Source organism: Rattus norvegicus, chromosome 8 (assembly GCF_036323735.1).
Source record: "Rattus norvegicus strain BN/NHsdMcwi chromosome 8, GRCr8, whole genome shotgun sequence".
NCBI lineage: Eukaryota > Metazoa > Chordata > Mammalia > Rodentia > Muridae > Rattus > Rattus norvegicus.
In genome coordinates, this window is record NC_086026.1 from 58,292,752 (window position 1) to 58,436,542 (window position 143,791).

Sequence of the window (143,791 nt, forward strand, 5' to 3'; positions counted from 1 at the left end):
CTGAAACATTTCTCAGCTTCTAGAGTAAACCAAACTAAACCAAACCAAACCAAACCAAACCAAAATACAGAAAGAAAAAAACTGGCGGGAACAGATTTGCATTTGAAAACTGGTAGGGAGTGGATCACGCCTGCGCACTTTGGTGCCTCCCAGAAGCTGCCGAAACGGCGGACGTCTGACGGCGCGAGGCCTGCTGGGAACTGTAGTGTGACTGGCGCCTGTGCGCGAGTGCCGGGCTACGTAGAACTCAGTTTCCCGGCAGGCCGTGCGGCGAGGCCGCTGGCGGGACCCGAGCTGCGGTGCTGGCTGCTGGAGTGACCTATCCTGTTGGTGTGGGTACGCTTCGTGGCAATGGCTTCTTTCGTGACGGAAGTCTTGGCCCACTCGGGGAGCCTGGAGAAGGAGGATCTGGGCACCAGGATCAGCCGTCTGACCCGGCGGGTGGAGGAGATCAAGGTAAGGGCGGCTCCAGGCGGCTGCCGCTGGGGAGATCCGGGTGCTGAGCCGACGGAGAGAACCCTGAGTTGGAGGCTCAGAAGTGCGGGGGCTTCTTGGAGCACAGCTGCAGAGCGGTTGGAGACCAAGGCCTGGGACTGTAACGAGGGAGTGCCGCGTCTGTTTAGTGTTGGGGAGGGGGACTAAACTGGGCAATAGTGAGCCGGTGAGAAGAAGACTGAAGAAACCTGAGGAGCCGGGGCGTGGAACTGGAAGCCCGGATGTCCACATAGGACAGGACAACCACCCAATCTGTCATCACTATCCACTCCTCCATTTATGGATGAATGTAATAATTCTAAGAAAGTCGCTCCATTCTCCTCGCATTTTTTTAAAAAGCTGGTTGAATGTTTATAAAAGTATTACTTCACGCACGGAACTTGAGGCATGCTGAGGGCTGGTGAGCTGGTACCTGAATGGATTTGCGGCTCACAGCCATAGTTTCACTATCTATTAGTGTTACCTGGCAAGCCACATCTTCACTGACTTTCTTTGAAAATGACATGTAAGTCTAAACTAAAGGGAGCAAACTTGGTAGGCACTAACAACTCTTTTTTTTTTTTAATCTTATCAAATGTTCTTTAATTTCATAGACAATGTGAAACATACTGTGTAGGCACACAATAGTTTTGCAACAACTCTTTTCTTACCTTTTTTCCCTTTTTTGTTTTTTCTAGATAGGGCTTCTCTGTGGAATAGCCCTGGTTGTTCTGGACTCAAGCTTTGTAGAACAGGCTGGTGTCAAACTCACAGAGATTCACCTGCCTCTGCCTCCCGAGTGCTGAGATTAAAGGCCTGTACCATCACACCCATTCCTAACAGTTTTTGATGTTAGCTTTCTTAATTTTAATTTAAAATAGATTTATTATATATAAGTACACTGTAGCTGTCTTCAGTCACACCAAAAGAGGGGATCAGATCTCATTACAGATGCTTGTGAACCACCATGTAGTTGCTGGGACTTAAACTCAGGACCTCTGGAAGAGCAGTCAGCGCTCTTAACCACTGAGCCAACTCTCCAGCCCAGCTTTCTTAATTTTATGTATTCACGTCACTGGCATTTCTATAGTGTGGCTTACTTTTTTAAAAAATGACTTTCTAATGATCCAGGATGAGAAAATTGCACTCATTTCGTACGTAAGCTTGAATCTTCAGTCAACTGAGAACTATTTTCTATGCCTCAAGCAGACATCTTCCTTGTACTGCTAGCTCTCATATTTTTGCCATTTTTTTAATCTTTTTACCACTTTAAATATATTTCTACAAACACACACACACACACACACACACACACACACACACACACACACACACACCTTCCATCTCAATTTTAGCCTCCTGCATAAAACAAATGCCTGACTTTTTCCCTGAGAGAGTCTTTCTCTTTTGTTCTGAGATGCTTTGTAACTGTGGGAGTGTGACACTTCAACCTTGTATTTTGGTCAGTTTGGAGAATATTATCTTTCTTACATAAAAGGAATTAGTTTGTGGGCAAGCATAATTTACATAGTGCAGAGTGTTCAAGAAGGTATTAAGTCGTTTTGAGTTAAGGAGGATAACAAGACTCAATCCTTTATAAAAATTTTATTTATTCATGTGTGTATGTCTGTGGGTGCATGTGTGCCATGGTGCAAGTGTGGAGGTCAGAGGACGACATGTGGGAGTGAGCAGTGTGGACCCCAGGAATTGAACTGAGGTCAGAAGGCTTGGTGGCAGGCACCTTTACTATTGGAGACGTCCCCCTAGCCCTTTTTATCATTCGAGGAGTTTTAAGATAAACATTTTGTAACCCAGAAGGTAGAAACTAGTAAATTAAGTTATACAGATTATAGATCTCTATGTTTAGTTAGGTAGATGATTAAAATTCATGGACAAAGTATGATACAGTTTCTTGTGATTCGTTTGGCTCCATCTTTCTCATTTCCGGAGTCTGTTCTGTACAAATCCAGAGCATTGTTGGGGTTTGGGAATTGTCCTCTTCCTACGTTTTACAGATGAATGAAATGTTTTTGAAGGACACCCATTGTGGGAGTGAGCAGTGGGTAACTCGATAAAGTTCTAACATTGGAAGATGCGGTGTGTTTTTAATGAAGTTGCTGGTTCGTTTCATTGTCATGCACTTCCTCCGTCCTGTATTATAGGGCGAGGTGTGCAATATGATCAGCAAGAAGTACAGTGAATTCCTGCCTACCATGCAGAGCGCACAGGCCCTCGTCACCCAGGTGGACACTCTATCCAATGACATCGACCAGCTGAAATCCAGGATAGAGACTGAGGTAAGCATAGATCGTTGTGTGGGGTACATTTACGTTTCTAAGGGAGGCATCATATTGGCTTCCTGATTTCCAAGACCATCCTGTGGAACATTTCAGGACCTTCCTTTCCTTGTTGGTAAATAGAGGTTGAATCAAGTGGTGGTAGGGTGACTTCAGTTCTAAACTAGAAATATTTCTCAAACTCAGCTATATTACTTCCTCTTACTGTAACTTTCTCTTAGTGAAAATAATAATGTCTTACATTTAAATGGATTATTTTTTTAAGATTTATTCACTTTATGTATATGAGTACACTGTCGCTGTCTTCAGACACACCAGAAGAGGGCATCAGATCCCATTAGAGATGATTGTGAGCCACCTTGTGGTTGCTGGGACTTGAACTCAGGACCTCCGGAAGAGCAGTCGGTGCTCTTAACAGCTGAACCATCTCTCCAGCCCAAATGGAATTTGTTTAAAGAAAATCTCAGGACTTTAATATTTTCATATGAAAATGTTTAAAATTTGGTCCTTTCATCTTTTCCTAGTTAGAGTGCTTGTCTCCCTCCTGCCACCCCCATATAAGGTCTTTCTGTGTATGTATAACTCGGGTCATCCTGGAGTTCATCGTGTAGCCCATGCTGGCCGTTTTCAGTGCTTCAGCTTCCTCAACCCCAAAGGCTAAAATTAGAGGCTAGAGGTTTGTGTCACTATGCGCAACCACCCTTTCATCTTTTAATAGCACTCTCTTAGATCTGCAGCTGGTCTCAGACATGTAAGTGTCAGAACAATCTTTCTTGAATTTGGCTGTTTATGAAGTGGCTTGTGTTACTCACCACAGCTCTTCTGCTTATCATGAGCTTGCAGAGGACTCTCGCTCCCCCTGTTCTGCCATGCTCTGTGGCCTAGTGCTTTATATCTAGGGATGGAGATGTGGTGTATTTTAGGAGCCAAGGATAACTGAGGATCAAGCTGATTGGTCAGTGAAACAAATCTAGACCCTTGGCTCTCCATATTTTAGGCTGAGTGATTCTGTCCTGTACATTGTAGCTGCTCATCTTCCTGACTTTTATTCACTCCTTCAGTGTGGCAATCAAAAAATGTCTCCAGACGTGGCCAAGCATTTTAGCGATGTAAGGAAAACCATTAGAGAATGGGACCATGGGACAGGGAGAGGGAGGAGGAAGGAAAGTGGGAGTGTGTTATCTTGGTATTGGCAAGATAGGCTTTGGGTGGAGCAGAGAAAAGTCAGTGTTTTGACAAGGATGGTTTTGATGGACTGGGGGAACTCATACCTTCCTTAAAGTTAGATGTGGGCTGCCTGAGGTAAGGAGTTAAGGCATTGTGTCTGCCACTGTCAGAAAAAGCTTATTGTGTGAAGGAGGAGGGGAGAAGGACAACTGCTGAGAGATAGAGTGCTTGCTCAAGGGGAGAAAATGATTCCCAAAGGAAAAAACTCAACCTATTTAAGTCTGGTGTGAGACACCTTGCATGCCTGAGTACCTAGTTACTTCCTTCTTGAATGAATGAAGAATGAGGTATGGGCGGCTTCAAACACAGAAGGGAGAAAATTGATGTTGCACAGGCCTTTCGAGAAAGGAATAGAGTGAGAAGTGGATTTTTCTTCAACATTAAAAAAAATCGTAGTCTCTGTGGCTGCCTTTCTAGTAATCCAAGTGATGAGCTCTGTTTAGAGGAGGTGATGAGGCAGAGGCTGGCAAGTCTCCACGAGCTCAAGACCAGCCTGGTCTACATATAGTGAGTGCCAGGCTAGCCAAGGCTGTGTTGTCTCAAACAGAAAAAAGAAGAGAGGGTGACTCGACAGTTGATATTGATGAGAATAGGTATTCTTTGTTGGTTTTCTATGTTAGATGCTTGTCACTAAAACTCAGGTCATCCTGCTTGGTGGGTAAATGGGGAAAAGAACTTTACCCACTGAGCCATCTCATTGACCTGAGAATGGCCTTCATGTTTAGGGTAAGGCTTTGAACCTGGACCCAGCCTCTCCCAGCCATCTTCTGTGCTTTTTATTTCCATGGGAACTGTGTTTAAATTCAACCTAAATCCCACTGGGGAACTAAGGCTTAGTGATAGGTTATCCATGTTTTATTCCTCTGATGTGGTAAGGCCTGAAGTACTTACTTACACTTTTGTTGTGTAAACTAGGTCTGTCGGGATCTTCACATATCAACTGTTGAGTTTACGAACTTGAAGCAGCGGCTGGAAAGAGACTCTGTCGTCCTAAATTTGCTCAAACAGCTGCAAGAGGTAAGGAAGCTCAGTGGAACCCTAGTGCTAAGGTGGCGGGGAGGAGGTTGTCTCTCTCCTCATTGTCCCGATGTTCCCTGACAATGGTGTTTTCACATCTTACAAGCTGATGTTAAAACAGACACAGGAATTTAAATGCTGCGCTTCTCTCTGTTTCAGTTTTCTTCTGCTATTGAAGAGTATAACAGTGCACTGGCAGAGAAGAAATACATCCCTGCTGCTCGGCTCCTGGAGGAGGTATGCATACTCTGACGTCTGAGCAGTCAGTGCCGTCCCTATGTCTGATATCTTTATGGTCATGCAACACGTGGGCTCTGATTTTTTTTTTTTTTTTTGTGAATCTGGAGGAGCTGTTTAACAGTGATTCCATTTTGTTACCAGGCACAGGAATGCTTGAAGTTATTAAAATCAAAAAAATGCTTTGACTTAAAAATGTTGAAGTCTCTCAGCATGGAGCTCACGGTACAGAAGCAGAACATCCTTTACCACCTGGGAGAAGACTGGCAGAAGCTGGTTGTATGGAAGTTCCCGCCATCAAAAGGTGCTGCTGACCTCAGGTGGACTGTTTTGCTTAATCTGCCTGACGCACATTAACCTCCAAATACATCCTAAATGTCTACTTTAAAAAAGAACAACGTTTCGCTTAGTAATGTATTAGTTTATTCTTTTTCAGTATCTCAGTTACTGATCTTCAGACCTACCTCAGATCTCTGTTTTCATCTTTCTGATTAGTACATATTGTACATAACAAAATAATATATTGTATATAGTAATATATAGTAATAGATCTCATGATGATATTTTCACAAAATAGATAATATATTTTGGTCATATTTACCTCCATTTCTCTTCTCTTTCTCCTCTCACTCCTGAGACTGAGCTCACTTTGGTAAATTATTTTTACCTTAGAAGAGGTATGTGAAGGACATATATTTTTCTGTGTTAGATTTTTGAAATGTAGTATATTTCTTTTTCTTTTTTTTTAAAGATGTATTTATTTTATGGCTATGAGTACACTGTAGCTGTCTTCAGACACACCAGAAGAGGGCATCTGAACCCATTACAGATGGTTGTGGGCCACCATGTGGTTGCTGGGATTTGAACTCAGGACCTCTGGAAGAGTAGTCAGTGCTCTTAACCGCTGAGCCATCTCTCCAGCCCAGTGTAGTGTATTTCAAAGTAAACCTTATCCTGCTCCGTTTCCTATATCCATTTTGCCCCCGCTTCGTATATTACATATTGTATCGCCCGGTATTTTGAAAGAAACGATTCAGAAAGTTTTAGATGTGAAGCTCTCAGCAGTGTTGAAGTCTTTCTGATATTCGTATTACACCTTTGGTGGTGCCGGGGTGTGGACGGTCTGGGAAGCGAGCTCACTTTGCAATTCTTGCTTGCTTTTAGTCATTCTGCACATATTTAGGGCATGGATATCACAGTCAACCACATAAGCATGGCGTAATGAAGCCGTGCTTAGGAATCTCAGTAGAGGAAGGGCTGAGAGGAGAGGATCACATTACATTGCTAAGACAGCTGATAGTTTTTTCCTCCTTTTAGATACCAGCAGCTTAGAATCTTGTCTACAAACAGAACTTCATTTATGCACTGAGCAGCCCGAGAAGGAGATGACTCCTCTGCCATCCATCAGCTCTGTCCTCTTGGCGTTTTCTATTCTTGGAGAATTACCCACCAAGCTGAAGTCATTTGGTAAGTGGTTTGTTTCATTCCCATTAAGTTTCAGAAGGCCTGGTGTTAAAGGGATGACTGAAGAGTCCGCAAACTTCATCAAAGGGAATGGTCACAAATACCTTTTTTAAGTAATGCATGGGTCCTTTTTAAAACTAGTTCTTGGGCTGGAGAGATGGCTCAGCAGTTGAGAGCACTGACTGCTCCTCCAGAGGTCCTGAGTTCAATTCCCAGCAACCACGTGGTGGCTCACAACCGTTTGTAATGAGATCTGATGCCCTCTTCTGGTGTGTCTGACGACAGTGACAGTGTACTCTCGTACATAAAATAAATAAATATTTAAAAAAAACAAACCTAACTAGTTCTTAGTTTTTACAGCTTTTGTCTTTGAATAACGTAAACATGTTTAGGTGGGAAGGATACTCTGGGAAATCTGCAGTGTGTAATTTCATGGGTATATTTTGTTTTTTGAAATTTACTCATTTTTATGTATATGGCTAGTTTGCTTACTTATATATATGGGTATCCTGTGTGTGTTTTGTGCCTATGGAAGATGTTAGATCCCCTTGAACTGGAGTTAGAGACAATTTCGAGTTGTCATGTGGGTGCTAGGAACTGAACCCAGGTCCTCTGTGAGAGTAGCCAGTGCTGTTAACCTTGAGCTATCTCTTCATTCCTTGTGATATATATCTTTGGCACATTTACTCCTTAGAGACTTCTTCTAATGATGATTTTAAAACAAAGTTTATATATATATATTTATATATATTTTATATATATTTATATATTTTATATATATAATATATTTATATATTGAAATTTATATAGTAAATATATAATATATATTGAAATTTATATATATTAAATATAATATATATATATATATATATATGTTTTGATTGTTTGTATGTCTGCATCAAGGGTACATTGGAGGTTAGAAGAGGGCATCAGATCCCCTGGAACTGGAGTTATGAATGGTTGTGAGCTATGTGTGGGTGTTAAGACTTGAACCTGGGTACTCTGCAGTAACAAGAAATTCTCTTAACCTCTGAACCATCTCTTCAGCTCCTGACATCTGTTTATTTGTTTGTTTGTTCAAAACAGGGTTTCTCTGGCTGTCCTAGAATCACTTTGTAAACCAGGCTGGCCTCAGACTCCCAGAGATCCACCTGCCTCTGCCTCCTAAGTGCTGGGATTAAAGGCAACTCGTGACTTTTAAATTTTGATTTTTTTTTTTATGTTTTTGAATCAATGTCTTACTCTTACGTTTGGGAATTTCATATATGAGTAGTGTATTTCTGGTGTTTGTCATTGAGTGTCCCCATGGTAATGATTTCAGGTCAGATGCTGCTGAAGTATATACTTAAGCCTCTGGTGACTTGCCCGTCGCTCCATGCTGTGATTGAAAGGCAGCCGAATTCAGTTAGCATTTGTTTCCAGTCTCTGGCGACGGACTCAGAACATCCACCACCACCCGAAGCTTTTGCAAAGATCCAGTTGGTATTGGAAGTGCTCCAGAAACAGCTTCTAGGTGTGTACACCAAAATAGCCTTTTACAGTTTGGAAATGTGTGTACTACTTTTACACGTTTTATAGAGCAAAGCACTGGTCTCCGGGTAAGTCATGCCACAGAAGCACAGGGGACTCCGTCTTCTTGCCTAATTTATAGTTTTTCTCTTTGCCCTGTTGGGTTATTAGTGACCTCTCAGAGCCTGTATTTCTATGGTATTTTAGCTAGAGTCTAGGATGTACTTCTCTTATTGGACATCTGATAACATCATGTTTTGGGATACTTGCCTTAAAAATAGGATAAATGAGCCAGGCCTGTTGTATATTTTTCCATGGGAAAATCCCCATTAACCTGATGCAAACAAATGAAGGAATATCAGGAACAAATCACATTACCACTTGGCCTATTGCTAATTTTTATGTACTTGGATTAGAAATTGCCTGTTTTGCTTTAACTCAGATATTACACACACCCACCCACACCCAAACACACTCACACTCCCCCACACACATTCACACACCCACACACACTCACATACACACACCCTCACACACACACTTACACACACACACTCACACACTCTCACACACACACATTCACACACCCACACACATACACACACACCCCCACACACACACTCACACACACATACTCACACACACTCACACACACACTCACACACACTCTCTCACACACACATTCACACACACAGTCACACACCCACACACACACACACACTCACACCCACACACCCACACACACACATACACACACAGTCACACACACTCTCTCACACACACATTCACACACCCACACACACATAGACACACACACACACACACTCACACCCACACACCCCCACACATACACACACACACACATACACACACACTCACACACACTCACACAACTCACACACACACTCACACACACTCTCTCACACACACATTCACACACCCACACACTCACATACACACACACCCACACCCACACACACACACACACACACACCCCACACCCCCACACACTCACATACATACACACCCACACCCACACACTCACACCCACACACACACTCACACCCACACACACACACACTCACACACACACACTCACACACACCCCTATAAAAAATTCTGGGGTTGGGGATTTAGCTCAGCGGTAGAGCGCTTGCTAGGCCCTGGGTTCGGTCCCCAGCTCTGAAAAAAAGAAAAAGAAAAAAAAAAGTTCTTCTAAGCCAGATGGTGGTGGTGCGCACGCAGCTTTAGCCCCAGCACTTGGGAGGCAGAAGCAGGTGAATCTCTGAATTAGAGGCCAGCCTGGTCTACAGAGTGAGGTCCGGGACAGCCAGGGCTGCACTGCTGAAGTGTATACTTAAGCCTCTGGTGACCCTGACTTGAAAAAAAACAACAAAAGAAGTTTCTTCTGGTTTTTAAAAACAGTGCTGCTGTCTCTAGCTTGTCCGACTTATGTTCGCCTTGCTTTCCTCAGTAGTTCTGTGGAATGTTCCGGCCAGCATTCTTCTGAGGAAAGTTACTTATTTTGTTTAAGTGATTTAGAATTGATAGGAGCAGAACTCCTTAAACTGTTACACTGGGGGGGCATAAGTGACAAGTGACAGCCACCCTCCCTTTTTTTTATATGAGATCAGTGAGAAATATTAGTATGGTTGTTCATGCTTGTACAGTCAGTAGACTGGAAGCTGAGGCAGGAGGATCACAGTGACTTCCAGTCTAGGCTGGGCTGCAGAGTAACCCTGTCTCATTCTGTATTACACCCTTCTAAATCCAAATGCTCATTTTCGGCTATTTGGATGTTTAGCAAGTATTTTTTTAATCTCAGTGAAAACTGTTTCAGTAGACTTTCTGAAACTGTTTTATAATTCATGAGCAGCAGTGAAGAGCACATTTTTATAGTCATTTGTAAACCAGGGATAATTTATAGTGTTGGCTTGTATATAGACTGGTGTGTTTGTTTTTGTTTTGTTTTTTTTTTTTCAAGGCAGAATTTCTCTAGCTTATTTATTTTTTTTAAACAACTGTAATGACTTTATTATTCCTAGTCTGTTCAGAAAAAAGCCGGTATGGAGTCTAAAAGAAAGCACCAACATCTTGGCTTCCCCTCTCTTCTTTCTTTTCATATTTATTTGTGTATTGGTTTTCTTCAAGACAGAATTTCTCTGTGTAGTTCCTGGAACTTACTCTTAGACCAGGCTGGCATCAGAGTTCCTCCTGTCTCTGCCTCCTGAGTGCTGGGATTAAAGGTGAACGCCACCTTTTATTTACCTATTGACCATAGCCTGAGTGTGGATGTCAGAGGACAATTTAGGGGTCAGTTCTGTCCTACCATGTGGGTGTTCTGGGAATTGATGGTAAGCCAAGCATCTTTACCCACTGTGCTGTTCATTTGGCTCTTAACTGTTATTTAAATGGTAAATGTGCTATTCTAAATATACTGGTCCTTTGGAAAAAAGGAACCATGAGATGGACTGCAAAGGAGGCACGAAGACATCACTTGGCAGATTAGGCAGCATGCTTCATGTAACTTACGGAAGCTTTGCTTAGGATAAATTCCTAAATCATATACTGAGATGCAAAAGTACAGCGTTCTTTCTTTTGTTTTCGCTTTTTTTATTATTAAAAAGAAGTAAGGTTTTGTAGGGTTTTTATTAAAAACTAGTTTTGGAATGCATACTTTCTGAGTGCTTGTTACATAATCAGAGTAATGGCTTATGGGTAGATGATTACAATGTAGTGGGCACAATGTGAATTGCCATGGAGTGCAGGAGTGCTGTGGTGAGCAGGGTCTGTCTGAGCAGAGAGAGGTAAACAGTTCTGACTTTACACTGTGCGTTGTCATGCACAGCCTGTTGAGGTACCCATGGCATTATCTGTGCAGTTTTTCTTTCCCACCACCCTTTTATTTTAATTTTTATATATTTTTGTTTTCTCTGTGTTACCTTGGTCACCTCTTCTGCCCACCATCTTAAAACTGAGTCAGTTTAGAAGACTAGGGATTATGAATTTGTCAGGACTGTGTGTCTAAAACCTTTTCCTTTGAATTCAGATTTGCCTCTTGATGCTGACCTAGAAATTGGAAAAGTCCCTGAGATCGTGTTGGCTGAGATGCTTGGTGAGGTGATCTGGGAGGACCTGTCCGATTGCCTCATCAGAAACTGCTTGGTTTACTCTATTCCCACCAATAGCAGCAAGCTACAGCAATATGAGGAGGTAAAGAGTAGAGGGATAGCAGGCTTTCAGTTGGGAAAGTCCTGTGCTGTGTTGCAGATGTTTTGATCTTTTCTTCTTAAGTGATACCCTTAAGAAAACTATTACTGGGGCCGCAGAGATAGCTCAGCGGTTAAGAGCACTGACTGCTCTTCCAGAAGTCCTGAGTTCAATTCTCAGCAACTACATGGTGGCTCACAGCCATCTGTAATGGGATCTGATGCCCTTTTCTGTGTCAGCAACAGCATGCTCATATACAATAAATAAATAAGTAAATAAGTAAGTAAATAAATAAATAAGTAAATAAATAAGTAAGTAAATAAATAGATAAATGTTAAAAAAGGAAAACAAAATTATTATTATTAAAAACCAGGCAGAGTGGCACACGACTTTAATTCCAGTAGTTGGGAGGCAGAGGTAGGAGGAACTCTATGAGTTCAAGGCCAGCCTGGTCTACAGGGTGAGTTCCTGGACAGCCAAATATACACAGAGGAACCCTGTCTGGAAAAAACAACACCAAGAACTATTAATAAGGAGCGAAAATAGCAAATGACTTTGTTTCTCTTCTGGCTTCCTGTCTCTTTGATTAAGAAAATATGCTTTTTAAAAAATTTTTATCTTTATTGAATATTTTTTTACTTACATTTCAAATGCTGTCCCATTTCCTGGTTTCCCATCCATAAACCCCCTATCCCATACACCTTCCCTCTTCTTCTAGGAGGGTGTTCCCCAACCCATCCAACCCACCCCTTCCCACCTCCCTGCCCTGACATTCCCCTACACTGGTGGGTTGAGCCTTGGCAAGACCAAGGGCTTCTCTTCCCATTGGTGCCCAACAAGGCCATCCTCTGCTACATATGCAGCTAGAGCCCTGGGTCTGTCCACATGTAGTCTTTGGATGGTGGTTTACTCCCTGGGAATTCTGGTTGGTTGATATTGTTGTTCTTATGGGGTTGCAAACCCCTTCAGATCCTTAAGTCCTTTCTCTACCTCCTCCATTGAGGTCCCCATTCTCAGTTCAATGGTTGGCTGCGAGCATCCACCTCTGTATTTGTCATGCTCTGGCAGAGCCTCTCAGGAGACAGCTATATCAGGCTCCTGTCACCATGCACTTCTTGGCATCAGCAATACTGTCTAGGTTTGGTAGCTGTATGTGTATGGGCTGGATGCCCAGGTGGGGAAGTCTCTGGATGGCCTTTCCTTCAATCTCTGCTCCAAACTTGGTCTCCATATTTCTTCCTATTAATATTTTTGTTCCCCTTTCTAAGAAGAACTGAAGCATCTGCACTTTGGTTGTCCTTCTTCTTGAGCTTCATGTGGTCTGTGGATTGTATCTTGGGTAATCCAAGCTTTTGGGCTAATATCTAGTTCTATCCATTTGTCTGTGAATTTCATGAAGTCAATTGTTTTTGATAGCTGAGTAGTATTCCATTGTGTAGATGTACCACATTTTCTGTATCCATTCCTCTGTTGAGGGACATCTGGGTTCTTTCCAGCTTCTGGCTATTATGACTAAGGCTGCTATGAACATAGTGGAGCATGTGCCCTTGTCATATGTTGGAGCACAAAGTATGCTTTCTTATACCTTTTTAAAATTTTTCATACTTCTATCAGCTGTAATAGCTATTTTGTGATATCCCCATTTTAGTTGTTGTTTGAATGCTAGAGTAAGGGTGTTTGTTTATAAAATCTTGACACCATTTTGGAGTCTTCAAATTCTATTGAAGATTCTCTTCCAAATGAATCAAGGTTTGGAAGAATGTATAATGAAAATGATGCCTAGGAATGTTTTGCCTGACTGTATGTATGTGCGTCATGTGCCTGGTGCCTGTGGAGACCAGGAGTGGGCATCAGAGCCTCTGAAACTGGAGTTACAGATGGTTTTGGGAGCTACCATGTAGGTACTGCCATTTAAAACCCAGCTTTCTGAAAACAACCAGTGCTCTTAACTGCTGAGCCATCTTTCAAGCTCCTAGAGTGTTTATTTTTAAACTGAGTAACTGATGAATTGTCCTATTATCTAAATGGCCATCTTGTGTTGGCTTAGATTTTTCAAAACCTCCTTTAGTAAGGTTTCTTTTTTTTTTTTTTTTTTGGTTCTTTTTTTCGGAGCTGGGGACCGAACCCAGGGCCTTGCGCTTCCTAGGCAAGCGCTCTACCACTGAGCTAAATCCCCAACCCCTTTAGTAAGGTTTCTTAAATGCTTCCACTTCCCTTCTAGCCCACTGACCAAAAGTAGGGGAGAAAGATGGGTAACAGACAAGGGCAGTGTTTAGAAGTAGCTCTTTGGTACAGTTCCAGTCTTCCGTGTCAGGATATCAGCAGTTCAGCCCAAAGCATTAAACACAAATCAGTTTTGGTAGTCCTGTCCAGTCAGCAAATCCCAAACCCGAATCAGTAGCAGACGCACAAGTCCATCATAAAGAAGCAGCCAAAATACCAGAAGTTCTTTGGCTCTATTCTCTCTTCCAAGTCACAGCGAGCAAAGGTGAGTGAAGACCAGTGAAGTCCTGCAAGGCGAACCAATGCAAGAGCGTCCTCGCTGTGTGTTGGTTCTACTTATACTCTTTCCAAATACCATGCATCCTCAACTGTCTGCCTCAGCAAAACATTCTCAGCAGATTGCTCCAGAAACGCACCACGTGATACAATCCAGTCTTCCAAAGAAACCAGAAATCTCCACTTCAATCTTGGTTCTTATTCTTTTCATTACAGTGGATTTGGAATTTTCATATTGAAATGTATGCAAGGTTGATGTACAGTTTCTATAGTTTCAGTCTGACAGTTGACTGACAATATTTGGGGAAAAATTTGTTTCTTTACTAGATTTATATGAGTTCTTCTTGTTTTTTTTTTTTTTTTTTTTTGGTTCTTTTTTTCGGAGCTGGGGATCGAACCCAGGGCCTTGTGCTTCCTAGGCAAGCGCTCTACCACTGAGCTAAATCCCCAACCCCCTTCTTGTTATTTTTTTGTGAAACAATGGAGTGTCAGAGGATGGTGTTTATTTACATAGCATTTACATTCTATCAAGTACTATAAGCGAGAGATGATTTAAGTATATGAGAGGGTGAACATAGTTTGTATGTGAGCAGTGTGCTTTCTTATACAAAGGACTTGAACATCCATGGATTGTAATTTCTGAGGGGGGTGTTCTGGAGCTAATTCCCAAAACATACTGAGGGATAACCACATAGAGTTTTTTTCTCTTCTTCTTATGCTTGTCTGTGTCAGATCATACAGTCCACAGAGGAATTTGAAAAGTCCCTAAAAGAGATGAGATTTTTAAAAGGAGATACTACTGACTTGCTGAAATATGCTCGCAATATCAATTCTCATTTTGCTAATAAGAAGTGCCAGGATGTGATTGTGGCGGCTAGACATCTAATGACCTCCGAAATTCACAACACCGTGAAGGTATGTGGGGCTTACTGCGTCTTTTATGGGGAGCAGCTTAGTTTTGAGACACTTATGGGGAAGAGAGCAGTCGTCAAGCTCTTGGAGACAAATGGTCCTCTTCAAAGTGCTCCTGTTGTCTCCCTTTTCTTGAAGTATTGCGAGTTCCAGATAAACTGCATACTTGAAAGCCACTGTATAAACTGAGAAAGTCTACAAATGTTGTGCATTGCTGTTGTCAGGATTAAAAAGCAGATTATTCTTGTCATTACTTGAAGATATATGTGCTTGGGTTGTATTATGTGTGGAGAATGTGGGTGCACGTGTGTACACACACACACACACATTCAAATAAAAACAAAATAAATGTCTCACTTTTTTTAAGATTTATTTGTTTATTATATATGAGTACACTGTAGCTGTCTTCAGTCACACCAGAAGAGGGCACCAGATCTCATTACAGATGGTTGTGAGCCACCATGTGGTTGCTGGGATTTGAACTCAGGACCTCTGAATGAGCAGTCAGTGCTCTTAACCACTGAGCCATCTCTCCAGCCCAATAAATGTTTTTCTCGAAGGTATAAATAATTACTTGCAATGGGAATGAACTTACATGAAGAGCAGTTTACTGTTTGACTCTTGATAATTTTGGGCTTTTTTTGTTTATATCATGTATTTATCCACATATACTATTTAAATATTTACATATATGTTATATATAATATAAAAATAATGTATAATATATAACATACAATAATATAACATAATATATAATATATATTTACATCATTTAGTATATATAAAACAGTACTAGGTAAATGCAAAGTGTTATAGAAACATACTGAGCATTACTAAAACACAGACTAAGGCAACCTATTAGTAGATTTTTCCCAGCCATTTTTCTGAGTTGCTTGAAATGGCCTGGAGGGCATTGGATTCTACTTGCGTTTCCTTTTTTTGAGGGAGGGTTTCACTGTGTAACCCCGGCTAGCGTAGAACTTACATGGACCAGGGGGGCCTCGAATTTAGAGATCCACTTTTTTCTGCCTCCTAAGTGCTGGGATTAAAGGTGTCTACCATATGCAGCCCGGGCACTGGGTTCTTAATCTATTCTTCTGCGTTCCTCATTTCCTTGGCATGGCCCATTATTGTCTCTTCCAACAATATTTTTAGCCATTTGAGGCACACAGATATTAGCACATTCTGAGGCAAGTTGGAGTTTTTATGAGAGCTGAGAATGATGAGTTTTACAGGTCTTTTCAGTTTCTCCAAATCTTTGCTTTTCCATTAATATTAAGAATCCCACAGTACATGAGATTGCTTATCTCTTTTGGTGTGCTATCAGTCCAGACCAGCCAGTCCTTTAATCAGACCACTCGTGTGAGCATCTTCTAGTCACCTGTAGGGCCATGGCTCCATCAACACGGAAGCCTTGAGTGTCTTTAGCCTTTGCTGTGTGCTTGAGTTTGCATTTTCCTGGAAACGTCTTTTTCTGTTGCTATGTTTGAATTTTAGATTGGTCCTGATTGTGAGGAAACCCTACCAGACTTGCCCAGTCCTGATGCCGACCACAGGCTACAAGTGCAGGTGTGCAAAGTGCAGTTCACCGATGCCGGAAACTTAGAGCCCGAGACTTCGCTGGACCCTCGGTCCTTCTCTTTACCCACGTGCCGCATCAGTGAGGCTGTGAAGAAGTTAATGGAGCTCGCTTATCAGACTTTACTTGAGGCAACAACAAGTAGCGACCAATGGTAACACAGATAACTTGACCCTGTCATTTCCTTACAGTAACACAGGTGTAAAAGTGTTAAAGCAGATGCTAGCTGGGGCCTGCTGGTCCATGTTCATAACCCAGCAGTTGGAAGGCTGAGGCAGGAGTGTGAGGTTGGAGTCAGCCAGGCCTACAAAGCAAGGTCTGGGCCAGCCTGGGATACCTAGTACAGTCCAGGTATGAAAGAAGGAACCGAGAAGTAGATGCTGCACTGGTGGGTAAATGTGTAGGCTTATGTGGTGTTAAAAATGTGGTTTACTTTTTAGTAAGTGATACTTTGTCGAATTTTGGCTATCTGTGATCAAACAATGCTACATTAGAGCACTTGTTTGAAAAGGGTTAATACTGAAATGCTCATTGCTGGATAATTATGGTTGTTATACCATATGAGCCTGGAGAGCCAGAGGGACCTGTGAATTCACATTCGAACTCTACATAGCAGCAACATGCAGAGGGAGGAAGAGTCGATTTTCTTTGGAAGTAGAACATATTACAGCCCTGGCTTCACCCTTTCAAGATGACTTCACCTAATCTATAGTGTGTTCAGGATACCTCAGGGCTTATTTCACATCTCATATTGAATCCTTTTGTTTTGAAAGGCTCCTGTGGTATTAGAGAAATGGCCAGTTGATTGTAGAGCTGGTCTGATAAAGGCCATCAGTGTGAGTCTGTATGGAGCTGTTCTTCTCAGCCTTAGGAAAAGCTGTGGAATTAGGCTTGAGTTAGTCATTGTATCCTCAGGTCTTGTTATTTCTGTGTGCAAATACTTTTATTAATTAATTAATTTATTTTACTTATTTATTTATTTATTTATTTATTTATTTATTTATTTAATGTATGTGAGTACACTGTCTCTGTCTTCAGACACCCATTAGAGATGACTGTGAGCCACCATGTAGTTGCTGGGAATTGAACTCAAGACCTCTGGAGGAGCAGTCAGTGCTCTTACCCTCTGAGCCATCTCTCCAGGCTGCAAATACTCTTTTTTATGTTGTTCTGGATAGAACATGATTCTAGTATTCTAAGCAGAAAAAAAAGTTGTACTTACTTTTATTATTAGTGTATATGCATGTATGTATGTTCTTGATCGTGCTATGGCACATGTGGAGGTCAGAGGACAACTCTGTGGAATCAATTCTTTCCTTCCACTTACGTGGACTCTGGGGATCACACTCGGGTCACCAGGTTTGCCAGAGAGCTGTTGTTTGCTGAGCCATTCCCTGCCCCTGTGAAAAACATCTGTTTCTTTATAAAGAATGTTGATGTGCTCTTTTGGCAAGGTAAACATAGTTGACATTATTTCCTCAAATGACATTCTTCGAATACATCAGACCAGAAGTTGGGGATATATGGCAATATTTAAAAAAATTTTTTTAAAAAAAAAAACTGAACACTGTTTTGGTATACTCAGTACTTACATTCATTCTACTGGCAATAGATTGGTTTTTTTTTTTTTTTTTTTTTTTTTTTTTTTTTTTTTGTTCTTTTTTTTCGGAGCTGGGGACCGAACCCAGGGCCTTGCGCTTCCTAGGTAAGCGCTCTACCACTGAGCTAAATCCCCAGCCCCAATAGATTGCTTTTTAATACTTATTTTAATTACTTAAAAAATAATTTTAAAAAATTTACACATTTTGACATTCACAATGGGCTTTTAAAGAGCCTTTTTTTCCCATCTGTGTATTTTCTCTTTTAAGGTTCATTTTGGAGGCCAAGTTTCCCTGTCTTCCCACAACACACACACACACACACACACACACACACACACACACACACACACACACACACAGTCTCTTAACTGCATCTTAATGGTGATCCTTAGGTAGTTAAAGATCAGATTTAAAGGGCAAAGGATGTTGAAGGTTAGACAAAAATGTTGATTCATCCTTTGCATTGGGGAAGATGGGGAAAGGTGAAAGCTGAAAGTCAGCCTGACTCTGAAAGAGCTGGTGAGTGCCTTTGTTGATGCCCTTTGCAGAATGCATCAAGAAACGGGTGACATTTGCTTGAGGCTTAACTCTGTTTGTCACTGGGAAGATACTTTGGGTGCTGGCAGAGCACAAATGGATAAGTAGAGAAGAGGCTTTGGGTTGAACACTCCTGTTCTGAGGTCGCTAATGTATCCAGGTTTTAGAAAAGAAGTTCAGTTTAGAGATACCGGTTGAGTGTGTCTCCACTGATGGCCATGGTGTTTTCCTGCAGTGATGAAGGCGTGTGTTTTCTGCAGCGGTGGTTTTTATCACATGCCCTTCACTAACAGAATACCTGCTTCATTCTGTATGATTTTTCTGAGTGTTTGTTTTCCTTCCAGTGCTGTCCAGCTTTTTTACTCAGTGAGAAATATCTTCCATTTGTTCCATGATGTGGTGCCCACATACCACAAGTGAGTATCTTATTCCTGTACAATTGGACCTCTAAAACGTCACGTCAGGTTAAAACCAATAACTTCATATTTTCACCAAAGACAGTGATTAAAATTCACAGTAAAAGTATACCAAATTCTGGGGTTGGGGATTTAGCTCAGTGGTAGAGCGCTTGCCTAGCAAGTACAAGGCCCTGGGTTCAGTCCCCAGCTCCGGAAAAAAAAAAAAGTATACCAAATTCAGACCTTTTAAAGGCTGTAGACTTTATTGTGGCGTGAACAGTGATTTTGTGTGTAGGAAGGTCACACACACTGTATCCAGTTTTTAATGTCTGGGCATTTTCAGAACCATTTTACGTTTCTTGGTTAGGAAATAGAAAAGTCTTTGTCCTGTGATTCTATTGTTGTGAAGAGACACCATAACCATTGCAACTCTCATAAAGGAAAACATTTAATTGGGGCTGGCTTATAGTTTCAGACATTTATTGTCATGGAGAGAAGCATGGTGGCATGCAGGGAAGACATGGTGCTGGAGAAGAAGTTGAGAGTTTTACATCTTGATCGACAGGAAGCAGAAGGAGGCTGTGTGTTACGTTGCTCGAGCATAGTAGACCTCATAGCTGCCCTCATAGTGACACACTTCCTCCAAGGCCATACCTCTTAATAGTGCCTCTCCCTATGGCCAAGCAGTCAAAGTCTCTATGGAGGCCATACCTGTTCAAACCTTCTCATAGGGTTTGAACTGGGTAGAGACTAATTTGTGTGGAAGAATTGAAGTAGTGAATTTCAGTTCTGGGTTAAAACCATTATCTACAGAGATTTCAAAAAGTAAAAATGCCTGGTTTCATTCACAAAGGTTATTCTGGGAAAAATTCTAAATACCTTTATATTTAAAAATTTTCTATATGATTCTGATCTGTAGTCAACTTCAAAGGACTTGTATGGGATAAAGTCTAAACAAGTAGATAGTTTTAAATCCAATTCTAATCTGATTTCAGTGTTTTGTTATATAAGTGAAATGGGAGTTCAGAAAGCAGAAAAGTGAGCCTGTATTTCTCTTGGCTGAATTTTCAGGGCAGGATGTAAAGTCTCCTGTGTCTCCTGTCTCCTGTGCCAGAAGTAACACATCCACAGTTGTTTATTTTATTTTCTTGGCTTTTCTTTTTTAACATACGTGTGTGTGTGTGTGTGTGTGTGTGTGTGTGTGTGTGTGTGTGTGTGTCTCCTTGCACAAATGCCCACAGAGGCCAGAAGTTGGATTCCCCTGGAGGTAGAATTACAGGTAGTTGTGGGCCACCTGATTTGGATACTGGGGACCAAACTCAGGCCTGTGCAAGAATAACAAGCATTTGTAGTTGCTGAGGCCCCCTCTCCAGCCCTCCCCGGGACAGTTTGTTGGCTAAAGTCAGGCTGGCACAGCTCACCGAGCTAGAGCGACCGCATGTTTTGTTGTGCTCAGGACTTAAGAGTGGGGAAAGCCAAGGCTGCCTGTCACCTTAGAGCACAGATGACTTTCCAGAAAGCTCGACTTGAGTAACCAACAGGTGGTTTCCTCTTTTGTCCTTCCTCTTGACCTAGGGAGAACCTTCAGAAGCTTCCCCAGTTGGCTGCCATTCACCATAACAACTGCATGTATATTGCTCACCACTTGCTGACCCTCGGCCATCAGTTCAGATCGCGGCTCACCCCCATTCTTTGTGATGGCACGACCACTTTTGTGGACCTTGTACCTGGCTTCAGAAGACTTGGTAACTGGCGCTTCCCACTTGGGGAAGTGTGATTTATAGCCTAGTACTCTGTAGTTTAATAGGTGAGGTGGTTAGGAGTTAGTGATCTATTAGATGTGTTAGAGTGTAGGAGGTCCTCTGATTGGTTAGTTTCCAGTTATTCTATAAAGTGGATGTCATCTTTGTGTAAACATTTTTTCCTGACATGATTTTGTGGTATGTTGGCATGTCAGACTTTACTCCACCAAGTCACTTGTGTCAGGAGAGAGCCACGTTTGTATGGTAAATCAATATTAATTATGAGAGTATCCTGAGAAAAGTTGTTCATTTAGCTTTTCAGTTGTAGGTGCTCTCCATCAGTGGTATAGATGTTGGAATAGTAAGCTGCTTTATCTGTAGAAGTGATTTTTCTTAGTTGTCTCATATCCCATGCAAACTGTTGAAAAGGTTTTCCTGTTATGCTGTGAAAGGGTCAGAGGGACTGGCTAAGTGGACTCAGAATCATTCTATACAACAAGCACATTTAGTGAGATTGTTCTCACACAGGCCAAGCAGCTGACAGTCTTAGGTTTTGCAGTGTGGGATTCAACAGGTTTACACTTTTTTGTTTTCCCTCTGTAGGGACGGAGTGTTTTTTGGCCCAGATGCGGACCCAGAAAGGAGAACTTCTGGAGAGATTATCAAGTGCTAGAAGCTTTGCAAACATGGATGATGAAGAGAATTATTCTGCAGCGAGCAAGGCAGTGAGGCAGGTAGGAGGCTGATGCAGGCACCGAGGTCCTTGGGGGTCCCTCACCCCACTAGTAAGTCCATCAGTTGAATCCTATGCTCCCCATTGCAAAGTCTAGATGCTTGTGACAGCTGTGTGTAAGGTCTTTTTTCTGTTCAACCAAGACATGCCATCTTTCCATTGACTCAATAATATTAACTCATTGTATGTGAACACATTTAAATGTAGATTTTCTTCTCTACCTCTGTCTTAAGTGAGGCGCCCCCCCTCCCATTGGTGTGTATTCATTGTGTATGGTCTGGGTTTTATAAAGACATTTGCATGCAAATATTAATAGAGCGCTTAGCCCCTGTCCCTTTCCTTTTTCTTGCCTTTCACAGCAAGTACTAAGACCCTTTGTTCCCTTTTGCTCTACTCTCATATCATGTATACATACATTATACATATATTCATCAATATACATACATTATGGTATGGGTGTACTGTAGGATCTCAGAACCACAGATGAGCAGAGCTGTGATCTGTGTCCCCTGAGACTGACTTAGTTTGCTTACAGTGATCATTTCCAGCTGTGTATGTTTTTTTGCAAATGACATGACTTTGGTCTTTGTGGCTGAGCAGTATTCCATGGTGTACACACTACATTAAGTTTCTCCCTCTGCTGATTTACCTCCTCACTGCCGTGCTCCCTCCTCAGGAAGAGTCTGCTTTTCTTTACTCAAGGATATCACAGAGGGTAAACATTCAAGAGCCACGGAGTCCCCATTACCTCACATCTGTATCACTTCTTTCTCCCATTCTGTTTCTCCCACGAAGTGACGGGTGTGAATCGTAACCCTCTTCTTCTCCAGGTGCTGCACCAGCTGAAGAGACTTGGGATCGTGTGGCAGGATGTCCTGCCGGTGAACATATACTGCAAGGCTATGGGGACCTTGCTGAACACCGTGATTGCTGAGATGATTGGCAGGATCACTGCTCTAGAGGTGAGAGCGGATATCCACTTGGAAGGCAGGTCCTGTCCTACACCATGACTGTAGCGAGGAAGTGATACTGCAGTCTTGTGCTAATGGGCACAGTGATAGAAGAGATTGGTCGTTTCGTGCCTGCCTCACGCTGTTGCAGCTTGGTTGGCTGGTTCCAGGCTTGTCTGAGTTCTGTTTTGCTGGGAACTTGTTAATCTCTTTTATACCTAGATAAGAAAGTAGGGTTGTGGGATTTCTTAGTCTAGCGTCTAAATTAGGAATGGGGACATTGGAAACTGGGCAGTGGTCCCAAGACATATTACTTAGTATGAAGTCATTTGTTCAGCAGATGAACTAGGTAATTTAATTTAGCAACGTGAACACAGTCTGTGCAGGCACCACTTTGCCAACACACTGTGCAGTTGAGTGGACTGTAGGTGATACTATGAGGAAAATTCCCTGGATGTGGCTAGCTGACCCTTCAAAGCATAGGTCAACCAAGCCCTTGTAGCACTGTCCTTCATAGCAGCTGTGTGTAGCCCTTTGTGCTGGGGACACAGGCTCCTGTGTAGAGCCTTGCTGGCCATTGGCTGACACACAGATTAGATCATTCTACCTTCAGGAGGGTTATCAGAGAGCTGATTGGATCTGGTGACTAGTAAGATGGGCTACATTACTGGGAAATCATCTGATCTGCCCTGCCCTTTGGTCAGTTCTATTCTGTTATGTTCTCTTTGTGCTAATCTAGGACATCTCGACTGAAGATGGCGATAGATTGTATTCCCTGTGCAAAACAGTGATGGATGAAGGGCCACAAGTATTTGCACCTCTGTCTGATGAAAACAAAAACAAGAAATACCAAGAAGAGGTTCCGGTCTATGTGTCCAAGTGGATGCCTTTCAAAGAACTCATGATAATGCTACAAGCTAGCTTGCAGGAAATCGGAGATCGGTGCGTATGTGTTTTCTATAGAGGCATATATACATGGTCACGAAAGAGGGTTGGGACCACCAGCGGCAGTTGCACCTTCCTCCCACTGTGTGCATGCGTGTGCATGTCGCAGGTTATTGAACCCACAGCCTTCTGCATGCTGGGCAAGCCCTCTGCTACTGAGCCACATTTCCGGCCCCTCTGTTCCTTAGAGTTATTCAGTTAAGAATTTCATGTTCCAGTGCAGTAGTTGAGGCCTTTAGTAGTCTTTCATAGGGCAGATCTTATGACCACCTTCTCATAGTTAATGACAAAAGGACTTTCATCCATACTTTTTGATAGAGAATGTAGTTTTGGCAGCAGTATAGATATTCTGGCAATTTTTAATTAGAAGTCCGTCCTTCTTACACCTGGATGATGTATTGTCAGAATGGTAAGATACCCCCAGCATTTCAGTTGAGTTAAAAGGGGGGCATCCCCTTCTCTGGGAAGGGAGCAGGGCAATGGGGGAAGGGGGCTATAAGGGTGGTACTGGGAGGGAAGAGGGGGGGGGCTGGGGTAAGGATGTAAAGTGAATAAATAAATTAATGAAGAAAAGAAAAAAGGAAAAAACGAGGGATTGTCAAATCTTAAGTATTTAGTGTGAGGCCATTTTTTTGAATGGCCAGTTCTTTTCTGCAGGGAGTGCAATAGTTAAGATGTTGGTTTACAACCTGTGGGTCCAAACTCTTTTGGGGCTTGACCAACCCTTTTGCAGGGGTCGCATATCAGATATTTACATTGTGATTCAAAACAATAGCCAAATTACAGTTATGAAGTAACAACTAAAGGTTTTGTGGTTGGGGGTCAGCACAACATAAGGGACCATATGTTAAAGGACCATAGCATTAGGGAGGTTGAGAACCCCTGGTGTAGGAGCCTAAGCACCACACCCCTCTGAGGACGTTTTGTGTTTTTCCACACAAGGTTTAACTATATACTCCAGTCTAGGAATTGTTATGGACACCAGGCTGGCCTTGGGTTTCAAATGACCCTCCTGTTTCCATCTTCCAAGTGCTTGAATTGGAGGTATGAGCCATCACCATATGTGGCTCTAGTTTTTGTTTTTTCTTTTCTTTTTTTAAAGACTTATTTATGAGTACACTGTAGCTGTCTTCAGACACACCAGAAGAGGGCATCAGATCCCATGACAGATAATTGTGAGCCACCATGTGGTTGCTGGGAATTGAACTCAGATCCTCTGGAAGAGCAGTCGGTGCTCTTAACCACCAAGCCATCTCTCCAGCCCCCTTTTCTTTTCTTTTTTAAGATTTACTTCTTTTAAGTGTATGGGAATTTTGTGCGCTTGTATGTCTGTGCACTACATGTGTGCCTGGTGTTCATAGAGACCAGAAGAGGGTGTCTTATTCCTTGGAACTGGAATTACAGAAGGTTGTGAGCTGTCATGAAGGTTCTGGGAATTGAACTCTGGTCCTCTGAAAGAGCAGCTAGTGCTCTTAACTGGAACCATCTCTCCTCTGCTTCTACTCTGGCTGTGCTGGTGCCAGATACAGCCATGATCAGCAATAGCTAGAGGAGGATGGGCCTCACAGGATGTATTTAATTCCACTTAAGTGTTTGGATCAAGTAAGACAATTTAAGGTCTGGCTTCTACTAGACAGAATAGGAAATAGAACCTGTCTTGTTTTGCAGGTGGGCAGATGGAAAAGGGCCCCTGGCAACTGCATTCCCTTCCAGCGAAGTAAAAGCTTTAATTCGTGCCTTGTTCCAGAACACAGAAAGAAGAGCGGCTGCCCTTGCTAAGATTAAATAGCTCCCCCTTCCTCCTTTGGTATGATTATTTCCTTCCAAACGTCTTGGAATTACTCGTTGGTGTTGGTGAACCAATGCATCATGGAAGTGTGACTTCACATAAGGACATCCTGGCCTGGACATTAAGATGGTCAGTTTAAGCAAAGCACTGGGTTCCTTGACTGTTGCTGCTAGCCCTTGTCAAGTGTGAATCTGCTCCCCAGTGTGATTTGCTCCCTGGCCCTCTTGAGAGTTGTAAACTTGATAATTTTAGACCCTGGCTTTGGACATTCCAAAGTTAGGGTTCAGAATTTGTAAAATACTTTTCTTTTGATGGGGGTGGGTATTAGGGGCACATTACTTGGTCTTACAAGAATTCGGGAAACCTCTTATAATATTTCTTTCCAGTAAATAATGCCTTTCAGAGTTCAGCGTGGGTATCTTTAATAACATGGGCTATGGCAAAAGAGGTTAAAACCCAGGTTTGTTTGTTTTTTAAAAGATTTATTTATTTTATATATATGAGTATATTGTCACTGTCTTCAGACACACCACAGGAGAGCATTGGATCCCGTTGCAGATGGCTGTAAGCCATCTGTGGTTGCTGGGAATTGAACTCAGGACTTCTGGAAAAGCAGTCAGTGGTCTTAACCACTGTGCTGTCTTTCCAGTTCCCCAAACCCAGTTTTCTTACATGCTTTTTAGTCTCTGTCTCCCACTGAGGACTTGTTCTTCCTTTGAGCTAGGTTCTGGCTCTGTAGTTCAGGCTGACTGCTGAGAAGTTTCTGGCATGTTTTGCTATTGTGACTAAATTCTAATTTCTTGGAAGGATCCCTTTCTCCCTGTCCCCATTCTGAAGTACCATTCTTTGTCAGTGTCAAAGGTTCTGCATTGCCAGAATTCCTTTGGAATGTTATGTGGGTGAAATCTAGGTCTAGGCTGTGTAGTCTAGTCCTTCAGTTGGTACACATAGGTGATTTTTTATTTATATATGTGTGTGGTTTGTGTATGTTCACATGTGTGGGTGGAGGTCAGAGGTTGCGGTTCCGTGTCTTTCTCCGTTGCTCTCTACCCTCTGTTTTGAGGCAGAGCTTGCCTGTTTGGCTAGTCTAGCTATGTAGCTTATTCTGAAGATGCCCTGTCCTCTGAGTGCCAGGATTACAGGTGGGTCACCTCAGTGGCTTGGCATTCATGTGGGTGGTGGGGGTCCAACCTCCTTTCCCCACACTTGTACACAAGCACTTTACCAGTTGAGCCATCTCCCTACAGCTTAGCTTTGTATTGATTTTTTTTTTAAATGTATTATGTATTTTTTTTTTAAATATAGGAGTACTCTGTCTGCATGCACATCTACATACCAGAAGAGGGCATCAGATTTCTTTATAGATGGTCATCAGCCACCATATGGTTGCCGGGAATGGAACTCAGGACCTCTGGAGAGCAGCCAGTGCTTTTAACCACTGAGCCATCTCTCCAACCCTCAGCCTAGCTTAGCATGTTGAGATTTTTATTATCTTTGGAGGTGCCTACTATGATAAATTATCTCAGGGAGTGTTCTAGTTTGCGTCCTGTGCGCTTTCAAAATGGAGGCCGGGCAGTATTCGCTTCATGTGCTTCCAGTCAAGGGCTCTCTGAGGGGTTGCACTATATGGCCTGTAGCTTTGGTCTGCAGTGTCTCGATCCCTGGCCTACAGGAAACTTGTCTTTCGTGTTCTGTGTTTACCCTTTCCTTGTTAGTTCTGATTCAATTCTTTTAATCAAATCATTCTGTTTGCTTAGTCTTTCTGATCATCATAGAGCTAAAAATTTAAAAAAAGGAGTATTTTTTTCAGCATTCATTTGAGCTAATGACGATCTGTTTGTAATTGGCATGTTCTCCTATGAGAGGAGAGAGAAAATGGTCTGAACCAACTATGGTGGTTTGTCATTAGTTGTGTTTGAGAACAAAGAAGTGGGCTTATTTAAGAGAGAAGAAGGAAGGGGCCGTTTGCACAGGTGGAGAAATACTGTTGCTAAGAATTCACAACTGGGGATGGCATTCTCTTCTCAGTGATGGAGAGAATGACCTAAGGGAGAGCACTGAAATCAGTGCGTTGCAGGACTATTACGGAACAGATATTTTTTGTTCGCAGAAGCTGTCCCTGTTGGAGGTGGGAAGGATCTCAGCTCTGAAAACCAGTCTCCTCATTTCCTCTCAGTTAAACGTAAAACCTCAGCTGTAGTTTCTGGGTTGCATAAGCTCAGGCTTGGGAGACGATCTCCCCGCCTCTGTGCAGTCTGTAAGCAGGACAGTGCAGGCTCGCTCAGCCTTCCTGGCCAGTGTCGTTGATAGCTGCCCAGTAGGTGTTTATGGTTTGCTTAGAGATGGGACTGTGTTCTCGGGGCTCATACTCAGTCTTGGAGGATACTTGTGATTGGGAAAATCCTTTGGCCTGGGTGGAGAAACTCCTAGAGAGCATGTCCACTGGGGCAGAGAGGGAGCTGGGAAGCATTCACTGAGAGGATCTGTGTCCAAGTGGGAGGACCCTGTTTCTCAAGAACAACCAGGAGGAGTATGCAGAAGACCTTGAGAAATGAAGTCCTTGAATGATTTCCACAAATCATCACAAACAGGAAATTGTTCAAAAGGTAAGTGCAAATTGCCTAATCAGTGAGCTGGTTCCTGTTGCTACCAGGATCCTGAATTCCTGGCTGAACCTACGGTCCTGGTTACAAAAGGATTCCTCTGAAATGGAGACCCTCCAGATGGCGCTGTTTCCTCAGGCCTGAGCATACAAGGCACCCAGCTGGTGGAATGGGGGAGAGGGGAGCTAAAGAACCTGTCTGCTTTCTCCTGAATTAACATTTTGGCCTTGGTCAGTTCTAGAAAGGTCATCTAGACTCTGAACAGTACCTGCACTCTAAACTATTCGCTCACTTGTGAGTGAATCAGACAGAATTTGATTAGTGATATCATTGAAGATGGGAGTTATAATTCTTTTCCCATGCTTGCAAATACTTATTAAGGATTTTTTGGGGGGTGGGTGCAGTATTTTATTTTGTAGTTCCCAACTTTTCCCTTTGCCTTTGGAAGTACTGAAACATAGACACAAAATACTTTTGTGATTATAAAAATAATCTGAATAAGTAGTTTGTTCAAGCTGTATGGTTGGTTTTGTGCCATGGATAAATGAAACTGCATAGGGGTGACAGGTAGCTGGAACACGGGGAGGAAGTCTGCTGCACATTGGTACAAAGTGAGTGGTTTCTGCCTCGGTTTTCCATGCTTACCCTTCCTAATCACCAATCTGGTTGTGAATATTTGTTACTATTTTCTTCAAAAATTAAAAAACAAAAACAATAAAGCCCTAGTTTTGTGGAAATTTAGAATTATGATTTTGGATCAGTTCTTTTATTGGAAGAAGTTTGGTTATAAATTTTGTGAGATCACAGGTTATGATAATTAAATTAGAAATAACACTGGCCATCTAGTCACATGAGCTCTACATAGTGGCTAGGAAGTGGGTAGTAACTGACAAGATATCCCTGAGATTTCACTCCTTCAGAAATCAGGTGTCCTAGTTTGTTTAGTGCAGGAGTTGGCGGTAAGGTCTTTGCTACACCCACTATTGAAGAAGAGATTGGTACTTAAACTAGTGGCATGTACTCTCTCATACCGTGGACCCAACCTTCTGTATTTACTAGGTAGCAGACATTGTTGTAAGTGCTGTGCAAAACTCCAGAACAAAAATGCCCTGCCCTCTGCTAATCCAGATTCTAGTGGAAAAGAAGAAGCAGCCAGGATGACTAAAGATGGCGCTGCAGGAGACGCAAACGCAAATGCCTGTAGGACAGTGAGGGTCAGCCTCAGTTCTACATTGGATGGTGATTCTGCCCTGCCTTGAGAGGTAGATGAGCCCAGTGCTTGTTTAGGTGCTGCTACTGAGAGAGGAAGAGCTCAGAAAGCGGAGAGGGAAGAGTAGAGCGGACAGAGGTAGCAGATGATGGGTAAGGTGGTAGAGAGCCCATTGGTCATTGTAGGCATCTGCGTGGTTTTCTTTGTAATGTTTTTTTTTTTTTCAATCTAATGGCTAATGGCTTTTTTCCTTTTGATGGCTAATAGTTTTTTTTTCAGTCTAATGTTTAATGGTTTCCAAGAAACTTGAAGAAATACACTAAAAGTAGCATGATGAACCTCTGTTCGTCAGTCACTGTCATCTGTAGTGCTCCTTCCTTCCTCTGCGCTTGCAAACAATGCAGCATGGAAGCAGATGCCACAGTGCATTTTAAACCTGAGGCTCAGCCCATTTGCTGAGAAACTTTCTCATGTTGCTCACCACAGTCCTGGGAACTGCCTGCACCCCTTCCTCAGTTGTTGCAGCTCTCCCTCTGTCTACTGCACTTCACCCTGGAGCACTGGCTGTGAAACCTGAAAGCACTTGACAGCTGGCTCACACCCTGACTTCCTTAGCGTTTACTTCAGCTAACGTAATCCCATGGTTTCAGAGTATTCAAACACTGTACAAGAAAGAAAGAATTGCTGAGTTACAGGAGAGAACTTGTCTTTGAAACACAGATTTCACCAGGATGCCCAGAAAACATGGCTACCCAGCTAGGACAGTGCTTTCTGGAATCTGGTATTCAATTTAAGACAAAGCAACGTCTTTCCAAAAGTCGGTCTGGATAGCATATTGGAGAAAGGAGTGCTGCCACCTAGTTCCAGTCTCCCCTTCCGTCCTCCGCTTTATGAAAATTGCTTTGAAGGCCACTAGGATTTTTCCTTGGCAGGGAAACCTGCATTTATACCTGATCACAATGCTGTGTGTTAACAATATGGGTAACATCAACTGTGTCCCTCGCTTTGTTACAAATTACATTTCATTACCATTCTATTCTTAAGTATAGTCTCTTTAGACTACTGTATCTTTATCTGTATTGTTTAAAAGATGAGAGCCGGGCAGTGGTGGTGCATGCCTTTAATCCCAGCACCCCAGAACCAGAGGCAGGTAGATCTCTGAGTTTGAGGCTAGCCTAGTGTACAGAGTGAGTTCCAGAACAGCAAGGGCTACACAGAGAGACCCTGTCTTAAAACAAACAAACAAACAAAATACACACACACACACACACACACAAAGATTAGGACCTGTGGGCTCGTGCTTACCAATGTTTGAGACTGGGTCTCATTGTCTAAGCCTAGCTGGCCTGGAACTCACAGATCCATGGGCTCTGCCTTCCTGTACCCCCACACCTGGCACCAACTACTCTGTAATCTGCTCTTTTGTAAAATCGACTTCAGTTGCCTTGGACTGAAGTCACAGTACATCTTTTATCAAACTCTTGAAAATTAGGGCACTCACTCGTCTCAAGGACTATGTAATGGTTTTTGGATTACATCTGCAGCTTCTGATATTTGTAAGTCCCAGGAGATATAATTCATTTGGGTGTAGAATCATGAACTCATTTAAAACTAATTCCCCCCCCCCCCCACCTATCTTTTCAACAATCTTAGACTTTGTGATCCTTTTAACTGCGTTTGTTCTGTCATCTCCAGTTGGAGATAATTCTCTTTGATAGGGAGTATGGAAGCAAAATAGTATCGGAGTTGCCAATGTCTGTTACTTTTAAAATATCACATGAACTCTAAGCATAGCCTGGCCCTATGTCTTCTTTCACTGATCTTTAACACACACACCCTTAATGGAAATAGTTTCTAAAGAAGTAAGCTTGAGAGTATTCTAGATTTTTATTTTCACAACGCTGTTTTTGCATGTCGAGGCCACTCTTATGATTTTTGCTTATTAATGGCCTTTTGTAGAATTCACTGTTGGCTCCCATCTGCAGCAACACTATTTTTATTATGTTTTGTATTTTGAATCTTGTATTATGTTATGTATGTCAGATGTTTCCTTTTCTTTGGTCTTTTTAAAACAGAGCCTTGCTATGTAGCCCAGGCCGGCCTCAGTCTTGTGGCTATGCTTCTGCCTCAGGCTCCCAAGTGATGGGGTCTAGGCATATGCTACCATGTTCTGCTTTGTCAGGGTAGCTTAGGTGGAACAGGCAGGGAATTAAGACAGCTGACTGTCGTGTTTCTCTGTAAATAGGACTGTGTTATATGGCTTGGTTTTTATAGTTAGTGGGGGGCAGTTATCATTTGGTTTTATTGTTATTTTAAGGAATAAGCATTTTAAATAAGGCAGTGAATGAGGGTTTTGGCAGCATTGGATATGGTCATATTGGAGTGAACAGGTGGGTGATGGGAGGCAGACCCTGCAGCTCAGAGCACCCTTTTCCTTGGCCCTGGTCTGGCGGGACAAATGAAGGAGAGTGATGTCTGAGCATAACAGTTCTGTCCGAGCCACGAGTCAAGCTGGGTAAGTTCAGCATGGCAGACAGGATTCAGAGCAGAAGCATCCATGTGGTGAACAAAATCCCATAGAGGAAGACGCTGCTTCAGCCTTGGAACATTTGGTAGTTATTTTACAAAAGGGACTAATGCATCAGAATTTGCAATGGACCTTGCACCTGCATGCCAGAGGACCATGGGAGATCCAGATCTGCGTAAGCAAAGACTGTATTCATATTTAGTCCTAAGAACATCTCTGTGAGGTAGCTATTAACATTTTTGTCTTACAGATGAGCGGCCATAGCACAGAGAGGTGAAGTGTTTTGATAGAGGACTCACAGAAGGCCATGTGATACCAAGTTCCTGACCCAGGCGTGTTTGCTTCTATAACATGTCTTTTTTCTAGAAAAGTCTGCCTCATACAGAGGTCTCTCTACTTTCCATGTCTCTAGATATATTAGCTTAATAGACTTAATAATTAGATAGTAACAAAATGCCACAGACTGGACGACTTAAAAACAGAAAAGGAAAAGAAAGCTGGAACAACCATGGCACATGTTTTTAATTCAGTACTTGGGAGACAGAGGCAGGCATCTTCATGCAACTTCCAGGCCAGCCAAGTCTACATAGTCACACACACACACACACACACACACACACACACACACACACACACACACACAACACCACTTCCCATGAGCCCCTGTTGCAGTAAATTTCCAACTCCAATAAGCCTGTGTAAAAAACATACAACCCAGTTGTCTTAGGGCTTTACTGCTATGGATAGACACCATGGCCAAGGCAAGCCTTATGATTTAATTGGGGCTGGCTTACAGGTTCAGAGGTTCAGTCCATTATTCTCAAGGCAGGAGCATGGCAGCATCCAGGCAGGCATGGTGCACGCAGAGCTGAGAGTTCAGCATCTTCATCTGAAGACTGCTAGAGGAAGACTCCAGGCAGCTAGGGTTAAGGTCTTAGGCCCATGCCCTCAGTGACACCTATTCCAAGGCCACACTTCCCAACAGTGCCACTCCCTGGGCTAAGCATATGCAAACTATAGCCCCAGTTATTATATTTATAAGCTGTATGCCTAGACACTAATCTGTTCCCCAGTTACGAGACCCTTGCTCCTTGTGGCTTCTCCAGGCCATGTGGTTCTGCTCCATCGTCCTTCCACTTCTTCCTCTGTCTTCCTTCCTCCTCCACTTTCTAAGACCTCCATTTCCCACTGCCCAAGCACAGGCGCTTGCTGTTATTTGACCAGTTAGAATGCCCATAGTTCCAGAAGCTGTAAGCTCAAAGTTAAGATGTTCACAAGTTTGGCTCTTACTGAACGCTCATAGATGGCCTTGTCCCTGTACCTTCACACAGTCTTCTTTCTCACTATGTAGACTTGGCTGGCCTGGAGCTCGCATGAAGATGCCTGCTTCTGTCTCCCAAGTACTGGATTAGAAACATGTGCCACAGTCACCCCAGCTGTCCAAAAGTCCTGTACTTACAAATCCCATTGGCTTGGAGTCCTTTTCAAAACTTTGATTACCTCGGCAAAGACCTCATCTCCAAATAAGGTCCCATTTTGAGGGAGTGAGGACTTCTGGTATGCCAGGACAATTGTAGGCAAGGGACTTGGTGAGCATGACACCATACGCGGTGGGGGCACAGTTCCATTCCCAACACCTCACAGGTCTCCAGCTCACACTTCAGGTGTGCTTTAGACAGCACTGCTCACACACTTCACTTTCCTACTGCCCCTTATCGTCTGTCCATTTATTTAATCTGTTGGTGAACAGCTGTGACTACCGTCACCTCCAAAGCAGGCCTGCTCGCTGGAGTGAACTCCAGGTCAATAAAGCATTCAGTGCACTCTAATTTAATTAGCCGAGTTGCTGGGACAGCTGCTCCGTAACTGACTCGGGCTGGCAGACAACAGGGGACAAGGCTAGCAGAGCACGCTTCAGAAATCCCCGAAACAGCCCCAGGCCCTGGGAACTCTGCTTCTGTTCTGGCAGGAGAGTGAGCCTGAAGGAGCATTTGGGGGTCTCAGTCCTGTGTATTTTGAAAATAAAAGGGCCTAGATTACAAGGCAAGCCCTAAAGTTTCAGTCTCCTCTCCACACATCAGTTTAGCTCTTATATACTGTAGAAGGTCTCTAAAACTCCTAAACTACAAAGCCTCCATGTTCTGTTGGTTGGATTTTTCTTATCAACCGGTTCAAGTGAGCATGACTTCAAATGGGTCACTTGTCCTAGTTCCAGCTTTTCCTCACAGGAGCATTGACTGTCTACGTTTACATTTGCTGTGGCTCTTTCCCCTGCTGTAGCATGTAGCAGTCAGCCCCGGAGAAGAGAGCTCAGGATTCGCACTCGGGACACCGGACCTCACACTTACACTTGTCCCTTACAAACGGAGATAGAAAGTCCGGCTCTGCTTTTTTCTCAGGATGGCTTTTTGGGGTGTATGTGTTGTGTGTGTGTTGTGTGTGTATGTGGTGTGGTGGTATGTGTGTGTGTTGTGTGTGTGTTGTATGTGTGTGTTGTGGTGGTGTGTGTGTGTTGTGTGTGTGTTGTGTGTGTTGTGTGTGTGTATGGTGTGTGTGTGTTGTGTGTGTGTGTTGTGGTATGTGCGTGTGTGTTGTGTGTGTGTGTGATATGGTGGTATGTGTGTGTTGTGTGTTGTGTGTGTTGTGTGTGGTGTATGTGTGTGTTGTGGTTTTGATACTTGTATGTAGTGACCAGATGGCAACCCCACGTGGTGTTCCTCAGGTTGCCCCCTCCTTTTTGTTTTCTTCTGAGACAAGGCCTCTCATTGTCCTGGGACTTGACAAGTAGGCTAGTCTGGCTGGCCACTGACCTCCAGGGATCCACTTGTCTGCATCTCTCTAGTTCTGGGATTCCAAGCATTTCCCATCTCACACAGCTTTTTAAATGTATTTTATTTTTAAAAATATGGATCCTAGGGATTGAACTCAGGTCAACAGATGGAGCTCTGTCTCCATCCTTCAGGATGGTTTTGAACACTGACTAACGTTTAAAGGACCTGTCTCTACAAAGGCTAATGGAACACAAAGGAGACTAGAGATCTTACCCGTGTTGCATCACTCACACGTACATGCACGCGCGCACACACACACACACACACACACACACACACACACACACACGCTGATTTATATTGGCATACTTGATGGAAACAGTATTGGAGAGTAAAGCAAAGACTTGGGTATCAGAGGAGGTCGCACATGTGCAGAGTGACTTACTTTTTCCAAGCCACAGAAGTTTCACACTCGCGTCATGCCCTGGGCAGCGATGGAAAGCTTTAGACTGCACTTACTGATCCACAGCAGATGTTATGGAAGTTGCTTTTGACTAACCACACGATTAATATTTTTGTTGCTTCTTTGGGTCTTAATTAAAGTAGACGGGAAATGTTCTAGTGCCACTGACTCCCTCTCTGGGGAAGGAACTCTTCTCATGGTCTTCAGCTGAGTTTATTTTGCATGTCTTCACATGGAAACCTGAATGATTCTCAAAGCAAATGGCATTCCCCCCCCCCCATTCCTTTCCTTTCCTTTCCCATCCTTTCATTTTTTTTTTAAATTTTTGAGATTATAATACAGTTACAGCATTTCTCCCTTCCCTTTCCTTCCTCTACAAATGGCTTTTAAACAAACTGCTTTATAAAATGATCAGATATGAGGAAGGCCTTTTAATTGGTAGTATGTAAATTATAAACTTCATATTTTATCTCAGAGCCTGAGAAATAGTCCAGGGAAATGAATAGTTCTTTGTAGGCTTAGAATCCATTTCCTAGAATACCGAGTACAGAATACAGCTTGGGTCTTTTTGTTGCTGTTGGTTGGTTTTTTTTTTTTTTTTTTTTTTTTGGTCTGTGTATTTCAATAAGGACAGCCTTGTGTTCTGGCTGCTCCTGGTCCTGCGTAGGGAGAAGAGAGCTGTTCTTCTGACATTCCTTCTCTTGCTGCTGCTGAGGTGGCTGGCACAGGGGATGGAAGGGGCTAGTGTTCCCCTCAATTGAAGACTATGTGTGTCATTACCGAGCAAAGTGCCTTGGATGAATATCCATGTACAACAGAAGACACTTGTTCTGGATTTAGGGCATTAGAAGTGCAGTGTGTGATGTGTTGAGAGTTGAGCCGCATCTTGAAGTACCAGTTTAAAAAAATATGAGGGAAGGACTATGCAGACCGAGAGCACAGACTAAATGAAAGTCAGGCATGGGGGTGCATCATCTAACTATTCTAGGGTTTTGTCATTAGGATATAGGGCACAGGGAAGACAGAATACAGTGAGACACGAGCCCAAAACTTATCGGTCTGGGATTGGATTATGAAGTTCATTGGATGGTTGGCCTGGAGAATTTAAAGTTTATGCTGCTAACAAAGGGGAGACAGAGAAAGGTTAGATGAGAAGCAGAGTGGTCAGGTCTGAACTTGGTTTAGGAAGAAACCCTGGTGGCTACCTGAAGGATGGGGCCACAGGGCAATGGTTTATGAGGCCAAAGGTGATGTGATGGTTAATACTGATTTCCAACTTGACAGCATCACCTAGGAGATAAGCATATTTGTAAGGGCGCTTCTAGGTTGAGTTTATTTTTAATTTTTAAAATTGTATTTATTTTTATTTTATGTGCAATGGTATTTTGCCTGCACATATGTCTGTTACAGGCAGGTTGTAAGCTGCCATGTGAGTCCTGGGAATAGAACCCAGGTCCTCTAGAAGAGCAACCACTAAGCCAGCTCTCCAGCCTCTAGATTGAGTTTACTGAGGTGGGAGGAATTATCTTGACTGTGTATGCAGATTGACTGATAGGACATACTCTCACTACTTGCTAAGATTGTGTGCCGAGGTGATGATGGTGAAAAGAACAGGCCTCCACTCTTGAAAATCTTCCCTTGGCTCAGGATCCAGATACACATTAATTTCCTTGAGTACTAGAAGGTGGCATGTGCTCTATCAGTGAACCACAGTCCCGAGACACTGAGAAACATTTAATTCCGTCTTACTGGATGGTGGCAGGCTGATCGTGTATCTTATTAGAAATGCTTGCCCTTCGTCAGGTGACGAAGATGTTTAGCCTGCCTCTGGAGCTTTACTTGGTCTATCCTGTGTGCTCCTCCAGTCTCAGTGAGCATCTCCTCTCTCCCTGAGTCTATCTTCTTCGGAGGTTCCACTCTGTCTAGCCATAGGAATTTGACTGCAGCCTTTGCCTGGAGCATGCTCTACCAATCCCAGACTCTCTCTTCTTGGCTTCCTTGAGGAAGTCTTTCCTGCATCTTCAGACTTGGTCACGTGAGTGGCCCAGGCTTTCATTAGCATCTCGAGTCTCTCTTTTTAGCCCTCTTTCAGTTAGGACTTTCACATTTTACTACCAGAGAGAAAGATCTCGTGTCTGGCTTTGCTCATCACTGTATATTCAGTTTTTCCACTAATGTCTAGTGTGCTCATTGTATATCATCAATAAATGTGTTAGATTCAAAGAGTCAAAGGGAGAAAGACATTCAGGAATAGGAAACAGTAGGAGCATGGTCTTGTGGCTTATTCTGGGGTTCTTCAAGGGAAAATGAATGGCTGGTTTATGGGGCAAAAACCCAAAGTAGAGGCAAAAGATGAACCTTGGTGGCAGACAAGGGCACCTTCTTTTTGACTATTGGAGAATGTACATGAATGGCTAGTTTACCCAAGATAGATTATGAGTCCTCTAGGACAGACTTTGTCTGTCTTGACTGTTCCCATAATGTGTCTGGAACAGTGCTTGGTAAACACCCCCAAACACCTACTTAGTGAATAAGCAGTAGGTGAATGGCCACCAGGCTGTGGCAGGCATGAGGGTCCATGGAAGGTTATTACATGTAAGCTTGCTCTTGGCAATGCTGCTTTGGCAGCAAGGCATGAAAGAGAAGAATCCATCTACATTTATTTATTATTTCATATTGGTAGATTTGCTTTTTTTTTTTTTTTTCTGTTTCTTTTTTTCGGAGCTGGGGACCGAACCCAGGGCCTGTGCGGTTGCTAGGCAAGCGCTCTACCACTGAGCTAAATCCCCAACCCCGGTAGATTTGCTTTTTAATTTTTAAATTACATTATTTTGTTCATGTCTGTGTGTGCACCTGTGTGTGTGTGTGTGTGTGTGTGTGTGTGTGTGTGGTGGGCGAGTGTATGTTTGTACAGGTAGGTCAGAATTCACTCATGTCAGAGTCTGACCTCTCCTTTCACCATGTATATCTGTGCAGATTGAACTCAGTCATTAGGTTTGGCGGCAGGAGACTTTACCCACTGAGCCATCTCTTTGGCCTGACAGAGTTTCTTTAAGGGAAAGTTGGTCCAGGCTGATGATGAAAACTAGAATCAGAAGATCAGTAGGTGGTCGTCATGGTAATCCTGGGGAAGATGCTAGAGGGTGGCTAGGACAGCTGTGAGGCTGGACAAAAGGGCAGGTTTGAAATACTGCCCAACTGAGGTGGCACAAAGTTTTCCCCCTGCCCCCTACGCACAATGGGACTTTTGGAAGGGGCGGAAGCCCTTGAGGAAGAGAGGTTAGTGGGAGTCACATCAGGCCTCTCAAAGCTCTTCTGAGGAGGTTACTCGCCCTCCTTTCTTGTAGGATAAACAAGGTAGAATGTAATGTTCAGAATGCAGCAAGCCAACAAAGGAGCGGCTCATTACTGCATGGAACCGCCTGGGTTTTCTTCCTAAATACATTTTCATCAGTTTCTTTATAGAGAAGCGGGGAAGGTAGCAGCAGTCACTCAGGGGGTCTCGCACACAATAGCAATGTGGAATAAATTAACTAGTTCCAGCATTTCCCCAGTTTTTACTAATTAAAGCTTTTCTTTTCTGAGACTCAGGAATCATTCTCTCTCTCTTTTTTTTTTTTTTTTTTTGTTGTTGTTGTTGAGAAAACTTCTCTCCAGATGTCTGGATGGAGAGAGATGTGTGTTTGGGCTTTTTCAGGTTGTGTGTGGTGGTGGTTGAGGTGTCTGGTGGGTTGTACGAACCACGGTGGGATTCCATACTGAGCTTACAAGGGGTAGGGTAATCGTATGAGGAGACCGGAGGACACTATGGATGCAGTGGACCCTGTTGCAGCAGAGGCTGGATAAGAATGAGGGATGCGTTGCTGACAGAGATGAACCCGTCACTATCATCATCATGAAGAAAAAGTACGTTCTTAAGCCTGTATCCCTCAGGGCCATGCTGTCTCACCATCAGCTGGAAAACCAACCTTCCTCTCTCCATCAGAGAGAGCGAGCATAGTGAGGTGGAGACATATTGATTCCATGAGGAGCTGATATGATTGAGGGAGCTATCTAACTATGCCTGAAATCCACAGAGCAGGCAGTCAAGAACACAAGGTAACAGCCAGTCTTGAATCCATAGTCTAGGAAGGGGGGAGGGGTGGAAAACACTATGAGAGTCCATGGTGCTGACCAGTGTCTACAGGTGGGGTTTCTTCCTTCTGAGCCTGGTTGTGGGGCGGATATATGACTAATGCAGCGTGTGCAGGGGTCAGCATGGGGAACGATTCTGGATGGGAAGAGGCCTGGGCTTGTATGCTGTCCACCTTTGGTAGCCTCTTTATCCCTCGGAATGGAGAAAGCTTAGATTTAGTATTTTCATTCTTTATAAGCCCAAGAATTCCATATGAATTAGAATTTGGTATTTCTATTTGGGTGAAAGGGAAGGACTTCATGCTATCTTTTGCATACCAGGGACCATCCGGAGGAGTTGAAAAGGGCCCTTGATGCTTTTGACAGAAGTGACCGAAGGAGGAAAAGGAACACTCTTTCTGAGAGCCCTGAAGTAGGCCTAGAGGATTGGACAGTCGTCAGTGGGAGCAGGGCCAGGACTTGCTTGAGGCCGTGTCAGCATCACCAGGGTGGAAACACAGGCTTCTGGCCCTCCTTTCAGAGGGTTGTGTGTTAGGTGGCTTCAGGTAGAGCACATCATTTAAGGCTGCCGTTCTTCAGGGATTCCCACACTTCACTTTTATATTCTAGGGTCATTTTTGCTCCAACCTAGAGTTAAGCAATCTCTCAGTGTGGGAAATAGCCAGAGTGAACCAGACTGGCTCTGGATGCCAAGCAGAGAAGGGTGATGAGGGAGACAAGGTCCATTTGATGTGGCCTCTACTCTGTAAGAGATCAGAGCTGCTCTCAGCAGGCCTGATGTCCTGCCATTGCCAGCAATGCACAGCCACACCACTGACTCCAACTGGAATATAACTCCAGGGAACTCAAGCCACTGGGCTGCCTCCCTTCAGACATGGGGGCTCTTGGTGGAGACAAGAGCCAGTGAGAATCCCTAACTGGGTGCCAATTGGGTGACAGAGAAGTCAGTCTTTGGCCTTGTTTTTGTTTACTACTCTTTCATCCCAGGGGGACGAAATTGTCATTGGAGTGTAAATGTGAATTTAATGACTCTCCTTTGCAAGGGAATTTCTTCCCATCTGTTTTTAAAAATAAATATTTATTGGGTATCCAACATGGTAGTTATTAGTGCTTCTTAGCAGATTGCAGGATTACATTTTTTATGGTTTCCTTGTGGTTGGTGGAGGCGAGTAATTCTGGAGCAATTTATGGTGGGTGGTCCTAGTAAGTGCAGACAGTGCAAAGTCCTCTAGGACTTACTCTCTCATCATTGTGACTAACAACCTTCCAGACAGAGACTTCTCTTTTGGCTTGAAGTTTTGTGTGTGTGTGTGTGTGTGTGTGTTGTGTGTGTTGTGTGTGTTATGCGTTTGCGTGTGTTCATGTATTGTGCACATATGCATGCTGTTATACCCATGTGCACATGTGGAGGCCAGCAGTTGACATCAGATGGTTTCTGTTATTACTCTTCACTTTATTTTTTGAGACAGGGTCTCTCATGGAGCCCGAAGCTCACTGCTTCAGCTAGGCTGACTGACCAGCAAGTCTCAGGGATCCAAACTCAGGCTTTCATGGTGTACGGCAAGCACTTCATTTATCAAGCCAGCTCCCTAGCCCAGCTTGAAGTCTTAATTGAGGATATGTGGAAAGAATGCTGTAGTTTGACCCCTATGGAATGGAAACATTAGCAAGAATAAAGCTTTATTGTGTAAGCCAATAAGGATGGTTAGTGGTTTCCTATGGCAACCCAGCCTGCCTTAAAGCACAAGCCTCTGCAGGATGTTGCAGACACCACGTCTTACAGCAGTGTCCTCTGAGGTACCATTGGGTCATGCAGTAGCTGACAAAGACATATACCTATCTTGTTTATTTATTTGATTCTTCTAGTGCTGGGGACCAAACCAAGGTCTAATGCATGCTATATAAGTACCCAGACACTAAACTATAGTCCTCTTTTTTACTCTTTATTTTGGAATAGGGTCTCTCTCTACATTGTTTAGCCTGGCATTGAACTCACCCTGTAGGTCAGGGTGGCCTTGAAGTTGTGATCCTCCTGTCTCAGCATCCCTGATATCTGAGAGCTACCTGTGAGACGTCAGACCTGTTGATGAGATGGCTCAGCGGATAAAGGCACTTGCCAAGCAAGCTTGGTGACCTGAGTTTGATACCGTCAACCCATGTAAAGGTGGAAGGAGAGAAACCTTTACAAAGGTTTGTCTCCACAAAGTTGTCCTCTGACACGCACATACACAAACACGCACACACACACGCAGTTACAGAGAGATACAGACAGACAGAGACAGAAACACAGAGATAGAGAGACAGAGACAGAGACAGAGACAGAGACAGAGAAACAGAGATTTCCCATGCTTTGTACCATGGAAGAACATTAGTGGGACTTGATAAGCAATAGTTTGTTCATAACATGACTTTCTCTTCCTCCATTCCTTCTGCTGCTTCATGGGGCTAAAATGACTAAGAAGCTATTTGAGGCAACATATGCCCAGAATCATCAGGCTGAAAACACAGAGACAGGGCCCCTGTCCAAAGGGGTTATGTTTCCATGACAAAATCCTAGAGATTTTTTTTTTAAACAATCTCCTCATTTGAGGAGGATCACAGCCTTCACCCTTAGAGGAAGGCACCCTATGCTGATCATAACTGTGTTGAGAAAAGACCAAACCAGATAGCCTCATCTTTTCTTGGGGATCTTCAAGGGGTGGTGGTGGGGCCAAGGCTAAAGTAATGACAGGATTCAGCAGATTCAGTTTGCTCTGGAGAGTTGAGAAGTAGACCTGCTTTACTTTTCTGTGTGCACACATTGTCCTATCAGCAGTCCAGATGTCCCTTATAACACAATAGATATAGCATTCCAAACATACTAACCTTCCCAGAGCCTGTCTGTCCTGTCAGAGCCTGGCTTCTGAACTTTCCTTCATGACCTGGTTAGTGGTGCCACCTTTAGAGGTTAAGTTAGAAGTAAGTACAGCACCTTTACTATGGACTGTCCTCAGCGTCAGGGCGTCAGTGCAGTCACCTCGTACCATGTCTCAGCATGACATTGTTGAGCTCAGGACTGTTAGCCCCAACCCCACTTGTGTGTGTGTGTGTGTGTGTGTGTGTGTGTGTGTGTGTTCACGCATGTGCATGTGTTGACTCTGTAGTTAGGTTGAAATGTACTTATTTCTGCCATGCTCTAACCTATATCTGGATGAAGAACCTATATCTGGATGAAGAGTTGGTTGCACATTTTAATGTTTACTTCTTTAATTTTATGTGATTATTTTGCCTAAGTGTATATGTGTGTTTACCACATGAGTGCAGTGCCCATAGAGGCTAGAAGAGGCCATCAAATCCCCTGGAACAGTTGTGAGATGAGGACTCTTAACCACTGAGCCATCTCTCCAGCTCTGTACTTTTTGGAGTCTTCAATGGCTTCTGTTTACTTTCCTTACCGAGGTTACTAATTAGATTATATATATAGCAATTGCTTTGACATATCATTATTAGAATCCAAGGTTTTCTAGTCATGATGATACGTCCCTGTAGTCCTAACACTTAGGGGGCAGATGCAGGAAGATCCCAAGTTTGAGGCCAGACTTGGCCAGAACTGAGACGGTTTGAAGATTCCCATTGTCTCTAACACACACACAACCCAAGGTGTTCATTTATATCAATGACAATATTATAGTACGCCTGATGCCAACAGGCATGAACAGAGCTTGAGGCTGGCTTGGAAAGGATGCTGGCTATTACAGGCTCATGTAAAAATGACAAGAGTTCTTCTAAGCACACGAGCCATCCACCCATAGCCTTCTTGAAGATGAAGCCATATGGAAAGGCAGAAGAAGACTGATCGGGACAAGAACGAAGTTACCAGGTTCAAAGAGGAGCATCTCATCCCCAGATTCTTCTTTAAGGGTTTTTAATACAGTTTATTGTAATCAACTGTTGCCCACCACCTCAGACAGCCGTAAGCTCTAACAACTGCCCCTCCCCCATGCCTTTAAGTTAAAAAAAAAAAAAAGATTGAAACAGAGTCAAGCCTCAAGTTCGGTCAGATGAAGGCAGCATGGTAAATACTTTCTACTAGGGACCCACCAGGAGGGCTCAAATAAGGTGACAGCTCTCTGAGAAAGTTGTGCTATAAGCCTGTGTTCTCCCTTCTTGTGACTGTTCAGTGTTCCTGTGGGATGTTGGTCCTTAAAGCTACTGCAGAGCTGGGGTGAGGGGGATGGGATTCCAGCCAGTTAAAATTCATAACACTCACTGAGCATTGCATCTTTTGAATAACACTTTCCAGATTGCCACGGGTCTCTGAGTAATCTCCAGGACTTTGCAAGACTTGATTCTAACTTTTTTTCTTCTGGTTGTCTCATTGCATTTGTGGAGAAGAGAATTTTCTCTTTCAGTTCACAGGCATCACCTGGAATTATTTGAAATACCCTTTTCCGTAGTTGCCACATCTTTTTTTTTTCCCTTCCCGTCTCTCTAAAATTCAGTCCAAATGTCTTCTCCTTTGAGAAGCCCTCTCTGGGCTCTCTGGGTAGATGAATCAACTCTTCCCCTGCTCTCCTATACTTCTATGTCACTGTAATTTCACTTTTCACAAATGAGTTATTTTTATCGGTTCCTAGCCTAGTCTATGGGTCTGATAAATAAGCCTGTGCCATACCCAGGCTCATTCAGGACACACAGTAAGTGGTTGACATTGTAAGCTAAAGAGCACTGCTCTAGGAGTCCTAGCTAGGGAGTCTCAGCTCTGGCCACCAGGTCTCTCCTCTGTGTCTATCTCTGTGTCTTCATCACTGTGTGTGGGTTCAGTAAGTGCATGAGGAAAAGAAGCAGGAGGTAACAGTATGGTTGGCGTGGGCAAAGTAATAATGGTGGGGTGGGCAAGAAGTTAGGGAGATGAGAGAGGAAGCAGAGTCTCAAACAAGCAACTCACAGCTTTCAGTGACAACATTTCAGGGGGCGAGCCCTAACCTGCTTGTCTCTATTCAGCTAAAAATGAGCCAAGCCAGATGTGGTGACACACACCTTTGATCCCAACCTTGAGGAGGCAGAGGCACGTGGAGCTCTATGAGCTCAGGACTGGCCTGGTTTACATAAAGAGTGGCAAGTCATTTAAAACTGTATCTGTCAAAAAAGAGAACCAGAAGAGCAGCTGGGGCCCAGCCTGCGAGAGGGGCGGCTGATGATAGTCAGGAGGTTTAGTGGAGCCTTTATGACCCCAAGTTAGCAAAAGCTAAGAGGGAACCACAGGCAAGGATACAGGTAGGGTTTGGCAGTTCAGAGTGCTTCCTATGTTGGCAGAGGACCCCGGTTCAGTTCCCAGCACTCACGCTGCGGGGCTCACAATCACCTCTAACTCCAGCTCCAAAGGATCTGACCCCCTCTTCTGGCCATTAATGGCACCTTCATACATGTCACATTGACTTACACAGACACATAATGTGGACACGAATCTTAAAACGAATAGAGTTAGCTATATTCTATCTCGAATATTCATTCCAAATTTTGAGCCACTCAAAATAGCCTTGAACTTGCTGTAAAGGTAAAAGCAAGAGTAATAGATACAGCTAATTTTTACTACTTTGACTGGCTCAGGGAGATGGAATACAGGCTCACATCCCTGGGGAGAATGCTGTCTTCATGGTTATGTCAATAAAAGCATCAGCAAAAGATCAGAAATCTCAGTGATTTGTTCTTCCCTCAGTGCGCCAAGCAGCTTCAGCATTTCATGTAAGGTGTACTATATTGTCTTTTTTTTCCTGAACTCCAGCTTCATTAACTCCCCGAATGTTCCTTTTTGGTCTTCTTTGGGGAAGGTGCTCTAGGGTAGATGTCTCTAACCTTGGGTCATTTACCACAAGAACCATCTCTTCCCTTCAGTTCTCTGACAACCATATCACTAGTCTAAGATAGTGATACTAGAAAAAGAATTTTATATTCAATATCTCATTTTGTTTCATCTTCAACCCTATGAGGTAAGAACTATGACTCTCCATTCACAGGGCGGCTGAGTGGGAGAACTGTGTTTGGGAGAGATTTGACTCTAAAGCCCGTGCTATTGAACTGACGCATCTGAGGGATCCATGAACGGCAGATCGTAACTGAGAATGCCTGCTTCCCTGGTACTCACCCCTTGGCTTCTCCTTTAAAGGGACATGGCTCCAGGTGTGTCCAGCTCTAGTCTGGGATCAGCTGCATTATCTTGAACTTTGAAACAAGAGAGCAGGGTTGGGGATTTAGCTCAGTGGTAGAGCAAGGCCCTGGGTTCAGTCCCCAGCTCCGGAAAAAAAAAAAAAAAAAAGAAGAAGAAGAAGAAACAAGAGAGCACCAATGGCTACTGGATCCCAGGGGTGAACTGGGTGAGGAGGCCTCACTTCCTAGCAGTCGGGTGAGAGATGCATTATGGCTGAGAAGGCAGTAATGAAGATACCTTGTCATCTGTCAGCCCCAACCTGGTGACATCCTGAGACTGCTGGAAAGGCCAGATTCCGTAGAGCTCAGAGACATTTCCACACGTGCTAACATCACTCTTTAGTGCAGCCCTGCCAGCTAGAAGGGGGGGGGGGGGAATTGTGCTAGTATACACATTTTTGGGGGGGCACAAGGAACCTGGTTGCTAAGCAACAATAGCCTGCCCCACCTCCCTATTTTCTGTTTCCAAGCTTCCAGTTAGCAGATAGCAGGGGCTGGGGCCACCAGGCCCAGCCCAGCCCTTGCCCCGATTCTCTACAACAAGGGGCCTATTCATGGGCCCTGAGCATAGTTCATTGTCTCTCTGGTGCGTGTCTACGTGTGTAGGGGTGGGAGACAAGGGGAGGGGTTGTGTGTGAACCAGGGAGACTTCATCCTCCAACCACGCTGGCTGGGCTGTTGAATCAATCCTGACATGAGGACAGGAGCCACACCCTGCCCAGCAGACCTTACTGCCTTACATCAGTGCAACTGACTCACCTGGTAAGGCTGTACCCCTGCCATCCCTCCATCCCTGCTCACCCTCTACTCCAGGATGCAAGGTTGTTAGAAGAGCCTCTACTGGCCGCTCCAGGGCAGGAATTGTATCCTGTCATGGGCTGTGGAGCTAGAGTTATCTCCGAGACTGCCTTTCTTTTGCCATCCCTATGCTGGGCTGATAAGTAGTTTGCATGTGGCTGTACTGAGCAAAGCATTAAACAGACTCCTGCTCAGTACAGCAAAGAGGTGTCTTTCTACTGGAGGCTCATGTTTTCAGGCTATAGCATGAGTTTGGGCAGGTTACATTTTGAGGTGAGGTGGTGCCTGAGACAAGGTGATTACTTGAGAGACCAGGCTTGAAGTCTAGTGTCTCAGGCATTAAGAGGAAAGTCTGGGTGGGGTGTGCTGGGGAATTGTTTCTATAATGGGCTCTCTGATTGGACAGGGCATCCACTCAAGAGGAACTACATCCTCAGAGAAAACCACACATACCTATGGCCCGCTCTCCTTGGCTCTCATCTCTGGGCACAGATGGAGTGTGTGTGTGTGTGTGTGTGTGTGTGTGTGTGTGTGTGTGTACACACACTGGGAACTATGTTTTTCCAGAAGTATGGCCAGCCCCCTGTGGGAGGCCCAGTCCTACTTTGGCTGTGAATGGTGTGGGGGTGGTGGGATGGTGTCTCACTTTATAGGAAGGGTTAGGGTTGCTGCCTTCTGTGCAATCTAAACTGGCCTGGGGCTCATTGGTAGGCTAGTGAATCCACTTTCGGACGGTTTAGGGGGCTGTACTGGATGAGGTTGACAGGTTTTCCTTACCCTAGATGAATGGCGAAGAAAGCCAGTTTAGCAGGCCACAGAATCAAGACCCTGGAGATATTCCACTGAATGCCTGAAAATCACACCTAAGATAACATCGCTTTGGGGTCAGTGGTTTAGGCTTTGCCATTGCTTGGGATAATCCAATGTGTCAAGACAGAAGGTGATTTAGAGAAGGAATCAAGACATTTTGGGGTGTATGTGTGTGTGTGTGTGTGTGTGTGTGTGTGTGTGTATGCACACATGCACACATGCACATACACGCATGTGCATACACAAGTATATTTCATAGGACAACTCTAGGTGTCATTCTTCATATGCTACCTGTCATGATCCTTTCCCTCCCTCCCTCCCTCCCTCCCTCTCTCTCTCTCTCTCTCTCTCTCTCTCTCTCTCTCTCTCTCTCTCTTTCTTTCTTTTTTGAGAAAGCATCTCTTACTGGCTTGCATCAAGCCCCAGAGATCTAAAATCATGTTCTACCAGGCCATGGGTTTACATAGGATCTAGGAATAGACTATAAGGTTTTGTGATTTTATGGAAGCCCTTTACTGACCAAACTGTCTTCCTTCTTTCTTTTCTCCCTTCCTCCATTCCTCCCTTCTTTCCTCCTTTCCTCCCTTCCTTCCTCCCTTCTTTCCTTCTTTCTTTCATCCCTTTTTCCTTCCTTCCTTTCTTAAAGATTTATTTATTTATGTACATGAATACTCCATTCACACGTATGCCTACACGACAAAAGAGGGTATCAGATGGTCATGAGCCACCATGTGGTGGCTGGGAATTGAACTCAGGGCTTCTGAATGAGCAGCCAGTTCACTTAACCCCTGAGGTATCTCTCCAGTCCCAATTTCTTTTTTTTCTTTTTTCTTTTTTTTTTTTTCAGAGCTGGGGACCGAACCCAGGGCCTTGCGCTTGCTAGGCAAGCGCTCACCACTGAGCTAAATCCACAACCCATCCCAATTTATTTTAAGTCCTATTTTGTTTGTTTGCTTTTTTCATTTTTTGGTTTTTCAAGACAGGGTTTCTCTGTGTAGCCCTGGCTATCCTGGAACTCCCTCTGTAGACCAGACTGGCCTCAAACTCAGAGAGATCTGCCTGCCTTTGCCTCAGGCTTTTGTTGCTGTTGCCAAAGCTGGCCTTGTGGGTCTTCTGTTTCACCTCCAGACTGTTATGGTTTCAGGCATATCCCATCACACCTAGCTAGAGTCTAGTTTTGAGATGTTATATTCATTCTTTTTTTTAAAAGTCAGGTATAGTAGTCCACACCTGTAATCTTTTGTTAAAAAGATTATGTAATATATATATATATATATATATATATATATATATATATATATATATATATATATATGTGCACATTGTCACTGACATGCTAGAAGAGGCATTGGATCCCATTGCAGATGGTTGTGAGCCACCATGTGGTTGCTGGGAATTGAACTCATGACCTCTGGAAGAGCAGCAAGTACTCTTTTTTTTTTTTTTTTTTTTATTAACTTGAGTATTTCTTATTTACATTTCGAGTGTTATTCCCTTTCCTGGTTTCCAGGCAAACATCCCCCTAATCCCTCCCCCTCCCCTTCTCTATGGGTGTTCCCCTCCCCATCCTCCCTCCATTGCCGCCCTCCCCCCAACAATCTAGTTCACTGGGGGTTCAGTCTTAGCAGGACCCAGGGCTTCCACTGGTGCTCTTACTAGGATATTCATTGCTACCTATGAGGTCAGAGTCCAGGGTCAGTCCATGTATAGTCTTTAGGTAGTGGCTTAGTCCCTGGAAGCTCTGGTTGCTTGGCATTGTTGTTCATAAGGGGTCTCGAGCCCCTTCAAGCTCTTCCAGTTCTTTCTCTGATTCCTTCAACGGGGGTCCTATTCTCAGTTCAGTGGTTTGCTGCTGGCATTCGCCTCTGTATTTGCTGTATTCTGGCTGTGTCTCTCAGGAGCGATCTACATCCGGCTCCTGTCGGTCTGCACTTCTTTGCTTCATCCATCTTGTCTAATTGGGTGGCTGTATATGTATGGGCTACATGTGGAGCAGGCTCTGAATGGGTGTTCCTTCAGTCTCTGTTTTAATCTTTGCCTCTCTCTTCCCTGCCAAGGGTATTCTTGTTCCCCTTTTAAAGAAGGAGTGAAGCATTCACATTTTGATCATCCGTCTTGAGTTTCATTTGTTCTAGGGATCTAGGGTAATTCAAGCATTTGGGCTAATAGCCACTTATCAATGAGTGCATACCATGTGTGTTTTTCTGTGATTGGGTTACCTCACTCAGGATGATATTTTCCAATTCCAACCATTTGCCTACGAATTTCATAAAGTCATTGTTTTTGATAGCTGAGTAATATTCCATTGTGTAGATGTACCACATTTTCTGTATCCATTCCTCTGTTGAAGGGCATCTGGGTTCTTTCCAGCTTCTGGCTATTATAAATAAGGCTGCAATGAACATAGTGGAGCATGTGTCTTTTTTATATGTTGGGGCATCTTTTGGGTATATGCCCAAGAGAGGTATAGCTGGATCCTCAGGCAGTTCAATGTCTAATTTTCTGAGGAACCTCCAGACTGATTTCCAGAATGGTTGTACCAGTCTGCAATTCCACCAACAATGGAGGAGTGTTCCTCTTTCTCCGCATCCTCGCTAGCATCTGCTGTCACCTGAGTTTTTGATCTTAGCCATTCTCACTGGTGTGAGGTGAAATCTCAGGGTTGTTTTGATTTGCATTTCCCTTATGACTAAAGATGTTGAACATTTCTTTAGGTGTTTCTCAGCCATTCGGCATTCCTCAGCTGTGAATTGTTTGTTTAGCTCTGAACCCCATTTTTTTGGTTCTTTTTTTCGGAGCTGGGGACCGAACCCAGGGTCTTGCGCTTCCTAGGTAAGCGCTCTACCACTGAGCTAAATCCCCAGCCCCCTGAACCCCATTTTTTAATAGGGATATTTGTCTCCCTGTGGTCTAACTTCTTGAGTTCTTTGTATATTTTGGATATAAGGCCTCTATCTGTTGTAGGATTGGTAAAGATCTTTTCCCAATCTGTTGGTTGTCATTTTGTCCTAACCACAGTGTCCTTTGCCTTACAGAAGCTTTGCAGTTTTATGAGATCCCATTTGTCGATTCTTGATCTTAGAGCATAAGCCATTGGTGTTTTGTTCAGGAAATTTTTTCCAGTGCCCATGTGTTCCAGATGCTTCCCTAGTTTTTCTTCTATTAGTTTGAGTATATCTGGTTTGATGTGGAGGTCCTTGATCCACTTGGGCTTAAGCTTTGTACAGGGTGATAAGCATGGATCGATCTGCATTCTTCTACATGTTGACCTCCAGTTGAACCAGCACCATTTGCTGAAAACAGCATGTACTCTTAACCACTGAGCCATCTCTCCAGCCCCATTATATTTATTCTATCAGATTACAAATTCCTTGAAGAAGGATTTATGGCCTACATGTATTTCTTATTGAAATTGTGTTTTATAATTTATAAAGTCCCTTGGACCACATTGTTTTCCTCCCTTCTTTTCTTCATCCCTTCTCCCTCTCTACCTCCTTCCTCACTCCCCCTTCCCCTCCCTTTCTTCTTTTTTCCTCCTTCCATGCCTTTTTGTGCCAGTCCTCGGTATATATAGACCAGTGCAGAAAGAAAGAGAAAGAAGTGAGGCCCACATAAGTCAATAAGTTTTCTTTAATTAAGGACATCCTCTGAAGAAATGACCTCCACACTGAAGGGTCAGTAGGAGGCAGCTATGTGGGGCAGGTGCAGCAGACACAAAACCTGTGTAGTGTGAGAGCGCCTGAAGGTGCTGAGGGATGGCACAGTGCTGTGGAGAGAGCTGGTGCTTGCACAAGGAGGGAGAGATGAGGTAGGGTAAGATCCCGAAAGCCTAGGAGCTCTGATGTGAGGCTTAGCTAGATGCTAAGGCAGCAAAGATTCACTGGGACCCTTAAAGACTGGACCACCATCGTCACATCTTAGAAAGATTACTTGGGCTTTATAACATGGAGAGTATTGGCCAGGACAGTAACCTAATCCCTTCCTGAGGGTTGGGCTGATGACCCTTTACCAACTATAACTAGAGGAGACTAGGGTGGGAGTTATTGCTCTTACTTTAAGAATGATAGGTGAATTGAAGTTTGGAGTGGTGGTCTGAGTTACTTAACTTCACAGGATAGATTGTAAGACCTAGTTATGAACTTTTCAGTGCTTGTAATTATATTATTTCATTGCTCATCATGGGTCAGGAGCTCCCGGTGGCGTACATGTGAACTCTCCTCGTTTCTTTCTTTTTTTTTTTTCTTTTTTCTTTTTTTCGGAGCTGGGGACCGAACCCAGGGCCTTGTGCTCGCTAGGCAAGCGCTCTACCACTGAGCTAAATCCCCAACCCACTCCTCGTTTCTTTCTTAACCACCTCATCTTTGCTTCATCAACATCTTTTGACCATACAATACCTGACAAAAATACATCAACTCAAGCTCCACTCACCCAAGAGGATACTGCCTTAGGGACTCTCCCCTCTAGAAGCTGTCCCTGATCTTGTTGGAGAAAAATGCCTCTTGAAAGCCATTGGTGCTTCAGTTGAACTCTTTGTGGTCATTTAACGAATACTATGAGTTGTGTTTGGGACAAGACTGAGAATTCTTTGAGGAATTCTAGTTCATGATGGTTTATCCTGAATTACTTATCCTGGCTTCTATGGTGGTTTATGTAGTGTGTGTCTGTATCCATCCTCTTTTTCTGAGATAGGAAGGAATGGAGGTGCCTAGAGTGAGACATTGGCGGGCCTCAGGGGGTGAGCTTTTGGATGCTCACAGGAGGCAGGAAGAGAGTATGGTTAATAGAGAGCATGGGCTCTGCAGTAGAGCAGGTCTGGGTTCTAGTTTTCTCCTTGCTATTGCAGCCATGGGAGAGTGAAGTGGATAGGGTTAGGGGTTCCAGGAGAGCAGAAAAGGCCTGGATAGGCATCTCCAAGGTAAATATAGACTTACAGATAGCTTTGGGGGCAGGGCTGAGATAGGCACTGGAATTTGGTGAGAGCTTGGTCTTCTCTTGGCAGCCCTGGTACAGGGCTGCTGGATTTCTAACCCTTATTTCTCCAGAGTTCAACATTGGATGACCAATGCCCAATGGAGATCCGGTGCACAGAAGAGGGTCCTGGGCCTGGGATCTTCAGAGCAGAGTTGGGAGACCAGCAGCAACCCAGTAAGTCACACTGGGCTACAAGGGAGGGACAGGATGGGATCAGCAAAGAATGCTTTTCCTCCATCCCTTATACCGTTCTTGGGTCAGTATGAGGATGTGGGACATCTCATTCTTTATCCCCCACTTGCTGTTTCCTGCTTCAGGACTGAGTGGGATCTGGTTGGTCTTCAGAGACCAGAACCAGGTTCTGTCCCTTGGGGGCAGGCTCCTGTTTGAACTTCAAGGTTGAGTAAAGCTTGCTGGCAGGAGGAGACAACCCAGACAGCTCTCTGCTTCCTTCATAGTCTCTCAGTCCCAGCGTTGGTGCTGCCTGCAACGTGGCTGTGTAATACTGGGAGCCCTGGGGCTGCTGGCTGGAGCAGGTGTTGGTTCCTGGCTCTTAGGTCAGTACTGGGCCCTTCTGTCTGAAGAGGGGAGGAGGACAGGATCTGAGGGAAGCTTGGAGATGGAAGCAGGTGCTGAACAGCCACTGTATGTAGATGGACAAGCCCCTCTGTCATCTGTGCTGTATGGACAGCCAGACAGGGAAGGGGTTACCCATGGAATGGAAGGATTTAAGGGTCATAGAGGGAACACCTTGACCCTACAGTCCTCTTACTTGTATGGATGGTCCATGGCTTTAGTCAGATTCTCCCTCCTCCCCCACCTAGACACTGTTCTTAGTGAGAGACAAACAGACAAATAGAAACACAGGATAGTCTGACAGACAGTCCTGTGCCTCTCTTACTGATTGATTGGGGTCTATCTATAGTCAGTGTGGCTGACAGAGATTCTTTTTTTTTTTTTTTCTTTTCTTTTCTTTTTTTCGGAGCTGGGGACTGAACCCAGGGCCTTGAGCTTGCTAGGCAAGCGCTCTACCACTGAGCCAAATCCCCACCCCACAGAGATTCTTTAGAAGGCAGGCCTACCCCTACTGCTGTACTGACTTGTTAGGCACGTTGAGCCTTTCTGGGGGTTTCCTCCCGGTTCCCAGTCTCTCTGTGACTTTCTCTGCACTTTGTTAGTGTTGTATCTCTGGCCGGCTGCCTCTCCACCCGTCTCGGTGACGTTGCAGGAGGAGGAGGTAACGCTGAGCTGCCCAGGAGTGAGCAGTGAGGAAAAACTCCTTCCATCTCTTCCCAAAGCAGGTGGGCAATGTCCTCAAAGCTACAGGAACCAGATTTGCTCCTAGCTCGGGGCCCTTTACACTTCAGGACGGAAATGAAGGACCAGCAGTTTGCCATCACCCTCTGTCCCTTCCTCTACTGGATGGGAGTTGTAACAAGGTCTACCTGGCAGCACTGAGGTCGGGTTTAGGGCTTACGGTCTTCCCTAAGGAGTGTCCCGATCTTTAGCTGGGGTGTGGTTAGGAGGCCAGGGCAGTAGAGAAATGAAGCTTATGTGGGGGAAGAGGAGCTAGCGGTAGGGGTGACAGTGTGTGAACAGCAGGGCCACCAGGTCATCTGAGGACATCACTCCACATTGTCCCCTGGCTGTCTCCACTGTCCGTTCTTCCAGGAAGAGTTGGAGTTCACACAGTACAATGCTGTCCAAAGGTCGGATGTTAGAAAGAGTTATAGAAGTTAGATCAAGCCTGGGGTTTTCTTATTTATGTATTTATTTATTTATTTATTTATTTATTTATTTATTTATTTATTGCTAGATGGGTACATTATTTCCTTGAGCTTCCAATTCTTTCTATGCACAGTGAAAAAGAAAAGTATTTACTGCGTGCAATTGTAATAACAAAGCATGGAAATACATAAAAGAAGCGTAGTTGTGAGCCCGTGTATCCGCCATCTGGCCTGCCATAACAAAGCACTACAGATGGGGTGTGCGTTTATTTTCTCACAGACTGGATGCTAGACGTCCAGTTACAAAGAGCAGCTTGGTTCCTGGTGAGGGCTCTCTTCTTGGCTCCCTACAGTATCATCCTACAGTATTTTCTGTTTGCTGGGAGGTGGGTAGGGAAATAATGAATGAGTTGGTGTCTTCTATGAGGACACTGGCCCCCCTGGACCAGCACCCCAGGATCTCATTTCATCTTTAAGTGCCTAATGTATCCAAGCTGGCCTCTAGCTCCTGCCTCCACCTCTGGAGTGTAGGGGTTACAGGCTTGTTCTACCACAGCCAGCACTGGGAGTCAAACCCAGGGCTTTGTGCATGCTAGGAAAGGACTCTGTCAATGAAGCTGTAGAACAAGGCCTTTTGTTTAATCTTAAATGCCTTCTTCAAAGCTCTGTCTCTAAACACAGTTAAACTGATGGAGGGCTGGAGGAAGAGAGGGAGGGAGGAAAGGAGAGAGATAGAGATAGAAATAGAGAGAGTGAGAAAGAGAGAGAGGGTGGAGAGAGAGACAGAAAGAGAGAGAGAGAGAGGGGAGGAGGAGAGAGAGACAGACACACACACACAGAGAAAGAGAGAGAGACAGAGACACAGAGATACAGAGACACACAGAGAGAGACACAGAGAGAATATGCAACAACACAGGGGAGAAAGCAGTTTATAAACATTGACTACTACTGTCACAATATTTGAATTCAGGAGACTTGGCTTATGTTCTAGATCTATCCCTTGTTGGTCTTGGACAAGTTGCTTTCACCTTTGTGCCTCGATATCCCCTCTGTTGAGGGAGTTAACTGCTTTCTTGTAGGGTTGTTATGGTTAAGAGTGTGGTAGAATACCCCTGTTTATTACTCTCTCTCGTGTGTGTGTGTGTGTGTGTGTGTGTGTGTGTGTGTGTGCACGTCTGCCACTGACTGAGTGTGGGGGTCAGAAGACAATTTGTTGGTTCTCTATCACATAGGCTGTGGGGGTTCAGCCCAGGTTGACAAGCTTGATGATGAGTGCTTTTATCTGCTGAGTCATCTCCCTTGCCTCAGAGCACCTTTTAAAGCACATGGTCAAAACACGGAACTGAAATATCTACAAAATGGTAGCTTTTGTTTTCAGCACTGACCAGGCACCCAGGGGGGCAGGCAAGCTGACCTGGGGTGGTCCAAGCGTCCAGCTCCTCTTGGTTGGGCAGCAGGAGGGTTTTCACATGGGGCTTTTAGTATCTTTCAGAATAAATGGTGAGGATCTTCTGCTTGAAGTGCAAGTAAGGGCTCGGCCAGACTGGCTCCTGGTCTGCCATGAGGGCTGGAACCCTGCCCTGGGGATGCACATCTGCCAGAGTCTTGGATATTTCAGGTAACAGTCAGACTTATAGGGCTGGATGGCTTGTGGGGACACTGGAGCTGGAAATGTGCCTTCAGAAGTCGCCTTCATGCTCTGGCTCATTCACAATGTTGCCATGTCTGTCTCATACACAGTGTGGTTCTGACCCCCTGACCTCGCTCAGGCTACAGTTTGAAGCTGACTTCTTCCTGTTTTCTCTTCCTCTGTCTAGGCTCACTCAACACAAGGCAGTGAATCTGTCTGACATCAAGCTCAACAGATCCCAGGAGTTTGCTCAGCTCTCTGCTAGACCGGGAAGCCTTGTAGAGGAGGCATGGCAGCCCAGGTAGGGCTTCTGTAGGTTAGGTGAGTGGTGGGCAGTCTAGAAAGATCTTCCTGCAGGGCAGCTTGATGGTGAGGACATGGGCAGAGAAGACCATTTCCCAGTCACAGGCAACAAACCCAGGTCACATGCCCTGTCATATGATATCTACCTCACCCAAGAAATGCAAGGCTGGGTATGTGGCTCAGACGTTGTAGAGGGCTTGCCTAGCACACACCAAGCCCTTGGTTCAATCCCCGGTACTGAATAAACTGGGAGGTATTGTTGCTAAAATTCTGAGCAGGAGGTAGAGGCAGGAGGGTCAGCAAGGTCATCACAACTATATACAGAGTTTGAGGTCAGCCTGGGATGCAGGAGACATATCTCAAAACAAACAAACAAACAAACAAACAAACAAACAGCCAAAACCCACCCCCCAAGATTGTTAGTTCCTGGAACAGGATTTAGAAAGGTCCTCTTGCACCCCCTTTCTTGGCTGTGTGTTGCTATGACCATACATGTGAAAGGCAATGTAAGGGAAGAAAGGCCTCTTTGCTTCACAATTGTAGATGGTTCAGCCAGTGATGGCTTGGTTCCATGTGCTACATCAGAGCACCATGTTGACAGGAATGGGTGTAGGAGGAGGCTGCTTATGTGGACATAAAAGGGACTGGGCCAGATTTAGGATAAGATATAACTCAAGGACATACTCCTGAGATCCGCTTCCTCTAGGTGGAAAAGCTCCAGAACTTCTAAAAACAGTGCCCTGGGTTGAGGACCAGGTGCTTTGCTGGAGAACTTTTGTGGGTCATTTTGTATTCAAACCATAATTCACTTTTATGTACACTGTAGCTGTCTCCAGACACACCAGAAGAGGACATCGGATCCCATTATAGATGGTTGTGAGGCACCATGTGGTTGCTGGGAATTAAACTCAGGACCTCTGGAAGAACAGTCAGTGCTCTTAACCTCTGAGCCATCTCTCTAGCCCTTCATAATTCACTTTTACAGGTAGAGAAACTGAGGCTCAGTGAGGTTAAACAACTTTATCCAAGGCTTTATCCCGATTGACTAATAAACGGTCAATTTGGGGGCCAGGCTCCTGATGCCAAGTCAGGGACTCCTGTGGCTAGGCTTTGCTTGTATAATTCTGCTCTCTCAAGAGAAAATGAGAGCATCTGAAAGAAGGGGACTCAGGATGGACCAAACCTCTTACTCTACTCTAGGCAGCACAGGCTGGGAGGTCTTTGGCCAGCTTAGGCTCCTTCAAACTGCCGGAAGCCTCAGGGAGGGTGCAGGCAGATGCCCCATCTGTGCTCTGGAGCTATCTCAGCCTACTTGCTCAACTTCTTTCAAGGCTCAGCTCCATTCTTAGGAATGCACTGGAGGCAGAGCGAGTGACCCCAGCTGCCCCTTTTCCTCTGTGGGATTCCCAAGTCCCCCAGGAGGGTAGAAGGGCTACAGGGTTAGGAAAATTGAAGCCAAGTGGACCAGGGAGTGGGCTGCTGGAGGGAAGAGACAGGAAGGGCAAGTCAAGAATGTCAGATCAAAAGGCAGTTGAGTTTTATGCGAAAGGGCAGGAAGGAGCACAAAAACAAGAGTGGGCCTGGGACAGAGAAGATGCTGGGCCTGGAAGAAGCCTGGGTGGAGGGCTCTTGTCACTCACAACAGCATGGCCATTCATGAACATCTACTTACTCAAGGCGCATGGAAACCACTGGGTTTTCTCATTTGTCAATTCCTGGACCTTATCCAAGCAGATCTTCCAGGACTATGAATGCTTTCTGTTTCCCTCTGATACTGGGGTGCAATGGGCAGCCTGCTGTCCTGGAAGGGCCTGGTTGTTTGTGAAGGGTGGGAGAAAATGATAAGAATGGTGGCATCATAAGGTTGGGACTACAGGAAGGCTTTAAGAACGATAAAGCTAGGCTGATTGTTGTGGCACAGGCCTGTAACCCCAGCACTTGGGAAGCTGTGGCAAGGTCAGGCCATCCTTGGCTATAGTGTGAGTGTGGGGCCAGCCTGGGTCCCGTAATACACTGTCTTAAGAAAGCAAAGCAAAACTGTGAGGAACCCCCTGACCACTCCTCATGCCCTTGGGTGTACATGGCCGTTATGTGGCACTGCCTAGTGTCTTAGGAACACCCCTATTTTGCAGCACTAACTGTCCTTCTGGCCGAATTGTTTCTCTCAAATGTTCTGGTGAGTCATATCCTGTGATCAGGAAGTCGGTGGTGGGAGGGGAGGGAGTCTTCCTGGTCTCCTGAGTGCGGAAGAGCTGTATGGAGGGGGTCATTCAGGTTCCTGTGTGTGCATATGTGAGTTGGGCTGGCGTGACCTTGCCTACCTGCTCATCTTTCTGCTGGGCTCCTTGAAGACACAACCTGTTCATACAGAGTCCCTTGACATCTCTATCATGTGTCCCATCAGCCACTGCGCTGGGCTGATGGTCTCTCTCCCTCACCACTGCCACTCTCTGCCTCTTCCTTCTGAAGAGCCCTGTAAGTGGCATTATTACTGGGTGCAGATTCAAGCTCTGTCAGCAGCTGGGAGAGACTGAGGGGCGGGTAGTGCATTAGAGCCAAGTGATCAACATTGCGTAGGGTTCCTTTGCTCACTTCCCCATACGCCTGTCTACTTACCAGTCCCTTCTTGAACCCATCATGCCTGGACACTTTGACTTGTTCAATGGGATGGGCATGAGAGCTCCACAGACCCCATAGACGTGGTCCCTGGTCTCAGCCAGTGCACAGGCTGAGGTAACCAATACCGTTAACTTCCTGTCCCCTACTTATATAACAGAGGCAAGCTGTCTACTCCAGCCCTCCGTCTGCACTCGGCACTTTTTCTTTCTATCCTAACCTTTTCTGTTTGCAGAGTGTGGGGCAAGACCTCTGGCTTCTCGAATAGTTGGCGGTCAAGCTGTGGCTTCTGGGCGCTGGCCGTGGCAAGCTAGTGTGATGCTCGGCTCCCGACACACATGTGGGGCCTCTGTGCTGGCACCCTACTGGGTAGTGACTGCCGCCCACTGCATGTACAGGTGAGTCTCAGGGCCACGTGGATGGGAGGTGAGTCACAGTCACCTTTCTGTCTGTCTTTAGTATGTCCTGAATAAAATGTCTCTGTCCTGCTGTCTGTCTCAACGAAGCGGGGGCAGTGTTCTTGTTTAACGCCAAGTTCAGCTCTTCATCAATAGCAACCATAACACAAAGACTTACGTTTCTTATGTTCCCCATCCTCCATGTGCATATGCACATTCCCTTGTATGTGCACATGTATGCATGTGTGTATGTGTGTTTGTATGCACATGTGGAGGATAGTCACATGACACTGACTTCTTCAATTGCTTTTCAACCTTACACTTTTAAAGATTTACTTTATTTTAAATTATGTGCCCATATCTACATCTGTGTGTGTGTGTGTGTGTGTGTGTGTGTGTGTGTGTGTCTGGTGTGTGTGTGTGTGTATTTGGGGTGTGTGTCTGGGATGTGTGTGTATGTATGTGTGTCTGGGTGTGTGTGTGTGTCTGGGGTATGTGTGTATGTCTGGGGTGTGTGTGTGTGTGTGTGTGTGTGTTCCAGCATGCTCTAGGGATCTGCTTATCTCTGCCTCCCTAGTGTTAGATTATAGATTATAACCATGCCTAGCCTTTTATGTGGGTATTGGGGATCTGAACTCAGCTCCTTATGTTTGCGTGGAGAAAGCACTTTGCTGACCAAACTGTCTTTCAGTCCAGTCCCTGAGCATCTACTGCATGTCTAGTGTCCTGCCAGCCACTGGGGATAATATTAAGAAACATGACTTTTGGATTCCTGGAGCTCACTAATGGTTTCCCGAGGGAGTTCCTGCCACCCGCCACCTTACTTCTGTCTTCCTTCCCTTCCCCCTCCTCCCTGGGCTCAGTAGGTTTCTATGTACAGTTTCAGGCTGTCCCGTCTATCCAGCTGGCGGGTTCATGCAGGGCTGGTCAGCCACAGTGCTGTCCGACAACACCAGGGAACTATGGTGGAGAAGATCATTCCCCACCCTTTGTACAGCGCCCAGAACCATGACTATGATGTGGCTCTGCTGCAGCTCCGGACACCAATCAACTTCTCAGGTGAGGCTCCGGCCTTGGAATGAGCAGACTGGGTGCAGTGGTGTCTAAGGAACAGACACTGATGGGAGGAGGGGCGAGCTGATCCCTCAGGCTTCCTGTAGCACTGCAGATGGTAAGCCCATCAGCTCACGGGGATGATAGGTCGTGCACATGCGTCTGAGATCAAACTGAAGTAACACTTACAAGGCTCTTTGGAGGACAACCATTCAGACTCCTTTACTCACAGTCCCAAACACATGTATTCACGAATTAACACAGATCTGTAATTTGAAAACAAGAGAGTTTTAGAATTCTAGATTGGGGGTCTTCCGTAGATGTCATGGAGCCAGGGCCTCCTTCTAGTTAGCAGGGAGATTGACAGCATCACAAGGGGTGCGGTCCAGCACCAACTGGAATTTTTCTCCTTGTTGCAGTTACACGGAAGCATGTTTATGTTGTGGAATGTCAATGTACAACTTAAAATTGTATTTCGTTCCACTCATAGAACATGTCACACACTTCTGAAACCATCATCCCAAGAAGGATCGGTCACTCTGCAGGAGAAGAACCATTCTGGACAAATGGGTCTTGTTAGAAATTTGATATTCAGAGACAGAAGAATTTCCATTCTTCCTCCAGCCCTCAGGATGGGGCAAGGCAACGAATCCACTGTCCACCTCCTCTAGGGGGTGCCATACCTTCACACACACACACACACACACACACACACACACACACACACACACACACGGCTGCATGCACACTTGCACGCACACACGCGCGCTCCCAGATGGGACATTGTCCAACCTATCTCTCTGTCTAGCAAGCTTGGTGGTGGAGGCCAGGTCCCAGGACTGTGAAGTGGGTGAGGAGGCTCTTCACTCAGGCTCTGCAGGAGAGAAGCCTAGCCTGAGCCAGGACCACAACTATGTGCTTCTCCACAGACACTGTGAGCGCTGTGTGTTTGCCGGCCAAGGAGCAGCACTTTCCACAAGGGTCGCAGTGCTGGGTGTCTGGCTGGGGCCACACCGACCCCAGCCATAGTGAGTGAGCTCCGAGGGCCCTCAGTATAAAGTGGGGGAGGGAGAGGCATCTTCTAAACTGCGGCACTTCCCCCTCCCCTGGGCACCTGACAAAGGCACTTCTTTTCCCCCCTTGGTGACTCCTGAGTACTCAGTCTCCCCTGCCTGGGCGTTCCTATGGAGAACAACCACTGAACACTTTTCCCGCAGCCTGGGCTCTTTCACTCTCCTCCTTTTGGTCCCAGGAGCATCATGACCTCAGCGTTTGGTAGACTGCATCTTCCTCGTGGTCTCCTCATTCCCAGCTGGGAGTCTGGAAGACTTGTCCTCTGGCCCAGGTCCATTGTCCTGCCCATTCTTCCTTCTATGGGTCCTTGTGTCCTGAAGAGCTGTGACTCATCTCTTTCCTGATGTCCTGCCTTTTTGGCCTGGCTTGGTACCCTGCAGCTTCTCTCTGTGTCTTCTACAGCTCATAGCTCAGATACACTGCAGGACACAATGGTACCCCTGCTTAGCACCGATCTCTGCAACAGCTCATGCATGTACAGTGGGGCACTCACACACCGCATGCTGTGTGCCGGCTACCTGGATGGAAGGGCAGATGCGTGCCAGGTGTGGCTGGTCGTGGAGGGAGGAATGGGGGACCTCCTGGTGGTGGAAGGAGGGGGCAGGAAACTTGCTGCAGCTTGATCCCTTGGTTAGTGCTCATGGATGGGGGATGGCAGACTACCTAGGGACTTCATACTACAAACAGTGTTATGGAAGGTAAAGTCAGCGGGTATAATGTCAAGAAGCAGGAGCCTTCCTCTCCTGCAGGAGAATTCATTCTCCATGGAAGACTGGTGCTGCTTCATCAGGCAGGTCTGACTTTTGTTTCTTTGTGTCTCCTTTCCTGGATTCCTCAGGGAGACAGTGGGGGACCCCTGGTGTGTCCCAGTGGTGACACGTGGCACCTTGTAGGGGTGGTCAGCTGGGGTCGTGGCTGTGCAGAGCCCAATCGCCCAGGTGTCTATGCCAAAGTAGCAGAGTTCCTGGACTGGATCCATGACACTGTGCAGGTGAGTGTGGGTCAGAAGAGCAGCACTGTCTCTGAAAGAACTGCCTTAGGACACCGGGGACTTATGAGGGCTGGAAATAGGGCTAGGGAATGTTCACCAGAGAGGGGAGAGAGAGAAGGAACATTTATAACACAACCCTCATGGATTTCTAGTAATATGAGCACTAGCTGGGAAAGGGTAAACTGAGTCTGGGACCTGGATCTGCCTTTTGGGGGTGACCTTTGGCAAGTCCCTACTCTTGGTAAGCCCACGATTTCTCGTCATAACCATCTTGGCTGTGTTTTCCCCTTTGGTGGGGATTAGAAGAGAATTCGTCCTGAGCCTGACTAGGCTTAGGGTGGGTAGCCACAGTGTTACTGCTCTATCATCTACTCCAACATCACTCATCCGTGACTTCTTTTTTTTTTTTTTTTTTTTTTTTTTTTTTTGGTTCTTTTTTTCGGAGCTGGGGACCGAACCCAGGGCCTTGCGCTTCCTAGGTAAGCGCTCTACCACTGAGCTAAATCCCCAGCCCCTCATCCATGACTTCTAAAGCAGATGCCAGCAGCTGCATTTCCTACTCCACAGACAGAGCTCAGGACTTAGCAGTCAAAGTCTTGGATGACTCTCGGGTTGAATCTGTTTAGAGAGAGGACCAAGTGTGACAGTGCATATCAAAGCATAGTATTGGGCAGGGCAGATGGCAATGTGGGTAAAGTACTTGTTATGTAAGTGTAGGGAGTTCGAATCCCCAGAACTCATGGACAGCTGGGGTGGGTCACAGAAGGGTATAGTATGTATATGCACTCCTAAGCAAGATGGGAGGCAGAGACAGGACGGTATTTTGAGTCTCCCAGGCTGTTGCTGGGTGTACTCAGCAGCCAAGAAGATGGGTGAATGGTGCAGACTGACACCTGAGGCTGTCCTCTGACTTTACAGGTCAATCATAATCCCCCATCCCCCACACCACAGAAAGATTTTAAGAAGCACAGTATTTGTGTTAAGTAGTCTTTCACAAGCTGTGATGGTGGACAGCATCCCTAAGGTTGGGGTTCAGAACCATTGGCATGCGGCAAACTCTAGAGCTTTGGGGTTCTGCATCCATACATAAATCTTATTTAAAAAAAAAATCCTAGAGCAGCAGATCTGTGTGGGATCATTTGGTAGACAGACGTCTACCTTCCGAATGTGATGTGCTAATATAAAGTCACTTAAGGGGATGAGGGATTTAGCTCAGTTGGAAGAATGCTTGCCTAGTGTTCAAGTAGTCCTGGGTTTGAGCCATAAATGGGACATGGTGGTGCACATGTGTATTTGGAACACTTAAGGGATGGAGACAGGAGGATCTGAAGTTTAATGTCGTCTTTGGCTAGAGTTCCAGACCAGTCTGGGGCACATGAAATCTTGTCACCTGCCTGGCATGAGGTAGAGCCACATAGTGACTCCTTGTTAGATGACACTGGTCTCTTCAGTCTTATTACACAGCAATGTCTCTTGGCTCCGTGGCAGGTCCGCTAGCTGAAGAAGAAGCAGCTGCTGCCTGCGACACAGAACTGTGGATCTCCCATGGATCATCCCAGACTGAGGACTAGCATCTGGGTCACTGGGCCTTTCCCCAAAGGCTCTGACTTCTAGTTTGTCTTTCTCATCTGAGAACCTCCACAACAGAGAAGAGTCTGGGGCTGGGTTGGGAATGATGATGAGAGGAAGGGATAAGAAGACAGAGGAGACAGAAGAGGCTTCTGGAAGCATCTGGGAGACTGCCCTCTGCTCTCCACACACCCCATGTGCATCCACTGGGAGGATGCTGGAGGTGCCCCAGCCCTGTTTTCTTCTGAGGCCAGGGAAGGCCTAAGTTCAACTTTAGAAGATGCCCTGTCTCAAGGGTCTTAGGCAGATAATGTTAAGGTTGGACCAGCTCAGGTAAAGGCATCGAAATCAAGATCCCCCCCATGCTGGTCCTGTTTTGAGGTAACTCTAAGTAGCCCTCCGTGAAGCAGAGGTCTACAAGGTAAGAAGGATGGAGTTGGGTTAGGATGCTGTTTTTCACACGACAGTTCTGTAAATTGCTTGATATTAAGTGGAGATTATATATAATCTTGGTTGAGGTCCTCCCTCTCTGTATTAGCTAATGTGATGAAATACACGGTCAAGAGAACTTACTTTGGCTCAGAGACAAAAGATCCAGTCTACTGTGCTGAGGAATGTGAGGTGCTACTCTGTCAGGAAGCAGGGAGAGGAGGTGCTGGGGCTTTGGTCGTAGACCTCGGCCATTGCTTAGAGGCCCTAACATACAGGGCAAGTCTCAGTTACACCTCTCAGGAAAGTCCCTCACAGATGTACTTAGAGGTGTGTCTCCCAGGTGATTCAAAATCCAGCATACTTGTCAGCAAAGACTAGCCATCACTGTCACACGTGTTACTGAATAGAAATACAAATTTCCTCCTATATATGTTTCTTGAGACTTAGATTCTGCCTCCAACTCATCATTTATGGAATTTTGGTAGGTTCCTAATTATTAAATTCTTTAAGTTAGCTCAACATATATGTCACCATCTGTAGCAAAGAGACCAACTGTCCAGGGGGTCTGTGGCTTTGAGTTTGAGCACTGAAGTCAGTGCTCCTAGAAAGGCTGGTTTACCCACAAGGTTCAGCTTTTCCCCTTAGCTCTGTTTTTGAGGGAACTAAATCTTTCAGCCTGGGGAGATCGCTTCCTGAGTTTATTCCCAGTTAGCATTTTCCCAGGGAAGCTTCTTCCTTACTTGCTGGTCTCTAGCAATTAAAATGCAATGGCTATCTTCTTTCCAAAAAAACTCAATGAATTTTTCATGGTGATTACCCAGGGAAATGCAATTAGCATTGAGCAATAACAAGAACTTTGTGAGTTTATCAGCATATTTGTTGAGGGTTTATCCAAGTAATTATTCTTCCTGGAGGGTCTATCTTCTTTCCTTACACGCTGTGCACTGAAACACAAAGGCCTCAATTTACTTTGGGCTTCATTACCTGTAGAAAAAGTTACTGAGAGTCAACGCTCACATTGCCTATGCAAAGTTCTGGTGGATGGTAAAATGTCTTCAGCCTCCAGCCTGAGCCCAGCATTTTCTCCCTGGCTTTTCCCCAAAGGAGGCAGTGAGGGGACAGAAGGTTCCCCTGGGAAGGGAGGAGTTAAAAGCAAATCCACAGGCTACGCTCATTTTTATACTTCATATGACAGCTACAAACATTGTTTGGTTAGCGGGAAATGGTTATTATTATAGCCTCATAGCCTTCTAGTTATCAATGACATGTGAGCATACTTGGCAGTTTAGAAAACCTGTTGATGTGTGTGATCTCACAGCATCCGTGTGGTAAAGGTATTATTTCATCTATTCTGCAGACAACAAGATTAGCTCAAAAAGGTTTAGTGACTCCGGTAAGAAGACCTAGTTCCTAGGCACTAGAGAAGTAAGACCTGAGTTTGTCTCTTTACTATCAACCCACATCCTTAGCTTGCACATGGGTGAGCGAAATAGTCCAATACTGCACAGACGTGTAGAACTGCAAGGTATTTTATCAGATCACCTGACCTAGTCACCTGCTTCCCTACAACAACCTGTAGGATCCCAGAGGCCAGAAAGGTGGCTCACAGGAAAAGGGCACTTAACATTGTCTTATGGTCTGAGTTTGATCTCTGGAAGCCAAAAGCTGGCAGCAGAAAACCAACTCTCTGTTCATTCTCTAACCTCTACATGTACCCCATGGCACCTGTAAATAAATATAATTTAAAAATATTGATGGTGGTGGCGGCGGCGGTGGTGGTGGTGATGAGAATGGTTTGTACATGTGTATCTACAGACACCAGAAGGCTCTGGTCTCCTTGGATCTGGAAGTACAGGTATTTCCGTACTGCCTGATGCTTGCCATGCAAGCATGAGGACCCAAGTCCAATCTCTATCACCCACATAGAAAGTTGAGTGAGGCGGCACATGCTGTGCTGGGGAGGTAGAGGTAGGATCCCTGGGGCTTGTTAGTAAGCCAGACTAGTCTAACTATCCAGCTCCAGGTGCAGTAAGAGACCTCATTGAAAGAACAAAGAGAGGAAATATGGAGGAGAATATCTAATGTCAATGTCTGGTCTCCACATGCACACATGGAAAATTGCATATGCTCGTATACACACACACACACACACACACACACACACACACACACACACACAGACACAGAGAGAGAGAGAGAGAGAGAGAGAGAGAGAGGGAGGGAGAGAAAGAGAGAGAGAGAGAGAGAGAGAGAGAGAGAGAGAGAGAGAGAGAGAGAGAGAGAGAGGTGGGAGGCTCCTGATGGAGACTTTTGGAACCCCTGAGTTCAAGGTCTGACTAAAACCTTACAGATGAGATCGTCTTGCACATGAGAATTTGCAGAAAGGAAGTTTCTGCTCATGGACGGAAACTCTGGTGGCTTCTGTCAGGCTGCGGGTCCCATCTGTGGACTCAGAAGCTCCCGCTCTTCTTTATTAGCATCTGCTAGACAAGTCCTTGGGAAAGAAAGAAAAGTGAGCAGCCTGTCAGCTCTGTTCCCTTGGGCCCCCTCCTTGCTAGAGTGCAGACTGGAGGTGGCTTCAAGGAAGGAAAACTCAAGTCCAGAGAGGGAGTAATGAGAACTATGTGGGATCCCAGATGTGTTAAGCTTTGTAGGGAACTTAGAGATAGAAAAGCCAACTCTCTTTTTGGAGCATTGAGACTTATTTGCAATAAATTACTAGTGACCAGCCAGTGACAAGGGTGAAGGGGGAAGTGGTAATTACTGAAGGAGTACCAAGGACTCCTTGATGAATAAATCATGAAGTCTATGCTCCCCACCCCAGGGATTAGCATTCTACCTGGGCAGAACTTTGGGGCCTCCTGAGACTTCTCAAAAAAGTGGCTCCTGGCCACTTTGATAGGAAGGAATCCTCTTATCTACCTCTTCATGTTCGGTGATCCTACGGATGCCAGGACATGCAGGATGTCTCTCTCCTCCCGTACTTTCTTTGGCTCTTGCTTTTCTAAAATGGTTACTGGGAACAATGGAAGAACTGTGCTCTTCCCTAGGGACATTTGCCCTTCTCTATCTTTGATTTCTGGAGGCATTGGGCTTGTCTGCAATGGAAGAAATGTGGAAAGAAAACACTGGTGCAATAGCTGCCGGAAAGGTCTGCCTCCAATTTCCCCTTGTCTTCCTCTCCTCTGCCCTCTGTGCCATGTACTTCCAAACCCCTTATTTACTCATAGCTGCCTGTTGTCTGCTTCCTCCAGGGTCTTAACAGCCCAGGCCTATTGCTGTCCTTGCCAGACCCAGCAAACGGTGCTGACTGGGCTCTACTCTCTGCTTCCTTCTACATTGACCAGGGTCCAGTGTGGTTAGTGGCTCTTGTCACTGAGTCTTATATCCTTCCATCATCTGGAAACTCCTAAGGAAGCAGAGAGGAGAAAGCTTCCTATTCCTGGGTCTGGAGATGGGTTTTCCCATGTACTCCTTGGCTGGGAAAGGGGGAGGAGAAACAGGCAGGTATTGGCTTGGGATTGACACTGATAGGACTCTGGGAAGACCTGTGGGGTTTTGGTACTAGAGTGGACTAAGATAGAGGCTCAAAAGGGACTGGGGTTGGGGCTAGGGAAAGGGAGAGAAAGGTCTCTCACTAATGTTCTTCCTCTGGAACAGAGCAGGACTCCGCCATAGCAGAGCCGTCACCCTGGGCTTGCCTTCTGAACTCTGCCTTTAAGGGAGCACCTGCACATGATACTTGGAAATAATATTCCTGCCAGAGTTAGACCTGGGTTTCTAACCACATGGGGATGTGCTCTGGACTTTCGTCTCCTCCTATCAACACAGGGATTTGAACAAGGTGGTCTGTGTGGAATTGCCCTTGTCACAGTAACTCTAACCTCTGTGGTCTCTTGAGATATCTGCCCTCCAAAATCCCTTGGATCACCTTAAGTCTATTCCTTGGGTAGATCTAAAGAAATCAGCTTTCTTATGGCTTCACAGCACCTCAAGACCCAAATCCTTGGGTCTGTGGGAACAGAAGGCACCAGGCAAATGACTGTAAAGACATCTTTCCCCAATCTCTTCTGATCAACATTTGGGCTCCAATGCAAAGTGTCCAAGGATAGGTAAGACCTGAGATTTAATCGGCCACTCCCCGGTTCACTCCATGATACAAACCCAGACCCTGGGACCCCCAAAGTCAGCTGAAAATGAGTTTTCTCTCTACATAAAGACCACAAATACTTTTCTTCTTTCCATTTTCCTTGGTCTGGCCCTGAGGAGGAGGAAGGAACGTGTGCTCCTATATCAACCAGACAGACCTCTTCCCATGTCTTCTAGGGATAATCAGAGGGAAGGAGGAGGAGGCTGCTAGACTTCGTGGTCCACAGGGATTTTGCTGGAGTTTGCCTTTCTCAGCACTGTCTGCAGAGGTGAGGACATGAATTAAAGAATGAGCAAAGATTTACTGTTCTCACGTCTTGTATTTGTACAACAGATCCACAGAGGAGGGGTGCTGGCCTTCATGGAAAGTCGGGCCCTGCATAGTCTCTCTGTGGAGAGTTGGAGGCGGTGCAGAGGGTGAGGCAGAAGAGGTGTATGTGGACTAGGTTTCCAGCTCACCACCCAGTCTGCCTACAAGTGAGATGAGGCAATGAGGGGGATTTGGGGCCACTGGGGTCTGGGTCTCTAGTAGTGTGTTACCATGGAGACCCCAAAAGAAAGGGCACTGAACTGGCTTGTCTGTCACACAAGGTCCTCATAGGAGAATGACTTCTTTTTTTGAGGCAGTCTTGCTAAGTAGCCCAGGTTACCCTCCTGCCTCCATCTCCCAAGTGCTAGCATTATAATTGTGAGTAACCATATGAAGCCAGTCATGACTTTATCTTGGCCTGGCCTGGGCTAAGAATGGGAACTGTGATCTTTTAGCTGACTGTACTGTTTCATACAGTGTTAGCTTGTGTGTGGTCAAGCCTATTATGAAGTCCATGTTCTGATGATTCTGATGATGTCTCACTTCTCTTAAACTACAAATTTTTTTTTTTTTTTTTTTTTTTTTAGTATGAATGCAATCCTAACAGGTCAGAAGTGGGTTTGCCAGATGATTTTATCCATGGTGTGTGTGTGTGTATGTGTGTGTGTGTGTGTGTGTGTGTGTGTGCGCACACACACAGGTGCAGATGTGTGCATGTTGTGAAGAGTTTAATGTAACTAAAGAAAGAGGGGACAGGGCTTGGAAGACAGCTCATTGATTAAAAGCTCTTCCTGAGGACCTGAGATCAATTCCCAGCACCCAGGCAGATAATTATTATTTATAACTTTAGTTCCAGAGGATCTGGCACCCTCTTCTGGTCTCTTTGGGTACTGCACACACATGACACACATACCTACATGCAGGCAAAACACTCTTACGCATTAAAAAAAAGAAAAAAAAAAAAAAGCAAGGGAGAATAGAGGAAATTTGAGGAGCGAGGCAGCAGAGGTAAGACCTTATAGGATTTCTCCCCTGTGACAGAGGTGTGCAGGTATAGAGTCCTCTCCCCCATCACCTTCTGACTGAGATTATAGGACTGTGTGTATGTGTTAAGCTCAGTGTCTGAAGATGTCTAACATTTTTAGGCCTGGTCAAAAAGGTGAACAGAGGCACACACACCACATGCCTAAATAAAGGAAAGTAATATGAAGATAGCATGTTTTTGAATTTGAAGTATTTTATCTTTGTACCACTGCACATGTGCCCTTTTAGGGATATGGACAGGCATGTTCAGATTTCAAGCTCTTGAATCCTTGGCTTTCTGCCCTGGAGGTGGTGCATGGGGAACACTGACTGGTGCCCATCTTCTATCCCCAGCCCTGCTCTGGCCTTTCCTACAAAGGGCCTCTGTATAGCTGTATGCTACTGTATCCCGCTTGAGTGGGTGCTCTCTGTCTACGTCTGCCTTTGGGGAGGAGATCTGTGCAGCTTTGCTAAACAGACTCAGGACGATCCGAATCCCACGGTCCAGGTGAAAATCCTAATTACATGTTGCAACCACGTGAATGGATCCCATAGAGAGGGTATATAGCCAACGAGGGACAGGGCCACAGGTCTCAGAAGACACGGGGTCAGTGGAGCTCTTCTGGTTTAAGCTTTAAGGAAGCATTGTTTTTCAGGGTCACCCAAGGGCAGGCCAATTTCTGCCTCACCCAGCAACTTGGCTTTGCAGGGTTAGAGAGCCCTGTGCAGTGAACTGCCATTGTATGAGGTAGGTCTTATGCCCCTCTGCTCTTCCCAGGACTTGATAGCTGCTCTTGCACAAAGGACTAGACATCATCCTGCAACAAACCTGGCCTGTGGCTCCCAGCCCCCTAACATACCACAAAGCATCCCTGAATTCAGAGAGATACATTTCCACACGAGCCCCAGCTTCTTAGCAGTCCCTGGATTAATTTTCAGTGGAAAAATACCCAGAGTGATTCATTATGATCCCCACTCACACAGCCGCCCAGAATTTAAATGAGATAAACACGGAGGAAAATTCTAGTGTACAAATAGACTGCACTCCAGAACCCTCACAGAGCAGACTTCAATAAATGCTGGGGTGAGTGAAAGCTAATTAGGAAAAACGGATGTGTAGGGTCAAGGAAGGGGGTTGGTTGTGAAGCCGTATGCATTTTGAAGAAGTCTGGGTTAAGCCAATTCACCAAAGGGGGATGCTTATAAAAGAGGAGAAAATATGAGAGCTGGCCAGGGCCAGGTGGGATGTGCCTGTCACTCATGCACAAGGTGCTCCATGGATGTGGGGCACAGGGATTGCTGGGTGAGGAGGAGAGAGGGGTGCTGATGCAGAAGCCTGAAAAGCTTGTGTTCCAGCATGGACTTGGATGCTAATTAATTAGCCCAGCAAAGACTAAGGACTTTAAAATGGTCCTTAGATCTTTATGCAATGGACTAAATGGACTAAAGACACATGCCTTGACTAACTCACAGAGCAGGTGGGAACACAAGCCCACCCGGGGCTCTTGTAGCAGCATATATGAGACTTATAAATATAAGCGATTTCTTTGGCTCATAGTCATGTCTTTGGCAAGTCCAAAATCAAGGGGCTAGGTTTTTTTTCTCTCTCTCTCTCTCTCTTCTCCTTTTAAGACAGGAACCCAGGCTGGTCTTAAATTTGTTTAAGTAGTCAAAGGAGTCCTTCTGTCCCCTCATCTACTGAATACTAGATATATAGGCATATTCTTTGATGACAGGCTTATATGATACTGAGATTCAATTCTGAGGCCTCTCGTATGCTAGGAGACATTTCAAAGGGACAGTTCTGGAGAGACCACTCCTGGTGTGTCATTCTGTGGCAGAAGTTTGGGAGGGCAAGAGAATGTAACAGGCTCTGAGATAAGACACATGCACGAGCGCGCGCGCGCACACACACACACACACACACACACACACACACACACACACACACATTTCTTTTTGGTAAGCACTGATGCACTTGTGAGGAATGAGCCTTCTGGGTTAGACACCTCTCTAGCACTGTTCAGTGAAGGTTGAGTTTGGCATGCATACTCTTTTGGGAGGTGGGCATTCAAACCACACAAAAAGCAAAATCAAAGTAAGAAGGAAAGGTCCGGAAGTAGAGTAAAGGTGGGCAAATGTAAAACGTGGCAGGGTCCAGCCTCTATCGGAAACCCTGGCAATTGCCTTGTTTATCCCGGGAAACTCCATTTATTGAACGCGCATATCCTGAGTGTCATACTAAACTTATGCCTTGAGCATAAGAACTCGTAAAGAAGCTCCGGCTGAGGGAGGGCAGAGGAGGAGAGAAATGAAACGAACAAAGTCTGACATTTACCTAGGAAAGTGCCACAGTAAAGCCTGCTACATTGCACGCTAACTTAAACATTAATTTAAAATACAGCCTCGTCATCAGTCAACAGAGAGATGCACGGCAGGGCTGAGAACACGAGACTGAATGACCAGCCTTACATAGAAAGAGCATCTCTACTACCTTGAGCCTCAAGGACTGTTGTGGAAGAAGAGACAGAAAGGGAGTAAACGCTGTGGGATGGGGAGGAGCGCTGTACAGTGTTGCTTTCTGGACATGGCGTGGCTGTTGCAGTCACTCACAGCAGCTGTGGTGACCTACACAGGATGAACCAGCCAAAAGTTCAGGGTAGAGGAGATGAATAACCTTAGGGTCCAGGCCTTGCTGAGAGGGTCTAGCAGTGGAGAGCAGAGCAGAGAGAATCTCTCACTCTCTTCTGAGGATACGGCAACTGGGAGGCTCCCCATGCCCACACACTCATGGGCAGCACTAACTGGAACTGGTCGTTATGTAAAAGAGATACAAAGTTGGGAGGTGTCTTGAGGAAGTTATGTGGGGGTTGGGAGGAGGATAGAAAATCAGCCTGGTCTCAGAGGGCTGGAGCAGACACCTTGGTACATTGCTTGCTCTCAGCAAGAGCATAGCCATGGACTATTTAAGACCTCACTGAAGCTCCTTTGCAATCATTTACAGAGAAATGCTTGTTGACAAGAAAGGCCCGACACAGTAAATGTGGAAATTGCCCACTTATTATCAGCAGGCTTTAAGAAAGCTGGGAGAGGTAAATAGTGTTTCGATCGTAACCTCAGAGGTGTCTTTCCACATTGGCATATCTGCACAGAATAAAAAGACAGACTGGTACCACTAATCCACCACACACATACACACACACACACACACACACACACACACACACACACACACACACACACACCCCACAGTAGGGGAGAGTGAGGGAGGGAGGAGAGGGAGAGATAGATAAATTTAGCTGTCAGAATGATGAGACCATCAGTTGATCCCTAGAGTCTAGCCCTGGCCCTGGTCCCTCCCTGGGTCTCTGGGTCTCAGGTTTCTCACTTGTACAATATGAGTAATAGTGCTCCATAAGTGTTACTGCTACAGAACTGAAAAGAGGTCAAAGGCATTACTTTAAAAGCACAAGAAACAGATGATTTAGAAGCACAATTTCATTTGGAAGGACACCCTTTGGCGTATCTGGAAGGTGGGTAGTCACGATTGCTCAGTCCTCTTTACTCCCTCCCCCTCCCTCCCTCTTACCCCCGCCATTCCTTCTACATTGCTGAACTCCAGAGTGTGCAGAACATGCAGACAAACATCCCACCGTCTCAACAGGCACTAGCAACCCACTGAGGGGCATGGAGGTATACACCAATGATTCCAGTACAGGACCAGGTAAAAGGCACCACAGGGACTTCAGAGCTGTTTTTAGACACTCCATTTGACGAGGGCTTTGGGAGATGAAGGTCAGATCTGAGCTGAGTTGGGAAATATAGTAGGGAGGGAAAGAGAGAGCAAAGGCATCTGGGAGCAGCTTGAAAGCTTCTGATGCTCCCTAGGAAAGAGCAGGTAAGGATGGCATGAGACTGGGGGCTGGGAAGAACTGCGTGTGGAGGCAAGATGGTTTTGCCCTCGTCTGCTATGTGGAATCTTTATTATTTGTGTGGGAGGAGGTCCTGGCAGCTTTCAGGAGAAAGAGAGCCACTGTCATGGCTATAAAATCCCATCTTCTCCGGACTCCTCTTGCAGGCAAAGAAAAGCTGCTGGAGGAAAAAAAAATATGGTACAGCACTTACAGGAGGATGTGGGCATGGGGCAAGCTGGGCGAGAGAGGTGTGAAGGACAGAGGGACACAATCTTGCCATGATCATTGCTACAGAGGGTTTCAAACACCCCTCAAAAACAAAATGGTCGTTCGGTGGTGCTCTTAATATGTAAGAGGTAAATACAACGTTTATTCCTTCTATTTGGTAATTTCTAACTGGTGGACTGCCATGTTGGTGCATTGTGTAATCCCAGGACTTGGGAAATAGAGGCAGGAAGGTCATGAGTTTGAAGTCAACCTAGACTACACAGGGAGACTCTAATTTAAATAGCAACAACAAACAACAACAACAACAGCAACAACAACAGCAACAGCAACAACAATCAACCAACCAAAGGAAAGAAAGAAACAAACCTTAATTAGTGATCATTACCTTGTATCAGTGTGGACAGTGAGGGGATACGGAGAGCATAGGAAGCTGAAATTAGGGGTGCGGGGCAACGTCAGATTCTACAGCTGCACCAGCCTTCGTACTTAGCTTGCTTCCGGAGTTCGGCTGTGGTCGCCAAGCACCAAGAGGTTCTGATTTACAAGTTAGGCAGCTTTTGTCATAGCAGTGGGACTCCACAGCATGATGGACACACTGTAATTAAAAGGGAAATCTGCGCTCAAAACCCTGCATAAGGATGAGTTAACTTCTCATCATAGGTCAATGAACTGGTGACTTCCATGGATCATGGTTTGTTCAGATGATTAAAACACACATTACGGGGCTGGGGATTTAGCTCAGTGGTAGAGCGCTTACCTAGGAAGCGCAAGGCCCTGGGTTCGGTCCCCAGCTCCGAAAAAAAGAACCAAAAAAAAAAAAAAACCACACATTACATGAAATCAATTTAAATCAAACCTTTGAGAAGCCCCAAGCCATAGATGGAGGCTGAAGATAAGCGAGCTCCGTACTCCTTTTGTATTGCTGTGACAGAATAACCGACACAAATTTAAGAGAGGGAGATTTATTTCAGCTTCAGGTTTCAGAGGGACTTTAATCCATCACAGTTTTGAAGGAAAGGTGGGGCAGCTCTGTCTGTGGTGGCAGATGTAGGAAGCTATTTGAGGGCTCTTAACCACGGAGGCACCTCTCCAGTCCTGTGGTGATTGATAGCTTTATTTATTTATTTATTTATTTATTTATTTATTTATTTATTTATTTATTATTTTGTAGATGAGAACAATCAAGTCACAAAGAGAGGTCAAGCAGTTGCTGAAGTCAGCTGGGGTGTGGCCAGCCTGGAGTTAGAGTCTAGCAGTCTGGCTGCGTCCTTAATTGCTGTGCCCTGCCGTTATTTGTCCTGACTCACATTAAACCTCCCCATGAGGAGTATCTTTCCATTGGGAATGAATATTGCATCTGTCTTTTATTTTGTCCTATAATGCCCCCAGTGCTAGTTATTAATTTGTGAATATTTATGATAATGTCCAGACAGGGACTCAGTAGAAATGGAAGTCTGTCTACATACATATGCAAGTGGGAAGGTCTGTATGCTTACACATGTAAATGTTACAGGCTGTATACATACATATATATTCAAAAGAATGATCTTCCTGGAGCTGGATTTGAACCACCTGAGGCCTGGGTGATGCTCTCAGGTGTCACAATGTCAATAACATCTATGGGGTTGTAAGTCAGGCAGTCTCTCTTTTCTCTTCCTGGATCCAAGGTGCCATGAAACAGGTCTGGCACAGAGTAATGGGATGCTCTGGGTGAGCTGTGGTCCTGCCTTCTGAAGCCTCCTTAGATTTAGTCTTAGCTGCCATTGGTTTTTCCAAGTTAGAGTCATACCCCACTGAGGCATCCACTGTGGGAGGCTGGCAAGCATAGGGAATGGGAATCAGGATTGGCAAAGCAGCTGAAGCTGATGGCACACATTGGGCGGGCCCTACGCATCAGTCTGCTTGCAAAAGGTTCTGAGAGGCCAGGAAGATTTCCTTAAGGTGAGTGTACAGTGTAAATGAAGGCTCAGCCATTGGGAATGTTCTGATTGTCAGGAACAACCCATTCTGGAATGAGGCCATAGTTAGTGTGAAGGCTGACGAGCCATTCTGGTCTCATAGTGGCCACCAAGACTTTGAAGTCGGGAGGAGTTTATTTTCAAAGCCAACATAAGGTACCTCCTGCGGGGAGCAATTTATGGAGCTTGTTTCTCTGGTGTCGAAGCCATGGAATGAGAACAGTGTACCAAGAAAGGATTTAATGAGTTCTTGGAGAATTAAAGCAGACAGGGTTATTAAAGGAGGCAGAGAGGCATGAGAGTGTACAGCGTTCAGGGCTCCCCATCCCCAGGTGTTACTACATGCCCATGTTCCTAAGCCATGACTTTCGAGTGATCTTTAGGGATTTCCCTTAGTACCAGCATGTTGTGTCCCCCTCCATTCTCACATCCGGGGTGTCATTTGAGCACAATGCCCCCGAGAATTACACCCTTCATTCAGAGCCCATAAAAGACCAAGGTCTTTGCTTCTGGTGATCCTGCCATGTTCAGCCTCTCTATGACTTAGAGACTGGTCTCATGGTTCCAACTGCAACATGGCTCTGGGAAGGAGCATCTGGCTTATATTCAGCGTGGCCTAACTTCTAGCAATCTGCTTCTAGAAGAGCAGAGAAGGGGACCAGTGCTACTTAGACGGCTTGTTTGTATCAGTCTCTGAGCAAGTCATGTTATGGAAGCTGGTTGATAGTGTCTACAAAGGCTGTGAGAAGGATGGACTATTTCACATTGGGCGAATGAGAAAACTGAAGCTCAGAGTTTAGTAACACACCCATAGCTTAATGGGGTGGGCAGCATTTTCTGACTCTTTTTTTTTTTTAAGATTTATTTATTTTATGTACAGCATTCTGCCTGCATATGTGACTGCAGGCCAGAAGAGAGCACCAGACCTCATTACAGATGGTTGTGAGCCACCATGTGGTTGCTGGGAATTGAACTCATGACCTCTGGAAGAGCAGTCAGTGCTCTTAACCACTGAGCCATCTCTCCAGCCCATTTTCTGACTCTTAAATCTGTATTCTTCCATTCTTCCTAAAGAAATATAAAAAATTCCACTTGTGTATCCAGGACAGCATTTTCTAGCAGGATAGCGATTGTTATGTAGTAGACTCCTCAGACATTAGCCTTCTATGGTGGAGGGAAGCTCTGTAAGATGCTACATATTGAAAAGGGATGCGGGGGTTGGGGATTTAGCTCAGTGGTAGAGCGCTTACCTAGGAAGCGCAAGGCCCTGGGTTCGGTCCCCAGCTCCGAAAAAAAAAAAAAAAAAGAAAAAAATAAGAAAAGTGAGAAAACATTCCATCTTGACAGGAAGCTTGGTAAAATTCAGGAAATGTACAACTCGGTAACTTCAGGGAGTTACTGAAACTGACTAGATTTACTAAGCCCCTCCCTCAACAAGCATATATAATCAGTAAGGACTGCTAAGAGACTCTCTCAAATAGACATGACATTCAGAGGAAGCAGAGATCAGATGAGTAGCCCAGAAGTGACAGAGACCAGTCCAGGGCCTGGAAGAGACAGAGAGCAGCCAGCTGAGCTGTATGGAAGAGGCTTAGTCTACATCAATTGCCTGGAAGAGACTCTACCCTTTTGAGCTGCCTTCGGGCTGTGCGATGTGCTCCAGGTTTTAGCTCTTGTGAGCTGTCACCTACGATGAGGCTGGTGTTTGGTGAAACATCCGTCTTTAAGTCATTTCCTCCTGTAAGCAATCCCTCACGTGTTCCTCTAAGTGACCCCAATAAAACTCATTGTCCCATCAAGTTGGGCTTCTGTGGTATTCCTATTTTGGCCTGTCATTGATTCCTGTTTGGGGTAAGTAGATGTTTGTTTTCATCTGGCCAGGATGAGTGCCACACAAAAGGAGCCAAACATTCCCTCCCAGCAAGAGTGTATGAACAGAAGCTGCTGACCCCTCTGGGTGAATTAGGGAGAAGCTGAGGAGGATGGCAACCCTGCAGGAGGACCAGCAGTCTCAATTAACCTGGACCCCTGAGATCTCTTAGACACTGGGTCACCAACCAGGCAGCACATACCAGCTGAGATGAGGCCTCCAACACATACACAGCGGAGGACTCCCTGATCTGGGTTCAGTCAGAGAAGATGCATCTAACCCTCAAGAGACTGGAGGCCCCAGGAAGTTTAGAGATCTGGTGGGTGGGTGGGGTGGGAGCATTCTTATGGAGATGGGGGGAAGGGAGAGGGAACTTCAGGGGAGGGCAGGGAGGAGATAGGGGTTGTGGAACAACTCTGGGGGGGTGTGGACTGGGAGGGAAATAAATAAATAAATGAATAAATGAATAAATAAATAGTGTTATACAACAAGAACCAAACATTCCTACCATGGTCTAAGTTCTCACCCTGGTCTACGGTGAATTATTTGATCTAAGTCTCGGTTTTCCACATGGATAAAATGGGAAGAATACTGACTCTTCTCTCAGGGTCATGACTGTAAGATAAGACAGCATGCTAGCACTTCACGGTCAGGGGATACTCCTGAAGGCAGAGGGGATAATCAGTGGGAGGCTGCATGGTGAGATCACTCTACTCTTTCTCCTTTGTGGTCTACTCAGGCTCCCTGAGTGACTGTTGTTCCCGAGCACACCGGGCCTGGACAGATGGTGATTTTACTATAAAGCCAAGAGTATGACTTCCTTGCAATTCCTTTGAGTCTGGTCATTGATATAGAGAGAACGCACAACTTTCCTTGGTGTCAACTCAAGAAAAGAAGTCATTGTTTAGATTCAAGGCCTGGGCTTCCAGCCAAGCTCCAGGAAATAATGGAAGCTGCTAGGGACGGAGGGGAAGTCAGAGGGAGAGTCACTTACCTGGGCTAGTCTGGCAGCCAGAATTGCAGGCACTTCAAGGCTGCTGAGATGAAGTGGAGGAGGCTGGAGCTAAGAAATGCAGATGACCCTGGGTCTTTATGAACGATCTGTGGTCTCGGCTCAGCCTGCAGAAAAGGCCACATGCTACTCGAGTCCTCCCATTGCCTAAATGAACTACCTCTCTCTCTCTATGCTGGGGTCCCACTGAAATTTCTGCGCTTGAAGCACCTTTCCTTTCCCCTGGAAGAGCTGCAACCTTGTCGGGATACTGCTTCCCTTCTGTCCATCCCTCAGGCTTATTACCTACTGCCTTCAGGAATGGAAAGCAACTGACCAATGTCTACCACTCCCACCTTTGGGTCCTCTTAGAGACAAAACTGCTTTTGTTTTCCCTTGGTTGCACCTCATTGCTCCCCCCCAATGTTTAAAATTATATTTAACTTACATATCATGCACTTGCACACACACACACACACACACACACACACACACACACACACACACACACACACGTGTGCATGGAATTTTAAAATTACATGTAATTTATTGTGGGTGTGTGCACATGCCAGGGCACACATGTGGAATTCAGAGGATAACTTGTGGGTCAAGTCTTGCCTTCCATCCTATGAATCTAGGGGTCCAACTCAGGTCATCAGGCTTGGCGGCAAGCACCTCTACCCTCCGAGCCATCTTGTAACCCCTCTTGATTTTTTGTATAAGGACATCTGCTGTGTGTTAAGTGTGCTCTGGATGCCGGAGGGGAGAGACAGGTGAGCTGGCACTGGAATTAAAGCAATTCTTTTGCTTTCTGCACACTTGACCCTTCATATTTATGACCATGTGGATGGAGTAAACTGAACAGAGGTTGGAAATATTGAGAGAGAAAAAATACATCTGTATTGAACTTGTATAGGTTATCTTTTCTTGTTATTATTCCCTAGATGATACTTCTACACCCGATATTTTCATAGCACTTGGACATTTTAATTAGTATGCAAAAAGATAAATATACAGGCAAGTGTGCCCAGCTTCTAAGCCAATACAATGACATTGTATATAAGAGAATGGAACATTCATGGATTTAGATCTCCATGCAGGTACTAATTCTCTATGGAGACTGAGGAACAACTGTATTTTCTGGTGTTTTGACACAAGGCCTTGCTAATCCTGAAGACACTGTTCTCAGTAAGGCTTTCCAATTCCTAGAGGCCAAGAAACATGCTGCAAATATTTACCGAATGATTGGTTTGAAAAAATACTGTTGTACTACGTCCAATTTTCTGAGGACTGATTTCCAGAGTGATTGTACCAGCCTGCAATCCCACCAACAATGGAGGGATTTCTTCACATCCTCAACAGCATCTACTGTCACCTGAGTGTTTGATCTTAGCCATTCTCACTGGTGTGAGGTGAAATCTCAGGGTTGTTTTGATTTGCATTTCCCTTATGACTAAAGATGTTGAACATTTCTTTAGGTGCTTCTTGGCCATTTGATACTCCTCAGTTGAGAATTCATTGTTTAGCCCTGTACCCCATTTTTAAAGATTTTTATTTATTTTACGTATGTGAGTATACTGTAGAGTGAGTACACTGTAGCTGTCTTCAGACACACCAGAAGAGGGCATCGGATCCCATTACAGATGGTTGTGAGCCACCATGTGGTTGCTGGGAATTGAACTCAGGACCTCTTGAAGAGCAGTCGGAGCTCTTAACCACTGAGCCATCTCTCCAGCTGTACCCCATTTTTAATAGGGTTATTTGATTCTCTGGAGTCTAACTTCTTGAGTTCTTTGTATATTTTGGATATTAGCCCTCTATCAGATGTAGGATTGATAAAGGTCTTTTCCCAATCTGTTGGTTGCTGATTTGTTCTATCTGTTGTTGCCATTTTGCACTACCTGAGGACCCAGCTATACCTCTCTTGGGCATATATCCAAAAGATGCTCCAACATTTAACAAGGACACGTGCTCCACTATGTTCATAGCAGCCTTATGTATAATAGCCAGAAGCTGGGAAGAACCCAGATGCCTTTCAACAGAGGAATGGATACAGAAAGTGTGGTTCATTTACTCAATGGAGTGCTACTCAGCTATTAGAAACATAGAATTCTTAGACAAATGAATGGAACTAGAAAATATCACCTTGAGTGAGGTAACCCAATCACAAAAGAATACACAAGGTATGCACTCACAGTTAAGTGGATATTAGCCCAAAAGCCCAGACTACCCAAGATCCAATACAGAGACCACATGAAGCTCAAGAAGGACGACCAAAGTGTGGATGCTTCAGTACTTCTTAGAAGGAGGAACAAAATACTCACAGGAAGAAAAACAGTGACAAAGTGTGGAGCAGAGACTGAAGGAAAGGCCATCCAGACACTGCCACACATGGGGATCCATCTCACATGCAGTCACCAAACCCAGTCACTATTGGAGATGCCAAGAAGTGCATGTTGACAGGAACCTGATATAGCTGTCTCCTGAGAGGCTCTGCCAGAGCTTGACAAATATAGAGGCAGATCTTCGCAGACAATCATTGGACTGAGAACAGGGTTCCAGTGGAGGAGGTAGAAAGAGGACTGAGGTAACTGAGGGCATTTGCAACTCCATAGGAAGGGAGAACAACAATATCTACCTACCAGATACCTCAGAGCTCCCAGGGACTAAACACCAACCAAAAAGAGTATAACACATGGAGTGACCCATGTCTCCAGCTGCATATGTAGCAGAGGATAATCCTGTCAGGCATCCATGGGAGGAGAGGCCCTTGGTCCTGTGAAAGCTTGATGCTCCAGTATAGGGGAATGCCAGGGTGGGGGGTGGAGGGAGTAGGTGGGTGGGGTAGCACCTTCATGGAGGCAGGGGTAGGGGCATGGGATAGGGGGTTTCTGGAGGGGAAACTGGGAAGGGGGATAATATTTGAAATGTAGATAAAGAAAATATCCAGTAAAAATAAAAAGAAAAAACCTGTTAAGTTAGACTCTACTATGGATTGGGTGTGGGTTGAGTGTTTCCCCAAGGCTCCACATATTGAGATTTGGTGATTTGGTGTCACAGTGAGTCACTGTAATCTGACTGTGGGGTTTAGAGGGAGAGAGTTTGGAGAGGTGATAATTAAGGCTAGGTAAGGCCATTAAGGTGGAGCCTCATGATTGAATCCTGGTAGCTTTTAAAGAATACTCACCCACTCCCTCATGAGTCTCTCCCCTCCCTCCTTGTCCTTGTCTCTTGTCGGTTTGATGTCCTGTGTCACTTTAGGCCTATGGCAGTAAGAAAGCCAGCCACCTGTAAGTGTGGTCCCTCCTTCTTGTATTCCAGAGCTGTCACACAAAATCATCCTCTTTTCGTTGTAGAGTAGCCCATCTCTAATATTTTCTTATAGTAATGAGAAACAGACTAGCAGACACTTCTATCTTGGAATAGCCTGGGGAAAATTAGGTCTCTTAGACCTTACCAGGGCTCCAGGTCCTAATGTGTACACTGGCAGCACTAATGGTCTCAGTGGCTTAGTAGGAGAAGAGGAGGAAGAGGAGGGAGGAGGGGGAGGGGGGGAAGGGGGAGGGAGAAATGAAGTTTAGAAGGAAAAATGTTGAGGGAGGGATCTAGGCAGTGCTGGAGAAGCAGAGTGAAGGGGTGGATATGTTTAAAATATATTACATGTGTGGAATTCTCAAAGAATAAATAAAAAGATTTAACAAGACTTACTCTGTAGACATTTATTTTTTCCTCTCATTTCTGATGTCCTTGTCTGTCTGGCTCTTGTTAATAATATCATGCATTCTAGACCACTTTATTAGTCGGATATGACAGTATGAATTATGGGCCTGGAATGTCCTTTCTGGTTTTCTGTCTGGCTTTTTAAAATTTGCCTCTTATAGTCAGAAGGGGCAGACATCCTCTTAAACTGATTTCCTTTTGATGTTCCCAAAAGAAGTTCAGCAGATTGCAGCAATGATCAGAAGAAGCACGTGACTCTGCTTTTGAGGTGACAAAAGGGGTACTAATGGCAGGAATTCATGTGGCCACTAAGAGATTGACTCATCAACTCGGGGTCCACTTCTTACTCTACTCCACCCCACTCTGACCCGCTAGGACACTGCAGACCAGCTTCCAGTCTACTTGTTTGCCAGAGAGCTTCTGATTGCTTTTCCTCATCTGATTCAAGCGTCTCTTCTATTGTAACCCTGGCTTGGCATGGCATGGCACAACATCTGTAATAACACATCGTCAGCATTCTTTGAGACAGAACTGTCATTGGGGTGTTTGGGGTCCTCCGTTTATACAGACAGCTCGAAGAACTTCTGGGATTACAGCCTGTGGACCTTGGAAAGTCTTCATAAATATACAGCAGGGAAACCATCGAAATCAATGGTTTCAAAATTCTGAGAATTAACTCTAGGTTCACAACCATTTGAGAATCATTTACTCGAGAAACAGTTAAAGGCCAGGGAAAACAGAATGGTTTTCTTGCGTTTGGGCTCGATCTTTCCACCTAATTGGGCAGTAAGTTTGGAAAACAGCAGCGTCATGACTATGCGACAATGTTCACTGAAGAGGGCAGGGTGAGTTTAGAACTCTTCCAAAGGCTCATTCCCCAGAGTGGCTTTACTGTTTGACCTGATACTCTCTTGGGAAGATTCATCTTTAAAACTTGTCATTATTTCATCTACCCAGTGCTCAAACCCTTGGGTTACTACCATCAAATGGCTAGTCTAGCTAGGCACAATGGCGCTCCTGGAAGAGGAGGAGAAAAGGGGCAGAAACAATGTTAGAATGAATGATAACCAAATTCCCCCAATGTTGAGGGAAATAAACTGTTAATTTATGCATACAAGGAGCTCAGAAAATTCTAAGCAGGCTACATTTTAAGAAATTGTCCTAGTTAAAATATGGGATAACAGTATTATCAGCCAGTGTCTTGTCAGAACTCTTACAGGCTGGAAGGCAGGGAGATGCTGCATGCAAAGTGCTGAAAGCAAGAGACCATCCATCAACCAAGAATTCTATACCCGAAAGAACCATCCTTTAAAAATGAAGGTAAAGTTAAGGAAGCCCTACAGCAATACAATGGGACAATATCTCGTTAGCAGATGAGTCCTACAAGAAATAATGAAGGAAGCCTTTCAGGCTCAAAACAGCAGCATACATCAAGGGACACCAGTGAAGGTGACAACATTAATATGTAAAAAGACAGAGAAATATATATCACGTCTCTAACTCACCTTTTCATCATCTAATTTAAAGGAAACAGCATAAACCAATAATTATAGGACTCTGCTTGATGGTTTCAACACTCAACATAAACAAGTTGTACTTTTTCATTTTTCATTTTTTTATGTATGCTTTGTGTCTCTGTCTCTTTGTCTCTCTGTGTGTATATGTGTGTGCATGTATACACACACATATGTGGAGGTCAGGGAATAACTCCTGGGAATCAGTTTTCTCCTTCTACCATGTTGGGTACCAGAGACTGAATTTAGAACACCGGACTTGGTAGCAAGCACTTTTACCTTCTGAGACATCTCACTGGCCTTCGGGTGTACTTTAAGACATGTGGAATATTTTCAGACAAGAGCAAATTTTGGAAAGAGTACGGGGAAATTGAAACTCTAATATGCAGCTTGTAGGAATGTAGAGTAGTACGGCTGCTTTGGAAAAGAGTATGAATCTCCTCGGAAAGCTAAACAGAGTTAGCAAATGACCTGGAAATGCCACTTAGGTATGTACTCAGAAGGGTGAGGGTTAGATGCCCACACAAGCTTCTTTACATGATTATCACAGCGGCACGACTCCCACTTGTTACTGTCCCCAAAGTAGGAGCAATCCCCTGTGTTCAGTAGCTAATGAGTGATTGTGGCTTCTCTGCCCTTTGTGGAAATGTCTAGTCTACTTCTTCCTCGGTTTTCTAGATATATATTTGTGTTGTCTAACAAGTCTGGATTGGGAAGGCTTGGGAGAGGCTAGTGTTTGAGACTGGACCCATAATTCCTCTGAAGCTGGTCATTCTCTTGGAGATTTTGTCCACCTTGGAGATGATATCTGAGTCTAAGGAGGGAGGAGCGATCCTGGCTGTAATACCTGAACCCAATATAGCATGTTGAAATCTTTAGACTATGTTCAGCTCAGCATTTTTGGCCATGTGAGAAGCTACATTACTATGCGCAACTCCCCAGGACACATAAGACAACATGTTTTTCAAAAATCCCTGATAAATCCTGGATAATGGGTCCCAAGCATCCCAAGCACAGATGTAAGGGAAGAAAAGAAATATGAAGCTGAGACCAACAGAAGGAGGGTGAGTGAGTGAGCAAGCGAGTGTGAGAGCGAGCAGGAGAGTGAGTAGAAATAAAAGAGACCAAGCTCAAAGCACACATTGCACCTCACAGAATAACAGTGGGAGACTTCAACACCCCACTCTCAGCAAACGACAGATCATGGAAACCGAAGCTAAACAGAGACAGAGAGGAACTAACAGAAGTTATGAACCAAATGGATTTAACAGATATCTATAGAACATTTCATCCTAAAACAAAAGAATATACCTTCTTCTTAGCACCTCATGGTGCCTTCTCTAAAATTGAGCATATAATTGGTCACAAACCAGGTCTCAACAGATAGAAGAAGATTGAAATAATCCCATGCATCCTATCAGATCACCGTGTACTAAGGCTGGTCTTCAATAACAAAACAACAGAAAGCCCACATACACATGGAAACTGAACAATGCTCTACTCAATGATAACTTGGTCAAGGAAGAAATAAAGAAAGAAATTAAAGGCTTTAGAATTTAATGAAAATGAAGGCACAACATACCCAAACTTATGGGACACAATGAAAGCAGTGCTAACAGGAAAACTCATAGCTCTGAGTGCCTACAAAAAGAAACTGGAGAGAGCATACATTAGCAGCTTGACAGCACAGCTGAAAGCTCTAGAACAAAAAGAAGCAAATGCACCCAAGAGGAGTAGACTACAGGAAATAATCAAACTCAGGGCTGAAATCAACCAAGTAGAAACAAAAAGAACTAGACAAAGAATCAACAAAACCAGGAGCTGGTTCTTTGAGAAAATCAACAAGATAGATAAACCCTTAGCTAGACTAACCAGAGGGCACAGAGAGAGTATCCAAAACAATAAAATCAGAAATGAAAAGGGAGACATAACAACAGCATTTGAGGAAATTAAAAAAAAATCATCAGATCCTACTAGAAAAGCCTGCACTCAACAAAACTGGAAAATCTGGATGAAATGGACAATTTTCTATATAGATACCAGGTTCCAAAGTTAAATCAGGATCAGATAAACCATCTAAACAGTTCTATAACTCCTAAAAAATAGAAGCAGTTATTAAAAGTCTCCCAACCAACCAACCAACCAACCAAACAAACAAACAAACAAACAAACAAACAAAAAACAAAGACAAAAACCAAAAACCAAAAAATTCCAGGACCAGATGGGTTTAGTGCAGAATTCTATCAGACCTTCATAGAAGACCTAATATCAATACTGTCCAAACTATTCCACAAAATAAAAACAGAAGGAATACTATCCAATTCCTTCTATGAAGCCACAAATATGCTTATACCTAAACCACAAAAGACCCAATAAAGAAATAAAACTTCAGATCAAATTCCCTAATGAATATTGATGCAAAAACACTCAATAAAATTCTCACCAACCGAATCCAAGAACACATCAAAATGATCACCATCATGATCAAGTAGGCTTCATCCCAGGGGCGCAGGAATGTTCAATACACAGAAATCCATCAACATAATCTACTTTATAAACAAACTCAAAGAAAAAATCCACATGATCATCTCATTAGATGCTGAGAAAGCATTTGACAAAATTCAACACCCCTTCATATTAAAAGTCTTGAAAAGATATGGAATTCAAGGCCCATAACTAAACATAGTAAAAGCAATATAAAGCAAACCAGTAGCCAACATCAAACTGAATGGAGAGAAACTTGAAGCAATCCCACTAAAATCAGGTACTACACAAGACTGCCCACTCTCTCCCTACCTATTCAATATAGTACTTGAAGTCCTAGCTAGAGCAATCAGACAGCAAAAGGAGACAAATTGGAAAGGAAGAAGTCAAAATATCACTATTTGCAGATGATATGATAGCATACTTAAGTGACCCCAAAAGTTCTACCAGAGAACTCCTAAGCCTGATAAACAATTTGAGCAAAGTGGCTGGATATAAAATTAACTCAAACAAATCAGTGGCCTTCCTCTACTCAAAGGATAAACAGACTGAGAAATTAGGGAAAATGACACACTTCACAATATAATATAAAATAATATAAAATACCTTGGTATGACTCTAACCAAACAAGCAAAAGATCTGTATGACAAGAACTTCAAGTCTCTGAATAAAGAAATTGAGGAAGATCTCAGAAAATTGAAAGATCACCCATGCTCATGGATTGGCAGTATTAATATTGTAAAAATGGTCATTTTACCAAAAGTGATCTATGGATTCAATGCAATCCCCATCAAAATTCCTACTCAATTCTTCATAGAGCTAGAAAAGCAATTTGCAAGTTCTTCTGGAATAACAAAAAACCCAGGATAGGGAAAATTATCTTCAACAATAACTTCTTGGGGAATCACCATCCCTGACCTCAAGCTATATTACAAAGCAACAGTGATAAAAACTGTATGGTATTGGTACAGAGTCAGGCAGGTAAATCAGTGGAATAGAATTGAAGACCCAGAAATGAACCCACACACCTATGGTCACTGGATCTTTAACAAAGGTGCTAAAACCATTCAGTGGAAAAAAGACAGCATTTTCAACACACTGGTGTTGGCAATCAGCATGTAGAAGAATGCAAATCAATCCATTCTTATTGCCCTGTACCAAGCTTAAGTCCTAGTGAATCAAGGACCTCCACATAAAAACAGATACATTCAAACTAATAGAAGAAAAAGTGGGGAAGAGCCTTTAACAAATGGGCACTGGGGAAAATTTCCTGAACAGAACAGCAATGACTTATGCTCCAAGATCAAGAATCGACAAATGGGACCTCATAAAATTGCAAAGCTTTTGCAAGGCAAAGGATACTGATATTAGGACAAAATGGTAAGCAACAGACTGGGTAACCACCAATCCTACATCCAATAGAGGGAATAGAGGGATAATATCCAATATATACAAAGAACTCATGAAGTTAGACTGCAGAGAGCCAATTAAACCTATTCAAAAATGGGGTACAGAGCTAAACAAATAATTTTCAACTGAGGAATATGGAATGGCCAAGAAGCACCTAAAGAAATGTTCAACATCCTTAGTCATCAGGGAAATGCAAATCGAAACAACCCTGAGATTCTACCTCACACCAGTCAGAATGGCTAAGATCAAAAACTCAGGTGACAACAGATGCTGGCAAGGATGTGGAGAAAGAGGAACACTAGTCCATTGTTGGTGGATTTGCAGGCTGGTACAACCACTCTGGAAATCAATCTGGAGGTTCCTCAGAAAAATGGAATAGTACTACCTGAGGACCCAGCTATACCACTACTGGACAAATACCCAAAAGATGCTCCAACATATCACAAGGACACGTGCTCCACTATGTTCATAGCAGCCTTATTTATAATAGCCAGAAGCTGGAAAGAACACAGATTTTCCTTAGCAGAGGAATGGATACAGAAAATGTGGTACATCTACATAATGGAGTACTACTCAGCTATTAAACAGAATGACTTCATGAAATTCTTAGGTAGATCGATGGAACTAGAAAATATAATGCTCAGTGAGGTAACACACACAAAAAAACACACATGGTGTGCACTCACTGATAAGTGGATATTAGACAAAAAGCTCAGATTACCCAAGATACAATCCACAGACCACATGAAGCTCAAGAAGATGGACAACCAAAGTGCAGATGCTTCAGTCCTTCTTAGAAAGGGGAACAAAAATATTCATAGGAAGAAATATGGACACAAAGTTTGCAGCAGAGATCGAAGGAAAGGCCGCCAGAGTCTGCTCCACCTGGGAATCTAGCCCATACTCATACAGCCACCAATCCCAGACAATATTGCTGATGCCAATGTGCATGCTAACAGGAGCCTGATATAGCTGTCTCATGCTAGGCTCTGCCAGAGCATGGCAAATACAGAGGGGAATGTTCACAGCCAACCATTGAACTGAGAACAGGGTCCCTATTGGAAGAGTTAGAGAAAGGATTGAAGGAACAGAAGGGGTTTGCAATCCTATAAGAAGAACAATACCAACCAACCAGAGCTCCCAGGGACTAAACCACCATCCAAAGAGTACACATGGACAGATCCATGGCTCAGCTGCATGTATAGCAGAGGATGGCTTTGTTGGGCATTAGTGGGAGGAGAAGGCCTTGGTCCTGCCAAGGCTGGACCTGCAGTGTAAGGGAATGTTCAGGCGAGGAGTCTAGAAGGGTTGGGTGGATTGGTAGGGAATACCTTCATATAAGGGGGAGGGGAATGAGATAGGGGGTTTATGGATGGGAAACTGGGAAAGGGGATAACATTTGAAATGTAAATATAAAATATCCAATGAAAAAAAGAAAGAGATCTTGGGCTAATTCAATAGCCAAATACCAGAAGAGGAGGTGGAGAAGGGGGAGGGGGAGGGAAGGGGATGTGAGGGGGAAAGGGATTCTGAGGGGGAAGGGGATGGGGAGGTCTTTTCTTGGGCTGGGCTATGATGAAAAGTCACCTTCAATAGGAGACTTCTTTAACATTTTCCTGTATGCCACATTCACCAGGTGACATGATGTGAAGCTTTATGTGATCACTACATCACACCGACATTAGTCTGAAAGGAAACTGTGAGGAGGTAATGGAGAAGTTGCCATAAGACATGGAAGGACCATGGAGATGGATCCAGGGTCCTGTGGAGATTTTTGTGGAAGACTTTTGCATTATGAATGGATCTTATTTGTGTCTAGACTCTGCCCAGTGTTGGCTGGTGTAGGCAGCTAGTGCTTGGTAAATATTCGTGATATTTCCCTGCAAACTGATTCGTGAGAAAAACGTAGAGGGGATAAAATACCCTAGGAAAGGTATATAGGGAGCTAGCACCTGTAGAAGTTTGGAAGTCTCCAGGAGGGCCTTAGAGGAAAGAAAAGGGGAAAGAGAGGGGATGTCAAAGGATAGCACAGAGGTGGATGAAAGGTCCTATAAGGGATCAGATAGATGTCCTGACAGGCATCCTGTAGGTCATAAAGAGGTAATACACAGAGAAGTTCTCCAGGTCTAGACTCCTCTACCTACTAAGCCCTTGCCTGGGCACATCAGAGATTGTGCCTTGAGCTGACAACTGATCAGCACGATCACTCAACAAAGACACATTCACTGTCGAAGTGTGGTTCTTGGACCAGCTACACGGACATCATTTTGTGGGTTGGTTAACTATGGCTTTACTGAAAATCATCTCCAAGTACAATGACTGGCTATTGCCATTCAAGGCTTCTGCAGGTTCTGGCTTGGGCTCTGCATGAAATGTTAGTGGCGATATTAGCAGGGACTTCACTCATCTGAATGGCTGGCTGGGCCTGTGGCTCTGCTGTTGACATAACTCCTTCCCATGGCTAGCTAGTTGATGATGGTTGCTGGTAGGAGGATTCAGTTTCTGCCCTAGAACCTCCCTACATGGGTGTTTGACTGTCCTCACAGCGTGGCGACTATCTCTTCTGCAAAAGGAATGATCCCAGAGAATAAGCTTCAGTTCCTTTTAGAATCTAATCTTAGACAGTCATCATAAAATATGGCCGTACCATTCAGCTCTGTTCAGTGAGAAGGAAAGGCTGTGCGTATCCTGCAAGGCTATGAATCCCAGGAAGCAAGGAAAAGGATTACCAGGCTGAACAATAAATCTGAAAAAACGCGTTTCGCATGCAATGTCTCAGGCCTAACCCAAGATCCTGGGAATCAGAAGAAAACCCTGAGGGGTATGCCTTACAACAGTAGCAGCATAAACCCTGCAGGCACTTCCAACAGTTCCGTAGTTTGAGAATCAGTTCGGTGATGCACGAAACAGTCCCTACCTTCAAATTGCTCCTGGCATGTTCTAAACGACCAAGCATCCTGTTAGCCACGCTGTATCATCGTCATGTGGGGAGGAGGTAATGAAAATTTCCCTGGCTCTTCTCCATCTTTTTCATTTCTCTCTCATTCAGACACCCTACTGTGGCCTGGTCTCTTTCATGTGGCCGTTAGCTTCCAGTGGCTTCCAGTGCTGCAGAGTGAGCTGCAGACGGATGTGACAGTGTCCAGCATGGCCCTGACAGGACGGTCGTTCAGACAATAATTCTTTGCTTTCTTTTTCTTTGTTCTGTGTTCCAAAATCGGAAGATCTAGTCCCTTCATCTAAACAAATCAGAACATCTCTATAAGGCCGGATTCAGGGTCCTGGTTCCCATGGGTGTCTCTAATCCTTCATCTGCCTTGATGTGTCCTTTCCCTAATTTTCTGGACACTGACGTTCTGTGTAGAATAATCCAGACTCTCCATTTCACTGGTGCATTTTGCCTTTTATTTTTCCTCCTGATTCTCCACTTTGGATGATCTTTGCAGCTCTCAACACAATGTAAAATTGCCTAGTTAATTAGGGTGATCTCTGACGGTGTTTTCTTGTCTCTTACCACTTTCCCAACACTGTTGCTGCCCCATCTCCACTGATATATTTAAATCACCACCCTGTCACTGAGAGAAAACAACCTCCATTGTCAAACGCCTTCACATTGGCTTGTTTTAGCTTATGACAGTTGTATACGGCTCTGAACCAAAAGGACAGAATACTGGTCTACACTCTGATCTGTGCAAACGCAGTTAGGGCAGACACCTTATGGACTAAAAGACTGGAGTTTCAAGGCATAAGAAGACCTGGATCATTTTTTTCCTAGCTTTCCAGTTGCACAATCCTTTTTCACCGACTCAGACTCCAGTTTTGTCACCGGAAACCAGTGCAGATGGCTGCCTACAACAGAAGGGGTCATACCCTCTAAGTAAAGAACGGCTCTAATGGAGCTCAGTGTGGTGGCTCTGATCTTAGCACTTTTGGAGGCTGATCATCAAGCAGTGAAGCCTAGCCTGGGCTAACACTGAGACTTTGCCTAAAGCCCAACCCAACCCAACTAGTGAACATGAGAAGGTGCAATAAAATCAAATATGAAATGGTCCTGGAGACAACACTAATACAGAAGGACAAACAATCACATATCAGGACTAGAATTAGCCCCTGGAGAGAAAAGGCTGGAAGTGGTTCCTAACTGCAATTTGCAACTTTGAAGTGGTTATCAGAAAAAAACACGTGGGCCTATACAGACTGCCTTTGAGGAAAGCGATGGGGATAGTATGCCGAAATAGAGGAGGAGAAGGATGGGCTAGATGAAAATAGTGCCCGTCAGTGGGTAGGACCCTAAGACCTCAACTTACCAGAGTCTTCACTCTGCCAAGGACCAGAGGCACATTGCTGTCTTGGATCTTCTCAGACAAGGGAATGAGCAGGAAGAGAGGGGAGATAGGGTCAATGCAGAGTCCTTTGACTTTGGAGAGCCTTATCCTAGCAACTTTTTCCTAAGCCCTTTCCCTTCTTACCCTCCTCCCCCTTATTTTTGTAATTATTTTCATCATCAAAAGTAGGCATCAGCTCTCATCAGCTCTCATTATCTCCAGAGGGAACTTCCCTGTATCAGTGTCTTGGTTGGGTCTGTAAACACTTTTAACCACCTCACTTTGCCGGAACTGGCAAACCTCAGGCAGAGGCAGTACACGGTGCTGTAAAGACAAGTTGCTTGGTGGGATCTGTTTGAGGGCAGCTATTCCTCACGGCTGCCTTCTACCAAGGGGTTATACCTGCTTGTCATTTGCTAAGTGATGCTGGGTCCCTCTGGTCTGCTTGGAGAGAGTAACAGCCATCTGCCTGCCTCAGATGGATTTATGTTCAGAGAAGGAGACAACTGCTGTGGTAGGAAGAGCTTACAAGTGGAGTCAGGAGAGCATATTTTGTCCCAGTCCTGTCACTAATGTTGCTGATGGCCTTGACTGTGTCAGAGAGCCTTTTTGTATGCTGCATCTTCGCCTGTCAGATGCAGGTGCGGAAGATCCCTAAGGTCGTTCCCGCCTTTATGGTGTGGGACTATAGTTGGAGCCTCCACTTTTGTTCTGTGCCCAGTGGCTTTGTTTAGGGGGTAGGGAGGAAAGGATTTAGTTAAGAAGCACATTTCTTTTTCTTAGTAGAAGTTTACTTGCCAAAGCGAAGAGCGCCTTCCATAAAGGGGCTTTCTGTTCATCAAGAGGCACTGCTAGGGATATGGCTGTAGTTTTCCTTGGTCCCTTTGTGACTAACACCTTGCCTACCTGGGCTCAGGTTCTGCCCAGCTCCTCTTCTGTACATATCCTTTTCCTCATCACAAGCTGGGACTTCTTTGCACAACAATATTCTTCCAGACAGATGGGACTCAGTATTGATTGCACAAAGGAAAAGAGACCAACATTGTAATATGAACACCTAGCTGCCTACATGCAATTCTTTATACTCTAAAGCTTTTGTAAACAAAGCACTCAAGAAGGAGGTTTCCAGGGCCCATCTAAACACACACACTCCCTCTCCTTCTCTCTCTCCCTCCCCTCTCCCTCCTCTCCCTCTCTCTGTCTCTGTCTCTCTCCCTCCCCCTCTCCCTCCTTTCCCTCTCTCTCCCTCCCCCTCTCCCTCCTTTCCCTCTCTCTCTCTCTCTCTCTCTCTCTTTTTCTCTCTCTCACACACAACCATCTCTTTAGCCCAGTGTGTAAATACAAACCTACAGATATGGCCTTTTGTCTGAGGAACCTCAGCTTTGAGTCAACTGAATAATTTCATTTCCTTTTACCTTCTACCCCCACTCCCACCCCAGCCTGCTTCCAGCCTAGCTATTACACAGCCCATTTCCTGGCCCGAGATACCCCGAGAAGCGAGAAGCGTCCTCAGGATTACTTTACTTATCTCCCTTCCAGATGGCCCAGTACGGGGGATAGCCAGAGGAGCACGGAGGCAGCTCAATTTATTGATTGCTGGTCAACCTCCCTTGGCATCCTCATCTGTCTGCAGAGGTGTGCCAAGCTGAGCTGATCCACAGAATCCCTCAGAAGAGACCCAAGCCTGGGAGGCACTGGTAGTGATATGCTTCTAAGTGCATGACCACGGGAGGAACCCAGCTCAATGCCCATTGGTCCCCAAAGATGCTACAAAGGAGGGATGCCTCTGAGGGAGGACTGGGAAGGCCATGAGCTGCCTCTGGCTAGGCAGCCACAGTGAGGTGTCTAGTTCTTCTCCCACCTCCCTCTTATGGTGCTGCCTGCCCTTGTGCTCCCAATGGGAGCTTGGTTTACATCAGGATCTTTTAAACCTCCCTGAAATTCTCAATCCTGTCACAAGAAAGACACAGTAAAGACAAGAAAGCTATAGTAGAAATGTGAGGCTACAGCATGTCATACTGAACCTCTGTATCTGCTGAGGGAGAGGAGGAGAAGAGGAAGGGAGATTTGTTGAGAGCTTCCTATTGTGTGCCAGGGCTGTACTGTGAGTGGCCACCATACCTGGTTCATTCTTTCACTGTGACAGATGTCTTCTGAGTTGAGTCCCATCTTACCAATGAGGAAACTGAGGCAGAACTGAACAACCTTGAATTGTATGCTGTGCTGTTTTTCCCCTTAGTGTTTATTTCATAACTGGGTCCTTTTACCTCAGCGATGTGGATCCATTCCCTTTCTTACTCCCTGCTTCCTGGACACTTGTACATGCATGTGTATACTTTCACACACAGCATTCGCTAACACAACGAGGAGAAAGGAGCAGAGGAAGGCGTTCGGCCTTCAAGTCTGTGGCAGGTTCAGCAGAGATGCCCCCTCTCCATGATGTGGGCATTTCCTGTTCTTGTCCATGTTCCTCTCTTTCCTAACTTCAGGCTCTTAGGATGCTGTCTCCCAGGGTGGTGGTGGGAGCTGTCGTGTCGTGTCTTTCTTTATAGAAGGACAACAACTGCAGAAAGCCCTCATGTGCTACAGGATCAAAACCAACTTGTTTTATTCAGTCCCTGTTTTTTTTTTTTTTTTTTTTTTTTAAGATAGATACCTTTAATCAACAGAAAATCACAGCTACATTCCATTTAGTGTGAGAAACAACATTTTTCTCCATAAGATGAGAAAGATGTTTTTCCTCCTACTTTTCTTTTCTTTTTTTTTTTTTTTTATTAACTTGAGTATTTCTTATATACATTTCGAGTGTTATTCCCTTTCCCGGTTTCCGGGCAAACATCCCCCTCCCCCCTCCCCTTCCTTATGGGTGTTCCCCTCCCAACCCTCCCCCCATTGCCGCCCTCCCCCCATAGACTAGTTCACTGGGGGTTCAGTCTTAGCAGGACCCAGGGCTTCCCCTTCCACTGGTGCTCTTACTAGGATATTCATTGCTACCTATGGGGTCAGAGTCCAGGGTCAGTCCATGTATAGTCTTTAGGTAGTGGCTTAGTCCCTGGAAGCTCTGATTGCTTGGCATTGTTGTACTTTTGGGGTCTCGAGCCCCTTCAAGCTCTTCCAGTTCTTTCTCTGATTCCTTCAACGGGGGACCTATTCTCAGTTCACTGGTTTGCTGCTGGCATTCGCCTCTGTATTTGCTGTATTCTGGCTGTGTCTCTCAGGAGCGATCTATATCCGGCTCCTGTCGGTCTGCACTTCTTTGCTTCATCCATCTTGTCTAATTGGGTGGCTGTATATGTATGGGCCACATGTGGGGCAGGCTCTGAATGGGTGTTCCTTCAGTCTCTGTTTTAATCTTTGCCTCTCCCTTCCCTGCCAAGGGTATTCTTTTTCCTCATTTAAAGAAGGAGTGAAGCATTCACATTTTGATCATCCGTCTTGAGTTTCGTTTGTTCTAGGGATCTAGGGTAATTCAAGCATTTGGGCTAATAGCCACTTATCAATGAGTGCATACCATGTATGTCTTTCTGTGATTGGGTTAGCTCACTCAGGATGATATTTTCCAGTTCCAACCATTTGCCTACGAATTTCATAAACTCGTTGTTTTTGATAGCTGAGTAATATTCCATTGTGTAGATGTACCACATTTTCTGTATCCATTCCTCTGTTGAAGGGCATCTGGGTTCTTTCCATTTTCTGGCTATTATAAATAAGGCTGCGATGAACATAGTGGAGCACGTGTCTCTTTTATATGTTGAGGCATCTTTTGGGTATATGCCCAAGAGAGGTATAGCTGGATCTTCAGGCAGTTCAATGTCTAATTTTCTGAGGAACCTCCAGACTGATTTCCAGAATGGTTTTACCAGTCTGCAATCCCACCAACAATGGAGGAGTGTTCTTCTTTCTCCACATCCTCGCCAGCATCTGCTGTCACCTGAGTTTTTGATCTTAGCCAATCGCTGGTGTGAGGTGAAATCTCAGGGTTGTTTTGATTTGCATTTCCCTTATGACTAAAGATGTTGAACATTTCTTTAGGTGTTTCTCAGCCATTTGGCATTCCTCAGCTGTGAATTCTTTGTTTAGCTCTGAACCCCATTTTTTAATAGGGTTATTTGTTTCCCTGCGGTCTAACTTCTTGAGTTCTTTGTATATTTTGGATATAAGGCCTCTATCTGTTGTAGGATTGGTAAAGATCTTTTCCCATGCTGTTGGTTGCCGTTTTGTCCTAACCACAGTGTCCTTTGCCTTACAGAAGCTTTGCAGTTTTATGAGATCCCATTTGTCGATTCTTTTTTTTTTTTTTTTTAAATTTTTTTTTTATTTTTTTTTTATTAACTTGAGTATTTCTTATATACATTTCGAGTGTTATTCCCTTTCCCGGTTTCCGGGCAGACATCCCCCTCCCCCCTCCCCTTCCTTATGGGTGTTCCCCTCCCAACCCTCCCCCCATTGCCGCCCTCCCCCCATAGACTAGTTCACTGGGGGTTCAGTCTTAGCAGGACCCAGGGCTTCCCCTTCCACTGGTGCTCTTACTAGGATATTCATTGCTACCTATGGGGTCAGAGTCCAGGGTCAGTCCATGTATAGTCTTTAGGTAGTGGCTTAGTCCCTGGAAGCTCTGATTGCTTGGTATTGTTGTACTTTTGGGGTCTCGAGCCCCTTCAAGCTCTTCCAGTTCTTTCTCTGATTCCTTCAATAGGGGACCTATTCTCAGTTCAGTGGTTTGCTGCTGGCATTCACCTCTGTATTTGCTGTATTCTGGCTGTGTCTCTCAGGAGAGATCTACATCCGGCTCCTGTCGGTCTGCACTTCTTTGCTTCATCCATCTTGTCTAATTGGGTGGCTGTATATGTATGGGCCACATGTGGGGCAGGCTCTGAATGGGTGTTCCTTCAGTCTCTGTTTTAATCTTTGCCTCTCCCTTCCCTGCCAAGGGTATTCTTTTTCCTCATTTAAAGAAGGAGTGAAGCATTCACATTTTGATCATCCGTTTTGAGTTTCGTTTGTTCTAGGGATCTAGGGTAATTCAAGCATTTGGGCTAATAGCCACTTATCAATGAGTGCATACCATGTATGTCTTTCTGTGATTGGGTTAGCTCACTCAGGATGATATTTTCCAGTTCCAACCATTTGCCTACGAATTTCATAAACTCGTTGTTTTTGATAGCTGAGTAATATTCCATTGTGTAGATGTACCACATTTTCTGTATCCATTCCTCTGTTGAAGGGCATCTGGGTTCTTTCCAGTTTCTGGCTATTATAAATAAGGCTGCGATGAACATAGTGGAGCACGTGTCTCTTTTATATGTTGAGGCATCTTTTGGGTATATGCCCAAGAGAGGTATAGCTGGATCCTCAGGCAGTTCAATGTCCAATTTTCTGAGGAACCTCCAGACTGATTTCCAGAATGGTTTTACCAGTCTGCAATCCCACCAACAATGGAGGAGTGTTCCTCTTTCTCCACATCCTCGCCAGCATCTGCTATCACCTGAGTTTTTGATCTTAGCCAATCGCACTGGTGTGAGGTGAAATCTCAGGGTTGTTTTGATTTGCATTTCCCTTATGACTAAAGATGTTGAACATTTCTTTAGGTGTTTCTCAGCCATTCCGCATTCCTCAGCTGTGAATTCTTTGTTTAGCTCTGAACCCCATTTTTTAATAGGGTTATTTGTTTCCCTGCGGTCTAACTTCTTGAGTTCTTTGTATATTTTGGATATAAGGCCTCTATCTGTTGTAGGATTGGTAAAGATCTTTTCCCATGCTGTTGGTTGCCGTTTTGTCCTAACCACAGTGTCCTTTGCCTTACAGAAGCTTTGCAGTTTTATGAGATCCCATTTGTCGATTCTTGATCTTAGAGCATAAGCCATTGGTGTTTTGTTCAGGAAATTTTTTCCAGTGCCCATGTGTTCCAGATGCTTCCCTAGTTTTTCTTCTATTAGTTTGAGTGTGTCTGGTTTGATGTGGAGGTCCTTGATCCACTTGGACTTAAGCTTTGTACAGGGTGATAAGCATGGATCGATCTGCATTCTTCTACATGTTGCCCTCCAGTTGAACCAGGACCATTTGCTGAAAATGCTATCTTTTTTCCATTTGATGGTTTTGGCTCCTTTGTCAAAAATCAAGTGACCATAGGTGTGTGGGTTCATTTCTGGGCCTTCAATTCTATTCCATTGGTCTATCTGTCTGTCTCTGTACCAATACCATGCAGTTTTTATCACTATTGCTCTGTAATACTGCTTGAGTTCAGGGATAGTGATTCCCCCTGAAGTCCTTTTATTGTTGAGGATAGCTTTAGCTATCCTGGGTTTTTTGTTATTCCAGATGAATTTGCAAATTGTTCTGTCTAACTCTTTGAAGAATTGGATTGGTATTTTGATGGGGATTGCATTGAATCTGTAGATTGCTTTTGGTAAAATGGCCATTTTTACTATATTAATCCTGCCAATCCATGAGCATGGGAGATCTTTCTATCTTCTGAGGTCTTCTTCAATTTCTTTCCTCAGAGTCTTGAAGTTCTTATTGTACAGATCTTTTACTTGCTTGGTTAAAGTCACACCGAGGTACTTTATATTATTTGGGTCTATTATGAAGGGTGTCGTTTCCCTAATTTCTTTCTCGGCTTGTTTCTCTTTTGTATAGAGGAAGGCAACTGATTTATTTGAGTTAATTTTATACCCAGCCACTTTGCTGAAGTTGTTTATCAGCTTTAGTAGTTCTCTGGTGGAACTTTTGGGATCACTTAAATATACTATCATGTCATCTGCAAATAGTGATATTTTGACCTCTTCTTTTCCGATCTGTATCCCTTTGATCTCCTTTTGTTGTCTGATTGCTCTGGCTAGAACTTCAAGAACTATATTGAATAAGTAGGGAGAGAGTGGGCAGCCTTGTCTAGTCCCTGATTTTAGTGGGATTGCTTCAAGTTTCTCTCCATTTAGTTTAATGTTAGCAACTGGTTTGCTGTATATGGCTTTTACTATGTTTAGGTATGGGCCTTGAATTCCTATTCTTTCCAGGACTTTTATCATGAAGGGGTGTTGAATTTTGTCAAATGCTTTCTCAGCATCTAATGAAATGATCATGTGGTTCTGTTCTTTCAGTTTGTTTATATAATGGATCACGTTGATGGTTTTCCGTATATTAAACCATCCCTGCATGCCTGGGATGAAGCCTACTTGATCATGGTGGATGATTGTTTTGATGTGCTCTTGAATTCGGTTTGCCAGAATTTTATTGAGTATTTTTGCGTCGATATTCATAAGGGAAATTGGTCTGAAGTTCTCTTTCTTTGTTGTGTCTTTGTGTGGTTTAGGTATAAGAGTAATTGTGGCTTCGTAGAAGGAATTCGGTAGGGCTCCATCTGTTTCAATTTTGTGGAATAGTTTGGATAATATTGGTATGAGGTCTTCTATGAAGGTTTGATAGAATTCTGCACTAAACCCGTCTGGACCTGGGCTCTTTTTGGTTGGGAGACCTTTAATGACTGCTTCTATTTCCTTAGGAGTTATGGGGTTGTTTAACTGGTTTATCTGTTCCTGATTTAACTTCGATACCTGGTATCTGTCTAGGAAATTGTCCATTTCCTGCAGATTTTCAAGTTTTGTTGAATATAGGCTTTTATAGTAAGATCTGATGATTTTTTGAATTTCCTCTGAATCTGTAGTTATGTCTCCCTTTTTATTTCTGATTTTGTTAATTTGGACACACTCTCTTGGTCCTCTCGTTAGTCTGGCTAAGGGTTTATCTATCTTGTTGATTTTCTCAAAGAACCAACTTTTGGTTCTGTTGATTCTTTCTATGGTCCTTTTTGTTTCTACTTGGTTGATTTCAGCTCTGAGTTTGATTATTTCCTGCCTTCTACTCCTCCTGGGTGTATTTGCTTCTTTTTGTTCTAGAGCTTTTAGGTGTGCTGTCAAGCTGCTGACATATGCTCTTTCCTGTTTCTTTCTGCAGGCACTCAGCGCTATGAGTTTTCCTCTTAGCACAGCATTCATTGTGTCCCATAAGTTTGAGTATGTTGTATCTTCATTTTCATTAAATTCTAAAAAGTTTTTAATTTCTTTCTTTATTTCTTCCTTGACCAGGTTATCATTGAGTAGAGCATTGTTCAATTTCCACGTATATGTGGGCATTCTTCCCTTATTGTTATTGAAGACCAGTTTTAGGCCGTGGTGGTCCGATAGCACGCATGGGATTATTTCTATCTTACTGTACCTGTTGAGGCCCGTTTTTTGACCAATTATATGGTCAATTTTGGAGAAAGTACCATGAGGAGCTGAGAAGAAGGTATATCCTTTTGCTTTAGGATAGAATGTTCTATAAATATCCGTTAAGTCCATTTGGCTCATGACTTGTCTTAGTCTGTCGACATCACTGTTTAATTTCTGTTTCCATGATCTGTCCATTGATGAGAGTGGGGTGTTGAAATCTCCCACTATTATTGTGTGAGGTGCAATGTGTGTTTTGAGCTTTAGTAAGGTTTCTTTTACGTATGTAGGTGCCCTTGTATTTGGGGCATAGATATTTAGGATTGAGAGTTCATCTTGGTGGATTTTTCCTTTGATGAATATGAAGTGTCCTTCCTTATCTTTTTTGATGACTTTTAGTTGGAAATTGATTTTATTTGATATTAGAATGGCTACTCCAGCTTGCTTCTTCTGACCATTTGCTTGGAAAGTTGTTTTCCAGCCTTTCACTCTGAGGTAGTGTCTGTCTTTGTCTCTGAGGTGTGTTTCCTGTAGGCAGCAGAATGCAGGGTCCTCGTTGCGTATCCAGTTTGTTAATCTATGTCTTTTTATTGGGGAGTTGAGGCCATTGATATTGAGAGATATTAAGGAATAGTGATTATTGTTTCCCTTTATATTCATATTTGGATGTGAGGTTATGTTTGTGTGCTTTCATTCTCTTTGTTTTGTTGCCAAGACGATTAGTTTCTTGCTTCCTCTAGGGTATAGCTTGCCTCCTTATGTTGGGCTTTACCATTTATTATCCTTTGTAGTGCTGGATTTGTGGAAAGATATTGTGTAAATTTGGTTTTGTCATGGAATATCTTGGTTTCTCCATCAATGTTAATTGAGAGTTTTGCTGGATACAGTAACCTGGGCTGGCATTTGTGTTCTCTTAGGGTCTGTATGACATCAGTCCAGGATCTTCTGGCCTTCATAGTTTCTGGCGAGAAGTCTGGTGTGATTCTGATAGGTCTCCCTTTATATGTTACTTGACCTTTTTCCCTTACTGCTTTTAATATTCTTTCTTTATTTTGTGCGTTTGGTGTTTTGACAATTATGTGACGGGAGGTGTTTCTTTTCTGGTCCAATCTATTTGGAGTTCTGTAGGCTTCTTGTATGCCTCTGGGTATCTCTTTTTTTAGGTTAGGGAAGTTTTCTTCTATGATTTTGTTGAAGATATTTACTGGTCCTTTGAGCTGGGAGTCTTCACTCTCTTCTATACCTATTATCCTTAGGTTTGATCTTCTCATTGAGTCCTGGATTTCCTGTATGTTTTGGACCAGTAGCTTTTTCTGCTTTACATTATCTTTGACAGTTGAGTCAATGATTTCTATGGAATCTTCTGCTCCTGAGATTCTCTCTTCCATCTCTTGTATTCTGTTGGTGAAGCTTGTATCTACAGCTCCTTGTCTCTTCTTTTGGTTTTCTATATCCAGGGTTGTTTCCATGTGTTCTTTCTTGATTGCTTCTATTTCCATTTTTAATTCCTTCAACTGTTTGATTGTGTTTTCCTGGAATTCTTTCAGGGATTTTTGTGATTCCTCTCTGTAGGCTTCTACTTGTTTATTAATGTTTTCCTGTGTTTCCCTAAGTGTGTTCATGTCTTTCTTGAAGTCCTCCAGCATCATGATCAAATATGATTTTGAAACTAGATCTTGCTTTTCTGGTGTGTTTGGATATTCCATGTTTGTTTTGGTGGGAGAATTGGGCTCCGATGATGGCATGTAGTCTTGGTTTCTGTTGCTTGGGTTCCTGCGCTTGCCTCTCGCCATCAGATTATCTCTAGTGTTACTTTGTTCTGCTATTTCTGACAGTGGCTAGACTGTCCTATAAGCCTGTGTGTCAGGAGTGCTGTAGACCTGTTTTCCTCTCTTTCAGTCAGTTATGGGGACAGAGTGTTCTGCTTTCGGGCGTGTAGTTTTTCCTCTCTACAGGTCTTCAGCTGTTCCTGTGGGCCTGTGTCTTGAGTTCACCAGGCAGCTTTCTTGCAGCAGAAAATTTGGTCTTACCTGTGGTCCTGAGGCTCAAGTTCGCTCGTGGGGTGCTGCCCAGGGGCTCTCTGCAGCGGCAGCAACCAGGAAGACCTGTGCCGCCCCTTCCGGGAGCTTCAGTTCACCAGGGTTCCAGATGGTCTTTGGCTTTTTCCTCTGGCGTCCGAGATGTGTGTGCAGGGAGCAGTCTCTTCTGGTTTCCCAGGCTTGTCTGCCTCTCTGAAGGTTTAGTTCTCCCTCCCACGGGATTTGGGTGCAGAGAACTGTTTATCTGGTCTGTTTCCTTCAGGGTCCGGCGGTGTCTCTGGCAGGGGTCCTGCCGCTCCTGGGCCCTCCCCCACGGGAGCCCAGAGGCCTTATACAGTTTCCTCTTGGGCCAGGGATGTGGGCAGGGGTGAGCAGTGTTGGTGGTCTCTTCCGCTCTGCAGCCTCAGGAGTGCCCACCTGACCAGGCGGTTGGGTCTCTCTCTCACCGGGTCTGGGTCAGTCCCTGTTTTTCCATATGCTAAAAAGCTTTCAGGGGGAGAAAAATGCTCTTCCAGAAAATTACACTCCGCATCTCCTTTTCTGATGCTCCTGGGAAGTCATTTAAGATGGAAATTAGAGCCCATTGTTGCACATTTAATTACCCAGCGAATGAGTGGCATGTTTAATGGAAATGGCAAATCTTCCAACATGTGTGAGATTTCTAGTTCATGCATCTCCAGACATGTTACAAAATAATTCATTAACTAGAGATGTGAGCTGCTGGGACGGAAAACACGGCCAAGGGAAGGGGCCTGGGATCTATGAGTGTGTGAGTGGGCACTCCTGCCCTGCAGACTGTAACAATGGAACAGTGCAGGATTTGATATCAATATGCTTTAAAGTGAACACCCTCTCTCCACTAAAGAAAGGATATATCCTCGTCTTGGGACCAAAAAGATCCTGGATGGTTGGGCCTCAGTTCAGTGGTTGAGGCTAGCCCTTGTCCAGCTTTCCTCCCCATCCCCATGTTTCTATCTCACTAAGAAGTCCCAGACAGAAGCAGTGTCTAGTGCATGAGTTGGGGGTGGACTTCAGAAATGCCAGAGAAAAGGGAACAGTTTTAGGAGCAGTTATAGGGGCGGGGGTGAGGCAGATGTTATCAACCCTTCCCTCTGTTCCGTGCTCAAGCGACATAGCCATTTAGCATGAAATTCAGGCTACTGTTACGACTTAGGGGCATTTGCTCATTCATGCAACAGCCAACATTTATAGAACATCTGCTATTTGTGGAAAGTCTGTTTGTTAATTCAGCCATGCAAGCATTCAACTTTCTTATTAAAGACCTATTAGTCATTCATTTCCTTTTCTGTTCATTTGCTTCAAGCAATGAACTAACCAGACAGTATGTATTGACGACTGAGTCACTTACTCACACAGCTAGTTAGCACTTCTAAGTACCTACCCACCCGTCAGTCTGCACACTGACCCACCCACCAACCACTCACTCAAACATGTGCTGAATACTGAATGCATACTCATTCATGGTATCAACCATTAGACATAGAGCAGATACTACTTAATAGGCACTGTGTAGACGTTTGGGAAACACACATTCAAGACTCTAGACCTGCCTTCAAAGAACCTAGAGGCAAATAAAAATTTTAGATGCCAACACCAATTGTGCATTTAATATATGTGCCTGGCTCTAGGTTAAGGGCTTTATTGAAGCACTCTTTTCCCGTGGAAGGTAACGTGACGGAATTGGCATAAAAATTTCCAGTGTCACATAGAGTTCAGTGATAAACTTTGAACCCAGGCAGAGAGATTGGAGAGTAGATAATCCCAGCCAGAACGCTGCCTCCTTGTAGGAATATGGACTAGGTACATAATGTACAGAACACTGGCAGGAGAAAGGGAAGATAAATTGGTTCTGTGAAGTGGAAGCTTAAGGGTCCATTGGAGAGTCAGTTGTGTTGGATGGCGTTTTGCTGGGGCAAACACGTGAAGGAGTGTTTTCCTGAAGTGGACACAGGTCTGAAAGGCTAAGGCAGACTCGTGAAGGTATGTTTTCCTGAAGCAGACACAAGAGAGAGGATGTTCTGCTAAAGCAAACATGTGAAAGATCACGTGATGAAGGATTCTTTGCTAACGACATGCATGTGTCGGTCTGCCTTACATTGCATAGTTGAGCTGCATTTGTTGGGTCTTCATGGACCCAGGCTGATTGGATGCACGTGCTGAGGCAAGACCCATGCTAAGGCAAGGCACATGGAGGACACGTGATGTTTGGAGGGTATAAATAGGACTCCACGGAGTGACAGAGACAGAGCTTGGCTTGCTGGTGCAACACTTGTGGGTCTCACCTCTCCACTGATCTTTGTTTCCCTGAGAGAGGTGTAGCTGAGAACTTGTCCTGATGTTCCTGATGATCCCTCCACTGACTTGAGTGGCTGCTGAGGCCTGGCTGTCTCTGCTAGGCTGTGTCATCATTGTTGCTAACCCAACTCTACCGAACTGGGCTGCTGCTGTATCTGTGAAGTGTTTGAGAGTGGATCGAGCTGCCGCTGCCTGCCAACCTGTGCATTGAACTGCTGATTTCCAGATAGCACAGGCAGGAGTTGCTCTAAAGAACCTTTCTAAACAGGGCCACCTCCCCCCGCCCCTGTATCCTTTCTTTCCCATCCTCTGGTGGGTAGTGGGTTACAAAAAAGCTTAAAGCATTTAAGAACCATCATTAGAAGTAAGGTTGGAAAAAATTAAAGTTACAGTTTTGCTTGTGGGAGATGGAGGAGTTGTCATTTGAACTGTGAATTAGAGAAAGAGATAGGATGTGTCTTAAGCTAGTGTACCATTGGGGACTGGGCAATGTAAGACATTCAGGACACCATTTCTGTGCTTAAGGAGCTCCCAGTCTAATAGATGTGCTATAATACCTGAACACACAGGACTTCACCACAGGGAAAGTAACTCATTGGTAGCTGATGGAGATTGTCTGAGGGAAAGCACCCATGTGCCATAGATACAGTCTGTAGCATGCAGCAGAGAGGGAGAAGGCTCTTCTTAGCTGGAAGTTATCAGTAATGCATTCACGGAGGTGACAGAACTTAACACAGACTTAGAAAAATGCTGAATAGTCTCTCTCAGGAAATGGGCCCACGGAGATAACTCTAACAGCCTGAGTGGCACAAGAAGAAGCCATGGTCTAGAAAACATATGGTTCTGAAGTGACTCCATTTTGGCCTGAAGTGTGTGTCGCAAGAGTCTGGGAGGATGCTTCAGCTATGGAGGAACTTCAACATTTTCCCAAGGAGGTTGGGCTTTACCATGAAGGCAGGAGAGGATCACAGGTCAGGAGTGTGCTTGTTACTCTGTGTCTCTGTGGCCTGGAGAACAACCTTAGAGCGCCTCACCTGGTTCCCTTGCTGGCTTGCTCCTGTAGGTTTGCCAGTAGGAACAGTGGTGGTAGACAGGAACTAGAGAGGAAGAGCGAGATCAGGAGCCATGTTCCTTACTTCTGTCTTCTGTTTTTGACTGCATGCTTCTTGTTTTTGTATACTTTTAGCATTTAACATTAACATTTAGATTCTAATGTTCCTATGTATCTGGGAATCACTGCTATATACTGTTTACAAATCACTTTCTCACTCAGTCCCATAGTTGAAAACAATATTCTTCCCCATGGAAAACCAAAACTCGAAAGGGCTGTGATGTGACCTATGCCTCTAATTTTGAAGCAGAGTAGGTGAGATAAAAACCCACATTTCTGATTTGATATTGGGGCCTTGGGGGAAGCGGGTGTCAAGGACACTAATTAGAGTGACTTTGTAATGAGTCATTGCTCTATTTTCTCGAGTTTGCTTCTTCCAATGCTTGCTTTGCCAAATATTGTGCATATTTTAATTAGTATTTGCCCCTCATTACCCTCCCTTGGTTCCCCAGATGATCATAAAGTCTGGCTATCTCTGTTTTGGGCATTCATGCCTTCTCCTTTTATGTTTCTGAACATTTTAGAAAAAGGTGGTGTGGACAGTGTTTAGTGTATGGTTTCTGAAATATTTGACCCCCTCATTCAATAAACAGTCATGTCCTCGTTCAAACCATATGGTTCGTTATGGGCTGGGATAGCTCTGCTGTGAGGTTCCAGGACATTAACCTCCGGTTCTTCCCATTGCTCCAAGTTGTTCACTATTTTCAGATCCCCTCGTCTTTCCCATCTCCCACGCTCCCGTTTCTTCAGTCTCAGCCTATCACCACACCCTTGACTTCATTGCTGATTTTACCTGGTAGGGAGTTCTCTGTAGCTGGAACAATTGGCAGCCATCATGCACTGCCTATGTCTTTCCTCTTGTCAGCATCTTGAAAGGTTTCTTGGACCCATTCCCTTCTCCCAACTTGTTCCACAGACCAGTGACTTCGTCATTCCTATTCTCAAGTGTACACTAAGTACAGAGCTGTGCAAGTCGGGTTTGTTGCAAACATGGTTCCAAACTCAGAAAATATTCTGATTTTCTCTCTGATCTTTCTCTCCAAGACCGAAGATAGTTATGCCACTACCTCTCGAAACACAATCTCTCCTCCATCTTTAGTATCATTCCCTCCTGTCTCCCCAAGATCCAGGACTTTGCTAATACCTCAGCTCTCTCCCTCCACTCCCTGTTTAGCTCCTCAACAGCCCTGTTTCGTGGGTTAGAGAGGTGGGTCAATGGTTAAGACTTTACTGCTCTTCCAGAGGACTAAGTTCAGTTCCGGCACTCATGTTAGATATGAGTCCAGCTGTTTGTAACCCCAGCTCCAGGAGATCCATCACACACACACACACACACACACACACACACACACACACACACACTCCCAAACACAGGCACATACATATGTGCACACATATGCATGCACAAACACAAACACATTCATACACACATGCACACCCACAAACTCATACATACTCACAAATACACAAACTCACACACTTACACATACACAAACTCACATATTCACACACATATAAACAAACTCACACACACAAACTCACACGCATACACACAAACACACATTCATACACACATACATGCATGCACACACATACACACACAAACTCATACACAGATGCATATACACACACAAAGGCACACACACGCAAAGGCTCACACATACATACAAACACAAGAGTGTGTATGAGTTTGTGGGTATGCATGTGTATGTGAATGTGTTTGTGCATACAAACATACAAACACACAAATATCACACACAAATTTACACACACACATGCACATACACAAATGTACACACACTTTTTAAAAGCTTGGGAAAAAGATTATTTTGTCTTTTATTTTTCTGCTCATTCCTCGCCTGGTTTCTCTTTCTTGGCTTCCAATGGGCTTCCCTTGCTTCTCCACACTCCTGCTCATTCCCCTTTCAATCTCCTTTGTGGAAATGTCTACAACACCCTCTACTGGAATCCTGGACTTCTCTAGGTTCCTGTCTTAGACTTTTCTCCGTGTTTTCTATGTGGTGGATTCTATCAGTTCCCACAGCAATGATTACTGTACTCATTCATTGCTGATAAATTTGATCGGGTCCAGATCCTGTTCCTGGGTAGTAGCTATGTATTCAACTTTCTATCATGTGTCTCTGCCTCACTGTTCCACAGGTACCTCCCCTCCCTTATCCCCTTCCTCTCTGTTTTCTATCCATTGGAAATGGGTATGGTGGCTAGCATTTCTGTATCTTCCACACAGCCCTGGTAACCCAGGCAGACAGGCCTTGCGTCGTTTGAAGCAGGCGGTTCCTTTCTCTTGTCTCCGTCCTCTGCAAATGCTCTGCTTCTCTTGTCTCCGTCCTCTGCCAACCCCCCTGCTTCTAACTTTTGTCCTGTTTTGTCCATTCTGTGTTAGCAGTGGGGCCAATCTGACTCAGTGAAACGTTTTCTCCCACTTGGAACCCATCAGTCATTCCTACCGTTTGACATCCATGCCAAACATCTCCCAGAATGTCCTGGTGCTCCTCATGGCATAGGCAGTCTCATCTACCTCATGGGTGTGGTAGCTGGCCCATGTCTGTAATCCTAGCATGCCTATGATAAGTCGGGAGGCATAGACAGGAGAATGCCCTGGGAGCTCATAAATCAGTCAGCCTGGTGCATACAGCAGGAAACAGTAAAAGACAAAACAAAGTGGAAAGAGGATTGACATCTGAGATTGTCTTTTGACTTTTCCAAGGGCACAGAGGCTCACATAAACACGTGCAGATGCACACACACACACACACACACACACACAGAGAGAGAGAGAGAGAGAGAGAGAGAGAGAGAGAGAGAGAGAGAGAGAGAGAGATATTTTTAAAAAAGAAAAAGGAGGTTGGGAGAAAGATATAAAGTTCAAAGAAATGAAGGAAATTTCTTCTCTGGTCCCTGAACTCACCATTTTTATATGGCTTGAATTAGCGTCTGTGGTACATGGATCTGCTTTTCCTCTCCCCATCCTCTGGCCGTGGAGTGCTAAGACGGAAACGTCTCAGATAGAAGACCTGAAAGAAGGTTTTGGATCCCACCTTGTTTGTGTCCTGAGCTCTATGCTGTGGACTCCCAGTGATCCCTGTCGTTTCTCTCCTCCCCATTGCCTGCTAATTCCTCCAAGGTGGCAGCTGGGAGCTTCTCAGTGCTACCTTCTGGACTGGGAGAGACTTGTGAGGTTAGATAATGGCTTTCAGAATGGAATGTGACTTAATGTACTACTGTACTGTCACCAGTGTAGGCCCTGTTGTGTGCGTCTTGAGGCAGCTGAGGACAGAAACTCTCAAATAGGAGTGTCTAAGCCAAGGCAACAGTTCCTTTTCCGAATAAATTCCACCAGGTTTAAACCATCTGGCTATGACAATGACTGAAGCCGAGATTCCGGGCTTCTAAGAAAAAAACATCTGTTGACCCTTGGCAGTGCCAAGTAAGACCTTTTGTGCTGTGGATCCATCTGTTTCCCTGTGTCTCCCACCAGCCCATGAAGGTGAAACAAAGCTACAAACCTTGGCATGGGAATCTCTATGGGTGTCAGCTGTGTTTTTAAATATTAATGATATTTTTTTAAATGCCACATTTTTTAAAAATGAAGAAGAAAGAAATAGAAACAAAGATTTGCAGTAAGTATTCTCCAGTATTTAGAATGAGAGCTTGTCTCCTCAGCAATGGATGGCTCTGCGGTCACATCGCAGCTTAAACCTCATCTGAATGGAGCTCAGAGGAAAGATGCTTAAAATACGCGTAGGTCAGTCTTCACTTTTTTCTCCCAATTTTTGACACTAATCTCCCCTTCTTTTCCCTCTCATGCTGAAGATGTCACTGAGGGGTTTCAATGACTTTAGGGAAGTCACTGTTCCTCCCCATCTCTGTCACTCAAGCCAGACCTCCTCATTACTGTTCCTGAGACAAGAATGTGACCCTGTTCTGCTGTCACACCTGGGCTATAGCTGCAGGTGCCTCCGAGATTTGGGGGGAACCACAAGTAGTCTCCAAGATCACTTGAAAACTTCCCCTTTAGATACAATTGTGAGCGAGGGAGAGAGAGAGAGAGAGAGAGAGAGAGAGAGAGAGAGAGTGTGTGTGTGTGTGTGTTATGCATGTGTTGTGTATATGTGTACGCTGTTAGCTCATCTGTATGTGCACCAGGGAGGCCAGATGAGGATGTTGGGTCACACTTTATGTTACAGATTTGAGACAGGGTTAGCAATCCCCAGTGATTTTCTGTCTTTACCACCTTCTAGTCAGCACTGCTGTTTAAAACACACATGCCCATCATTTTATTTGGTTCCTGTGGATTTGAACTCAGATCCTCAAACTTGCACAGCAAGCACTGTTAACTACTGAGCTATTTCCAGTTTCGTCCATTTTGAAAGGCTGAATTTCGTGTAAGTTCAGGCTGGTCTTGGACTCTCTGTATAGCTGAGGGTGTTCCTGAACTCTGGATCTCCCTACTTTCCCTTCATGAGTTCTGGGATTACAATTATGCACCACCACACTCGGGTTTTGCATTGCTGGGGATCGCCTAGGGCTTTATGGATGCTGGGCAAACACTATTAAGTTTGAGTGTTTTTTAAAGCTTATAAGGCACTTCAGTCTAGGCTGCCTCCTGTCCAGTCTTTACTGACCGTCTGCTTGTGGTGCATACCATGATGTGTAAGATGTGCTTTTACCCTGGTGGTGGTAGTGGGCACCTATTTTGTGTTGTCATATATTTTGGCTTCTTTATCATGTTTACCTTCCTCCTGTTTTTGGTGGCTTGAGTTGACATGCCACTTTCCTTTACAGACTCTTCATCATTCTCCCTATTGTCTATTTAACACAGTGTCAAGAGCAGAGAGAAACAAACGCTCCTCTGATACCCACTTTCTTGCTGTTTCATCCAGCTCTCTTCTGCCTGTGGGATGGTGACACCCACAATGGGCTGTGTCTTCTTACATCAATTAGCAGTCAGGACAATTCCCCATAGATATACCCACAGACCGTCTTGATCTAAATAGCTCCTTAAGTGAAGCCCTCTTCCTAGGTAATTCTGGGTGTGGCAAGTTGATTATTGAAGACAAACCACCACAACAGGTATGTTTGGAAAGATCATATTTGTTGATACCATTAAAATGATAACTAAATTTTACCATGAAAGTTTGTAGGCAACAAAAACTCAAAGTGCAATGTGAACTATGAGCACATTTGGCCTCATCTCTGGGGAGACTAATGTTTTTATGTAAAAAGTTCAATATACTAAGGAACCATGGGAAATGAGGAATATTTACTCATACCACCTTATATGGATCTATGGTTGATCAAGTGTATGCCAACTACTCCAAAGCTAGAGGGTCGTATTAATTTTTCCGTCTGTAGATTGGGAGGGATGAGTCATGGCCAATCTGGCCCTTTAATTCTGATGGGGTAGAGAGGTTGATTAGAAAATTCCTATCCAATTCCTTTGTAGTTATAGAGCTTCTTCTGTGTGTGTATGGGGAGCAGAGAGAGAGATAGAGATAGAGATAGAGATAGAGATAGAGAGAGAGAGAGAGAGAGAGAGAGAGAGAGAGAGAGGAGAGGGAGAGAGAGACAGACTCCAAGAGGCATTGTGGGTAGGACGTTGGGCAAAGAGGTGGGCCATCTTGTCATCTGTCCAGGTTTGCTGGAGAAGGTGCTTGTCACATCTTCCCAGACTTTGGGAATTACCTTCCCTGGCCAGGTGGAACCCAGGAACAGAGGCAGGATGTGTCACAGGTTTTGTTAGCCGATTCATTCTTAGAATTGTAATTACCTTATCTTCATACTATTATATATTTACATATCCTAATGACGAGATTACACATTTCAATTAGTATGTAATTACTAGTTCTATTACTTAAAGAAAAATAGACAGGGATAATTATACAATTATGAAATACAATTACAAAATGGCATATAATTAAATTTAGAAAAGCTTTTGAAACATTCCTCCTTCCCTCCCACCCCCCTCCTGCACAGAATGTTTCTAGTAGTTATAATTTCCCTCTTCTTTAAGTACAAGTACAGCCCAGTCTGGTCCAGCATGGTCAAAGAAAGTGTGATCAAGGAGTTTGTCCAAGAGGGCATAGGGCATTCATTCTTGGAGATGTAAGCCCTTGTGATTTTTTTTTGGGGGGGGTGTGGTTAGTAGCCTCTTAGCTTTAGAAACTTGGCATGGAGTCCTAGAGCTATTGGTTCAGTTTTTGCAGACTTTATGTGATTGTTGAACAGCTTTCTTTCCTGATCTATGAGATGAGCGTGTGGGAAAGAAGGGATAGGAATGAAACCTGGATCTCTGAAATAAAAACTCTGTATTTTAGAGCTGGATTCTCTCAAGAGGTTCTGAGAGGCCCTTGCATGAATCCATGAAAGGAAAGTCTAAATCGCAATAGAAATCCCAGGATAGTAGCAATGCCAGAACCAAGGGGCAACGCTCAAGGGAGGTGCCATGTGCAGAGTAGAACCACTGAAGAGAGAGGTCACACGTTCTACAAGAGACCGAGGTGGGAAGATGGAGTGGCTGGAGCTCAGACTGTTTCTCCTTATGAGCCCTATATGCCAGACATGGAGTTGAAGTCTTGTTCTGCTCTAGTGTTTCCTTGCTGTGCTCCCTTTCCTTCATTTGGGAATTGCAGTGTTTGTTTTGTGTCGTTCTATACTGGAACTGTGAAACTGTATGTACATATATACATATATATACATATGTATATATATGTATATATATGTATATATATGTATATATGTGTATATATGTGTATATATGTGTATATATATATTTTATAGATGCTCACAGTTAAGAAATTACCTTGCATCTCAGAAGAGACTTTGAACTTTTTATATTATGGGACTTTGAATGATTATAGAGACTTCTGGGGTTAGATCAAATATGTTTTTTATTATAAGAGGCCCATCATCTTATGAGGGTGAGGCAGAGTACTGTGGTTTGAATGTGAATTGCACCACCTGTCCTAGGGTCATGTGACTCCCCAACTGGCAGTGTTCTATTTGAACCTTTAGAAGGTGGAGTCTCACTGGAGGAAGTGGGGACAGCTTCAAGGTTTTACAGCCAAGCTCACTTGTCCTCAGCATTTTAGTATACAACCACAAACTGTTCACATGCATTATACTCATATAATACTATTTAATTCTTAGGAGAATCATTGTCTTGCCCCATTTCCAAGGTCTTTGGCACAATGGCTCCTCGTTTTCTCCCATGTGTCCCTAACATATGCTAGATTCTCACCCCGACCGATTTTATTCTCTTCTGTAGTTGGAGATGCCAGTTGTACAGTGGTTCCATGTCCATTGACAAATCTCCCACCCTAATGCATATTCTCTATTCACACTCGGTTTCACTATCCTGCTGGACAGTAATCTGAGCACCCAGAGCAAGATTTCCCAGGGGAACCTCATATGCCAGTGTCTTCTTTTTTTTTTTTTAAAAAGGGAACGTACATTTATTAAAAATAAAATAGCACACAGTCTCTGATAATGAACAATTAAACCCCACTCAAAAGTCCAAAGACTTCCAATATATAATGTAGCAATGTACATGTGTAAAAAAAAATCCCATGGAGTCATTTATTTTAGAATTTTCAAAAGAAAAAAGCAAACCCACTGGTGTTTCCTTGTGAAGACTGCCTCCGGGCGCACTCGCAAGGCCGGCGCACCTCAGAGCTCTGTACACGGCACTGCAGCCTGTGCAGCAGCCTCTAGCTTTCTGACTACGATATGCCAGTGTCTTCTAATCCCATCTTCTGTGCCAGTATTTATCTAGTCACCAAGCTTGAGACAGTGAGGCCATCTTTGTGTCTTTCCTTCTCCAGTGTACCCCCCGGGGTATCAAGTTCTCTAATGGCAGTCTGTAAGTAGAGTTGTAGTTTAGCTCCTCAGCACTCTCTCAGTGGTCACACTCACGTTTCACCTGGGCTCTTCTGCTTCCAGTCTCACTCTCTCAGCTCCATCTTCCACAGAGCCACAGACTAACCTCCATACAACCCGGATACTTATCCTTTGGCCTGATGTCTCTTCATTGGCTCCACTCGGCCACTTGATAATAAGATTTGACATCTTTAGCCTGGCATTCAAAGCTCTTCACATTTTTGGACATCTACACTAGCCTCTTCAACCACAGGTCCCATCTTTTTACTGTGGTCGCACTGGTGTTTGCTCAGCTCTGAGCACACATTTCTCCATCACAACTGGAGGCGTTTCTGCACATGTAACTGCCTACCCAAGATGTCTCTGATCCACTCTCTTCAGCTAATTTTATGCTCATTTTCCTTTAAGCTCTACTGCAAGATTTACCTCACTGAAACCTCCTGCATCCTTCATCACACTCCACACAGCCTCGCCCCCATTATCCACCATGCATGCCTATTACCTTATTGAGTACCTTATCGAACTTCCATTGTTTGTTTATAAATCTCTTTCTAGCAAAGGATGACAAATACCTTCCAGCAATCCCAACAGTATTTATTTATTGAACATTCAGAATGTGTCAGACAGTGTGTGGGTGCTGGAGGGAGGAGATAAGGGATAAGAGCCCTAATTAACACTCATATACTCCTTACTAACCAGCAGACACTGTTCAAAGCTCTTTGCATGTATTAATTTAAGAGGCAACACCTTGGGGAGCCAGGAAAGAGACATGATCTATATTTGGTCATGAACGAGGGCCAATTCCCTTCCCAAGAACTTGGAAATAGAGAAAATACAGTCACACATCTCATGATTAAGCAGTAATATACACAACGACTGTCACAAATCTAGTTGATGGGAGAAGGCAGAGCTTGGATCTCAAACCTTTGACCTGCAAATCATGTGTTCTTTGTTCTAGTGGGCACTTGTCCCAGCTTTATTATCTGTCAAGTAGCAATGACAAGAGCAGATTCCTTTTTAAAATCTTGTTGGCTTTATGAAGAATATGACAAGTACAGAGATATGTACAGATGTGAATGGTTGCCTCATCTATACATGTCTGAGGTGTCACATTTAACATCTATTTCTGCCTGAAATAAAACATCTCCTACAGCCACTTAACATCTAGATGCTGTCCTCATGGCGTCAAGAGCCTTTAGTTGCTTGTAGATTTCTCTCAGCACCCGTAATGTGGCTATTGAACTTGAGTTGAAATATCTCCTCTTAGAGGGGAGCGGAAGGCTCATAAGACCCAGGAAATTAACCAAACTTTCATGAGTCAGAAAGTTACAAGATTCATTCTCTGAAGGTCCCAGATAGTTTTCCCCAAGGCCTGGGAGTGAACACTATAGGTTTCTAAGTCATTGGAAGTTCTGTTGAGCTAGAGCAGAGACTAGAAATGCTAGTTCTGAGAGCAATGGAAAGGGGGCGGCAGCTAGGTGGCAGATTATAGATACCAATAAGAGGCTGGACATTGTCCTATGAAGGCAGAGGTGGGAGATGGTTTTCTGTGGAGACATCTGCAAATCAGGCAAGGATCTCCAGTGATGCAGCTTCATGAGCTATCATTCATCCTGAGTGAGCTTTTGGTGATGTAGATGCCTCTGAGGCATCCATGTTCCTGTAAATAATCCCCACCTATGTTCCTGTGAGTAACTCCCATAGACTCATTGGTTCACCAAGCTGGACGCATGTAGAACTGTTCCTTCTGTCTGCAATTGGTATGCTACATGGGGTGAATGAATGGGTGTGTGTTCTCATCTTCTCAGGAAGAGCCACACAATGGCACGCATTTGGACTGTTTACAACTGAGTGTAACATTTGAAGTGCTTCTATTTCCAGAGTATTGGCCTCTGTATCCTTCTTTTACCACCGAGCACACCTGAGAATGTTCTTATCCCTCTCATAGGTAAGATGGTCCTGAATCCCCGTTGTAAGACACTTTCTGTGAGAAAGGGATGCTCCATGTGAGTTGAGATTACTGGAAGTTGACCAGAAGGCCCGTGCTAGGACCTAACCTGGGCACCCTACTCCTGACTTCCAATCTCACTCTAGGCCCCAGGCTAGGAAACAAAATAGACTCAGAGGCAGAGCTTACACTGTTCCTGTGTCTGTGTATGAGTGTTCATGCTTGGTACCCATGGATGAGAGAAGAGGACATAGTATCCTCTAGAACTGGAGTTACCAATGATTATGAGCTACCATATGGGTGCTGGGAATCAAATTCTCTGTAAGAGCAAAAAGTGTTCCCAACTGCTGAGCCATCTCACCATCCCCAGTACTCAAAGATTTTAAGAGTCTCCCTATCTTCCACTCCCTACTGTCAGTTTTTACTTATTTTTTTAATAATTGCCATGACATAGGTCCATAGCTAAGGTACTTAAGGGGCAGCATCCAAATTCACTTTTCTCCTCACTTCTGTGTTCCCTAAGGCATCCGCAATCTGCCATCTAACCCCTCCCACCCTTCCATGCTTCCCTCACTCAGCCTTGTTCTTATCCGCTCTAACTCCACCAAACTTCCATTGACTTGGAAACCATGGAGCTCACTCTAAGACATAGAACAAACTCCCCGGGACATCCATCCTTTCCTCTTCTCTTGACCTAGGGTCTTCTTCCACTAATCTTTTCCTCCCTTTCTTGCAGTTTTAGTACCTCAACTGGCTTGTGCTTCTGTAAAATTTTTACTAGATGTTTGAAGATCACAGATTTATTTCCCTGCGAATGCAGTTATATATCCCAGCAAATGCTCACACTCCTGTGGCATATGAAATGCAGGAATGGATGAGAGATATGGATGGATAAATGTAGACTGTCTGCTTCAGAGCTGTTGCGAATTGGGGGGATTCAGGATGTAATAAATAATAACATCTCCGTTTTGCAATCAGGTGATTCTTAGATTTCACGCTCTTCCCTCTGACATTTGGATCCTTGCTTTGCGCAGAGAAACTCCAGATTCCTCGGGGGTTCTTGGAAGCTTGGGAATAGAGTGTTTTTATTTAGTCTCTGAGTATTTATAAAAGTAAAGTGCCCTGGGGAGGGCCTTGCTTCTGGGCTTCAGGATAATGGTTCTTTCAGAGTCCCTTGGGTAGGCTTGAAACAAAACAACTCACTTGATTTTTTTTTTCCTCGCTTGCCGTTTTCCTACTTCCTAGCAGTTGAGTTCTCCGCAAAATCTTAGGGGAGAGTGGCCCTGTGGCTCCCTGAGTTTGCACAGCCAGTCTAGCTCTGAGATGGGAGGAGCACTGGGATGCCATGCAGGGATGGTTTCACAGCCATGGCTCTGCTCTGCCTACACTGGGGATGGTAGCAGGTCTTGGGGAGAAGCAGCTGCTTCTCTGAGAAAATTCTAGAAACAATATCCTATCAGAAACCAAAGTGAAAGGCTATTGTATTTCTTTTTCCCCCTTTTTTCATCTATCATTCATCACATCCTAATTGCAGTGTCTTCTCCCTCCTCTCCTCCCAGTCCCTCCTCCCACCTCCAGTCACTCCCAGATCAACTCCTCCATTTCCCTTAAGAAATGAACAGGCCTCTCAGGAATATCAGCCAAAGCAACAAGGACAAGAAAACAAAAACAGAATAACAAGATACTTCAAGACAGGCATATTCCCTCATATCAGGGCTTGCTGAGGCAACCCAGTAGGAGGAAAAGGGTCCTAAAGGCAGGAAAGAGAGTCAGAGACACACCCATTCCCATTGTTGGGAGTCTCATAAGAACAGGAACCACACAACCATAACACATATGCAGAAAACCCTAGGTCAGACCTATACAGGCTCCCTGATCCTTGGTTCAGTCTCTGTGAGCCCCTATGAGCCCACTTCTGTGGGCTGTTTATTCTTGTTGTGTCCTTGACCTCTCTGTTGTGTCCTTCCTCCCCTCTTCCAAATGCTTCTCCAAGCTCCATCTAATGTGTGGCTGTGAGTCTTTTCATCTGCCCCTATTAGTTGCTGGATGAAGCTTCTCTGATGATGATTATGCTAGGCTCTGGTCTATGAGTATAGCAGAATATTTCATTGACTCTTTAAATTTTCTCTATTCTTTGCCAGTTGTGCTTGGTTCTATCTTAGTTCTCTGGGCTATCAATCCTTTGGTTCCAGTGTCAGGTGTCAACTCCCTCCCCTGGTTTGAGTCTCAAGCTGGACCACACATTGGTTGGCTACTTCGCTAAGCTCTGTACCACCCTTAACCCAGCACATCTAGCACGGAGGTCAAATTGTAGGTTGAAAGTTTTGTGGATGGATTGGTGTCCTAGTCCTTCTCCTAGAAGCCATGCTGGGTTACAGGAGATGGACGGTGCAGGCTCTGTATCCCCCATTCCTAGGAGTATTCTCTAGGGTCACCCTCATAGATTCCAGCAAATTCCCATTGCACTAGAGTTTTGCCTCAACCCCAAAATGTCATCTCTCCCAGTACTTTCTCCCTCTCCTTCCATTCCAGTCATCTCTCCCAGTACTCTCTCCCTTCATTTCCAGAGGCTACAGCATTTTTAAAGCCTGTCTGCGAAGGATGAAGGGATGGCTGTCAGAGATCTCATTCACATGTCACAGCACCACTCACACCACTGTGCCAGCTCCTCAGGATGTCAAATGCCTAAACTTGATGCCAGTCATTGGCAGGTAACAGGCTCACTCACCAAGGGCTTGACTTTGAACTGACTGGTCTGGTGCTCAGTGGGGGAAAATACTTAACATATAAAAATTTGTGGATTTCCTTTCCAAATAAAGGTATTTTTATATAAATATATGTGCATCTAATATCTTGACTGTAGCTGAAAGGCTGAAAAGCAATGATTATCTGCTGTGGAACTATGAGGTCTTGTCACAAGCTGTCGTCTAGTTTGCTGTACACATTTTCCCACCAGGTGTAACTGTTTGTTTTTGTGTTATTGTTGGGAGCTTCCTGTCACCTCTAATGAGGAAAGAAAGCACAGACACTCTACAGCAACTTATTTTCTCCTCATGTTACTTTTTGGCTGGTAATGGGATGCGATGGATGCCAACTGCTGGTATTTGTGGCCAAGCATTTATGGTAGGGATAAGCACATCTTCTATGATTCTCTCACTAATGATAATAAGGCTAATTCCTTATTGAAGTATCAGCATCGAGTAAGGTAAGGATTGTGCTGTCTCAGGATGGGGCAGTGAGCTCCAAGCCAGGGGATAAGAGCTGAGCAGAGCTGCCTCAGGGCAGAGAGCATCAAGAGGAGGTGAAGACCAGGCTTAGAGGATGAGTAAGATCAGTCACTGGTGACCATTTTGGAGGCAGGAGAATAGAGCCACTGACTAGTGTTACAGAGGAAAAGGAGAAACATTGACTAAGCAGGGGTGTGAAGACTGGGTAGATGTCACAGCAGTGATGGAGGCTCCCTGGCTGGACAGCTGCAGCTGTGAGACTAGATAGACTAATAGGAACTTCCTTCCTGCCTCCCTTCTTTCTACCTATCACCGCTGTAGGTAGCCATGATAATAAAGCTCTTCTAAAGAATGGCCCATGTCAGCTGTTTCCTATGGGCCCTTTAACACTTCTTTAAAAATTAAATTTAATTAATAGTTGTGTGTGTGTGTGTGTGTGTGTGTGTGTGTGTGTGTGTGTGTAACTAGAAAAGAATGCCAGGAGCATTGTCATATACCCACCATATGCCCTAAGTTTTACATAGGTGCAAGGATTTGAACTCACATTCTCAGACTTACACAGCAAGTGCTCTTACCCAGTGAACTCTTTCCCTCCTAGTAGCATTTTTTTTATAAGTTTTGACTAGCAGATTCTGTTTATGAACCAGGCAATGGAACCTCACTAGACACTGAATCTGCCAGCACTTTTATCATGAAATTTCCAGGACGAGAACTGAGAGCAATGAAATAATCTTTCCTAAAAAAGAAATGTATGAGTCTTTCTCCTGCACATATATGTATGTGCCACATGTATGCTGGATGCCTGAAGAAGTCAGTGGAAGGCACCAGAGCCTCTGAAAATGGAGTTAAGGATGATTGTGAGCTACCATGTGAGTCCTGGGACCCAAATCCAAGTCTTTTGGCAGAGCAGCAAGCGGTTTTAGCTTCTGAGCCTTCTCTTCAGTCCTGTCTGTCAGTTCTAAGCCTGTCCTTCCCTCACCTCTAGGCTAGGCAGAAGGAAAAACACTGATTCTGCCTTCCTATTGGTCTTTTCCTTTCTGGCAAGAGCTTAGAGAGTTCCCAGTGTGGAAGAGGCAAATGTCCAGTTGATGACTCCTTTTTAGGCTCCTGACTGTTGGTCAAAATGAATACAAGAAGACACAAATAGTTTAAGGACTTGATGGAGCAGCCCAGTGTTTTCTTTTGGAGTGGGGGTGACTTACTGGCTTTTAAAAGCATTTGATCCTTTGTCATTTTCCTCAAGCAGCTAGTCCAGATGCCTAGCGGGCTTCTTAGGTAACTCAAAATGACTTCCCCAAGCTCTCTGATAGAGGCTATTGGCTATGCAGATCTGGGTTTATGAAAAAGCCAGAGGAAGAGGAGTGTGTGGTCCTTGGACAGAGTCCCAGGAATGGCTGAAATGGGGAAGCTGGTGGTTATCTGTGGTAGTTAGTTGTAGGATGGAAATTTTGTTAAGTGAGGTCTGAGCAGGGAATAGTTGGAATTTGCAAACCAAATGAACTGCTGGAATGGTCAACCATCTTGTCTCTGCAGCCTGAGTGGAGCCAGTCACTGCCAAGTCGTTTCCCCATGGTCTTAGCAGAGCCCATTTACATCTGTGTGAGCTGGTGTTAAAATAGTTATTCAATTTTCCTTTCTAAAAAATGAACGCTGTGATTTGGTACAGTTGGTCCATTTTGCAAGCCATAGCACATTTTTTTTTCTTTTTCAGTTTATAGTTTCAGGTTTGTTATTTTTTTTCCTGTGGAGGATAGGAGAATTTAACCCCGGAACAAATTCCCAACAGAAGCAAGAATGGATGTTTGGTCTGTTGGAGAAAGTCCCACTTGCTGCTTTCCGTTGCTCTAGAAGCTCAGTCTTCTAGGATGTGGTCTCTACCATCCTTGACTTCTCTCCGTCACCCTTGACCCAACCTCTGCCATCACTTACAACCCCATCCCATTCCCACTACCCCATCCCTTCAAATCAGGACCACATACTAAATTAGCTCTTTATGATCAACTGCCGTGTGGGTCTGCTTTGGTTGTTTCATTGTCTCTCTTTCAGCTTTTGATGTGCAGTAACGATTTTCAGTAGAAAAAACTGAGACAAGGATGCTTGCCCGAAGAACAGAGTCAAAATTCCCAGATTAGTGTTCAGAAGTCTACGCCTTTAAAATATTTTACAAGTCATGTGAGGGATGATGCTCAATGGGCAAAATGTTTGCTTAGCATTTGTCGAGCACTGGTTAGTCTCCAAACAGACATGGCGGTGCATTCCTAAACTCTCAGGGTTTAGCTGGAGATTAGAAATTCAGATTCTATTTATCAAGTTCAAGGCCAGCCTGGTCTACTTGAGATCCTCTCTTGAAAAAGAAAAAAAATAATTTATATGTGATTTTGGTGCATGGATTATATTTAAGAACTATAGATGTAGCTGGTATCTTTGTTTCAAGCTAGCCAAGGGGAAAGAATTTCGTCTGTGAGTTCAGAAAAGGCTGTCTCTATGATCTATTTGGGGAACAGTTCCAAATATGAAATAATTATTTCTGTTCAATGGATGCCTACCTTGTAGTTTATCTCATTTTGTGGTGGAGACCACAGAAGTCTTAAGGGAGCTGTCCAAGACCTGAGAGGCAGAGCTTGGATCTGGAAGCCAGTCCCCCTGACTCCACATGTGCTGGGCTTGTCCCTGTATGGCAGCACTGCTGTCAGAAGTATCTCTCTGTCTTATCCACACGTCTCTTGGTTTCTATCTTGCTGGCATTTGGCTCTGTTTCTGCTTCTACACAATGGGTTCTTTACTTCTCCTCTCCTGGCAGTGTGCTGTGTGCAGTCCCAGCCTTTGAGAGCCCAGCATCTCCTCGGCACCTTCCTCTCTCCTAGCAGTGTCTCTGTACACCCACCAGGTTTCCACTCTTCTTCCTGGAACCCAGGCTTAAAGCTGTCATTGTTTTTCTCCTATTCAGGTATCACTCCCTCTTCCCTATCTAGTACCATGATTCTCTCTGTCTTTATTTAGTTCTATTGTGGTTGTGCTGGGTTTCTACTCTTTGAGTCCCGGAAAATAAAACAAAACAATCCCCCCCCAAACAAAAAACCAGAAAACCACCCCCAAAACTCCCCCCAACATCTAACTAACCATTTCAGCTTATTCCCATGTCATCCACCCTATACTTGATAAAAATTGAATCTTCAAAAAGTCTTTGCTGTCATGACCTGCTCCCAAACCCTACGAAGTTCAAACTGCTCATCTAAGGTCCTCATGGGGTCCCATGGACTCTACAGAGACACTAAAAAACTATAGCAGACCCGTAATTGTTTAAAAAGCACAGTCTTAACTAAGTGATCCAATATTCTACTCAATATCCAGTGGATAAAAAAATATTAGTGGGTTACAGTCGACTCGACGTACCGTCAACGTTAATGAAAATCAGAGTGAATGTGGACATTAAACCTTGCTCAGTGGGCCAGGGAGATGGCTCAGGGATGAGGGTGCTCATAGCCAAGCCTGATGACATTCGTTTGATTTCCCAGGACCCTCATAGTTGAAGAAGAGAACTGTCTCCTTCAAGTTGTCCTCTGACTCCCACATGCACATTGTGGCACACACACACACACACACACACACACACACACACACTCACACACACACACTCACACTCATACATTCACACTCACACACTCACACACACACACTCACACTCATACATTCACACTCACACACTCACACACACACATACTGAATGAATGGATGAATGAATGAAGCCCAGGGTAATTACCTTCAATAGTTTTCTAACAGTTAATTTCCCCCTTTAGACATCAATTTCTTTCTATGTAATGACTGCTTTTTTTGCTGTTCAATATCCAGTTCTCAGGAGCATTTTTATCTGCGTGCTCCTTGCATTAGTAAGAAATGACTGCTTTGCATGTTATAATCCACTTGAGACACGTTTTCTGACTTGGTGAAATAGTGTACCCTTGCTCATATCTGCTAAGTGTATAGAACAGCACCATTAACGTTAATAACAATATAGAATCAGCATATAAATAATGCATTTGTTTTGGGTAGTATCTAAATATTGAATATGCCACAATCTTGCAAATAATTGCTTGCTCGTACTGACAAATGCCTAAATGCCTAAATTCACATGGCCTTTATTTCTGTGTTTTATTAATTCTTCTTTATATTTGAGAGCTTCACATTGTATACATGACATTCCCCCAGAATACCCTCTCTAACTTTATGTCTCTCTCTTTTTTAAAATATTTACTTTTATTTTATGTGCATGGACGCTTTGCTGCATGTATGTCTATGCATCACTTGCGTGCAGTGGCTGTGGAGGCCAGGAGAAGGAATTGGATCCTTTGCAACTGGAGTTTACAGAAGGTTATCAGCAGCCACGTGAATGCTAGGAACCAAACCTGGGTCCTCTGCAAGTACGAGTGTTCCTAAGTGCTGAGCCATCTCCCCAGCTCCCCATTTGTTTTAACAGACTAGGGTTAGTTAGTGCTTCCTTACAGGCATGGTGTAGGGCCTTCCACTGGCATATGGGAATTCTACCAGGAAGCTTATCCTAAAGAAAGACTGGTTCTCCCTCACCAGCACCTATCGAATGTTATCAGCTCTTTAGTAAGTCATAGGATCATTTATCCCATCTGTCCTTGGTATTTGTCCTTTAGTCTTTACCAGTTCTGGTGGTTTGAATGAGATGTGTCCCTCGTGGGCTCATGTATTTGAACACTTGGTTTTCAGTTTGTGGTACTGTTTGGGGGATTTTATGGATCCTCTAGGAGGTGGAGCCTGGCTCGTAGAAGGGCATCTCTGTGGGTGGGCTTTGGAAGCATACAGCCCTGTCCCACTTCCAGTTCCCTCTCCGTTTGCTGTGTGATGAAATGTGATCCACCAGTTTCCTGCTCCAGTGCCTGCTGCCATGACTCCCCCACCATTATGGGCTCTCCCTCTAGAACCATAAACCCTAAGCCACCCTCTCTTCCATTTTGGTCATGGTGTTTTGTCAAAGCAACAGAAAGTAACAAACACACCAGTCGTAAAACTACTTTATATCTGCAACAGAAAAACTAGGTTGGCTCTTAACATTACTTTTTGCAAAACCTCCCTCTGCGCTGGAGTGACCCTGGTTGATAAACAGACAAATTGCATTTGCTTTTGCTCGGTTGTCTAGGAAGTCTCACTTTTGGCCTCTCGGGCCAAAATACAGCTGGGAATGTATGCTGGAATTCTATTACACTCTAACTCTGGCCCCTTTGACTGACGACTCTCAGTCCTCATGGCTTATCCATAGAGAAGTTGCATTGATGAGGTAGAATCCATGCAGAACCCAGCCAGTCCGCCACAGCCAGCTTCAGCTGCTAACTTGACACAAACACAGAGTCAACTGAGAAGAGAGAACCTCGATTGAAGAAACTGCCCAGATCTGATTGGCCAGTGGCTATGTCTAATTGTCTTAATTACTAATTCATTTAGGAGAGCCCAGCTCACTGTGGGCAATTCCATTCCTAGGCACGTAGGCCTGGGTGGTCTATAAAAGCTAAGCGTGAACCAAGGGGCAAGCCAGTGAGCAGCATTCCTCCGTGGCCTCTGCACCACTTTCTGCTTCCAGGATTCTACCTTAAGCTCTTGCCTTGCTTCCCTTGGCGATGAGCTGTGACCTGTGAGTGATAGTACAGCCCTTCCTCCCCAGCTTGCTTTTGGTTATGGTGCTTATCAACAGCAACAGAGAGCAAACAAGGACAGTCCCCTTCTCCTCTGTAGTTATGTCAGCATCACCCCACCCCCACCCCACAGAACATGTGCTGTGATACTCGCTATGAGGCAGGCCTAAACTGGCTCGCACTGCTTTCCTCTATGTGCCATAGTTGGCCTTCTCATATCCATGAGTTCCATAAATGAAGATTCAATAATGCAGGCTGAAAATAATTGGGAAAAAAATGGTTTCTGCACTGAAATGGATAGACTTTTTTCTTACTATTATACCAGAATAACACAGTATTTCATATCATTTGCCTTGCCTTGGCTATTACCAGCAATCTAGAGATGGTCCTGGCACCAAACCTTCATGGAGAACATGAAATACCTGTGTTAAGCAGAACTGGAGGCTTCTCCAAGATACCTGGTGAACCCCCCACAGGTTCATGGTTTGAATGCTTATTTTTCTACTGTGGCATGATTTTTGGGAGGCTGTAGGTTATTAGAGGTTGGGTTTGGAAGGTGATAGTCCAGCTCCTGGTTCTGATTTCACTGCTTTTTCGATTCGTATGGTGTGAACTGCTTTTTTTTTTTTTTTTTTTAACTTGAGTATTTCTTATATACATTTCGAGTGTTATTCCCTTTCCCGGTTTCCGGGCAAACATCCCCCTCCCCCTCCCCTTCCTTATGGGTGTTCCCCTCCCAACCCTCCCCCCATTGCCGCCCTCCCCCCATAGACTAGTTCACTGGGGGTTCAGTCTTAGCAGGACCCAGGGCTTCCCCTTCCACTGGTGCTCTTACTAGGATATTCATTGCTACCTATGGGGTCAGAGTCCAGGGTCAGTCCATGTATAGTCTTTAGGTAGTGGCTTAGTCCCTGGAAGCTCTGGTTGCTTGACATTGTTGTACTTTTGGGGTCTCGAGCCCCTTCAAGCTCTTCCAGTTCTTTCTCTGATTCCTTCAACTGGAGTCCTATTCTCAGTTCAGTGGTTTGCTGCTGGCATTCGCCTCTGTATTTGCTGTATTCTGGCTGTGTCTCTCAGGAGCGATCTACATCCGGCTCCTGTCGGTCTGCACTTCTTTGCTTCATCCATCTTGTCTAATTGGGTGGCTGCATATGTATGGGTCACATGTGGGGCAGGCTCTGAATGGGTGTTCCTTCAGTCTCTGTTTTAATCTTTGCCTCTCCCTTCCCTGCCAAGGGTATTCTTTTTCCTCATTTAAAGAAGGAGTGAAGCATTCACATTTTGATCATCCGTCTTGAGTTTCATTTGTTCTAGGGATCTAGGGTAATTCAAGCATTTGGGCTAATAGTCACTTATCAATGAGTGCATACCATGTATGTCTTTCTGTGATTGGGTTAGCTCACTCAGGATGATATTTTCCAGTTCCAACCATTTGCCTACGAATTTCATAAACTCGTTGTTTTTGATAGCTGAGTAATATTCCATTGTGTAGATGTACCACATTTTCTGTATCCACTCCTCTGTTGAAGGGCATCTGGGTTCTTTCCATTTTCTGGCTATTATAAATAAGGCTGCGATGAACATAGTGGAGCACGTGTCTCTTTTATATGTTGAGGCATGTTTTGGGTATATGCCCAAGAGAGGTATAGCTGGATCCTCAGGCAGTTCAATGTCCAATTTTCTGAGGAACCTCCAGACTGATTTCCAGAATGGTTTTACCAGTCTGCAATCCCACCAACAATGGAGGAGTGTTCTTCTTTCTCCACATCCTCGCCAGCATCTGCTGTCACCTGAGTTTTTGATCTTAGCCATTCTCACTGGTGTGAGGTGAAATCTCAGGGTTGTTTTGATTTGCATTTCCCTTATGACTAAAGATGTTGAACATTTCTTTAGGTGTTTCTCAGCCATTCGGCATTCCTCAGCTGTGAATTCTTTGTTTAGCTCTGAACCCCATTTTTTAATAGGGTTATTTGTTTCCCTGCGGTCTAACTTCTTGAGTTCTTTGTATATTTTGGATATAAGGCCTCTATCTGTTGTAGGATTGGTAAAGATCTTTTCCCAATCTCTTGGTTGCCGTTTTGTCCTAACCACAGTGTCCTTTGCCTTACAGAAGCTTGGCAGTTTTATGAGATCCCATTTGTCGATTCTTGATCTTAGAGCATAAGCCATTGGTGTTTTGTTCAGGAAATTTTTTCCAGTGCCCATGTGTTCCAGATGCTTCCCTAGTTTTTCTTCTATTAGTTTGAGTGTGTCTGGTTTGATGTGGAGGTCCTTGATCCACTTGGACTTAAGCTTTGTACAGGGTGATAAGCATGGATCGATCTGCATTCTTCTACATGTTGACCTCCAGTTGAACCAGCACCATTTGCTGAAAATGCTATCTTTTTTCCATTGGATGGTTTTGGCTCCTTTGTCAAAAATCAAGTGACCATAGGTGTGTGGGTTCATTTCTGGGTCTTCAATTCTATTCCATTGGTCTATCTGTCTGTCTCTGTACCAATACCATGCAGTTTTTATCACTATTGCTCTGTAATACTGCTTGAGTTCAGGGATAGTGATTCCCCCTGAAGTCCTTTTATTGTTGAGGATAGCTTTAGCTATCCTGGGTTTTTTGTTATTCCAGATGAATTTGCAAATTGTTCTGTCTAACTCTTTGAAGAATTGGATTGGTATTTTGATGGGGATTGCATTGAATCTGTAGATTGCTTTTGGTAAAATGGCCATTTTTACTATATTAATCCTGCCAATCCATGAGCATGGGAGATCTTTCCATCTTCTGAGGTCTTCTTCAATTTCTTTCCTCAGTGTTTTGAAGTTCTTATTGTACAGATCTTTTACTTGCTTTGTTAAGTCACACCGAGGTACTTTATATTATTTGGGTCTATTATGAAGGGTGTCGTTTCCCTAATTTCTTTCTCGGCTTGTTTCTCTTTTGTATAGAGGAAGGCAACTGATTTATTTGAGTTAATTTTATACCCAGCCACTTTGCTGAAGTTGTTTATCAGCTTTAGTAGTTCTCTGGTGGAACTTTTGGGATCACTTAAATATACTATCATGTCATCTGCAAATAGTGATATTTTGACCTCTTCTTTTCCGATCTGTATCCCCTTGATCTCCTTTTGTTGTCTGATTGCTCTGGCTAGAACTTCAAGAACTATATTGAATAAGTAGGGAGAGAGTGGGCAGCCTTGTCTAGTCCCTGATTTTAGTGGGATTGCTTCAAGTTTCTCTCCATTTAGTTTAATGTTAGCAACTGGTTTGCTGTATATGGCTTTTACTATGTTTAGGTATGGGCCTTGAATTCCTATTCTTTCCAGGACTTTTATCATGAAGGGGTGTTGAATTTTGTCAAATGCTTTCTCAGCATCTAATGAAATGATCATGTGGTTCTGTTCTTTCAGTTTGTTTATATAATGGATCACGTTGATGGTTTTCCGTATATTAAACCATCCCTGCATGCCTGGGATGAAGCCTACTTGATCATGGTGGATGATTGTTTTGATGTGCTCTTGAATTCGGTTTGCCAGAATTTTATTGAGTATTTTTGCGTTGATATTCATAAGGGAAATTGGTCTGAAGTTCTCTTTCTTTGTTGTGTCTTTGTGTGGTTTAGGTATAAGAGTAATTGTGGCTTCGTAGAAGGAATTCGGTAGTGCTCCATCTGTTTCAATTTTGTGGAATAGTTTGGATAATATTGGTATGAGGTCTTCTATGAAGGTTTGATAGAATTCTGCACTAAACCCGTCTGGACCTGGGCTCTTTTTGGTTGGGAGACCTTTAATGACTGCTTCTATTTCCTTAGGAGTTATGGGGTTGTTTAACTGGTCTATCTGTTCCTGATTTAACTTTGGTACCTGGTATCTGTCTAGGAAATTGTCCATTTCCTGAAGATTTTCAAATTTTGTTGAATATAGGTTTTTATAGTAAGATCTGATGATTTTTTGAATTTCCTCTGAATCTGTAGTTATGTCTCCCTTTTCATTTCTGATTTTGTTAATTTGGACGCACTCTCTGTGTCCTCTCGTTAGTCTGGCTAAGGGTTTATCTATCTTGTTGATTTTCTCAAAGAACCAACTTTTGGTTCTGTTGATTCTTTCTATGGTCCTTTTTGTTTCTACTTGGTTGATTTCAGCTCTGAGTTTGATTATTTCCTGCCTTCTACTCCTCCTGGGTGTATTTGCTTCTTTTTGTTCTAGAGCTTTTAGGTGTGCTGTCAAGCTGCTGACATATGCTCTTTCCTGTTTCTTTCTGCAGGCACTCAGCGCTATGAATTTTCCTCTTAGCACAGCTTTCATTGTGTCCCATAAGTTTGAGTATGTTGTATCTTCATTTTCATTAAATTCTAAAAAGTTTTTAATTTCTTTTTTTATTTCTTCCTTGACCAGGTTATCATTGAGTAGAGCATTGTTCAATTTCCACGTATATGTGGGCATTCTTCCCTTATTGTTATTGAAGACCAGTTTTAGGCCGTGGTGGTCCGATAGCACGCATGGGATTATTTCTATCTTTCTGTACCTGTTGAGGCCCGTTTTTTGACCAATTATATGGTCAATTTTGGAGAAAGTACCATGAGGAGCTGAGAAGAAGGTATATCCTTTTGCTTTAGGATAGAATGTTCTATAAATATCCGTTAAGTCCATTTGGCTCATGACTTGTCTTAGTCTGTCGACATCACTGTTTAATTTCTGTTTCCATGATCTGTCCATTGATGAGAGTGGGGTGTTGAAATCTCCCACTATTATTGTGTGAGGTGCAATGTGTGTTTTGAGCTTTAGTAAGGTTTCTTTTACGTATGTAGGTGCCCTTGTATTTGGGGCATAGATATTTAGGATTGAGTGTTCATCTTGGTGGATTTTTCCTTTGATGAATATGAAGTGTCCTTCCTTATCTTTTTTGATGACTTTTAGTTGGAAATTGATTTTATTTGATATTAGAATGGCTACTCCAGCTTGCTTCTTCTGACCATTTGCTTGGAAAGTTGTTTTCCAGCCTTTCACTCTGAGGTAGTGTCTGTCTTTGTCTCTGAGGTGTGTTTCCTGTAGGCAGCAGAATGCAGGGTCCTCGTTGCGTATCCAGTTTGTTAATCTATGTCTTTTTATTGGGGAGTTGAGGCCATTGATATTGAGAGATATTAAGGAATAGTGATTATTGTTTCCCTTTATATTCATATTTGGATGTGAGGTTATGTTTGTGTGCTTTCATTCTCTTTGTTTTGTTGCCAAGACGATTAGTTTCTTGCTTCCTCTAGGGTATAGCTTGCCTCCTTATGTTGGGCTTTACCATTTATTATCCTTTGTAGTGCTGGATTTGTGGAAAGATATTGTGTAAATTTGGTTTTGTCATGGAATATCTTGGTTTTTCCATCAATGTTAATTGAGAGTTTTGCTGGATACAGTAACCTGGGCTGGCATTTGTGTTCTCTTAGGGTCTGTATGACATCAGTCCAGGATCTTCTGGCCTTCATAGTTTCTGGCGAGAAGTCTGGTGTGATTCTGATAGGTCTCCCTTTATATGTTACTTGACCTTTTTCCCTTACTGCTTTTAATATTCTTTCTTTATTTTGTGCGTTTGGTGTTTTGACAATTATGTGACGGGAGGTGTTTCTTTTCTGGTCCAATCTATTTGGAGTTCTGTAGGCTTCTTGTATGTCTATGGGTATCTCTTTTTTTAGGTTAGGGAAGTTTTCTTCTATGATTTTGTTGAAGATATTTACTGGTCCTTTGAGCTGGGATTCTTCACTCTCTTCTATACCTATTATCCTTAGGTTTGATCTTCTCATTGAGTCCTGGATTTCCTGTATGTTTTGGAGCAGTAGCTTTTTCTGCTTTACATTATCTTTGACAGTTGAGTCAATGATTTCTATAGAATCTTCTGCTCCTGAGATTCTCTCTTCCATCTCTTGTATTCTGTTGGTGAAGCTTGTATCTACAGCTCCTTGTCTCTTCTTTTGGTTTTCTATATCCAGGGTTGTTTCCATGTGTTTTTTCTTGATTGCTTCTATTTCCATTTTTAATTCCTTCAACTGTTTGATTGTGTTTTCCTGGAATTCTTTCAGGGATTTTTGTGTCTCCTCTCTATGGGCTTCTACTTGTTTATTTATGTTTTCCTGGAATTCTTTCAGGGATTTTTGCGATTCTTTCAGGCATTTTTGCGATTCCTCTCTGTAGGCTTCTACTTGTTCTCTAAGGGAGTTCTTCATGTCTTTCTTGAAGTCCTCCAGCATCATGATCAAATATGATTTTGAAACTAGATCTTGCTTTTCTGGTGTGTTTGGATATTCCGTGTTTGCTTTGGTGGGAGAATTGGGCTCCGATGATGCCATGTAGTCTTGGTTTCTGTTGCTTGTGTTCCTGCGCTTGCCTCTCACCATCAGATTATCTCTAGTGTTACTTTGTTCTGCTATTTCTGACAGTGGCTAGACTGTTCTATAAGCCTGTGTGTCAGGAGTGCTGTAGACCTGTTTTCCTCTCTTTCAGTCAGTTATGGGGACAGAGTGTTCTGCTTTCGGGCGTGTAGTTTTTCCTCTCTACAGGTCTTCAGCTGTTCCTGTGGGCCTGTGTCTTGAGTTCACCAGGCAGCTTTCTTGCAGCAGAAAATTTGGTCTTACCTGTGGTCCTGAGGCTCAAGTTCGCTCGTGGGGTGCTGCCCACGGGCTCTCTGCAGCGGCAGCAACCAGGAAGACCTGTGCCGCCCCTTCCGGGAGCTTCAGTGCACCAGGGTTCCAGATGGTCTTTGGCTTTTTCCTCTGGCGTCCGAGATGTGTGTGCAGGGAGCAGTCTCTTCTGGTTTCCCAGGCTTGTCTGCCTCTCTGAAGGTTTAGCTCTCCCTCCCACGGGATTGGGTGCAGAGAACTGTTTGTCGGGTCTGTTTCTTTCAGGTTCAGGTGGTGTCTCAGGCAGGGGTCCTGCCGCTCCTGGGCCCTCCCCCATGGGAGCCCAGAGGCCTTATACAGTTTCCTCTTGGGCCAGGGATGTGGGCAGGGGTGAGCAGTGTTGGTGGTCTCTTCCGCTCTGCAGCCTCAGGAGTGCCCACCTGACCAGGCGGTTGGGTCTCTCTCTCACCGGGTCTGGGAGCAGAGAGCTGCTGCGGGCCGGGATCCGCAGGTGTGGGCGAACTGCTTTTGTATTATTCTCCTGCTGCTGTTTATAGAGAGACCCAACTGCCACGGATGCAAGTCTTCCCTACTGAGACTCTCTATAACTGTCAACCCAAAACATTCTTTTCCCTTTACGTCTGTGTTATATAATTTGGCCAAAGAGCTAGGAAAGTAACTAATACCCTGCCAACTACCCTAAGGCGTCTGGAGTGTGGGGAGAGTCCTTTCTGTTACTGTAACAAAACACCTAACACAGTCAACTGACATGGAAGGATTTGCCTTGGCTCATGGCTTCCAAAATGGCAGACCATGGTGAGTTCAGTTCTGTCACTTTGAATCTGTGATAAAGCAGAACACTATGGTGGAGAAATCACAGCAGAATAAAGTTTCCACTTCAGGGAAGGGAAGGAAGGGTACATTGTAGAGGAAGAAGCTAGGACCATATTTTCTTCAAGGGCACGCTCCTAGCAACTTCATTTCCTTTCTCTAGGCTTTGTTTCCTGCACCCCTTCCCAGTTAGCACCATAAGACAGTGACCAAGCCTGGTGCACGACTTTTAGAGGACATTACAAAGACAACAACAAGGATGGGTAATTTCTAGATAAATCTGCTTCTGGGCTAAGTTAGAGATGGATTTCAAAGAATTAGGAAGGCTTGGCAGCTAAGGTAGGAGATTGCATCTTCTAAGTCTCATGTAGGGGATCCGTCTTCCTGGAGGCTCAAGTAGGAGACCAGACCAGAAACCAGGATCACTTGCCAACTCACACCTTGCATCTGGTAGATACATTCTGAAATATTTTTATTGCTTACTTTCTTGTCACTTATTTGGTGTATGCAGGGAGTTTTCTGTTTTTCAGATCTTGCTGATAACAATGCCTTATGTCATCGTTGCCTTGTTCCTTGGATGGCTACATTTACTGTGATTTAATTGGTTGTCTATAAAGAGATTACCAGATCCAGACACCCTTTGTTTGGTAAGAATGCTTCCTATATGGTGCTGGTTATCTCCATCGGGAGGCATGTGATCCCTGTTTGGAGTGTGTTTTTAGTAGGTACTGGGGATTGCTACCTAGATCCAGGCTACCCAATACAGATATAATCCACTATGCCATTCAAAAAACTCTAGCAGCACTGTCAAAAGTAAAATCTAGGGCTGGAGAGATGGCTCAGCGGTTAAGAGCACCCGACTGCTCTTCCAGAGGTCATGAGCTCAATTCCCAGCAACCACATGGTGGCTCACAACCATCTGTAAAGAGACCCGATTCTCTCTTCTGGTGTATCTGAAGACAGCTACAGTGTACTTATATATAATAAATGAATAAATCTTTAAAAAAAAAGTAAACTCTATTAAGTTAGGAATTTAAGAGTTTATTGTACATCAAAGCCCAGTTGCTAATCTGGAAGACTTCAAACCAAAAATGGTCGGAGGCCAGCTCACAGCAGTGGGTGCAGCTTATAAAATAGAAATAGAAAAGACCCCATCTTGTTGTGAATGGCTGTTCCAAACTTATGTTCTTTAGGATGAGAAGCATGGAAAAGCTCTTCCACAGCTGACAGCCCAGAGTTGTAAAAAAAGGCGATTTATGTTTCATTTATGGGTAGAGTTATTATTTTTTGAGAAACCAGGATAGATTTGTTTCATTGGTGTGGGGTATGGGTGTATCCAAATGGTGACTTACATTTAAAGTTTTCTTTGGTATACTTGAATATGTAAATAAAAAAGGTAAAGTCAACAATATATTTTATTTAAATATATATATATATACAGTTAAACAAAAAATTATAGACTATACTCTAAAATGTAGCTGATATGAATATTATTGAGATTTTTTATGTTTTTATATTCAAAATCTTTGAAAGTCAATGCTCATTTTGCATTCAAATCTAGCACATCTCAAGTGCTCATGTTTAGTGATGTCCATGGACCAGAACAGGTCTTAATAAAGCATTTCCGTTACTAGAAGATGCAAAATGGTGATACTGGAATCACATCATTTCTTTTTTCACTGTTTAGCTGATTTATGTTTATAAAGAGGAAGATTTCAGGGCCCTGAGATGGCTCAGTGTGTACAGAAGTTTGTCTTCAAACCTGATGACTCGTGTTTGATCTCCAGGACCCATGTGGTAGAAGGAGAAAACTGATTCCATAAGCTGTTCTCTCCCTCTCTCTCTCTCTCTCTCTCTCTCTCTCTCTCTCTCTCTCTCTCTCTCACACCTTTAATTGATTCCTTGTGAATTTCACATCATGCACCCCAATCCCTCTCATCTCCCTGCCCTTGCAACCTCCCCTCAAAACAAACAATCAATCTTGTCATGGAAGCTACTGTGTATGATGGTGTGTCCCACAGTAGACCCTTTTACCACAAACAAACAGCTTTACTTGCTAATGTTCATTGCAGTGAGTCATTGGTCTGGTTCAAGGCCTCTGCTACACCATCAATACTGAATCCTCACCAGGACTCCTCTCCATATCCTGTTGTTGCTCTGTGATATGGAGATTCCCCATCTTTGGATCTGCATGAAGGGCCCCTTCAAGTGCTCCTGCAGTTCATAAATGGGGTAAATATTGGGGTTGGCCAACTCAGAACCCTGGATTTAGGTGGAAGCTGAGGTGGTCACTTAACTTGAACCCAGAAATGGTCCTTGGTGGCAGCCTGGTCCCAGACATCACCATGACTTCAGGTGGTTGTATGGGTTCCTCATATCTGCCTGCTCCTCATCCTCTAAATCTCCCTCTTTCCACAGTGTGTGAACCCACTTGGCTTCATTTTCTCTCCCATCGCTCTACCACATACTCCAGCTTTCCCATCTCTCCAACGTATATTCGATCACTGTAGTAGAGCCTACTTAGCATGTGATGGGGTGGGTGTCTGGGTGTCTTCTTTCTGGATGCCAAGGACTGAAGGGCCAGGGTGGCACTAGTTGCTTTCTTACATGTGCACTGTGGTGCACATGCCCCACCCCCTGTACGCAAACATCCAATAAACAAATAAAAGAGTACCAACAAAAAAAAGGTTAAAAAGCAAGATTCTCTTATCAATAAATTTGCTTTTAAATGTATCTCAACACGAAAAGGGGAGCTAGCTCTGACTTCTTTTTCCTATTTGCCCATTTCCAAATCTTGAGTTTGGTTCTTAGTGTCCTTGAAAGACAATATCTGAGCCTTAGGGGACAGAAGGAAGACTGTAAGTCCCTGGTTTAAAGACACTGGATAAGTTTAAATCATCACACTTTTACCCACAGGGACCGCTTGGGTTGGCTCTTGTGTTTTCTGTTTTTTTGACCCAGCTGACTTTCATAGATTTCTGGCAGCATAAGATGTTCTAGATCCATCTTGGAATTGCTCTTTTTCAAGACTTGAGACCAGCCACCTCTCTTGGTGTCTCTAGTTCAATCATTGCAAACTTACCTTTTTAAAAAAGATGTCTCAGAGCTGACCTATGCTTAACTTTTTCATTATTTCATTTCTTTTTTTTGAAGTATTTATTTTATGTATGAGTGCACTGCTGCTGTCTTCAGACACACCAGAAGAGGACCCATTACAGATGGTTGTGAGCCACCATGTGGTTGCTGGGGATTGAACTCAGGACCTCTGGAAGGGCAGTCAGTGCTCTTAACCACTGAGCCATCTCCCCAACCCAATTATTTCATTTCTTAACTTTCTGACTCAAATTCAAGACTACAATTTTTTTGAGATAGGATCTCACATTGCTCAATCTGGACTTAAACTTGCTATGTAGCCAAGGATGACCTTGAATTATTGATCCACCCATCTCAATGTCCCAAGTGTTGGGATCACAGGCATGTACCACCATTCTAGTCATTAAGTATTTTGATTTTGACTTCTTTTATTCCCTATGCTAAAAATACAGGTTTGAGCTACATTAGCAAGCATCAATCATTTGTTATATCCCCCACATTCTCAGAACATTCTAGCACTTTACCAACAGGATGACAATTGGAAATTGTATCAGTCAAGGTTCTCTGGAGGATCAGATTGATAGAATGAATCTATCTATCTATCTATCTATCTATCTATCTATCTATCTATCTATCTATCTATCTATCTATCAATCAAAATTTATTAGAATAGCTTACAGTCTGTGGCTTACCTAGTCCAACAATGTATGTCTACCAACAGAAGGGTCAAGAATCCAATAGTTGTTCCATCTATGAGACTGGATGTCTCAGCTGATCTTCAGTCTATGTTAGCATCCTGAAGAAGTAGGCTCTAATGCCAGTGAAGGACATGGCAGCAAGAGCAAGAACAAGCAGGCAAAATAGAGCAAGATTCCCATGTCTTTTATACAGGCTGCCAGCAGAAGATGTGATGGCTCAGATTACAGATGAATCTTCTCATCTCAAAAGATCTGGATTAAAGGTGGTTCTTCCCACTTCAGATGATTAATTAAGGAAACAAACAAACAAACAAACAAACAAACAAACAAACAAGAAAATCATCACTCTTGTACCCAGGCATTTGGGTTTAGTTAGTTCCAGATGTAGTCAAGTTAACATCCCAAAATAGCCATCACCGAAACACTTAAGATTTTGCTTTGTCTTTGCACTACCTGTGAAAGTACACCGTTGGCTGATCTTTGTTAAGTCAAAGCTCTGACCACCACTGAAATGGTGTCCTTGGGGGTAGGGAGGAGATGAGGTCCAAGACTAGGAACCTCGCTCTGGGATTGGCTCTGCGGCAGGGAGAGACACCAGGCAGCCTTTCCCTTTCTCTGTTCACCATATACCAGTACAATATAAGGAAGGATGTTCTTGTGTTGGAAAAGCCCAGCTATCTTTTTTTTTTAAATGTATGTGAACACACTGTCGCTGTCTCTGTCTTCAGACACACCAGAAGAAGGCATTGGATCCCATTACAGATGGTTGTGAGCCACCATGTGATTGCTGGGAATTGAACTCAAGACCTCTGGAAGATCAGTCAGTGTTCTTAACCTCTGAGCCATTTCTCCAGCTCCTCTGGTCTTGGACTGTTTAGTTTCCATGGATAAGACAAGTTCATTGCTTCTTTGAGTCACCTAGCTTATGGTGCTTCATTTTGACAGCCCTGGCTGACCACCAGCACCACTGTTCCTTTTTTCTTGTTTTGTTTTTGTTTTTTACATTTTTATTGGATATTTTTCTTTATATTTTAAATGTTGTTCCCTTTCCCGGTTTCCCCTCCAGAAACCTGCCCCTCTCTCTGCTTCTGTGAGGGTGCTTCCTCACCCACCCACCCACTCCTTCCCAACTCCCTGCCCTGACATTCCCTTACACTGGGTCATCGAGCCTCCACTGGACCAAGGGCTTCTCCTCCCACTGGTGCCCGACTAGGCCATCCTCTGCTACATATGCAACTGGAGCCATAGGTCCATCCTTGTGTACTCTTGGGATGGTGGTTTAGTCCCTGGGAGCTCTGGGGAGGTCTGTTTGGTTGATATTGTTATTCTTATGTGGTTGCAAACCCATTCAGCTCCTTCAATCCTTTCTCTAACTCCTCCATTGGGGACCCCATTCTCAGTTCAATGGTTGGCTGTGAGTATCTGCCTCTGTATTTGTCATGCTCTCACAGAGCCTCTCAGCAGACAGCTACATCAGGCTCCCATCAGCATGTAATTCTTGGCATCAGCAACATTGTTTGGGTTTGGTGTCTGTATATGGGATGGATCACCCAGGTGGGGCAGTCTCTGGATGGCCTTTCCTTCAGTCTGTGCTCCACACTTTGTCCCCATATTTACTCCCGTGAGTATTTTTGTTCCCCTTTCTAAGAAGGTCTGAAGCATCCACACTTTGGTTGTCCTTCTTGAGCTTCATGTGGTCTCTGTATTGGATCTTGGGTAGTCTGGGTTTTTGGGTTAATATCCACTTATCTGCATACCTTGTGTGTTCTTTTGTGATTGGGTTACCTCACTCAAGGTGATATTTTCTAGTTCCATTCATTTGCCTACATCCAATAGGCATACATTCATAATTCTATGAAGTCATTGTTTCTAATAGCTGAGTAGCACTCCATTGTGTAAATGTACCACATTTTCTGTGTCCATTCCTCTGCTGAGGGACATCTGGGTTCTTTCCAGCTTCTGGCTATTATAAATAAGGCTGTTATGAACATAGTGGAGCATATGTCCTTGTTATGTGTTGGAGCATCTTTCAGATATATGCCCAGGAGTGGTATAGCTGGGTCCTCAGGTACTACTATGTCCAATTGGGAACTGCCAGACTGATTTCCAGAGTGGTTGTATCAACTTGCAATCCCACAAATAATGGAGAAGAGTTCCTTTTTTCCCACATCCTTGCTAGCATCTGTTGTTACCTGAGTTTTTGATCTTAGCCATTCTGACTGGTATGAGGAGGAATCTCAGGGTTGTTTTGATTTGCATTTCCCTGATGACTAAGGATGACATTTCTTTAGGTACTTCTTGGCTATTCGATATTCCTAAGTTGAGAATTCTTTGTTTAGCTCTGTACCCCATTTTAATGGGGTTATTTGATTCTCTGGAGTCTAACTTCTTCAGTTCATTGTATATATTGGATATTATCCCTCTATTGGATGTAGGATTGGTAAAGATCTTTTCCCAATCTATTGGTTGCTGTTTTGTCCTTATGACAGTGTCCTTTACCTTACAGAAACTTTGGAGTTTTATGAGGTCCCATTTGTTGATTCTTGATCTTAGAGCATATGCCATTGGTGTTCTGTTCAGAAAATTTCCCCTGTGCCCATGTGTTCAAGGCTCTTATTCACTTTCTCTTCTATTAGTTTCAATGTATCTGGTTTTATCTGGAGGTCCTTGATCCACTTGGACTTGAGCTTTGTACGGGGTGTTAAGAATGGATCTATTTGCATTCTTCTACATGCTGACCACCAGTTGAACTAGCACCATTTGTTGAAAATGCTGTCTTTTTTCCATTGGATGCTGTTAGCTCCTTTGTCAAAGATCTAGTGACTATAGGTGTGTGGGGTTCATTTCTGGGTCTTCAATTCTACTCTATTGATTTACCTGCCTGACTCTGTACCAATACCACATTGCTGTGTAATACAGCTGGAGGTTAGGGATGGTGATTCCCCCAGAAGTCTTTTATTCTTGTTAAGAATAGTTTTCACTCTCCTGGTTTTTTTTTTTTTGTTATTCTAAATGAATTTGCAAATTCTTTCTAACATTGTGAAGAATTGAGTTGGAATTTTGATGAGGATTGCATTGAATTTGTAGATTGCTTTTGGCAAGATGGCCACTTTAATCCTGCCAATCCATGAGCATGGGAGGTCTTTCCATCTTCTGAGATCTTTAATTTCTTTCTTCAGAGACTTGAAGTTCTTGTTATACCAATCTTTCACTTGCTTGGTTGGAGTGACACCAAGGTATTTTATATTACTTGGGACTATTGTGAAATGTATTTCCATAATTTCTCAGCCTGTTTATCCTTTGAGTAAAGGAAGGCTACTGGTTTGTTTGAGTTAATTTTATATCCAGCCACTTTGCTCAAGTTGTGTATCAGGCTTAGGAGTTCTCTGGTGGAACTTCTGGGGTCACTTAAGTATGCTATCATATAATCTGCAAATAGTGATATTTTGACTTCTTCCTCTCCAAATTGTATCCCTCTGACTTCTTTTTGTTGTCTAATTGCTCTGGCTAGGACTTCAAGTACTGTACTGAATAAGTAGGAAGGGCATTAGATCTCTTGTCTACTCCCTGATTTTAGTGGGACTGCTTCAAGTTTCTGTCCATTTATTTTGATGTTGGCTACCGATGTGCTGTATATTGCTTGGGTATGGGTCTTGAATTCCTGATCTTTCCAAGACTTTTTATCATGAAATGGTGTTGAATTTTGTCAAATGCTTTCTTAGCATCTAATGAGATGATCATGTGGTTTTTTTTCTTTGAGTTTGTTTATATAGTGGACCACATTGATGGATTTCTGTATATTGAACCATCCCTGCATCTCTGGGATGAAGCCTACTTGATCATGTTGGATGATTATTTTGATGTGCACTTGGATTCAGTTTTTGAGAATCCTATTGAGTATTTTGACATTGATTTTCATAAGGAAAATTGGTCTGAAGTTCAAATTCTTTTTTTTCTTCTTTTTAAAAACAATTCTCCCTGCCTCAACAACCTGAGTCAGTGGGGCTGCAGGCTGTATTTATTTATTATATATAAGTACACTGTAGCTGTCTTCAGACACACAAGAAGAGGGCATTAGATCTCATTACAGATGGCTGTGAGCCACCATGTGGTTGCTGGGATTTGAACTCAGGACCTCAGGAGGAGCAGTCAGTGCTCTTAACCACTGAGCCATCTCTCCAGCCCTGAAGTTCTATTTCTTTGTTGGGTTTTTGTGTGGTTTATGTATAAGTATATTTGTGGCTTCATGGAACAAATTGGGTAGTGTTCCTTCTGTTTCTATTTTGTGGAATAATTTGCAGAGTTTTGGTATTAGTTCCTCTATGAAGGTCTGATAGAATATAGCACTAAACCCATTGGTCCTGGGCTTTTTTGTAGTTGGGAGACTTCTAATGACTGTTTCTATTGCTTTAGGGGTTATGGGACTGTTTAGATGGTTTATCTCATCCTGATTTAACTTTGGTCCCTGGTATCTGTCTAGAAAACTATCCATTTCCTCCAGATTTTCCAGTTTTATTGAGTATAGGCTTTTGTAATAGGATCTGATAATTTTTTGAATTTTCTCAGTTTCTGTTGTTATGTCCCTCTTTTTATTTCTGATGTTGTTAATTTGGATACTGTCCCTGTACCCTCTGGTCAGTCTGGCTAAGGGTTTATCTATCTTGTTGATTTTCTCAAAGAACCAGCTCCTGGTTTTATTGATTCTTTGTATAGTTCTTTTTCTTTCTACTTGTTTGATTTCATTTCCGAGTTTGATTATTTCTTGCAGTCTACTCCTCTTGGGTGCATTTGCTTCTTTTTGTTCTAGAGCTTTCAGCTGTGCTGTCAAGCTGCTAGTGTATGCTCTCTCCAGTTTCTTTTTGGAGGCACTCAGAGTTATGAGTTTTCCTCTTATCCCTGCTTTCCTTGTGTCCCATAAGATTGGGTATGTTGTGCCTTTATTTTCATTAAATTCTAAAGTCTTTAATTTCTTTCTTTATTTCTTCCTTGACCAAGTTATCATTGAGTAGAGCATTGTTCAGCTTCCATGTATATGTGGGCTTTCTGTCATTTTTGTTGTTATTAAAGATCAGCCTTCATCTGTGGTGATCTGATAGAATGCATGGGGTTATTTCAATCTTCTTGTATTTGTTGAGGCCTGCTTTGTAACCAATTATATGGTCAGTTTTGGAGAAGGTACCATGAGGTGCTGAGAAGAATGTATATTCTTTTGCTTTAGGATGAAATGTTCTACAGATATCTGTTAAATCCATTTGGTTCATTAGTTCTGTTAGTTTCATTGTGTCCGTGTTTAGTTTCTGTTTCCATGATCTGTCCATTGATGAGAGTGGGGTTTTGAAGTCTCCCACTATTGTTGTATGAGGTGCTTCGAGCTTTAGTAAAGTTTCTTTTATGAATGTTGGTGCCCTTGCATTTGTAGCATAGATATTCAGAGTTGAGAGTTCATCTTGGTTCATTATTTTCTTTATGAAGTGCCTTGCCTTATCTTTTTTGATATCTTTCGGTTGAAAGTCTATTTTATTTAATATTAGCATGGCTACTCCAGCTTGTTTCTTTGGACCATCTGCTTGGAAAATATTTTTCCAGCCTTTTACACTGAGGAAGTACCTGTCTTTGTCACTGAGGTGTCTTTCTTGTATGCAGCAAAATGCTGGGTCCTGTTTCCATATGCAGTCTGTTAGTCTATGTCTTTTTATTGGGGAATTGAGTCCGTTGATGTTAAGAGATTTTAAGGAACACTGACTGTTGTTTCATGTTACTTTTGCTGTTAGAGGTGGAATTATGTTTGTTTGGCTATCTTCTTTTAGGTATGTTGAAAGAAGATGAATTTCTTGCTTTTTCTGGGGTGTAGCTTCCTTCCATGTGTTGGAGTTTTTCCATCTATTATCTTTTGTACGGCTGGATTTGTATCAAGATATTGTGTAAATTTTGTATCGTCATGGAATATCTTGGTTTCTCCATCTATGCTAATTGAGAGTTTTGCTGGATATGGTAGTCTGGGCTGGCATTTGTGTGTCTGTATCACATCTGCCCAGGATCTTCTGGCTTTCACAATCTCTGTTGAAAAGTCTTATGCAATTCTGATAGATCTGCCTTTATATGTTACTTATCCCTTTCCCCTTATTGCTTTTAATATTCTTTCTTTGTTTTGTGCATTTGGTGTTTTGACTATTATGTGATGGGAGGAATTTCTTTTCTGGTCCAATCTATTTGGAGTTCTGTAGGTCTCTTGTATGTTTATAAGCATCTCTTTCTTTTGGTTAGGGAAGTTTCTTCTATAATTTTGTTGAAGGTATTTACTGGCCCTTTAAGTTTGGAATCTTCGCTCTTTTTTATACCTGTTTTTCTTAGGTTTGGTCTTCTCATTTTGTCCTGGATTTCCTGGATGTTTTGGCTTAGGATCTTTTTGTGCTTTGCATTTTTTTGACTGTTGTGTCAATGTTTTCTCTGGTATCTTCTGCCTCTGAGATTCTCTCTTTTATCCTTTGTATTTGTTTGGTGATGACTCCTGATCTCTTTCCTAGGTTTTCTATCTCCAGGGTTGCTTTCTTTATTGTTTCTATTTCCATTTTTAGGTCCTGGATGATTTTGTTCAATCCCTTCACCTGTTTGGTTGTGTTTTCCTATAATTCTTTAAGGGAGTTATTTATGTTCTTAAAGTTCTCTATCATCATCATGAGATGTGATTTTTAAATCAGAATCTTGCTTTTCTGGTGTGTGGGTGTATCCAGGACTTGCTCTGTTGGGAGAACTGGGTTCTGATGCCAGATGTCCTTGGTTTCTGTTGCTTAGGTTCTTGCACTTGCTTCTCACCATCTGATTATCTCTGGTGTTAACTTGTCTTTCTGTCTCTGACAGTGGCTTGACCCTCCTGTAAGTCTGTGGGTCAGCACTCCTGGGTGAACAGCTCTCTCCCATGGGTTCTGGGTACTGCACTACAGTTTCTGAGGATGTATTTCTGTTCTTAGCCATACTTCATGCTGTGCTTTAATCTGTAATTTAAATAGAGAAAAAGAGATGGGTGTTGTAGAAATTTTGCAGATTTTTTCCCCCTGAACTTTCAACATTTATCTTAAAGGTAAGCCCAATTTAATGTAGGTTGGAAATGAGTTTCTGTGAATTCTGAAGCTATTAATGCAAAAGGCTGGAAATGAAAATACATTGTAAGATCTTACTTTACAGAATAAGTTGCTAAAACGGTTTCAAAAGTAATTTTGTTATCTGAATCAGAAAATAATAATAAAAAGAATATGAAAGGGCCATGCTTGCTAGTGCCCACCTCTAGTTGCAGCACTCAGGAGGCTGAGATATGAGTCCTGTGAGTTCAAGCCATCTGAGCTACCTAGGAGACTTTGTTTCAAAAAAGAACGAAGGAATAATTTGTCAGTAGATCTTTAATTTTTAAAGTATACAAAGTCGTTAATGTGACTATTCAGGAAAGTGATGCATGTGCATCTCAGGGGTGGAAGACTGGGAAGGGAGGTGCGTGCACATCTATATGATAATTCAGCCTAATTTTATTAGGCTAGATTGTAAGGAGTAGCCATATCAACAGTGTATGCTCTGTGATCAAAGGACGAGAGCCATTCTTTAAGTGAATACATTTATTGGTTTGCACACAATTCTTCATTGTTTCTGCTTCCCTGTTTCTTGTGGTTGATAGTTAAAATATCTAGGACTTTCAACAGCTCAGGAAAATCTGAGTCTCTAATTTGAAGGCAGACTTAAGTGAAAGGAAATTTATGTCTAGAACGAACTTATTTGTTGATTCTTCAAATAATTTCAAGAAATCCAAAGGATATTTCCACCTGTTGATATTTCAATTTCATTATTTTTTTTTTTTGGTCCATGCAGTATAAATGGAGGATTCATTACTGAGTTATAGTTATATTTTCAAATAGAAATAATGTAAAGTTTCCATTTTTTATTACCAGTGAGAAATATCAATGTAAAAAGTGTCCAGTTGTTGAAATTCTAGAAAAGGGAAAGCAGGCCAAGATAATTGCATCTCATGCGAGAACAGCATTAGGCTTACCTGGTTACCCTTGGGTCCCAGGGCATCCCTCTGAGAAAGCTGGCAACAGCTTTCTGTTCATTCAAGCTCAGAGTTAGTGTTTGACCCTTGTTTTTGTTTTTTTACTCTATGAGCACTTGTTTGCAATGTTGGTAGACCTATAGGATATTAGGGCTAGAAGGGAGATTAAAGGTCTCATTCAAGCATAGGTTTTTCCCTTCCTTCCTTCCTTCCTTCCTTCCTTCCTTCCTTCCTTCCTTCCTCCCTCCCTTCCTCTTCCCCTCCCCCGTCTAGCCCTCTTTTCTCCCTCTCTCCCTTCCCTTTCCCTCCCTCCATTCTTCCCTCCCTCCCTCTCCATCCTCCCTCCTTCCCTTTCTCCCTTTCTTCTTTTTTCCCTTGACAGTCTCTCATGTAGCCCAGGCTGGCCTTGAATTACTAATCCTCAAGCTTCTACCCCCTGAATACCGGGATTATAAGCATGCACCACCATCCATTTCAAATGCTTTACTTTAAGATGATAGAAAAAAAACTTGACAAAAATGATGACGAGCTTTTCTAGAGCGTCTAAAATTAGCTACTTTCAGAAGTCAGATTCATACCATCAGTTACAAAGAATATATAAGATTGAAAGCGTTGACACTGGGAGTTGGCTCAGTGGTTAAAGTGCTTGCCATGCAGGCATGAGGATCTGAGTTTGGATCCCTGGCACTCAGGTAAAAATCAAGGTGTTGTGATATACACCCTCAATCCCAGCACTCAGGGGCAAGATAGGTAGATCTCGAGGACTGGCTGGTTAGCTAAAGTGTAAGGTCCAGGTTCAGTGAGAGACTCCGTCTCTAGCAATAGGTAAGGTAAGAGTTTTAAAGACAGTCTATGTTGATCT

General features: G+C 43.9%; 2 protein-coding genes across 9 annotated transcripts; both read left to right on the forward strand.

The window, feature by feature from the left end:
- Nucleotides 1–207: 207 nt before the first annotated feature.
- Zw10 (zw10 kinetochore protein) lies at nucleotides 208–25,130 on the forward strand. Of its 3 annotated transcripts, NM_001024801.1 has the most exons (16): nucleotides 269–456; nucleotides 2,637–2,771; nucleotides 4,914–5,015; nucleotides 5,175–5,252; nucleotides 5,397–5,556; nucleotides 6,570–6,719; nucleotides 8,038–8,229; nucleotides 11,275–11,438; nucleotides 14,667–14,849; nucleotides 16,344–16,579; nucleotides 18,908–18,979; nucleotides 20,537–20,706; nucleotides 21,307–21,437; nucleotides 22,267–22,398; nucleotides 23,126–23,328; nucleotides 25,000–25,130. In NM_001024801.1, exons 1-16 carry the CDS (start codon nucleotides 352–354, stop codon nucleotides 25,118–25,120), a joined length of 2,334 nt encoding a protein of 777 aa, NP_001019972.1. In that variant the 5' UTR covers nucleotides 269–351; the 3' UTR covers nucleotides 25,121–25,130. The 3 variants fall into 3 exon arrangements, with proteins under 3 accessions (XP_063121811.1, NP_001019972.1, XP_038937652.2); XM_063265741.1 differs by lacking the exon at nucleotides 25,000–25,130 and having other exon boundaries at nucleotides 208–456; nucleotides 23,126–23,751; XM_039081724.2 differs by lacking the exons at nucleotides 269–456; nucleotides 2,637–2,771; nucleotides 4,914–5,015; nucleotides 5,175–5,252; nucleotides 25,000–25,130 and having other exon boundaries at nucleotides 5,435–5,572; nucleotides 23,126–23,751.
- A 20,573-nt stretch (nucleotides 25,131–45,703) lies between these two features.
- Nucleotides 45,704–65,135, forward strand: Tmprss5 (transmembrane serine protease 5). Of its 6 annotated transcripts, NM_153311.2 has the most exons (13): nucleotides 45,704–45,776; nucleotides 51,665–51,767; nucleotides 52,052–52,150; nucleotides 52,772–52,894; nucleotides 54,803–54,938; nucleotides 55,138–55,251; nucleotides 57,386–57,429; nucleotides 58,105–58,267; nucleotides 59,148–59,326; nucleotides 60,250–60,348; nucleotides 60,797–60,939; nucleotides 61,233–61,385; nucleotides 62,874–63,810. In NM_153311.2, the coding sequence occupies exons 2-13, from the start codon at nucleotides 51,692–51,694 to the stop codon at nucleotides 62,880–62,882; spliced, it is 1,338 nt and encodes a 445-aa protein (NP_695223.2). In that variant the 5' UTR covers nucleotides 45,704–45,776; nucleotides 51,665–51,691; the 3' UTR covers nucleotides 62,883–63,810. The 6 variants fall into 6 exon arrangements, with proteins under 6 accessions (NP_695223.2, XP_063121060.1, XP_063121062.1 ...); XM_063264990.1 differs by lacking the exon at nucleotides 45,704–45,776 and having other exon boundaries at nucleotides 48,477–51,767; nucleotides 60,797–60,828; nucleotides 62,874–65,135; XM_063264991.1 differs by lacking the exons at nucleotides 45,704–45,776; nucleotides 52,772–52,894 and having other exon boundaries at nucleotides 48,493–51,767; nucleotides 62,874–65,135.
- Nucleotides 65,136–143,791: the final 78,656 nt, after the last annotated feature.

What these genes read in the sequence shown, in the direction of transcription:
- Tmprss5 (NM_153311.2), top strand. Translation starts at nt 51,692, where the DNA reads ATGGAGATCCGGTGCACAGAAGAGGGTCCTGGGCCTGGGATCTTCAGA. An exon ending in TGTTGGTTCCTGGCTCTTAG is followed by an intron (nt 52,151 to 52,771) that starts GTCAGTACTGGG and finishes GCACTTTGTTAG; the next exon opens with TGTTGTATCTCTGGCCGGCT. An exon ending in CCACACCGACCCCAGCCATA is followed by an intron (nt 60,349 to 60,796) that starts GTGAGTGAGCTC and finishes TGTCTTCTACAG; the next exon opens with CTCATAGCTCAGATACACTG.
- Zw10 (XM_063265741.1), top strand. Translation starts at nt 352, where the DNA reads ATGGCTTCTTTCGTGACGGAAGTCTTGGCCCACTCGGGGAGCCTGGAG. An exon ending in GAAGTTCCCGCCATCAAAAG is followed by an intron (nt 5,557 to 6,569) that starts GTGCTGCTGACC and finishes TCCTCCTTTTAG; the next exon opens with ATACCAGCAGCTTAGAATCT. An exon ending in ACCTGGCTTCAGAAGACTTG is followed by an intron (nt 20,707 to 21,306) that starts GTAACTGGCGCT and finishes TTCCCTCTGTAG; the next exon opens with GGACGGAGTGTTTTTTGGCC.